The sequence below is a fragment of the Pleurodeles waltl genome, chromosome 4_1 (assembly GCF_031143425.1).
Source record: "Pleurodeles waltl isolate 20211129_DDA chromosome 4_1, aPleWal1.hap1.20221129, whole genome shotgun sequence".
Lineage (NCBI taxonomy): Eukaryota > Metazoa > Chordata > Amphibia > Caudata > Salamandridae > Pleurodeles > Pleurodeles waltl.
In genome coordinates, this window is record NC_090442.1 from 583,062,095 (window position 1) to 583,206,273 (window position 144,179).

Genomic DNA, 144,179 nt, shown 5'->3' on the forward strand with positions numbered 1-144,179 from the left:
AACAGTCATCGAGTGCAAGAAACGCTGGCATGACTGCAAGCGTAGGACCAAGGAAAAGATGGCCAGGAACAGGAAGGCAGCACTGCAGACTGGAGGTGGGAGTCCAGCACACCAGGAGGCCCTGGACCACATGAAGGAGATGGTCGCAGCCGTCATCCATGAAGAGATCGTCACAGGGATTCAAGGACAGGACAGAGCAGACTACCAGGAGACAACGCACATGCAGGGTAAGTCGCATGGGAAACTAAAATGCACTAATGTCAACTGTGAGCAGGGGGGCGATACAGACCACTAAATGTATGGAAGTCATCTAATACATGGAGTGGCATGGGTAAAGGGGCACAGCATGGGGGCATGGCCCGTTCTGAGAAGACCTGGTGCACACCAACAACAGTCCCATGGGGGCATGCTGTCATGCCAACGATGGAGCAAAGGGAAAGCCATGCCAGGAGGGAAGGCCACAACGTCAAACTGACATCCCGGCACACGTCAGCCACCATACCCCCTACATTAACTAGGGCCCTCTTAACAACCTCTAGCCATACCGAGAACTGGAATGTAACTGCGACAACAGTTGCCACTACCACCTCTGCTCTGTGTGCAGCTCAAGAAGCCAATGGCAGTAACCTCCCCATGGATCATACACACCTAAATTAGGGGGTGAGGTTGACAACTTCAACAATCCCCAGAAACAAGACAAAGGCCCCAGTACTCTCAAATGTCAATGCCCATAGTTGTCGCAAACATCAGCCAATGTAAACAACAATAGGAGCTACACAGCACTAAGGACACACCCATGCTGCTTACGTCTGGGTCCATCCTGTGCCTGGGTAACAATGCAACATCCCAAATGTCATACTGCTCAGACAACAGCATTGAGGGGGGGACACATGTAACTGGTCACTGAAATACACCTGCACAGTCAGAGGAGGAAATAGGACACTGATACGATTATCAGGGCAATCCAATGTAACACACATTCCCCAACATCAGCAGGACACATTACCAATGTCAACATCCATATCGGATCATAACATTGCCATGCATAGGATATGCCACATGTCAATTACATTTAAGTGGATGTGAAAGATCAGAGATTGGGGCAGGTCCAGATTGTTAAGTGTGCTGCCAGGGCCATCAGTACACCCACAGCCAGTGAAAGGTCTCACCATGATAATGGATGTAGACGGAGGGTTGAGTAGGAAGAGAAGGTGGCAATTCTCTATTTGGCATAAACCAACACCTAGAGGCAATGAGGCTGACAAGTCTGATAACTCAATAACATACATGTGACACACAGGTGGGCCATAGGCCTGGAAGAATGCCCAACTGAAGGTCTGGAGAAATTAACACAAAACAAGATCACAAAGTGAATTCATCAAAAGGCAGGCACATCACATCAAAATTGCCACAACACAGACCCACTAATTGTACCCTGTTTCATTGCAGAGGAAGATGGATCTCCTGCGGATTTGCCTGTCCCAGATTTCCCTGATGACATGGACGATGAGCCGATAAACATTCCCCAGGAGACTATCCAAAAGGTCCTTGACACCCTCCAGACCCCACCTTCAGTCACAAGGAGGAGCACAGAACAAGCAGCCATCGCAGAGGATCCACCCACCACCCCAATTGTAAGACCTACCAGCTCCAATACAGCTGAGGACTCAGGCACCAGCTTTGAGAGAACTGTAGTTGGAGTACAGCGGGAGCTGGCCAAGGAGATGCGGGTGGGGATGCAAACTATGGCAGCCAGCCTTGAGGGGATGCGTTTGTGCATGTCATTTGCAGATCAGGCAGCAGCTATGCAAGCTCTTACATCCATACTGCAAGGACTACAAGAAACTGTCAAGGAATTCATCACTGCAGTAAGGGAGTTGCCACAACACCTCGCACCCCAAACCTTCCACTGCATGCACGAATGCAATCATGACCCCCTCTGGGCCGACCTGGCTGCCTACCATCGTGATGTGGCTGCTATTCTCAAGAACCAGCAGACCCTCCTTCCTGCAGGACTGCCCTTAAGACCTTCACAGGGAGCAGCGACCAGGATGTCTGACTCCACGTCTTCTAACATTGAAGTGTGTGTTGCCCCTTCACAACCAACAACAACAAGGGCAGAGGAGGCAACACACACATCAGAAGGAGAAGACATGGAACAGATAACATTCACAAGGAAAATGACCCCGAAGCACCAGTCCCTGCCACATGGCCCACATTTACCAAGGTCCTGCGCTTTGTAACTTGCCAGTCTTGCAACAACTTTACTCAAGCACTGTTCTGCAAACCACTGTATATCTTGTCACGCAGCCCAGTGATTGTCTCTCTCCTACTCATTGGAAAATCCTGTCCCTCTGCACTGTCTGAATCATCAACCCCAGCATGTCAAAAGCATTTCCGTAACCCCTTGTGTAGGATCACAATGTAAGATGTCACTATAATGGACTCACAATCATGGACAATGTACAGATAGCACTACAGCACTTTTCAATAAATAGCACTTACACAACAAATCTGCCTCTGGGTAATGTGACATATCAACTGTGCAGTAGATAACTGAAATGTGCCTACTGTCAAATTACGTAGCTTGTCAATACAACCGTCCTGATAATATGTAGTCAGAGAATTCTGCACAGTGCCCGTGATTGCATCATACTCTGCCCATCCTGAGGGACAAATCTGATGAAGTGAGAAACCATACACCACCATGCTGTGTTGGACAGAAGAATGCTTCCTCAGCGGATAACTAAGTCATCAAATAGTGGCCGTAAAATGTTGTCAACATGCAAAAATAACACAATAAACATGCCACACTAATCTAAGTAAACACTACAAAAACTGCATAAATGAAGGTGTCTGAGTTAACATACAAATAGGTAATCATGCCGAACTGTGTCACAAATGATGTATGAGGGTCATGAAGACAAGAATACAAGATTGCCAATGAGAACTCATCTTATAAGGGTGTGCATGATCATCACAATGCAGTCAGGCCTAAAACTGTTTCCCCAATACCAAGTCTGGAAGCACTGTTTGTGACTTTCAAAAGACACTTATCAACAGAAACAAATTGTCATCCATATTAACTGTGATTGGTGGTTGCAACGAAGGGTCGATACTTTGCAAGGTAGCTCTGGGCTAGCTGCCAATCGTACAGCTTAGTTGGGATTTGTTTGTAACATAGGACACAGATGTTATAGTACAAAATTGATGTACACTGAATCCAAACCCACGATCAAGTACCATTCAACACATACTATTAAGGGTTAACCAAATATTTATTAAATGCTAATCACAGATGAGGAAACTGAGGGAAAAATCTTACCTACCCTAATCTACCCTGACTATTCATTACCCACAACTGTCCCTAACTAACCTAAGCTACACTTACTTATCACATGTAACGAAACGTTCTAAACATCTACCCCCACCCCCCTTATGAGACGGGACACATGGAGGACAACACATACTAACCTAAACACATACTATACTATACAAATATATATTTTTTGTGGGGGGGTTGGTATTTTTTTAAAGTTTTTTTGGATTTTCTTTTTAAAAAACACACAAGAACCCCAACATAGCCCCCCACCCACCCACCCACACATGTAATAAGTAAAAATAGAAACAATCAGGACCCCCCCACCCACTAACACTAACTAAACTAACAGCCTATACTAACCTAACACTAAGCCCCCTAAGCCCACTAACTATAAGAACAAGGAAAGAGGAGGGAGGGGAGGGAATCATGTCCATATCAAAAAGTCTAGAGGTTGGCCCTCCGGAGGGTCCTCTTAATGGACTTAACACGCCGGTTAATGTGGCGCACATCCAGGCTCAGGTGGCTCAACTTGCGCAGCACTTTGTCCATCTTACGGTCCATTTGGTTGTAGGCTGCAGGGTCAACAGATGGATCAGTGGCAGTCTGGGTACCGGTGGAGGAGGTATGTGTGGGTGTGGTGCCAGGCCTAGTGGGCTGTCCTGCACCAGTGGCAATGCTGGGGCCTGGAAGTCCAGCAGATGTCGGACCAACAGTGGCAGCTGTGGGTGGGGCCACCTGGCTCGGATTGGTGGTTGTGCTGGTGGTGGCTGTGGTGGGCAAAGTAGGCCCACCCTGTGGGAAGGCTTTCCATGCCCCGGAGGCCCGTTCATGGCGATATCGCCGGGCCATCCTCCGGAACCCCGACTCCACCAGCAGGATGTGCTGGTATTGCATAGCCCGGCGCTGAAATTCACGGACCTGGTCTGGAGTCATGTTAGCAGCTGTGAAGACAAATGCAGATATTCTACATTAGTAACTGCATTGTGTGAAATGGCACAGGAAGTTAATCAGACAATACATCTACTGTACTTGTAACAGATCATATCACAATACAGATCATTGAATGTCCCTGAGGAAGTACATGGCAGGCCAGACTACAAAGGTCACATCACACATAGCACATCCATAACCTACAAGATGGGTAACAACTGGCTTTTACTTGCAATCTGAGTTCTGGCAGTTATGAGCTAAGAATCATGCTGCATATTCTCCGTCAAGACCTGTGCTACAAATGTCAGTGTACGGAAAGCAAAACTAAAGCCACATGGTCCGCAAGTTGTAACTGGACTTGCCAGTATAGTACCAAGTGCCAAACCTGAGTGTATACTAGTTTGCAACCAAACCGTCACTTATTCACATGTATGTGTAACATATTGGTAGCATCAGTACTAGGTACCCCATTCACAAACCCATGCCCGTGTTTGAGGGGGGGGGTGGATAAACAACTATAATTTGCCAACAACTTTGTACACCGAGGAGTGTATAGAAAACTCCACACATGTTTGTCTCTACAGACACACCACAGGTAAGGTGTATCAACAACTGGGAGTCAGCAAACCCTAGAACACTCATAGGGCCTTACATCAGACACAGAGTTGCTAGAACACCCATGATCATGAATTGCATGCACACCTAGGCCATTGCACTCAAGTTCCACATACTTGTAGCACTACATGTGGTAGTACATGCTGCTATGAGGTTCTACCTACTGTTTCAAAATTACGTAGGTAAATAGGGAAGCAGATGTCTATTGGAAAGCAATTTGCTGTACCAATTTTAGAAAATGTGGGTCTGACAGGCTGACTAAATCGGAGGTGACTTCCAGTGCGACTCTTGGTGATACAAGTGTCATCCACATGACTAACCCCTGTACTCACAGTGGGGCCTACAGGAATGGCCTACAATCCCTACATGATACCATTGGATACGCATTGGCCAACTCAAAACATGTGAGAAACTGAATTCTCACTCATGGAACAAGAGAAAATCTTGCCCAACGCATCACACCTTGCTATGCGTCCAACTCACACGAGTCCATAACCAGCAAACACAACACATAACAGACATATCAACACTTACTGGAGTGGTCGGGGTCCTCAAATGTCGCCACCTCTCCCACAGTGTAGGGTGCCGGTCCACCTGTAAGGTATGGAAGGAAGAAATGTGCTCACAATCTGTCACAGCGCAACAATTTCATAAACATATACAATGTGTAGGCTGAATAAGGAACTGGCCGTCATTCAGACATGATGGTACTGCATCTGATATATCACGGCCAACTTGTACATAGCATGGGTCTCCTGTGACAGTTACACACATATCTGCACACATGCATTGGCCCTAACTATCATGTGGTTGCAAACATGCCCCGTAATTGGTGAGCAGAAAAAAATATGGAGTGTAATCGTCTCATCATGTGCATCCAAGAGAGACATCCAAAGCCTGGTTACTTGAGGACTGCGTTACCAGTCAAACATACCTTGTGTCCATGACACATTTATTACACATAGGTCCAATGTACAGAGGGAAGGGCAGGGACTTTTGTAAGCCATCCTGTTGTTACAGTTTATTCATTTGATGTGGCCCAGCTATGGTGATTTGCACCAAGCATGGAGATGTGAAGCCATGTGCATACACTTGGAGTTCCATCCATATTTGGAATGTGGCACAACTAACTCCAACAAACATTCTAAGATGTTAGCTGAGGGCACCTTTCACCTTTTCACAATGTTTTCAAATCCAGAACTGACATGTATCCAAAAAGATCAAGGAACACAATAATCCCACACATTCATAGTACTTCCGTGAACGCTTTACTTCCACACTCACCAGACTCACATGAGACATATGTCTGAGCCACTTTGCTATTATCAATTGACGTAAAGGCAGCACTCATTTTCTGCATCATGTAGTGATTCTAAAGTCAGTCTAGCAATTGCGTCAACAAAGTTGGCCTACATGTTGGTACATCTGTAATTCTCTGTCAATAGTACCCTATATAGAAATTATTGGCTCCTATTTTCTTTTCTTTTCTGACAAAAAGGCCGCATCAATTTCCTTCATGGAAAAGTAACCTGTAAGTTTGCTGAGCACATGCTACCTGACAGCTAGCAATTGTGATCCTTGCCATAGTGCATCAATGATCCCTTTATATTTCCCCAGCATTACACACAGTCAGCAAGTTAGCTGGCAGACATTGTACTAATCCCCTTATGTCACTACAGAGCCGTTAATCGTGCACATTAACCTGATTCGAACTCACCAACAGTGCCACCAATCATGATTCCCAGTTGGTCCAAGAGATCCTGCTCCCTGGTGATAAGGTCAGCCCACCGGTGCTTCAGCTGGTGGTCACTCCTCTGGCTGGCATACACACGCTGCAGGTGATGCAGAACCTTTCCCCACCGGATTCTGTGCGCCTCTGTTGGATACCCCTGTATCACCCTGCCCCCTGCCTGGATCATGAGCAGCAAGAAATGCGTCACAAGCCAGATGAACCCACCTAACTCCTCTTCCCTCATCCTGCCAAGACGTGGCCTACCAGATATACTTGGAAGTGAAAGGGAATAGGGGTAAAAGAAATAGAAAGGGGAAAAGGGGGAAAGTAGGGGTACAAAGACAGATGAAAAGTAAACCTAACCACTAAAAGAGCCCAACCATCCCCAAACTAACACTGCCCACAACAGACTCCCACAAACAACAAAAACACAAGATAAATGGACAAATGTAGACAAAACACAGTAGTACAGTATACAGCAACAATTTTTATTTAACAAATTGACAATACAGATAGCACACAGAACAAAAAAGCACAAAATCCCAGGACAACACTCTCTACACAGCCACACAGTCTAGAAGGATCATAGACTGCAAAGTGAAAGTGAAAGTTCACCCACTGTACATGATCTGTAAACAGGATATCCTATTACATCACTTCCTGTATGAAAAGTCCTGCCTTTTTCGCGTTATGCGTCATTTTTTGTTTACCAAAACTGTATTTGCGTCATTTTTTGTGACGCACAGAAGTGAAAATTAGCCCGCATCCACATAATAGTACATGGCCTGTACAAATATCTGGATGTGGGCTAAATTTCACTCGTGTGCGTCCCAAAAAATGACGCAAATACAGTTTTGGTAGACAAAAAATGACGCATACCTCTAGGGACGTCAAAATTACAGTGCATTAACTGGTTTTGGGCAATTTTACTTGTTTTTTGGTTATGTTACATCTGGGACACATCAGAGATAGGCTGATTGAAGACAGTATGGTGTTGATGGGGTATGTTCACATGTATGACATCATACTGCAGCGGACCATGATCCGCTACTCCCTTCACAGTATTTTTACGGTTGGCTGACGCAATAGTTGGTCATAAGTGTGGCCTACATATATGTTTTGCAGAAATTGTGCATGTTTGTCATAAGGAGAGGATAGCAATGTGACGCACATATGTACAATACCTAAATGCCTTTGGCTCAAAGTGTGTGCTTTGGCAACTAATGTATTTGTTGACCAAGTGTGTGTGTATCACATGAAGCATATTTGTACATATGCTTGTATGAATGTGACGTCCATGTGTCCAATCCTTAGATGCTAGTCATTGTGGAAATGTGCGAGGGCTTGTGTTAGTCATGCATGTAACAACACCCGTAAAGTGGACTTCCAAGTTTTAGGGTCACGTAGACACCACATGTGATATAGCATGCACCAGATGGATGGCAGACGCTTGTTCATGTCAATGGTCCACATTTTCTACATCCTATGTCTTAGCGTATTGGTAAGAGCTTCCTAGGCACTAGTTGGTGAATCCCACAGTGAGTCATACACATGCATTGAGGAAGTGGGTACCATGTTGTTTGCACAGACAGACAAGGGTGAATCTCAAATGTATGATGACACCACAGTTGAGGCCATAGAAGTGAGCCCCAACTATCAAGTGGCTGTGGTGGACCAGCATACAAGACAGCACGTGTCCACATATTTCCAGTGATCAATTGCACATAGGTGTCTTGTTCATGTATGTGGTCCAATGATGATCCTGTATATTGTTTGGGGTGTAATTTGTCACAGTTCGGTCCAGGACTCATCATGAGTCAGTGGCAGCTATTCCTGTATCTACTGAGTATCCTTGGTTGATTAATGTGAGTAAAGTGGATGTGGACATGTGAACCAACATGTGGATGGTCCCACCCTGTCACGAAAGACGTGTAATGAGACAGTCAACAGGGCAACCTTGGTGTGCTGAGTGAGATAATGTCTCAGGTGTCATGTTCCGGCAGGTGTCATTACAACATTTGTACACAGATTGGCCTCTGCACTTCCCACTGCATCTGGGGACATCATAGCCTCTGTGCTGATTATTCTTGCAGCTATTCACCCATCACTATGTTGTGAGCACTGTGATTCTGTGTGTGAACTGTCATGGTCCTGACATTTGTGTATTATTCATGGACATTATCAGAGGTTGCTGGTTGTGCTGAAAGCCCCGTACCCAATCCCTGCCTACAGCCCTGGAACACTGTCACAGTTTGTCATGCATGCAAAAATGCAACCCAGACAAGGGATGGGCCATGAATTTTGCTTTTCCAAGAGGATGTAACTTAAATGGTACAGTTAAAAGGCAGATGATGCTATACAATGTATTTGTGTATGCATTGAAGAAGCCCATGCCCAATACCCCCTAAGAATGAGAGGTTTGCTAACGCAAGTGTGGTACATATGTAGACACAGGGATACTTTAGTGTGACGCACAGACAGTTGTCAGTCAGGCTGACAGAATGCAAGGTGATTCAGGATCTAGCTACTTGTCAAGTTACATAGTCAGTGGTCTGATTAAGACTGTTTGGAGGACAAACTAGAGAGCTGACATGTCAAACTGTGCATGTCCTGTGTTTGTGAAGGTGACAAGTGCACCCAGTGGCTGTGTTACACGGCTTAATTAGTATCAATGCTTAACGGTGTATTTGACATAATGGCAACTCCTATGCTGTTCCAGGCATCAGCAGGGGCAGAGTTTTTTTAAATGGGAGGTGTGCATGGAGGTGATCACAGGTGTGGGCTGCATCTGTTTCTCACCAGTCCTGTAGGTGAGACTTGCATTCTAAGGGCCAACAGACATTTTCACAGGGGAAGCAATCTACATGTGCTAACAGTGCTTTGAAACTAGAAGACAGTGTATAAATTAACTTGACGTCCTTGCAGTCAGATGTTCTATGACAATGGCATACCATAGGAAAGGGTGTAGCACACTGGTTTGCTAATGTTGGTCTGTGTGTGTAGAGGAGGGAATATCAGGGTACACATCTTAGTATTCCAGGGACCTCTTCCGACAGGTGGGTTGTGATCAGGTGCATGGGTGTGTCAGGAGTTAGGAAATGGGCTGACATGTACATGGAATGTCATGTGTGCAATGCTGCTCATATGTGTGGCACTTCTGCTGTCTATGTTCTGCTTCTATGGGACTCTGGTCACAGATATTCCTTGCAAATATTGGATGCAGTTGGACTTACTGCTGTCAAGGGTCTGGTCAGGCATTCCTGTGACTGATGCCAAAGCACATTGACTGGCTCATGTATGAGGCTTGTTTTCCCCTTATTGAGTGATGGTGTCTTAGTTGTGTGCCATATGCTGCGTTGGACCTTGATTTCAACATGTGTGTGTGAAATAGTTGTGGTCCTCTGCTATTGGCCTTCAAAGGAAAAATGTACATGATATATGTCATTAAGAGTGTGTGTGTATGTGACCATTGTATGTTAGGCATCACATTAGCTCTGGGATGTTCTGTGTCCTACTCAGTATCTCAGCAATGCTCCATGAGGCAACACTCTTATTCTGATAAGTAGAGATGAAGGTGTGCACAAATGAATAGCCAGACCATTATATGGTGATTATAATAGGTGTTTATTTAAATTAGTTAACTAAAGTGGTGAAGGTGATCATATTCAAAAGAAATTGTTGACGATCTGTTGCCACCTGCGTATACCAGCGGCCTTGTTCTGTAGTTCCCCCTCATGTTGCAGGCCAGCATCCGCCTCTTCCTCCTCTTCAGGCATGTGTGGCTCTGGTTCCAGGAGGGGAATGTTTCTTTTGATGCAAATGTTGTGCAATATTGCACATGTTAGGATGATCCCACAGACCATCTCGGGGGAATATAGGAGGCTACCACCAGTGATGTCAAGGCACCGGAACCTTGACTTGAGGATGCCAAAGGTCCTCTCGACAATGCTGCGTGTCCTCCTATGTGCGTCGTTGTAGGCACACTCTGCAGCAGTACTTGGGTTGCCAAATGGTGTCATTATCCATGGCTGGATGCCATACCCCTGATCAGCTGCAAGAGAAAATGATTGAGATCATGTTGATGTAGCTGGCACTATTGAAATGACCTTTCATGGCAGTAGTTGTCTTGTGTTGTCTGTGACTCTTTTGTGTAATAATGTAGCATCCTATGCTTGTAGGATGTACCATCTGCATTGTGTTGGTTCCTTGGCTGAACAAGTGTTTGTCTGCTAACCATTTGTCAGCGGTATGTTTTGGGATTTGCAGTACAGTGTGCCCTCCCTAGCATTGTGACTTGTGATACAGGTGTCCGTGTGTCTTCACTGGGGGTGAGATGATAGTTCCATACACAGTTAAAATTGACAGTGTTGGTAACACGTTCATTTCACTGTACCCTGGACATCCCATACCTTTAGACTTAGGCAATGGATTAATGTAAAGGTCATTGGGACACTTACATTTTGCAATGTGACATTTGGGCAACCCACTCCACACGTTGTGATCTTTGACGTCTTAACATTGGGCTGTACAGTAATTTCCGATGTGTGACAGGTTCAATGGTGACCTAAGAAACATGGCTAGCGATGTCACGTCCTCAGTATGTTCCTGTTCACATGTTGCTGTTGTGGTGTATGTGTTGTGTGTCCTAGAGGGTTGCTGTGCAGTGTGTATATAAGTAGGTTTTTGTACTTACCAACAAGTAGTCCATTGCCATACCGTCCATCCTGGAAGTGTTCATTGATGGTGCAGTGACGGAAGATGTATGAGTCATCTACACTCCCAGGATATTTAGCCACGATGTTGGTGATCAATCCCTGGTGATCGACTATGGCCTGCACGTTGATGGAATGTGTGTGCTTCCTGTTGCGGTAGAGGTGTTCAGTTGCAGCAGGTGGCACAAGGCGTACATGTGTGCAGTCAATTGCACCAAGGACGTGTGGGAAGCCACTGATGAGGTAGAACCCCTGTTTTGTTTCCTTCTGCTTCTGCAGTCTGTTAGGGAAGCAGATGTGGTGGGCTGTCAGTCCAATGATAGCATCCAGTACTTTGGGCAAAAAGGCGGAGAATGATGGTTGTGATATTCCGCCAACCAGGGCACCAGTTGTTTGGAAAGAGCCACTTGGAAGCATATGAATTACGGCAAGCAGCTTTGTTTCTGTTGGGATGGTGCGAGGTGTCACCAAAGTGGGGGCCAACTGCGGTTTAATGTTGCGCAGCAGCTGCTGAATGGCCTGCCAGTTCAACCGGTACCTCTGGATGATGTTGTGTTCCCTGAGGCCCTGAAGGGTGGTTCTGGGGTGGAATATCCTCTCCTGCCTTCTGCGCTGCCTTTGGGGTCCCTGCTGGTGTTGTTGTAGCTGCTGTTGTTGCTGCTGGGCTCTGCGTCTGCGTGCACGCTGGATTAGAATCACCTCCATGTCTCCCTGTTGCTGCTCTGCTGCTCTGCTGTTTGTTCTGTGTGTGCTGATTAAATACAGGTATGTTTGCCCCATTTTAACGCCTGCCCTGACCCAGGCGTTAAATTTTGACCCAAATTGGGCTGTGCGTCATTTTCTGGGTCCGCCTCCTGGCCATGCGTCATTTTTGCCCAAAAGCATAAATACGATGCAAGGCCGTTTAAGCCATTTTTTGGACGGGAACGCCTACCTTACATATAATTAACGCAAGGTGGGTTGCCGCATCCAAAAAATGACACACACAGCGGAATTTTGACGTCCGCGGGCTCGGGCGTCAAAGTTTAAATACAGGGCAACGTTTGCGCTGATTGTGCGTCAAAATTTTTGACGCAAATCACCGCAGACGAAGTATAAATATGCCCCTCAGTGTCTCAACTCCCCCTCCCCTCTCTCCTCTCCCATGGCCCAACCCCACCCCTCCCTGCACATGCTGGCTGAGCCAACAGCTGAAAAATAAAACAATAGCTAACTATTGTTTTATTTTTCAGTTGCTAGATCTTAACCAGGGTGGCGATTCTCCTTCACCATAGCAAAGGAGACACCCCTGGATTTGCACCATTGAAAGGCCTATTGAGAGGCGGAACAACAGTGACAAATAGCTTCATAGCTGGGGGACAATTCAGTGGAGGGTTCGCCGACGCAAGGACTCCATCCAGCCCAAGATTACCAGATGAATGCACCCATAGTTCAATTTTATTTATTTATTATATGTGGGGTTTAAAATGTTAAAATGAAAGCACGTTATTTGCAAGTTTAACAATACAGAAAGGGAAGGGGACTTGTTACAGAGCAATGCACGGTTTCCCGTAGGCATTAACATATTTGTTAATATGCACATGTAGAATTCGCACAATATTTCTGAAGAGACTGTAAATATCAAACAGAAAATTAAATATTTCCTGGTACAAGCATGCTTGCATGATATTACAAAACAAAAAGGAAGGAGGTGCAAGAAGAAAGAGAGTAGGTAGAAAATAGGAGAAACATGCGGGAGAGAAGAGAATTTGCAAGATCATGAGGAAGCTAATTCAAGGGAGACAGAGGGTGAGTGAACTAGTGCTGGGAGAGAAAGGAGTTTTGAAGAAAAGGAGAGAGGGGGATGAGAGAGCAAAAAAGGTGGGAGAGAGATGTGGGTGTTGTGTGCGAGGGAGAGGGAAGAGGAGCACCCAGTCAGCTCACAACAAGGAACATCCTTCTAACAACTAATCAGCCCTCTGTCATTCATTTTTGAGGACCCTCATGTAGCCCTTTGTGCCCAGTCTATCCCAACCTTCTGTAAGGTGTCACAATTCATTTGCCTGACTTCCACATTTACTTATCTGAACCTTCCAGTTAGCAACCATTAAGACCTTCTGAAACTCTTCATACCTCTCAAAACACATTCTCAGATCTGAAGTCACTTCCTTTAAAATCACTTATCCTCCACATTTATTGATTTATCCCATGAACAATTTTGAACACGATTCAAAGGGAATTTCCAGAAACTCTGGCTTCTGACCAGTATCACTGTGCTCAGAAGGGATCCCTGAAAACTGATTTTATAAGTTTCACTCACAACATGGACCGAATTTACAATGTCTTATAAAGAACTCTAAATATCTCCAACAAATGTCATCCCTATAGGCAGAAGCTGAAAGCTTATTTCTCTTCATAGTTCAATGGCTATATTTCTCTTTCCTTCTTCAATAACTGAAAGATTATGTTCTAGTTCAATTATGCTTTTCTAGTCTCACTAGTTCGCCTTTTACAATCTTTCAACCCTAACTACCCCTCCCTTCTTTTGCCGCCCTCTGATCTCTCTGATCCTAGTCAACGCAAACACGATATGACCTCACTGGCTAATTCCTTCCCTGTGATCACTCCTTTTTTTACTTGACCTTCTATTGCTCTCTTCTAACTATTCCTACAACACCACTGCTCAAAATATACACCCTCATTTTTATACCCTATTTGTAACTCATTCCCAGCAACTATTTTGCCTTACTCTCCCTCTAATAGTCCCCATAAAAACCTTTACACATCTCTCCCTGCTACCACCCCCCTTATAACATTCCTCCAAAGCAATCTTGGACCCATCTCACCCTTTCTAGTCCTATTCTCTTTTTTAATCATCCTGATATACTTTCGGGCCTTGCTCTATTTATTTGCTCCATTTCACCCATTGCTTTATCCAACTGCCCAGTCACACACATGCTGTCCCTTCTATCTCTTATCCCCGCTCACTCTCACTTATGTCATCACATTCATCCCCACTCTCCTCCTCCCTCCCAAATGCCTGCTCAATTACCTACTACTCACCCACTAAGCTCATTCATCCCCTCCTTCTAGTACCAATGCAGCAACTACGTCAGATACCGTACTACAGCCACCCCTATCCTTCAAGCTCATATCCCAATGTGTAACCTCCTTGTTCCACCGTGGGATCTCTAACATGTTCTCAACAAATGTCAACCATTTTGCACTCTCTCAGATCTTACCCTCATCATACACAACTCAGATAAACGTACTACTTGAACTCCTCCCATGCTGACGACTCCCTTTAAATCGCCTCCAACTATATTTTCCATGTCTTTTCTGACTCTTCTATCTGGAAATATTGACTTCTTGTACAAAGCATTTTCTCAATTTTTATCCTCTCATACTGGATGATGATGATCTTAGCCACCTTATCAAAAGCTATAAGAACTTTAATGTAACCAACAAATCCACCCACCCAAAATTGGGCTCAAGGAACCTTTTCCATTCCAAACATCCAGAAACACAGACCTCCAAAATCATGAACTTATTCCCACCAAAAAGGGTCTTACCAAACTTATGCATGTTCTCACCAACTCCCCCCCAACTGCCCTGTCTCCATATCCAGTCACTCTATTCTGCCATGCATGCTACATTGCCAATCTGTAGGTAAACTCTACCTGAAGCCTGCAGATAAATTGTGAACCTCAACCTTGACAGCCTGATCCTCACAGAAATTTGGCTAAATGATGTCTAAAACAATGCCTTGGACGTTTTTCATACTCTTCCATTCTCTGCTATAACCATAATACTTCCAGTCTCACAATGAACATCACATACCACCCTCCCTCCTGGGAAAACAACATGTTCATCAAGAAGTGCATTGAATTTATATTATCAATTACTGTTACCCTTGGAGCACCACATCTTCTTTGGAGACTTAAATCTTCATTGCAGTGCAGGTAATAAACCTATTAACTTCTTTTTCATAAGACAACAACCTCCTAAATTACTATCTTAAAACAACACACTACAAATGTTCTATTGTTGATATTAATATTTCTTAGGGCACAGTTCTTACCACTGATGACCCCATTCTTTGGGATTTGGTCTACCCACATGTGAATTCCTTTCAAGCAATCAATCACCCACATAAACACTTTGGCCAATTCAACAGAGAGAAACCATAGTTGAGTGACACTAGAAACATTGACATCAATAACTTAGCTAACAAGGCTTCCTATTTCTGATCCTTAGCAAATCAGTAATTCCACAACAAACCAAAATGCACTGTTCCAAAATTCAAGGCTCCGCTCTACCAATTGGGGGACAATCTTTAGTCCCCACACCCACCAGCTTTTCAGGAACATTAGCTCTCACTCACCATTAGGGTAAAAGCTTCCTTTGAGTCCTTTGGGCAGCCAGTCAGTGCTTCTTGGCAGGATGCAGATTCTGGTTACAGGTTTCTTCTCCAGGAAGTGTCTGTGAGGTAGAGTGTCTACCCCAAGAAGTGTCTGAGTTGGTAGGGGCAGAGGGCCTGTTTAAATGCCCAAATGTGCCTTTGAAGTGGGGGATAATTCAAAGAGTGGCTCAGAAGTGCACAAGGTCCCCTTTCAGTTCCATCCTGTCTGCCAGGGTCCCAGTAGGGGGTGTGGCAGTCCTTTGTGTGAGGGCAGGCCCCTGTCCTTTGACATGCAAGTGTCAAGCCCTCCACCCTCCCAGCCCAGGAAGACCCTTTCAAAATACAGATGTATGCAAGTGAGGCTGAGTTTCCTGTGTTTGGGGTGTATCTGACTGACTGCACAAGGGAGCTGTCAACTAAACCTAGCCAGACATGGATTGGAAGGCACAGAAGGATTTAAGTATAGAGAAATGGTCACTTTCCAGAAGTAGCATTTCTAAAATAGTAATATAAAATCCAACTTCACCAGTCAGCAGGATTTTGTATCACCATTCTGGCCATACTAAATATGACCTTCCTACTCCTTTCAGTTTAGCAGCTACTACTCAAACAATGTATGAGGGCAGCCCCAATGTTAGCCTATGAAGGGAGCAGGCCTCGTAGCAGTCTAAAAAATGAATTTAGGAGTTTTACACTACTAGGACATGTAAACTACACAGGTACATTTCCTACCTTTTGCCTACACCGCACCCTGACCTATGGGCTACCTAGGGCTTACCTTAGGGGTGACTTATATGTAGAAAAAGGGGAGTTTAAGGCTTGGCAAGTACTTTTAAATGCCAAGTCAAAGTGGCAGTGAAACAGCACACCCAGGTACTGCAGAGGCAGGCCTGAGACATGGTTAAGGGACTACTTATGTGGGTGGAACAACCAGTGCTGCCGGTCCACTAGTAGCATTTATATACAGGCCCTGGGCACATATAGTGTACTTTACTAGGGACTTATAAGTAAATTAAATAGTCCAAAAGGGGGGGATGAGCCAATGTCCCCATGTTTTAAGGAGAGAGCATATGCACTTTAGCACTGATTAGCAGTGGTAAAGTGTGCAGAGTCCTAAAGCCAGCAGAAATGAGGTAAGAAAAAGGGAAGGAGGAAGACAAAAAGTCGGTTGATGGCCGTGCAGAACGGCCATTTCCAACAATCCCTAATGTTGATTTGTTTGTCGTAAGCAAATACGGATCATGTGTGTGCCATTACATAGGCCTGTCTCACTGATTGTAGTCTTGCTGGACCGAAAGAGGCTCCCAAAGTCCTACCCTCATAATGGTGAAAGGCTACTGCCTTCAGCAGGAGCTAAGCAGCACAAGTGTGGTGGTGGCATCATACGGTGTAGTGACCAGTATCGGTGAACAGGTCCTTTTTACCCTATGTCACAACAGTGTGTGCTACAGGATCACTCACCAATTTATAAGTACCACTGCTGTGTGCTTAACTCACCCCTGGCCTACATCAGGTTGATGTGGAACTGCGTGCATGGTGGAAACATGTTTCTGAATGAATGTGTGTGCAAGAAATACACCACACGATAGGGTGAAGTGTGGTACAATACACACATGATAAATGTGAGTGCTGGCAGTGTATGGTTTTAAAATAACACACTCTGGAACAGTACATAGAAGCTGCTGTACCGAACAGTGTGTGCAGACTGAGGGTGTGTGTTGCATTTGGGTATGCTGTTGGTGGCATAATACATGAGGATAACAGTACTAAACAATAAGTGTGATGTGGATGTATACTGAGTGCAGACATGCCTGCACTTGTACATTACATAGAGGAACTTGGGTTCTATTTTGGGAAGCACAGCATTGCCTGGTGAAAACATCAGGAGTAAAGCAATCCCCTAAAATGATTTGTGCATTACTGCATTCCTGTACGCAGGGTGGAACAATTACTGGATGATGGGAGAGTCAGCCTCTCCCTGTGCAGTTGAAAGGGTTCTTTGATTCTGTGACAGACCACAAGGAAGGGTCCTAGACACATCTGAGGAAGAGGGAGGTGGGGCTGATAAGTAAATCATAAGGTGTTGGGCTTAGGACCTAAGATTAACCATTTGGTGTAAATATCACTGTAGCTGACACCCATGAGTGTAATATGGTTACTCCCATACATCTTGTTGTGGGTTAATCATCTTCAGAGTCCTGCCTGCTGCAACAGACATCCTACAAGAGAAAGACGAAAGGAGAGAGATATCTATTTCAAAGAAGCAGAACCAATAAAAACCTTCAAAGACCCAGACACTAAGGGGGTCATTTTAACCCTGGCGGTCGGAGACCGCCAGGGATAAAGTGGCGTCCGTACCGCCAACAAGCTGGCGGTAGGGAGACCCATATTTTGACCTCGGCGCACCGCCGGGGCCGGCGGCTTCCCTCCGTTTTAGCCCCGGCGGTGATAATCCGCCAGGGCAGCGCTGCAAGCAGCGCTGCCCGGAGGATTATGACTCCCCTACCGCCAGCCTGTTTCTGGCGGTTTGCACCGCCAGGAAGAGGCTGGCGTTAAGGGGAGTCCTGGGGCCCCTGGAGGCCCCTGCACTGCCCATGCCACTGGCATGGGCAGTGCAGAGGCCCCCTAACAGGGCCCCGTGCAGCTTACAGCTTAGCAGACAGTGAAAAGCGCATTGGGTGCTACTGCACCCATCGCACGGCCGCAACACCGCCGGCTCTATTAGGAGCCGGCTCCTATCTTGCGGCCTCATCCCCGCTGGGCCGGCGGGCGTAAACTAGGTTTGCGCCCGCCGGCCCAGCGGGGATGTTGTAATGGGGACCCCTGGAGAGCCGCCCGCCAAGCTTGTAATGACCCCCTAAATCACAGTAGGGTAGTCTGAGACCCCAAAACTTTGGCCCTGATTTATGGTATGGCGGATGGGCTACTCTGTCACAAACGCGACGGATTTCTCATCTGCCATATTATGATTTCCATAGGAGAATATGGAATCATAACACGGCAAATGGGATAGGTGTCACATTTGTAATGGAGTAACCCCATCTGCCAAACTCTAAATAAGACCCTTTGTATCTGCCGAGCAACCAGACTGGCTGTGTGAAGAGAGAAAGCTCTTCAAGACTTCTGCTTGTGACCAGTAAAAGGGGCCCAAGTCTGCTAGGCTCCCTTCTAGGTGAGGGGACATCACCCCAGAAAGCCATGATCACCTGCCCTGGAGCCTCAAGCACCAGCACCTGCCTGCTTGCCAAGACCGGTGTGACCTAGAGGAAGAGGAGACCATTGGAGGGAGCAAGATCCAGAAGGGAACCCTGATGTGAGAACTCCCTGTGTGAGGTGTGAAAAATCCATTCCCACACAGAGAGGACCATAGCCCATTTACTATATTGAATTGATGAACCCGTATGACAGGATGGCTGCTGCAAACTGATCTTAGGAGCGTGGTGGGAGAAACCTGCTCCCTGCACCAATGGGGGTCATAGCCTTTGTGCTGGACTGAGATCCTGTATGCCGGGGGCAGCAGGGATCTGAACTTGGGAGCACTGCAGGAGAAACCTGTTCTCCATACAAATCAGGCCATTGCCCATCTGTCGGAGTCAATTGGTGGCCCCCGTATGCCAGGAGCGGCTGTCATAAAGTGACTCTAGGAGTGTAGTGGGAGAATTCTGCCCCCCCCCCAGCGATTGGGCTGTAGTCCATGTGCCAGATTCCCTTGTGAGCCTGAATGTCAGGTAAGGCCGCCATAGAGAGCAGCATCACACCAGCATGACTGTATGTGTGAGAACTGAAGTGGAGACCATGTATACCAGAAGAGGTCACCAGAGATGTTAAGGCCAAGACATCCAGGCCATCACCCGAAGCTAGAAAGTGCTGTGACCAAGGTGGGACCAAACTGCATTCTGTGTATTGTACCATGGAAGGCCCAAGGAGCAACAGGACACCACTGGATCCTTGTCAGAGCAAGGAGACCACCTCCCATCCCTGCAGAGGGGACGCTGGCCTACGGCATGACTGCTGGAGCAAGAGCATCCCCAACTGTCTGAATCCACAAGTAGCATGGCTTGAGGGCGAGAGCTGGCACATGCCAGAGGCTGCCTTGTGTGATCATGCACGGCCTGACTTTCCTGATCCGGAACAGGGCAGGACTGCACTGCCAAAGGGTTCCCTACCACCAGAGTGGGTAAGCCAAACACTGGGCCTTTGGGCCCCCAAGGGGAATAACCACCATTGGGGCTGCAAATCCTTGGACTCTAATGACAGAACTTACTAGCAGAGTCCAAGGGAAGAACTCTTGAGCACAGCCTAAAAGTTTACATACCATGGATGCGGTCATTAGTGGGTGAGGAATAACATTAAACTCATTGCAGCAGAGGTGGGAGGACAGGGAAAGCTGTTAGAGCCCGACCTCAAAGGGGATTGTGTTTTTGCTTTCGAATATCATTTACCTTTGCATGTGTAGAGTTAGAAATAAAATACTTATTTTTATGTAAAAACACATTTTTGACTAGACAGTGGTGTATTGTTCATGCTGCTTGCATGTTGAGTTATGAGTAGTGTGCACTCCTCTGTATCTGTGTTCTTACCTGAAAGAGCCTTGACTGCTCGACCTAAACTACCCAACTGACAGTGAGGCCCAAAAGGGGGTGCATGACCCAGTTGAGCAGGATCCATAGTAGGATGGGCGCTGGAACATCAGGAGTGAAAGGCCTCACCCTCCTCGGTTGGGCCCAATAGCTCCTGTGTGCCCCATAGCCCAGTGAATAGGGTTCAGAGTCCAGTAATTCAGAAAAATGAGTCAGATGCTAATATGATAGCATGTAATGCCTTTGAGGCCTTGAGAGTGAAAAGGAGATATTTTAATTCGGGAAATGTCTCCTTTTTCAATAAAAGCAATGATAGAGTTTTCTAAAAGTGATGATCTCAGACTACTTTAATACTTTTTAACCTGCCAGTTGTATTGACACAAACATTTACTTTGAGTTTTTAACCCTTGTTTTCAGTATTGTGGTAGAATCATGGCAGATTGAAATATCCTGAGAAACCTTGCCTCCTATAATAAATGGTGAAGGGAGTTTGGCCTAAGTGATTTTGAGTCACAATATTTAGCTGCACAATCACTTTTTGTGACGAGGTGATCTACCCTGCAAAGTTTCTCATGAGGTCCAACCTTAGAAAAGTGATACTTGACCTATGTAATTGTGAGAGGCACTATTGCATTGGATGAGGTTAACATTCTCCATTCCTAAGTTCAGTAGTGCCAGAACAACTTTTAAAGCGGGGGTGCTGCCATCACTGAAGTCATACGGATTGTGAAAAATCCAAGAGTTTCACAAAGAACAGATATAGCAAATGAGCTATTCCCATTTAACAAGAGCGTAGTAAGAGTATGGTCAGTGCCTAGTTTGCGCCTGTGGTTTCCCGTGCTCGGCACCAGCATTTGATTGTGAACACAGGCACTTATGACAGTCTGCCACATGGTGATTCTGTTTATCTAATTAAGAGACTAGCAAAACAACAGTTGTCTATTAATTTAATATATATTAAAAATGACCGAAAACTTCCACCTAAGCCATTCTTATAGCTTTAGGGGCTGGTATAGTCAAAGTTGACACACTTTTAAGAGTGTGATTGACAGTAGTTGTGTTGTTACTGTAATTGGCAGCACTGAAAGCGGCAATGGACAGTGCAAGTGGAAGTGGCCCCCTGGCAAGGACCCTGGCACCTATTAATTTGCAAATTAGGCACTTGGGCCCAGTACTATACATTTTTAGTGCCTCAATTGAGCCGCTTTTTGACGCTTTTGCATTAAACAATGGCACAAATGCGGCGCAAAAAAAGTATAAATATGGGTCTTGATGTAGTATGTAGCCAGTGATTAAATTTTAGAGTACACTGTTGCACATATATTAAATAAAACATAGGGCCTGATTACAACTTTGGAGGACGGTGTTAATCCGTCCCAAATGTGACGAATATACCACCTACCGTATTACGAGTCCATTATATCCTATGGAACTCGTAATATGGTGGGCAGGATATCCGTCACATTTGGGACGGATTAACACCGTCCTCCAAAGTTGTAATCAGGCCCATAGTGTGGTAACATGCTGTCTTTTACAGACAGCACATTTTCTACTGCATTGGCCACAACATTTGCACTGACATACAACGTTACTGATAAAATGACATAGCACACAAATCATATTATGTGAAACTCGAGTTTATGTTATATTTATCATGTGCACATCTCCAAGTAATGTGTCTTTTTAAATTTTTTCTTCTATGTCAATCTTTGTTTCCATCCCACTTCAAAATTTCAAAATAAATATGCTTCATTTGTGCTTTCCTAACTGCTGATATATTATGAAATATTTGTACAATTAATTGACAGTTATTTAAAATGTTGTTGGGTGCTAGAAAAAAAAAACACAACCTTCCCTTTCACACTCTCTATAACCCACCAAGATTGTCAGATAGTTCGTTTTTACAAGGAAATCCTTTGACTTTGCAGAAGGAGAAAGAGAAGTAAACATCAGTCTGAATGTTAAATGACTAATCAGCAATTTTTCAGAAGATATAGCCTAAAATTTGACCTCTGTTGTTAAATAGCCACCAAATGTGACAAGACAAAAACAACATTTGAAGACATATTCATTGCTCATTCACTTTCTGAACTTCAGCATGGTTATTTTTAGGGGTGCTACAGCACCTCAACACTCATACTTTCAGTGCCTATGCCTAAGTTGCTGCTAGTGGTCAGGTATTTCAGAGGTAGGAGACAGAGGTTATAGTGATACATGGTTCAGGGTTACCCTTCTGAGCATGCTTACATTTGCTGAAGTAGCAAAAAAGATTAACCCATTAACATGAGATGGCTGCCATTTCAATTTGGTCAGGGTTATAATCCCCGCCCAAACTGCTAGACTAGACTAGTCTTGAACTCTGTACAGAAGAACTGGAAACACATAAATTGCTTGCAGAACTGTTATCCTTGGGAATGGGAAGGAGAGCAGTATTGATACTGTGTGGAGCCAATTACTGACATATTTGTGAAGCAACTGGTTAGTTAATGTAGAGAGATTTAGACAATAAACAATGTATCAGAGTGGCAACTCATACTGGTATGGTTTCTAAAAATGCGCAGTATAAATTGATCCAATTTAACTATTTCCACAAAATATATGTGATTTTGGATTGCATGCATAAAATGTTTGGTTCATATTTATGATGATGCACCCATTGTCATTTAAGGGATGTCAATCTCATATATATGGGACCCGATTCACAAAGGTAAAATTAGACTTTTGGTCTAAAATCTTAGTTTACCCAATATTGAGCCCATTCTGGGATTAAGTAATGACCAAACCTACTGTTGTGAATGACTGCACAATGATGAAGTCACCTGAGCCCTATTTGGTCAGCCCCATTGGCTAAATCTGGAGTACTAACTTTGCAGCCTTGATATGCATTTGGCAAAATGCAGGGTTGGAATGAGCTAGCAGTTGGTTCAAAAGGCTTCGAAGTTGTGTAAAAATGCATGTTGATTGGAGTTGGTAGTGGATGCATTGTTGACGTCAGCGACCATAAGATCAGTGAGTTGGAACTCAATAGCAGTTTGGGGGAGAAAAAGGACATCTATGAATTTAGGAAACATTTAGAAAATAAACTCCACTGACTAAGTCATTTGTGATAGGACTAGGGACAGAAATGACTGAGCAAATTAGCTGTTTTTTTCCTGCACACTGGATGGAAGGAAATTTGTGCAAAATTGCTTTTTTTTGGTTAAGGTTGTATAAACCCTTCTTAGTCAGCAACCATAATCCTCGTCAGGGTGAAACTACAAAATACATTAAATTACCCTGTGCTTTACCCTCTAGTATCTTGACACAGAGGCATTCAGGCTTAACTTGAGGTATTGTGTAAAGTATGTATGTAGCAAACAAACAGTAATAAAGTGAAAACACAAGAAAAAATTCACACTAATTAAAAAAAAGATAGTATATTTTAATAGGTAAAAGATACCAGAGTGACCAAAATTCAAGATGAAAGTTTTTGGAAACTATAGCTCCTAAAAGAACAAAGCAATCATCTGTTCATGCCAGACCCATGGAAAGTCGCAAGCTGAAGCAACCTGAGATTGTTGTGTCCCTGTAGCTCATAACAAGAGCTCAGCAAGCTGACCCTTGGAATCATTCAGGTGTTCCTGGAAGCAAGGCGATTGTCCAGTTCACCATTAGAGAGGGAGACCTTAAGCAGCAGGACAGTCTTCTGGCTGACCCTAGGAATCATTCAGGTCTTCCTAGAAACAAGGCTATGGCCCAGTTCTCCTTCAGAAAGGAACACCTTAAGGAGCAGGACAGTCCTCTGAGGGTCCAGGGAGACCTCTAGCAGCAGGGCAATCCTCTGGTAGCAGCAGGACAGTTCTATGGGGGTCCAGGCAAGTGGCTAGCAAAGGGTCAGTGATCTGGAGAACAAGGGAGTCTGTGTGGTGTCTTCCACAGGTCCAGGAGTATACTGAAGAGTTGGTCTAATGGTCTGATATTTAAATGTGGTCCCAACCTTAGGGTGACAAAAAGGTAGTTTCAAGTTCCTTTGTGATTTTGCAGGAGGCAGCTGTTTGAAGTATAAGTGGGACAGGGAACAGTTCCATCCCACTCATCCTGTCAGGATGGCTCATTATGCTGTTACTTAGTCCCCCATAATCTCACCGACTTCTTGCATTGCATCAGCCCGGCCGATATCAGTTTCAAGCACTGGGTGCAGCACCACTTTTCTTAAATCAGGGCCTTACTATTTAAGGGACATCCAATTCCAAATTGTGCCTGGCCAGGCCTAGAGATGAAGCAATGGGGCCCTCACTTACCCCGCGATGACCTTGGCTCCGCTACAATGGGTGCTTGAGTGACACTGCAGGACACAACTTACACACCACTTTGCTCCCTGAAGGAATGCTCCTTTAGCCCTGAAACTTGCCAATTTTTCCCATCAGGAGATATAGCCCCTACTTTCTGGTTATAAATGTGCACTTCTTGATAGTTCAACAGATGACATTTGTACCTAAGTGTGGTGAAGTGCTGGACTTTTGCATCGGCCATGCCAGGTAAACAGTGCCATACAATATGACTGTGTGGTGCTTCCCATCTCCTCTTGCTATCTCCATCTCCTCCTCCGCCGCCCGCCAAAGTCAGAATGACCCCCTCAGTGTTAAAAAATAAAGGTGCTTTATTTTGTTGACACAAATACCAAAATACCATAGAGGCTATACACCCTTAGGAGGTAAGTAATGCACAAATTATATACACTAGTGTGCAGAAATAGGCATAAAAACTGTTAGGAAACAGCTCAATTAGTGGAAATCACAATAGTTTAAAATGGACCTGGGAAAGCACAAACCATATACTAAAAAAAGTGGAATGGGAGAGTCAGTCTCCCACCTAGGTACGTGGAGTGTGTAGAGGGGAGCTGGGAGTACTAGAAAAGCCCAAAGGTAAGTACAGCAACACCCCTAGTGACCAATAAAGCAGGAGTAAATCAATGTAAATTCCCCAGAACACCCACTTAGAAGAGAAGAAGAATAATGCAAAACCCAGATGAGACAGCAGACACCAACAGTGGATTCCAGGACAAGAGGACCTGTGAAAGAAAAGGACCAAGTCCAGCAAGCACAGCAGAATCCAGGAAGGGCAGGAGCCCCTACCCACCAGACTGGAGGTGCAAGAGATGAGTCAGCACTGCACCCAAGAAGATGGAGTCGAGTTCTTGGATGATGCAGGTGATGTCCCACACCAGGAGGAGGATTGCAGTTGGGTTTGTGTCTTAGGATTCTACCAATAAGCCTTGGCACATGCAAAAATCGCAGTTGGCGGAAAGTGGGGCTGCTGGGGACCAGGAAGGACCAGGAAGGACCAGGAGTGGGTGTCAGAGGGGGCCCTCAGTGACACAGAGAGCCCACAGAAGTACAGGCAGAACCTACAGGAGTCCCACAACATGGGGACACAAAAGTCAAAGAAGAAGCCCACACAGCACTACAAAAAGGAGTCCTAAACCGCTGGCGAATGGCTCAGGGTGCTGTGCATTGCAGGATGGAGTGCTGGGGGCTGGAGTTTCAAGATGCCTGAAGATCCTTTGGAAAAGATGCTAAAAAGCCTTGACAGCTGCAAATGATGAGGCGCATGGGGGTACTGTCCTGAGTGGGCAGGCAAGGGCTTACCTCCACCCACGTTGAACTGCTGGAATAGAGGACTCTCAGGGCCACTTCAGTCTACCACCAGTGTTGCAGGATCCACACAGCTCTGCAGGAGAGAGGATCCACGCAGCCAGTCATCATTGCAGTTGGTTCCTGCAGATGCAGGGGAGTGACTCCTTCATTCCAAGGGAGATTCCTTCTTCTTTTTGGTGCAGGCTGAAGACGGGCTGTCCTCAGAGGATGCACAACTGGAGAAATGTTGCAGTTGCTGAACGGAGCCATGGATACAATGTTGCAGGCAGCGTCTTGCTTCTTTGTTGCTGCTTGTCAAGTCCTGGAGTGTCCAGATGCAGTTTCTTCGGTCAGAAGTTGAAGTGGAGGTTGCAGAGGAATCCTGCTGGAGTCTTGCACACCAAATCCGAGAAACCACCCAAGAGAGAGACCCTAAATAGCCCTGAAAGGGGCATTGGTCACCTAGCTGGATGACCACCTAGCAGGAGGGGGCTCTGACTTCATCTTCCTGCACTGGCCACTCATATGCTCTCAGAGTTCTCTCCAACCTTGAATCCAGGATGGCAAAACCCAGGGACCCTCTGGAAGAGCTCTGAGCACCACCCCTGCGGTGGTGATGGATGGGGGAGTGGTCACTCCCCTTTCCTTTATCCAGTTTCATGCCAGAGCAGGGACTGGGGGTCCCTGAACAGGTGTAGACTGGTTTATGCAAGGAGGGCACCAAATGTGCCCTTCAAAACATTACCAGTGGCTTGGGGAGGCTACCCCTCCCAAGTCTGTAACACCTGTTTCCAAAGGGTGAGGTTGTAACACCCCTCTCCCAAAAGAAATCCTTTGTTCTGCCTTCCTGGGCTTGAGCTACTCAAGCAACAGGAGGGCAGAAACATGTCTGTGAGGTGGCAGCAGCTTGGGCTGCCTGGAAAACCTCAGAAGGCTGTAATGGCAATAACGGGGTCCTCTAATGAGCCCCCAGCGTGCATGGCATCATACAATCCATGCTTGCTCATTTCTCCTCTTATGGTATTCTTGTATCTTTTGTTTAAGGTGACAGTATTAAGGAGAAATTTGACTTCTGGCTGGTGCATGTCTGCAGTGGTTTTACACTAGGAGTGAATCTTTTCTTCCCCTTCACCCTTCCTATTTTCCATACCTCCTGTTCCCTCCCATGTACAATTTTTAATGCATGCGATTTGTGCTTTATCTTTTTCCTTGGTGATACTGGGAGGAATATCCCCACTCCTGTCGTTTCCAGGTCTTCAGGTGAGTGGAGTCTGATCTGCTACCACACTGTTGATTCCCTACACATACCTATGGATGTTGCTATACTTTAATTAAGCTAGGAGTTCAAATATATGTATACTTTAGATACTTCCCTATTTCCCCTCTCCCTGCTGGTGAAAAGCTCCTTAAGAAGTATGCAACTGCACGGTTTGGGCAGATACATGTTGTCCCTCTGCACCAATGGTATTCTTAGTTTACATTTTTCTGTATTTGTTTTTGTTCACTGGTTCTTGTTATACCACCTACACCCACTTCACACACGTCCTATTTAGTGGGCAGCTCACTGCCCAACCTAGGAGGACATGGAATGTGCAAGGCATGCACACTTCTTTTCGCAAATACGCTGTTTACTCCTATGTGCACTTCTGTTCTACACACATTGTGCTTATTCAAGAATCTCACCTGATTAACAAGGAGGCTGAGAAATTGAGGCGTTGCTGTAAGGGTCAGGAGTATTTGACAAATTATTCCACCTACAATGAGAGGTGTAATTATAAGGGTCAAAGTGTGATTTCCCATCCAGGCTGACACCACTCTCATTGACATGGAGGGTAGGCACATCTTTATCAAGGGTAGATTAGATGGCCACCATATCTTGCTAGGGAACATTTACACTCCACTTACACTTTCCTTATTTTCTTGTCTGATTTTCTATTGACCTGGGGTAGGATACCCTGGCTGCTGTGAGGCAACTTCAATAGTGTACTCCAGACCAACCTCAACCGTTCCTTCCCCTCGTTCCCCACACAGTAGCCATTTCCAGTGCTCAGGCACTCACTGACTGCCTTCAAAACTGGCAACTTGCTGACATCTGGTGAAAACACATTTCTACTACCACAGTATATTTCTTTTATTCTTACCCACCCAATTTACAAGTCTGCATTTATTGCATTGTAGACACGCCTGACATACTTCCATACATCATTGATATTGAATATATGGGAAGGACAGATCATAACATAACCCTGAATTGCTGAAACTGGACTGGGAGTCACATCCCCATCCCCACATGGCACCTGTGACTAACTCCATTGGATGATTCTCCATTGTGTGCTTGTTTTTGGTGCTGCCAATTCAGAATTTTTTGATATTAATGCTAACACAACATCATCCAAACTGATCGAATAGAATGTGTTTAAGGTGGTTATCAAGGGGCACAGTCTGATGACCACATTGAGCATGCGTCACCAATTAGACAGAGACATAAGGACAGTCCGAATGGGCACTACTGGGCCATGAGTCAAGGCTGGTGCATGAGAACGAACACATAGAAAGATTGTGCTGCCTCAATTGTGAGGTCCACCCTTACAGAACCCATGCTGAAGTGGACAGATCGGGTGCTTTGGTAGCATACCTCTTCCGTAAGGAACAGCCATGACACCCTACCACAGAACAACAAGCCCTCTCCTTTACACCAAAGCAGACATACACACCGAATTAACTCACCACCATGAAGTGCTGTATCAGTCCACATCTTCAGCATCAGCAGAGGAGATGAGCTCCTTCCTGTTGGGGGTGTCCTTACCCAAGGTAATACAGGAGCAGATATTGGAACTGGATCACCCTATCACTTTAATTGAAATACAGAAAGCCATTAGTGCACTTGCCACTGGCCCTCACCCTGGGCCAAATGGGCTTCAAGTGGAATTAGTATAGGGCCTATTCCCAGCTCCTCGCCCCCCCCCCCCCCTTCATGCCCTGTACAATGAAGGTTTGTGCTCCATATGTTTACCTGTAGCACTTTGGGAGGCACTGCTGATGCCTTTCCCCAAACCAGACAAGGACCCTACTGCACTTGGCTTTTATAGACCCTTAGTCTTATTGAGCGCGGACTATAAGATACTAGCTAAAGTGCTCGTAGAGCAATTGCCCCTCTTGGTCCCTATACTTGTACAAGTCAAAATGAGTTTTTCCCTCCCATAATATTTCGCTCAACTAGCTGAGACTCTTCTGACTATTGGAATATGTTCCCAACCTCTGCCCCATGCAGAATGCCTGGTGCTGGGTCTGGGAAAAGCATTTGATTCCCTGGAGTGGAATTTTTGTTTCACTGTATTGATTTGCTATGGGCTGGGATCAAGCTTCCTCCAAATGGTCAAAATTCTCCATTCCCTTCCTACCTCCAGAGTAAAAAGCAGGTACTCTAATTTCTGACTTCATCCCAACCTACAGAGGCAATTGGAAGTGATGCCCACTGACCCCTTTCCTCTTCTCACTGGGCATATAACCGCTGGCTCTTACTTTACACAAGCATAGTGGAGATTGGAGATACTACTGGATGATACTCTACACTCAATTTCCTGATATGCTGATGACCTGCTCCTGTACCTTTTGGACGTAAACTTTATAGCAGCTGCAGAGGCATAGACATTTGACCAGTTTTCAGCACTATCTGGCCTTAAAGGAAACCGGACCAAATTGTGCCTTTTCCTTTTTACCACAACACCTGACCTTTCTTCCACCTTAACAGTGTAACCTAACCTGGCAACCTAACACTTTCCGTTACTTAAGCATCTGTATTTACTACACACCCACAGATCTCTTCAATGGTAACCTAACGAGGGCAGTGTCCTCCTTGTGAGGGCAGTTGCGATTCTGGAAGTCGTGTCACTTTCTGTTGCTGGCTGCCTTGCCCTAATAAAGATGATAATGCTGCCAAGATTGTTGTAATACTTCACTAACCTTCCCTTATATGTTACTAAACCACTTGAAAAGTTAATGCAAGAGTTTATCTGACACAACACGAGTTGCTGGGTAGCAGTGGAAAAGTGTTGTCTGCCCACAGACAAGGGGGACTGGCAGTCCAAAATTTTAAACACTACTAGTTGGCTTCCAAACTTCAATGGATGGCTAAGTGGTTGACAGGATTCTACATTGGAGACACCGCAACAACCTCTCCGCCCTTGAATGTACCTACTCTGCTGCAGCTGTTCTACCTCTGTGCGAAAACAGCAATGTCTGGTCCCACATTGCTGCAAGTAGCCTGCTGTTGCTACAACCATACCCCTTTCCTCACTACTCCCATTACCCCATATGCCCTAGCACTCCCATTGGTCAGAACACTGAGGAGGGATCATGTCACCTCATCGGTAGATCTAGCTGCCTGGCATGCAGAGGGAATCCACACACTCAGATACATATATTGTGACAGTAGCCTAGTTCCCCCTGAAGACATGATTACCAAAGACGGCCTACCTCCTGGACAGCTCCTTTTGTACAAGCAACTCATTGAAGTACAACAGGAACAACAGGAATGTCAAATACACGCCGACCTGTCCAATAACTGCATGGGTTCCAGGAGACACTTAACACACTGGCTGGCAGACTCCCTGTGCATCCGCACTGCAAAGTCACTTACATTACTGGGAGTACATTGGGAAATGGACCTAGGCTGCCCCTGAAGAGACAAATAATGGAACTCCATACTAGAAGGCCCTATTCATATCCCACACAATGACCACTTCAGGCTCATTCAATATTACATCCTTTACAGAGGATATCTCACTCCGCACAAGATTAATTGCTATTATAACTGTGCAGATGCTGTGTCCCTCCATTGTGGTTTATATGATGCAGATTCTTTTTTTTAACACATGCTCATCCTTGCAATTATATTGGCAGGGTGGTACTTCACACTTAGCAAACTGGACTGGACTCACCTCCATACACACATGGGAAACATGATTATTAGGTTTACACCAATGTGAGAAGAAACGCAGTGCCACGTTCCAGTTCCTCAATCTTTGTCTCCTACTAGCCAAACGCTTGATGACCCATAAATGTAGGTTCCCTACCCCTCCCCTCATTTTTGTCTGGGAGCAATCCTTGGCAGTGTTGGTCCAGCCAGAGTATATAGCCTTATCTCAAAAAGACATACTGGTATTGCACAAATACACTCTCTCCACCCACTGCACAGAGGGATAATGGCGCAGACCTCATGGCCCTCACTGACCACCTCAAGTGAGCTTCTTCATTAAGCCTTAGAACACATGGTGCATCCAAACACATATTTGTAGCATAGATCAGTGTGGAACCTGTTGATTGTTTAACTCCCTTCTTCATTGTAAACTTGTTTGACAATATTTCTAGGATCATAGACACCTGGTATTGTACTCATACTAAACACGCTGGTAGTACGTCCATTCAGCATGTTCTGTGATATACACCAAACAGACATTTTATTATGACAGCATTGCCTCTTCTTACTTTACAATTATATTGCCCACTGATATGCACTGTGGTGCATTATGAAACAAGAATATAGGTGATTTAGAATTGTAGAAATCAAAATGTTCAATATCACCTTTAAACATAAGAAATAAGGATATTGCAGCTCACCGAGGAGTTCCACATGTATATAGAGGAACAAGACCAAATCCTGAGTTCCTTTATTAGATTGTGGAACTTCAAGGTGACTTCCAACATCCTTATCATGTACGGCAGGGAGTAATTTAACCCATATAATACATGCTTACACCATCAACTTTCCCACAACGCACTTAAATACTTGGTGTTTATCTATTTTGTATGAAAGATAGATCAGGTTTGCACATGTTCAACATAAAAATAGAACCTCTACTGCAAATTCACACCCCATAGCATGAGTCCCCATGTTCAATTGCTGTTTGCATTATGATTTGCAGATAGTTAACAGGTAGGACATTTAGGTTCAGATTTATACTTGCTTTGCGCTGAATTAGCGTAATTATTTTTACGTTAATTCAGAGCAAACCTAACTCCAAATTTATACTTTGGCGTTAGACCCGTCTAGCGCCAAAGTTTTGGAGTTGAAGTCATTTTTTTCTAGTGGGAAACTACCTTGCATCAATGAGATACAAGGGGTTCCCTGGCAAAAAATTACTCTAACACCCAGGTCCCTTTTTTATCCTCCTGTGCAAAAATGGTGCTCGGGAGGGAGGTGGGCCTTAATAATGGCGCTAAGCTTGCGTAGCACCATTATTTAACGTCTGGGTCAGGACAGGTATTAGGGGACCTGTGGGCCTATTTCTATGGTGGAACAACATGGAATAAGTCCACAGGTGCCCTCCACAGGCCCCAGGGGCACTCCCACCACACCAGAGGGACAGCAGAGAATGGGGGATCCCATCCCAGGTAAGTATAGGTAAGTAGAGGTGAGTATTTTGTTTTTTTTAAAGTGCTATTCGGGGCCCTGAAATGGGCCTCTCTACATGGCACTGGGTGAAATGGATATGACCCTTGTCCCCTGTGCAGGCCACTGGGGTGGTGAGCATGATCCTGTCTTTTATAAGACAGAAGTCATGTGGTATGGTAGGTTTAGCATCAAGAAATGACACTAGGATGGTTAGAGGCATATTTTTTTTACTCTAACTAGCCTAACATCATTGTTTAGGTGCAAAACCATCTTCTCCCATACTGTCACTCCCACCCGGCTAATGTAATTGTATAACTCCCAGGTTTGGACTTTTACTAGGATCCCATCCATTTTACTCTGAGATTACAATCCCCTATGCAGGATTTGCATATGGTATCATTCCCATTACTAGGCCTGGGTGAAGCTTAAGTTATGCTGGAGTAATCAAACTTTACTGAAATTTCTGAATCTATTTGATTCATTTGAAGAAAAATACTACTGCACGAGTACAGGTTAACAAACTAAAAGAGAGCGAGTGACTTCTGAGTAGTGCTGTTTATGTATATGAGCATTTAGTCTATTTTCATGTTCATTTTGGATGTGAGGATGCAGTTTGTGCTAAGAAAATAGCACTATTTGCAGTATTACGCATTTCATGAACTTACACATAATTGATTAATTTTGTGGTAATTACAATCAATCAATCAATCAATCATTAAATTTCTAAAGCGCGCTACGTACCCGTTAGGGTTTCAAGGTGCTGAGGGAAGGGAGGGAGGTAGCTGCTATTGGTCGAAGAGCCAGGTCTTGAGGAGTCTCCTGAAGGTGAGGAGGTCCTGGGTCTGGCGCAGGGGGGGTAGGGAGGGAGTTCCAGGTCTTGGCGGCGAGGTGGGAGAAGGATCTGCCACCGGAGGTCTTGCGTTGGAATCGGGGAACGATGGCGAGGGACAGGTTGGCAGAGCGGAGTTGGCGGGAGGGGACGTAGAAGTTGAGTCTGTTGTTCAGGTAGGCGGGTCCGGCGTTGTGGAGTGCTTTGTGTGCGTGGGTGAGGAGTTTGAAGGTGATCCTCTTGTCCACGGGGAGCCAGTGGAGGTCCTTCAGGTGGTGGGAGATGTGGCATCAGCGGGGTACGTCGAGGATCTAGCGGGCAGAGGCGTTCTGGATGCGTTGGAGTCGTTGGATGTCTTTTGCTGGGATGCCTGTGTAGAGTGCGTTGCCGTAGTCAAGTCTGCTACTGACGAGGGCCTGGGTCACAGTTTTTCTGGTTTCCGTCGGGATCCACTTGTAGATTCTACGGAGCATGCGGAGAGTGTTGAAGCAGGAGGAGGAGACTGCGTTGACCTGTTTGGACATGGTGAGGGCGGAGTCGAGGATGAAGCCGAGGTTGCGTGCGTGGTTGGCTGGAGTAGGGAGGGGTCCCAGCGCGGTGGGCCACCAGGAGTCATCCCAGACCGAGGGGGTGCGTCCGAGGATGAGGACCTCCATCTTGTCGGAGTTTAATTTCAGGCGGCTGTTTCTCATCCACTCGGCGATGGATTTTAATCCCTCATGGAGGTTGGCTTTGGCGGTGTGTGGGTCATTGGTGAGGGAGAGGATGAGCTGGGTGTTGTCGGAGAGAATGCTGAGGTTGTGCTGATGGGCCAGTTGTGTGAGGGGTGCCATGTAGATGTTGAACAGCGTCGGGCTTAGCGAGGAGCCTTGAGGTACGCCGCAGATGATGTTGGTGGCTTCGGAGCAGAAGGGTGAGAGTCGGACTCTCTGGGTTCTGCCGGAGAGGAATGAGGAGATCCAGTTGAGGGCTTTGTCTTGAATTCCGGCTTCGTGGTGACGTGTTAGTTGGGTGTGGTGGCAGACCGTATCAAAGGCAGCGGAGAGGTCCAGGAGGATGAGGGCTGAAGTTTCGCCGTTGTCCATTTGCTGTCTGATGTAATCTGTGGCAGCGAGGAGCGCCGTCTCGGTGCTGTGATTGCGTCTGAATCCGGATTGGGAGGGGTCTGGGATGGAGTTGTCCTCGAGGTAGTGGGTGAGCTGGGCATTGACGATCTTCTCGATGACCTTCGCTGGGAAGGGGAGGAGGGAGATTGGGCGGAAGTTTTTGAGGTCGTGAGTTCAGCCTTGGGTTTCTTGAGGAGGGCTTGGATATCAGCGTGCTTCCAGCTGTCCGGGAAAGTCGCAGTATCGAAGGATAGGTTGATGATCTTTCGAAGTTGGGGGGCGATGGTGGAGTCGGCTTTGTTGTAGACGTGGTGTGGGCAGGGGTCTGAGGGGGATCCTGAGTGGATGGAGTTCATGGTTTTTCGAGTTTCGGCGTCATCAACGTGGGTCCAGGTGGTAAGGCGGTCGGCGTGGGAGGAGTTGTCGGGGGTGGGGTCTGGCGTAGGTGTGGTGATGAGGCTATTGTGGATGGTGGCGATTTTTTGGTAGAAGAAGGTGGAGAGTGCGTCGCAGAGTTTCTGGGATGGTGGGACGTCGTTGACGTTGGCGCTGGGGTTGGAGAGTTCCTTCACGATGCAGAAGAGCTCCTTGCTGTCGTGTGCGTTGTTGTTTAGGCGTTCTGTGAAGTGGGAGCGTTTGGCGAGTCGGATAAGTTGGTGGTGCTTGCGGGTGGCTTCCTTGTGGGTTGCCAGGCTGTCGGGTGTGCGTTCGAGAAGCCATTTTTTCTTAAGTTTCTGGCAGGTGCGTTTGGAGGTGATGAGTTCGTCTGTGAACCAGGCTGCTTTTTTGTTTTCTTGGTTGACGGTGGGCCTCTTGAGTGGTGCGAGGGTGTTGGCGCAGTTGAGGATCCACTGTTGCCCCAGCGGCGGTGCGGCGGTAGTGGGGTGCGGTGGTGTTCGGTGTGTTTCTTGAATGTGAAGTGGACGCAGTGGTGGTCGGTCCAGTGGAGTTCGGTGGTATGGCTGAAGGAGATGTGGTTGCTTGCAGTGAAAAGAGGGTCTAGCGTGTGGCCGGCGATGTGGGTGGGTGTGTTGACCAGTTGTCTGAGTCCGAGGTGGGAGAGGTTGGTGGCCAGTGATGCGGTGTTGGCGTCGTTGTTGTTCTCCAGGTGGAAGTTGAGATCTTCAAGGAGGATGTAGTCCGTCGAGGCGAGGGCGTGGGTGCTTGCGAGGTCGGAAATGGTGTCACTGAAGGGGGCTCTAGGTCCTGGAGGTCGGTATATGAGAGTTCCTCTGAGGGTAGTGTTGGGGTCCGTGTGGATCCGGAAGTGAAGGTGTTCAGCTGTCTTGAGGGTGTCGTCCGTGTGGGTGTGGATCTTGAGGGTGGATTTGTGGACGATGGCTATTCCTCTACTGATTCCGTTGGTGCGATCTCTTCTGGTGATCTTGTAGCTGTCAGGGATGGCGATGGCGATGTCTGGGGCCGAGGAGTCGTTCCACCAGGTTTCGGTCAGGAAGGCCACGTCTGGGGCAGTGGTGTCGAGCAAGTCCCAGAGCTCGATGGCATGCTTTTGTGCGGAGCGTGTGTTGAGAAGGATGCAGTGGAGGTGGTTGGTGTTGGTTGTAGCAGGCTTCCTAGTTCTGTTGCAGGTGAAGTTACAGGTGTGGCATGAGAAGGGTCCTTTGGTGTGCTTCGGAGTGGCCTGGAAGCAGGCTGTGGAGGAGCCAGGGTTGAGGGCGAGGAGTTCGCTGGCCGAGTGTCGAAGACTGGTGGTGCGGGGGGCGTGCGGACCAGGGGGGGTTGCGCTGGGCGCGGTCCAGGCGCGGACGGGTGCAGACGGGCCTCTGGCGTGCCTCCAGCGCACCTCCGGCGCAACAGCTGCGCACCAGCGCCATCCATTAAGAAGGGAGGGAGGAGCAGCTGGGAGGCGGGAGGCGGGAGGGAGCGGTGAATGGGGGCGCGAGGGGGGCGGGGCCGCAGGGAGACAGCGGCAGGGGAAGCGGCAAGGGGGAGCGCATAAGGGGCAAAAACCAGGTAAAAGAAGGCACAAAAGTGACAAAATAAAGCACAAGTCAAAAACAGTCAAAAATACGGTAAATGGCACAAAATACAAGCGGAATACAGCAATCAGAAGGGGCACAAATGGGGGCAAGAGCGCAAGGAGGCAAGGCGCTGAAAAGTAGAAAACACTTACAGATACAGCGAAAGCGGCAGAGCGCACACGGGTCTAGCGAAGCTTACCAGAGCCCACTAGACACCAGGGATGAGGCGCAGGAGGATGCCTGCGGGTGGAGGAGGGCCTCGAACACGCTAGCAGCAGTGTGGGCGGGGGTCAGGGGCACGAGACAGCAAGGTGGTGCTGCGGACGTGGGGGGCGAGCTCTAGACCAAAAACAGGTCAGAGGTCACACAATTAATTACGCTGGACAGAATTACGCAAATTATAATTCATCCATCTCTTGTTCTCACCCAGACCAATCCTCTATTGTTGCCCTTCCAGTTTGCCTCAAGAGACCCATTATTTTCTTTTCATCTTCTCCATCCATACCAATGCACCAATTCCCGCATGATGTCACTAACTCAATCATCTTTCATTGCACAGCCTCCAGCTGCTCTGCTCAATATAAACGATCTTAACATTGAAAACCAAGAACAGTAAAGAAAATGGCAGTTGACAACTAATTAACATTTTCTCCTCACTCTCTGGGTTTGCTCTGAAAACTTCCAGAAATTCATTGCACTATGCCAAAGGCGTGCCACGTGGAGTTTTCCAATACAACAATAAGAAAGGAACTAGCATAAAGATAAAGTTCTTGAGTAGTTCTTCACTTATAACTCCACTTCTTCCACTGCATAATAATCGTTCGGTGACAACATGTTTCATAGAAGTGGGCAAAGTCATACCATTTTTTACATTTCTTGAAACTGTAGAACTTTCGCACGGGTCACTTGCCAGAGTGAATGCTCCTGAAATGTGCAGTGCTGCACCGCTGCTAGTATGCAGTCTTCTTAGTGTTCACTTGATGGAAGATAATCTGTTGAATTTCTGACTCCAACTGGCAGGTGGGAGTCCCCGCCCATGACAAACCACCTTCTGGGGTTTTCTGCAAAATCCTATTCCTCTGAGGCTTTTCGATTTAAGATCGGATTACGAGTGTGGTGGTCTCACTGCTAGGGAACTGCCAGCTTCACCAGGATCTCAGATTCCATCAATCTGTAAGATGGTGGTGGTCCTAATGCACCAGGGCAACACTGCAAGCAGAGCTGCCCAGGGGATTATGACCTCGTTCTCTGCCAGCAGTTTCATGACAGTACCACCGCCATGAAAAGGCTAGTGGAGAACAGGGGGCCCATGCTGATGCATTTGGCATGAGCAGTGCAGGGCCCTCAAGGCCAGCACCATCATTATGTTCACTATCTGCTCTGCAGACATTGAACATTGCCAGGGTGCTGGTGCTCCCTACAGGCTACAGCATTCCCGCCGGTGGGTGGAAACTCAGGTTTCTGCCCACCAATCTAGCAGGAAACTCTTCATAACTCAGATGGGGAGATCACCGCATAGGCGAGGACCACCCTGTCTGGTGGATGGGTTTTCACATCTGTCACATCACATCTGTCAAACTTGTTATAGGGCCCTTAGGCCCTCATTCTAAGATCGGCGGTAAAAACCGCCTACCGCTGCGGCGACAGCTGCCAAAAGACCGTCGCCATGGCTACTAGCCACCCACCAAATTATGACCACAGCCAGATTTCTGCCACAAGAAGGGTGGAAATCTGACTGTGGCCATCCTGGCGGATGGTGGTAAAGTGGCGCTGCTACCACCAGCAGCGCCACACCAGTAGACTGCCACCAGCTGTATTATGACAAATAATACGGCCTGGTGATGCTCTGCCGGCGGGCGCTGCTGGTGGTAGCAGTGCCCTGTCCCGTCTCCTGCCAGAAGACCACTGGATGCAGGTAAGTCAGGTCTCCGACAGGGGAGAGGGTTGTGTGTGTGCATGTATGTCTGTGCGTGAATGCAAGTGTGTGTTGAGTGTTGATTGCAACACTCAACACTGGAAGTGTGAGTGCATGTATATTTGAAATCGTAATGCGTGTCTGCGTGTATGTTTGGAAGTGTGTGCGGATGTGTGTGTGATTGGATGTATGCATGCATGTTTGTATGTGTGAATGAGTGTGTGTCTGTGTGTGTGTGAAGGGGGCATGGATGTGAGGGGAATGTGGGCTGTTTTGGAGGTTGGGGTTGGGCGAGTCTATGGAAAGGTAGGGGGACTGGGGGCACCTATCAGTGATAGAGAATGAATTCCCTGTCACAGATAGGGTGTACCACCACGGTTTTCATGGCATTACGAACGCCACAAAAACCATTTCGGTAGACGGGGTCATAATCCCGCAGGTGGCACAATGGCAGCCACCGGGCTGGAGATGGATATTATCGCCATGGCGGTCGGAGTGGTACATTGGTGGGTTGGCTTCAGCTTCAGTATACCAGAGTGTTACACCCTGTTGAATCGGACCAGGAACTGGGGCCGACAGGACGGTGCCCCAGGGGGGCGATCGAAGAAATTGCATGCTGCCGCCAGCACGCCAAAAAAAAAAATGGGAAAAGAAAGGGAGGACGGCACACGCAGGAGAAGAGAGGACATCGGGGAGGATGCCAAGGGAGTTTTCAGGGAATCTAGGACACAGGAAACGGAGGGAGAAGCCACCTCCAACGCCGAGGAAGACATGGATCCAGCCGACGAGTGGGCTGCATGAGGAGAACAGGAGATGCGCTCACAAGAGGAAGACGAGTAAGGGGGGTGTCTGACCACCTAGGGAAAGACAGTAACCAGAAGTGCAAGGAAGACCAGATGACTGTGAAGGCCACAGGACCCCAATTTCGGAACCCTGCAACCTGCCACATCCCAGGAAAGATGAAGTGCAGAATGGTAACAGGGGGTTGAAGGGGAAGGAGCCCTACAATGTAATGAAGAAAACAATTAAAAGGGTATTGAATCCATATATTTCGCATGCTTTGATGGGAGCACTTACACTCTTTGGGAGCACCAGCTGGAAAAGGGAAAAGATACATACTAAAGGATCACTTAAAGCCCTCACTTAATCCCCCTATAGATAGTAGTGAAAGAAACATACATATCACCAGAATAGTTCACTTACCTCTCGCCACTATCTTCTGTTTCTTTTCTTTTTCTCATGGCCTCTGTGATGATGTTGCAACTGTGAGATCCATCTGGAAGAGACAAGAAGGAGATTAAATGAGAAAAAAACAAAAAAACAAAGGCATCGAAAGAAGAAGCGGGAAAAAGAGGAAAAAGGACAATACAAACACAAAAAAGGACTGTTAGAAAGAGACACCATTGGGAAAGCTGGAAAGTGCATAAATCCCAATAAAGATTTGTGGTGTAGAGCAAACTTACGCAAATTAATCTAGTTCATAACGTACAACGTCTACAGGAAAATAAGACCCTCCCCTGTGGTTTTAAAGACCTTCCTAGAGTAACCAGCTACACCACCCATTGATCAGTCTTTGAAGTCCTAAAGAAAACTGACACCTCAAAACTAGATCATTTATTATACATTAATAATGACAACTGACAATCGGAAATCTTTGATAAAAAAAAAAAACATTTGGTGGATTATGAAAAAGAGGGAAGGACTGCCAGATAAAGTTTTAAAACAGTGAGCATACATCTCTGCCTATGTCAATGACCTTGTTGATTTTATGATCTTATTGATGTTATAGATGAGATTATTATAGATTAGATTTACCAAGGTATCAATGTGAAGTGTCTGAATCAACTTAAGTAGGCCTAGGCTCACCCCCAGTTGTCTAGATTACATCAGAAAGTTGCCTACAAATTCAATCAAATTATATTGAATAATCAACTAGGCAACAGTATTAATTATTTGTTAAGTGGATAGCTTTCTTTACTCATAGACCAATGACCCGGAAGCTACAGACGATAAAAGCATTTGATCTAAACCTTTCCTGTTCTCTTGCAGAGTCACCCCAACCGTTGTGGATTTACTCCCTCCTTTAGCTGAACCCGTTTTTTGTTGGCTTTCAGGAAGGTGTGCACTTTTTACCTGCTAGACAGTGCTGAGGTAGCTCTGCTCTCTCCCTAAAACATGATACAATTGGCATACACCTAATTATGTGTTTAATTTACTTGCAAATCTCTAATAAATGGTACTACAAATAGCCAGGGCTTGTAAATTAAATGCCACATGTGGGCCTCTAGCACTCATTGCGTCACCCACTAAAGAAGCTTTTAAAACATGTCTCTAGCCTGTTGCTGCAGTCTGTAGTGCAGATATAAATTATCATTCCTGCCTGGTAAAAGAAACCTTTTGCCAGGCCTAAATGTTCCTTTTTAATACATATAGGTCACCAGCAAAGTAGGTTCTAATGGCTCGTAGAGCAGGGTGCACTGTATTTAAAAAGTAGGACATGTGGGATTAAGCTTTACATGTCCTAGCTGTGAAAAACTCCTAAAGTCATTTTTCACTGTTGAAAAGCCTATCTCTGCCATTTACCAACAATGTCTTATCTTATTACATTCAAAAAGTGCCACGTTTGATTGAGAGCAGGTAGCTTTATATGTGTTTGCACTTAAACAAATTGTGATTTAATATCCTCTTTAATGGTAAAGTCAGATTTTAACTCTAAACTCTAAAAATGCTACTTTTAATAAGTTGGCATTTTCCTTGTCCTAACCATTTGTACCTTCTACAGTGCCCTGGGTTGCATGGCTATAAATGGCTCTGCTGTTGCAATTTGTCTATTCTTTGTATATTCTTTCTAAATGGTGACACAAAGAGAGAGTTCACGCATGGACAGGGTGGGCCATCCTGTCAGATTGACAGTGAGAATTTGCAGTCAGGCCCACTTAAACTTAAATCGCCTCACACACCAAGAAATCTGACACCTGACATGCCCTGTCATTTGTCACCCAAGACTTCCTGAAGCCTTGAAAGTGAAGGAGAAGAACTTTCCAGAACCAGATGTATTATAGGGAATCCCCCACTTCAAAGGCTGCCACAAGTTGTTAATATTGGAACTCCAGAGTCACTCATCAATATATTATGGATTTGGGAACATTATAAAAGAAAGTCTGCCCTGCCACAAGTGTACTGCTCTGCTGCTACTAGAGGACCGCCCTGATCCCTGAGGCCTTGATCTCTGAGAAGGAAGAATATACATGTGCTTCATCCCAGGCTAATCTCAGTGACTCCAAGGGTCAATTGACTGGCTTCTTGCCTGAGCTACAGGCACACAACAAGCCCCCAATGCCTCCCAGCAACTCCCCAACTGATCTAATGGACTAGCTCTGCCTAGACCTGCAACTGCACCATCTCAAGACCTGCTGGCCTCTGCTGGTGTAAGCTCCTGATCCACAAAGGGACCTCCCCATGCCCTGGACCTTTGTCTTGCACCAGTTACACCTCTTGTGAGAAATTGGGTTGTCGGTTGGTGGGTGTGTGAGCCCTGATCAAGCAACAGCCGCAATAATGTATTGAAACACAATAAGTCACTAATTTAACCTGTGCTTAACCCTGGGTAGACAGGCTTAGAGACAATGTTAAGTATGCAGTACACAAACAGTAACACAATGAAAACACAACATAATAAAAATCCCAAAACAATTTAGCAAAACAGAGAAAATTTTAGTAAATTATTTTGACACCAAAACCATCAAAATCCAATCCGTAGAATCAGAATTATAGATTTTTAAAGTTTTAAGTGTAAAATAGCATTTAAAAATTGAAAAGTGACAACAACATACATCTGGTCTTGCTAGACTGGGGCAAAGTCTCTCAGAAGGTAGAAGTTCAGGGGTCAAGGCTTCAGAAGTGTATGAGGAATGAGAGACGTTGTTGGATAGCTGCAGAGCGAAACTACTGTGAGTACTTTTACCTTTGGACTTAGCCGTTGAGATGGAAGTTGAACATCTCCAGCAGGATGAAAGAGAAAGCTGTAGCCGAAAATAGTTCCACAGGGTTGGATACCCCTTTCACAAGGAGCCCCTGAAAAAGATTTGTTGCTGGGGAGAAAAATATAGTGGGAGAAGAAGCAACGTCAGTCTGACTGGCGATGCACCTAGGGTAGATAGGCAGACAGGTTGGTCCCAGTCTCCACCTCATCACCAGAGCACTTTTGGGCCAAATTTTGTCTAAGTCCTCACTTTTGGAGATTGGTCATTTGAGTGCATTTAACAGCACAGCCAAGGGCCCAGGAGTGGGTGGAGACCTTTTGGGGGCTCAGGGCAGTCACAGCAACAGGCTGTCTTCTGAGAGCCCTTCTGCAGGGCCAGTAATGAACTGAGGAGCAGGTCTGAGAGCCCTATTTGTATACCGTTGTGCTCCATTCCTAGAAGTTGGGTGAAGTTTCCAGAGCAGTTCAATTAAGATATACGGATTTCCTGCCTCCCCTGCCCTGTCTTCTAGCAGCTGTGCTGACAATACAGGGTCATTAAGCATAATGTGGCAGCAAAGCTCTGTCCAGTCAGAAGTGAGTGGGACTGTGCTCAGCTCTACCCTCCTATCCTGCCAGTGGAAAAGGCCTTGTTAATCCCACTATTGTGTGACTGTCTGTGTTGAATCCACAAAGTCCCAACTGTCAGTTACATCCAGTCATGTGACCTAGGCAGGCTGCAGGCACAGAGGGCTAAGGGCAGAAGTGCCATTTTCAAACTTGTAAAGTTAAATCCAACTTTACAGTTAGAAAGGTTTTATCATTCCAAGTTCAGATATACCAAACAAGACATATCTACCACCTCTGGTTTAGGAATTGCAGCTTATTAATTTTAATAAGGAATCCTCATTGTTACCCTATGGGAAGGGTAGGCCTCTCAGTAGTAAGAAAACTAATTTGGGATTTTTTCACTACTAGGACATATAGAACTAAAACGTACATGTCCTACCTTTTAATTACACAGCACCCTACCCTATGGGCTACCCACAGCCTACCTTAGGGGTGAAGTATATGTAATAAAAGGGGAGTTAAAGGCTCAGCAAGGGGTTTTAAATTCCACGTCGACAATGCAGGGGGGACACTTCCTTCAGGCTGCAATGGCAAGCCTGGGACAATTTTAGGGTGCTACTTAAGAGAGTGGCACAATAAGTGCTGCAGGGCTACTGGTAGCATTTAATTTACAGGCCCTGGGTAGATAGTATACCACTCTACAAGGGACTTACATGTAAATTAAATATGCCAACATGTAATTGAAATATGCCAACCAGGTGTATGTCAGTCAAACCATGTTTAGGGGAGTGAGCTTATGCACTTTAGCAATGGTTAGCAGTCCTAAGGCCAACAGAGCAATAGTCTAAACAAGATGGAGGCAAGCAGGCAAAAGGTTTCGAGGAAGATCACCCTAAGGTTGACAGGTCTCACACCCATCCTAAGAAGAAATGTGAAATCCTCATGTTTTGGGTTCTTTGTGTCAGCAAAAAGGCCCACTTACAGTGAGACTCTGCAGCCTGTGACCAGTGCCGAGGCGAAGCTGTAGTTAAGCCAACTCTTTGCACCATAGCGACCTCCAGCGAAGATCAGCAACGCAAGATTTGCACTTCATGCTACAGCAATTATCACGGTGGCTGATAATGCAAAGGTCTATAATAACCCTCCATGAAGCATGCCTGGTCTGCACGTCCACTACAACAACAACCATCTGTTGTTGCTGTAGTGGAAGTGCAGACCAGGCATGCAGACTCCACACTTCTCACTTCGTTCTCCATCATGAACGGAATCCTTTGCTCCAGAGATTGAGAAGGTAAAATTTTCTGCGGGTCCAACCTGATCCCTGTATCTGGTCTGCACGCCATCACAGTCGGTACTTCAACTTTCCCTTGATCTAGCATGACCAATGAATGGTTTTGTGTTTCCACTTTATGGCTGCTTTTGTGCTACAAACAACCTTTACACATTTCCTCTAGGTTAAGCTTGACTGCTTTGTGCCAAGCTATCAGAGGGTTGAGCACAGGTTCATATAGTGACTTTTGGGGTTCACCCTGACATGGATTGTGGTTGTTGACTGAGTGAGGCTTTCACCACCCTCAACTTACTAATAACCCAATTTCTTACAAACTTAATAACCCTGTTAAGCAAATGTTACAAGAGCCCTTGCAATAGCAGTCGTAGTAAATGGATACCACACCAGAATTCAGGTACAGTACCTGTCTTTGCCACATTTAAACATGGTAGTACTATATATGTCCAAAAATAAGAATTAAGTTTAAACAATGGCATTGGGGATACCTTTAGTTGCCTAAGAGTTTTGCAAAATGTTAATCATGTTAATGATTCTTGTTAACAGTTGTCTGTCTGTTTTAAATGACTTATCAGAATCATCATTTGCCTTGTGTGAGGAGAACATTTTTAACCTGTAAAGAGAAGAACCGGGATCTAACCATTGGATCTCAGTAATTAGTCAATCGATTCATATTTCAATAACTCTTCTACATTTTTTTGTACCTAGAAAAGAGATACCTATTTTTTCTCTAAATATTCTCTGTTTTCTTTATTTACAGTATGTCAATATTGTTTCCAAGCTACTAGGTACTGTTAATTTAGGATCATATACTTTCTACACATTTTCGCTGCTGCAACTGCATCTGGATATACCTATGCATGCCTTTAGCCATATTAAACTTCATTTTCATATACTAATGGCAAACACTATCTGCGTGGAACATTTAATTCTAAAATCCATCACAAGGTACTAATATACTGGCCTATACTTCTCTCAGGTCATTCACAGTCACTACTTTAGAATAAAGGTGACTACAATTAATTAACATATTTTGAATAACAGTCTTATATAAATAGGACAAACTACAATTAGGTTGGTGAACTAATGGATCTGATATGTTTTTTCTAACTGCTGCCTAACTCCTGATTATGAAATATTATCAAAAAAACAAAAGGAATATGCAGATAGTAGTTACTGGCAATCATAGTATCAATCACAAAGGGCCTGATTACGAGTTTGGCAGTCGGACCACCAGACCACCATGTTGACGGTCCTAAGAATATGAGTTCTACAGGCAGGACGCCGACCACCAAGCAGAAAAGGCAAACCGCCAATGGTGTGGTGGCTTAGATATAGGCGGCCTGACCTCCAGTTCCATCAGCGCTACAGTCGACCACCAAGCCTATTGCGATCACACAGTTGCCGTGGCATTCCCCTCGTGGCGGTCAGCCAATGGCGGTTGACCACCATGATTCGCAGTCAGCAAAGTAACAACAACCACTAGCCCAGTGGTCACTTGCCCAAATACACCTGTTTGTGAACTCTCAAATGAGGTTTACTCGCCTGAGAGTGGCAATATACAGATCATACTCATCTCAAAGACATGTCTGTTTACCTAGCTCTATCTTGACTTGCTAACCCAAGATGAAACTATTGAGGACAGGAATGATACCTTATTCAGTGTGCACAACATGTTTTACTAAGGCATCAAGGTGCATCACCAGATTGCTAGCAGCTGCAGACACATTGACACAGCATTGTTCACATGATGACTCCAATCACATATACAACAAAGTCCTGGGTCTGCCTGCATCCTATTCAATTTGGCCTTCAAATGGGCAAAGCCATATCTTGCCTTTCCACTGGATTGGCTGCACTAGTGGTAAAATGTCACATTTAGGCCATCCTCCAAAGTGAAATTGATCTGCACATCTCATCAGCTGCTTCAGTCAAATTGGTTTGTCATGCTTCACACATGTCAAGTCAAATTCCGAATATCATGGTTACTTGGCAAAGTTGGATTACCTACAACTTAACTATGTCTAAGTTTAAAGTTAGATGCCACAATACAACCAGTAACAATGTACATTTTACATCAACAGGTGGATCTGTCGTTGAGCACGCAGAGGCCACAGAACAGACTACCACAACCCCCAGGATGAAGCCCTCAGTGATGACAGCACTTCTAGATTTCTGGACTTGGAGGACGGTTCTGGCATCTGGGCAACCTGGTCAGATGGCAACAGTGAGTCTCACTATGTCCACAACATCACCTCCCAGCTTTGTTGCATCAACAAAACAAGAAACCATGTGCCCCCCAACCTGTGTCCCTAGCACAGTGTCCACCATCTTGTTCCCCTTAGTCCTGGAACCTGAGTTGCAGCACCACACTTTGGACAATGAGGGTCCAGAAACAATTTGGAGAGGGCACCCTATGGCAAAGTCACAGACCCATGGGCGTACAGTGTGTGGGAGAGATGCTGTGGGCCAGTGGGGTGAGGTCACTGTGGCTGCTCCTGGCCAGGACACCATCACCTACATGTTGGGGGTCTAGCAGGAGTTCTGAGGTGTGATGGGGTAGGTGTTGACTGAACTTCAAGAAATCCAGCAGCTACAGATGGATATGCATGTGAACAGTTGGAGGCCACAATTCCAACATGGCCTCCCTAACGGGTGTTGAGGGACATACACACCACCCTGAGCAGGGCTTTTCAAAACCAGCCTACCCCTTTCTTTGGCTCACCAACGCAGGCGCATCAACATTGGCAGCAGCCACAGAAAGGGAGGCACTGCCAGAGGAACAATAAGACACAGACACCCTTCCCTCTGTAGCAGCTGATCCCCTCACAAGCAGGGATGTCCAGCAAAGAATCTAAGAGGTGTGGATGACAAAACACCCACCACTGCCATCAATAACCCTTTTCCTTATGGTCCTCCTTTGTGTGTTACATATTCACTCCATGGACTGATCCTGAACCACCTTCCATTCCTAATGGGAGGAGTACTCTGGACTTCCAGTGGTGGGGCATCTACTCCAATGATTTCATTCACCATGACTGACCCCTGCACATTTCTTTTTTATGTTGATCCATGTCACATATATTTTCTGTTAGACATAGCTTCACAATAAAAGCACCCATAACTAACTCATAGTCTGCTAATTTTGATTTCATATTCAGTCTTGTAGATATGTCAGACCATGTGAACCATACAATGGTGATCCAAGGTACTTGTTCAAGATGTGATATGTTGCATGTACACAGTGTCCAGCTCAGTGTTACAACCATCCCACACAAAAACATACATACAAGTGTCAGGTCAAACTAAAGCTTTTAATATAGTGTTCATCACATAGGCTGGCAATATGCCTGAACTATTGGAAATCATTAATTATATACTTATACTGAGTAAATGAACATATTTACAGGTACAGACCACCAGACAAAAGAAGGAAGGGATTTGTCACAGATTGTCCTGTAGAATAGGCAAACATTGAAGAAGGTAATGTCACCTTATCACATACCACACCAAAGTAAACCAACATCACATAATCCAAGAGATAGACAAATGGCAGTACAAAAGTCCCTGATCACAGGGACATCATGATCAAATGCTCATGTATCTGGTGGTATGATACAAACATATGTCAGTGTTGTGCCACAGGCACTTTGATCTCCAATGATGAAACACATCTACATCTATCTACATGTCATACAAAAAGAGTGTGTAGCCAATGAGAAGTGAAAATGACTGGGTCATAAGCTAGGACTAGATATTTCATGACCGCATGGTGACACACATGATACATCAGGCCCACTACAGCACACAAAACAAGTCCAATAGGCACTTCTGACCTTCCATCCAAACACTGTGCAAGCTATCTTGGCACCGTCCCCATACACCCAAAGTCTGTGACCTACATTACTTGGAACAATCCTTGTCCATTTCGTACATCAGAACAGCATCACATACCTGCCAATGTCACAACTCTGAAATGCCCACATCAAAATGTCATGGTGAAGGTACCTGTAAAAAGAACAAAACAAGGAGTATAGGTTTCAAACCATAGATATGACATGTCACATAACAAACATCTGGAAAATAACGTGCATTGCAAGGAAGCTCACACAAGAAAACAACATTATTAAGGTGCAAATAGCTCAAAAGCCTTTTTCTGATTATTGCTGAGTATAAGCTCCAAAGATGTTTCTAAAACTCTAAACTCAGCACATTCTCACAACTAGTGTACGGGCACAGCCATAACATCACATGATAGGCTTACACTCCTGAGGAGTAGCCGAGGATGATATCATCTCGCAAGTCAGCTCCTTCCTCTTCACTACTGTCAACCTCAGTTGGCAGTTCAGGATTCTCACCCAGTGGCACTGCAGGCTCACCCTCCTCTACTTTCTCGAGTGAGTAGAGAAGGGCTCCATGGCCTCATTGAAGTGGGCTTCTCCTGACGAAGTTGAATTCCTCAGCAGTGTCAATAACCAATGAGTGTTTGTATATCCTGAGTCTCCTGTTAAGAAATGGGGCATAAGTGCAACAATGAGTCACTCACTTTATGATTGTAGCACCGGACATTGCTCACACACAATCAGGACAGACATGACTCACCAACCAGCCATACCCTCTCTGGTTGAATATGTGACATCAGCTGGGGTATGGTGCTGTTCGGCATTATGAAGGAATAATATACTGGTCCTGGATAACGGGCACATACTTGTGATATGTAGAGATCCGCCAAACAGAAAACTTGCATGATGATGGAATGGAAGTTCTTTCTGTTGAGATAGACTTGTTCAGTGGCCTGAGGTGGCACCAAGCCAACATGTGTGCCATCAACAGCCCCGACCACATGTGGAAGGCAGGCAAAACCATACAAGTCAGGCCTCACACTGGCTAAATCCTCACATCAGGGGAACCTTATATAGCTGTTAATGTGTTTCAACATTCTAAGTGGAAATCTCTCAACATGAGACTGAACGTGGGTTGGGACATTTCAGCAGATAGGGCTACTGTATGTTGGAAGGATACTCTGGCCAGGAAGTTCAATACTGTTATGACTTGTATAATGTGTGGCATGTACTATGGATTACTGTTAGCTGACATTAGATCTGGCTTCAACTGATGACATAGGTCCATTATTGTTTGTCTATTCAGATGGTGCAACTGGATGACGTGGTGTTCCTCCATGGTCTGAAGGTCTGGCAATGGACGTTAGATAGGTGCTTGTCGCATCCTCCCTCTCCCAGGGCTTATGAGTAAGGTCCTACCCCTGTATGAGCAGATCTATGGCTCTCTAGAGGAGCAGTTAAGTACCTCATATACGCTATTGACTCAGTTCAACACCATCCTTTCCCTCCTTACAGGCTACAATGTGCCCCTGTGTGCCAGTTACACTTCTTGCGTGCCTGTTTTTGCAGTCTGTGTGGTATCAATGGGATGTACATGGTGCAAGTTTTGGTGACCAGTACTATATTTTGTGTTCATTCACATTGTGTTGGATGATGTTTTTTGGTGTCCTAGATCCTCCTTGTGTTGGATGCACATAAGTAGGTAAGGAGACTTTACTACCACCCAATGACATATCATTGTTTATGATGGTAGTACATGTTAGCCAATATGTATGTGCATGACAGCATGAGCTGTGTATGCATCTTGTCTGAGTCATTTAGAATCTTAGTGATGAAATGTTTTATTAACATTGCAAGGTTATACAGAACAGAAGGGGACCTGAGTCCCTGTATTTGCGGGAGATGACATATATTATATCACACAGAGGGCAAATTGAGCGAAATACAGCCAGCAAGACTGCTAAGCATTGTAAAAGGACAATAGTAATAAAGATGAAGGAGATAAAGATTAAGGAGAAGGAAGGCATGTGGGGTGGAGAAGGGGGAAGAGGGGGGGGGGGGAAGGAGGGCAAAATTGAAACGTAGTCAGCCTAGTGGTTCAGCGTCTGTAATGACATGTCCCGCTGTGATGAGACGCGGGTCAAAGTGACTTTGTTCCGTCTATCTCTTCCAGAACGCCTTTACAGGTCACTCTCCCTTGTATTAAAGATCGGGATATCGGGGGACATATACACAGTGCTGTGCACTATTCTTAGGTAAAGATTAATGCCTAGTACGACAGCTGTGGCTCATTAAGGTTCAGCATTGAGAAGGTCCAGTAGAAGAGGGAGTAAGGAGCCAGGGTCAGAGTTCCTAAACAGAGGATGTTTTTGAAGCCCACTAAGGCCTGCACTAAGGCCTGCAGGGGGCGCAATGCAAAGCGAGAGAGAGAAGAAGAGGTAGAGGAGAGGGGAGGAGATGAAGAGAGATAGATGGAGACAGGTGTCAGAAGGGCAGCAGGGAGCACTTTATGAAGAAGGGGAAGTGAGGGAAGAAGAAGGGGAGGAGGAATAGGGTGGGGGGAGGGGGAAGATAAAGACGGGGTGAGTATGTTCCGTGAGTGTTATCGAGTCCCCTAAACTAATAGCTGGGTTGGGTTCTGCCGTTTTGGGGGGGTGGACTGAAATACTGGGAGGGGGGGCGTGGGCAATACAATGTGGAACTTGCATGTGAAAGGTGCAGGGAGGGGGGGTGTAGCAGCTAGGACTTTGATTAGGGGCCGGTGGGATCAGAAGCAAGGAGCAGCATAGGGCAGGAGTAGGTGATGGCGGGCAAATTACAACGGTCTTACTGCAAGGGAGGGGGTCAACACCTGGTTGAATACATTAGCCTGATCCTTTAGGTTATAGATGACTCTTTCATGTGTGGCTATGCGGGTCATTGCCATGATCCATTCCTCTGGGTTTGGGGAGATTGCAGATCGCCAGTGGCGAAGGATACAGATTTTTGCAGTTGCTAGTGCCATATGTAACAATTGTCTATGTGGCCTGGGCAGGGCAGGGAGGGAGGCCATGTCATGCAGTATGATAAGGGAGGGGAGAGCGGTATCTGAAGCAGTATGGACTCTAGTGAGACCCACAGCTTTCCATAAAGGCTGGACCGTCGGACAATCAATTAGGATATGAAGCAGATCACAGTGTGACTCTGTGCAGCGCCAACACTTCGCATGCAGGAGGAGCCCTGTTCTGTGTAATTTCACTGGGGTCCAGTACCAGTCATGAATTACCTTGAAGAGACAGAATTTTAGCCGAGCTTCTCGAGTAGCCTTGTCCAGGGCTTCCAGAATGTCGGCCCAGTCCTCCGTGTCAAATGACTGTTGCAGGCGGTTTTGCCACTGTAGCATAGTTTGTCCAGGAGGGGTTGTGAGTATACGTGTCATGTGATGACCTCGTAGAGGCCTGCCATAACACCTTTGTGCTTTCCCCATGTTTTTAAATAAGGCCACAGCGAGGTCTGGAGTCCCCAACGAATCATATCAGCGCGCTGTTGTAAGCAGTGTTTGAGTTGCAGGTATCGCCATTTCTGCCGTAGGTGGACGTTAAATTCCCCCTGCAGCTTAGCGAAGTATTTGGGTGCACCATCCTCCAATACCTGAGCAAGGTCAATAATACCGACTCTACTCCACTGCGGCCAATTAAGCACCTCCCTCACTATCTGTAAGCCGTTGTTGTTCCATAAGGGGGCCTGGGTGTGCAGGAGAGGATGTACTCCAAACAGTAGGTGGACCCTGCGCCAGGCCGCTCGGGTCACCTTTAGGGTCGGGTTCACTGTACCAGAAGAAGAAAGAGCGTCACGGTAAAGCCTGCCAATCCCCCGTCATGGGAAAGCAGTGTCCTCTCTAAAGCCACCCACTGCGGTGGCTCCGGCGATCCAGGCAGTGTCTGAGCCAGTTGTGATAGGTGCAGAGCTAGTGTGTAGTGTTCTACCGAAGGAAGTCCCATTCCCCCATGGGAGTGGCACACCATTAGTTTAGCTGATGCCAGACGTGGTCGCGCAGAGCCCCACACAAAGGCTCTAATTTGTGCGTCAATGGACTGCAGTGTCGATAAAGGCACTTGCAAGGGCAGAAGTCCCAAAACGTAAGTAAAGTTAGGTACCGTGACCATCCGTACCGCCTGTATCCTACCCCACATGGAGAGATCCAGGTGGTTCCATTTCTCCAAAAAAAGTTTCAATTGCGCAATGAGGGGATCCAAATTGTCTGCCACCATATGGACTAGACCTTGATTGACTAGTACTCCCAAATATTTGAGGCGCTTCGGTGTCCATCGAAATGGAAAACCAAGGAGCATGGCTTTCGTGGTCACGCGCGAGAGGGGGAGAGCCTCGCTCTTGTCCCAGTTTATGCGGTTTCCAGAGAGGGGTGAGAATCCATCAATGATCTCCAGCAGGGCTGGTAGAGAACGTTGCAGGTCTGTCACAGTTGAAAGGACATCATCAGCATACAAGTATATTTTGGAGGTGCCACTCGGCAGAGGGAGGCCCTTTATCAAGGGGGAGGAGCGGATGGCAACTGCAAGTGTTTCCATTGCCAACAGGAACAAAAGGGGTGAGAGAGGACATCCCTGGCGTGTCCCTCTGCGGCTGGGGAAGGGCTCCGAGAGGAAACCTCCGCAGTTAACCTGCGCTGTGGGGTGATCATAGAGTAGCCAGATCATACAAAATAAACCGATCACCCAGACCAACTTTGTGTCGCAAATAGTTAGGGCCAATCTATGCAATAGAACGCCTTCTCGGTATCTAGAGACAGAGCCAGTGCGGTCTCTGACATCTCCCTGGACATCCATAGAGCGTGACATAGAGTGCGCAAGTGGTTTCTGGAGGAGCGTCCCGGAACAAACCCCACTTGAGTGTGGTGTATTAGGGATGGTATGACTTTGCGTAAGCGGTGTCCTAGAACACTAGCTAGTATTTTAATATCACAGTTCAGGAGAGATATGGGCCGGTAGCTGCTACAGAGCAGGGGGTCCCTTCGCAGTTTCGGTATGATTGCTATTGTGGCATTGTTGGAGATAGCACCCAGAGCCTTCACCAGGCAAGCTTCACCCAGAGCCCTGTGCAGTACATCAATCACCTCCTCCCCCACCCACTTATAGAATTCCACGGGGAATCCATCCTCCCCGGGTGATTTGTGGTAGGGGAGGTCGGAAATGACTTTCTCAAGTTCCAGCCTACTGATTTCTCCATCCAGAAGGTTGCGACCTTTATCAGAAAGAGAGGGTAAGTCAATGTTAGCGAGGAAGGCCTTGATTTGGGCAGGGCTGGATGTCACTTCCGGTGTGTAGAGATGCTGGTAAAAGGACGCAAATTCGTTAACTATCTCTTGTGGATTCGTAAGCACGTCTCCTGTGTGAGTACGGATAGCCGGTATAGTGAGAACAGCCGTTCTCTGACAAAGCTGAGCTGCCAGCAATCGGCCGGCCTTCTCATCCTGCTCATATTGCCTCCCTTGTACGCATTGCAGGGCGTATTAGGCCTGGGAGGTGTACAGCTCGTTTAGGGCCATGCAGGCATGTTCCAGACACCTGCGCATGTGAAGGGAGGGGTGGTTTGTGTATTGCCGCGTGAGACGCCGAATGTCAGTTTCAAGTGCCACTTGTCGCGCTTTTCTCTCTCTGTTTGCTAACGCCGCATCCGGCATCAGTTGCCTACGAATGGTTGCTTTGGCTGCTGCCCATATAATCCTCTTGGAGTTGACAGTGCCTAGGTTTTCTTGAACGAAGGTGGACGTATGAGCTCTAAGCTGTGTCTTACCCTGCGGAGAATGGTAACAATGAACGGCAAATCTCCACGGTTTGCAATCCGGAGACACCAGGCCCACTTGAACAGCGACTTGGATTGGAGAGTGGTCTGAAGGGCCACATTCAAGTATGCGAGCACCCCGGACCTGGGCCACTAAATCATGTGACAGGAGGAAGTAATCTATAGGGGATTGAGTGCCATGCACCAGTGACGAAAAGGTGTACTCTCTGTCGACTGGATGCGTCAGCGTCCAGTGATCCACCAAGCCGTTGGCCAGCATTATATCAGACTGTAGGGCCCTGACATTGTTATTGCTGATATCCAGGGGCCCTGTCCTATCTAGTACTGCATCTCTAGCCAGGTTCCAGTCTCCCCCAATTACATAACGAGTTGCCCCTAGTTCAGTCAAGAGACGGTTGATTTTCAGAAAGAACAGTCGTTTCGAACCAATTGGCGCATAAAAACAGAGCCCACACACAGGGGGTCATTCCAACCCTGGCGGTCGGTGATAAAGCGGCGGCCAACCCGCCAACAGGCAGGCGGTCAAAAAAATGGAATTCTGACCCTGGCAGGAACCGCCAGCACAGCCCGCCACTTTAACACTCCGACCGCCACGGCGGGACAGACAAACAGCGCGGCGGTCACCGCCAACAGGCAGGCGGCAGACAATGTACCGCCCACCCTATCACAACTCACCAATCCGCCACCTTTTCCGGGGCGGGAGCCCCACCGATAAAAACACAGCGGAAACAGACTACGAACGGGAAAACGCTCACCTCTACACACTCCACGAGGAAGGAGGACAGCATGGAACCCGAATTAAACATCCTACCAGCTATTGTCTACCTGCTCATCTACCACGAGTACGAACGCCGGCGCAGACGACAACGGTGAGTACTGCACCTACGACAAAGGGGAGGGGGGAGGAGGAAAGCTTACGGGCACAGACATACGCCATACACCCACCCCCCCACCCCAAATACCTAGACCCTAATGCAGAGCAACAAGTCAGAATGACACCCCCCAAACCCACCGGAATAATGCAAAGACACAATTAAAATGATCTATAAAATATATGTATAAATAGCTCCATTGAAGTTATGGGAAATATGCAATATGAAAGATTCAAAATAAGGAATGAACATAGTTGAAAATATATACATAGGCAATAAGTCCTGCCCATTCTGTCAAAGTTCCATAGTCCGTGGGCCAATGTGCACAAACACATGGGCAAAGCCCACACAGGAGACCAGATACCATTGGAGAGAACACTGCTGGGGCATCAGATGATAAAACTACAGGCACCTCAGGGGGAAGGGAAGAGGGGGCACCTCAGCCACATGAGTCCATGATGCCAGATCCACGAGGGGCCTCCATGCCCACTGTCCCATCCCGGGGAGTGCAAAGCCACAGTCACACAAGTCTCTACAGTGGGTGGCTTGCCCACTGTGCCATCCTGGGGAGTGCAAAGCCACAGTCCATCAGATGGATTACCGACTCCACTGTTAATGGAGGAGGCATGGTGCCCAGAGTGCTTCGTGAAGCCCTGCTCGACACAGAACTGGCACTGTCAATGGGCCAGCGGTGCTTGAGACGGCGGTGCCCAGCGGAGCTGTGCTTGAGATGACGGGCGGAGCGGTGCTTGAGATGAAGGGCCCAGCGGAGCGGTGCTTGAGACGGCGGTGCCCAGCGGAGCGGTGCTTGACAGGAAGGGCCCAGCGGAGCGGTGCTTGACAGGAAGGGCCCAGCGGAGCGGTGCTTGACAGGAAGGGCCCAGCGGAGCGGTGGTTGAGATGAAGGGCCCAGCGGAGTGGTGCTTGACAGGAAGGGCCCAGCGGAGCGGTGCTTGAGATGAAGGGCCCAGCGGAGCGGTGCTTGAGATGAAGGGCCCAGCGGAGCGGTGCTTGAGATGAAGGGCCCAGCGGAGCGGTGCTTGACAGGAAGGGCCCAGCGGAGCGGTGCTTTACAGGAAGGGCCCAGCGGAGCGGTTCTTGTCACGGCGGGCCCCTGTTCAGCGGTTCTTGTCACGGCGGGCCCCTGTTCAGCGGTGCTTCTCACGGCGGGCCCCTGTTCAGCGGTGCTTCTCGCGGCGGGCCCCTGTTCAGCGGTGCTTCTCACGGCGGGGTCCTGTTCAGCGGTGCTTCTCACGGCAGGCCCCTGTTCAGCGGTTCTTGTCACGGCGGGGTCCTGTTCAGCGGTGCTTCTCACGGCGGGGTCCTGTTCAGCGGTGCTTCTCACGGCGGGCCCCTGTTCAGCGGTGCTTCTCACGGCGGGCCCCTGTTCAGCGGTTCTTGTCACGGCGGGCCCCTGTTCAGCGGTTCTTCTCACGGCAGGCCCCTGTTCAGCGGTGCTTCTCACGGCGGGGTCCTGTTCAGCGGTGCTTCTCACGGCGGGCCCCTGTTCAGCGGTTCTTGTCACGGCGGGGTCCTGTTCAGCGGTGCTTCTCACGGCGGGCCCCTGTTCAGCGATGCTTCTCACGGCGGGCCCCTGTTCAGCGGTTCTTGTCACGGCGGGCCCCTGTTCAGCGGTTCTTGTCACGGCGGGCCCCTGTTCAGCGGTGCTTCTCACGGCGGAGTCCTGTTCAGCGGTTCTTGTCACAGCGGGCCCCTGTTCAGCGGTGCTTCTCACGGCGGGCCCCTGTTCAGCGGTGCTTCTCACGGCGGGGTCCTGTTCAGCGGTGCTTCTCACGGCGGGCCCCTGTTCAGCGGCTCTTGTCACGGCGGGCCCCTGTTCAGCGGTTCTTGTCACGGCGGGCCCCTGTTCAGCGGTGCTTCTCACGGCGGGGTCCTGTTCAGCGGTTCTTGTCACGGCGGGGCTTCTCACGGCGGGGTCCTGTTCAGCGGTTCTTGTCACAGCGGGCCCCTGTTCAGCGGTGCTTCTCACGGCGGGCCCCTGTTCAGCGGTGCTTCTCACGGCGGGGTCCTGTTCAGCGGTGCTTCTCGCAGCGGGCCCCTGTTCAGCGGTTCTTGTCACGGCGGGCCCCTGTTCAGCGGTTCTTGTCACGGCGGGCCCCTGTTCTGTGGTTCTTGTCACAGCGGGGTCCTGTTCAGCGGTGCTTCTCACGGCGGGCCCCTGTTCAGCGGTTCTTGTCACGGCGGGGTCCTGTTCAGAGGTGCTTCTCACGGCGGGGTCCTGTTCAGCGGTGCTTCTCACGGCGGGCCCCTGTTCAGCGGTGCTTCTCACGGCGGGCCCCTGTTCAGCGGTTCTTGTCACGGCGGGCCCCTGTTCAGCGGTTCTTGTCATGGCGGGCCCCTGTTCAGTGGTTCTTGTCACGGCGGGGTCCTGTTCAGCGGTGCTTCTCACGGCGGGCCCCTGTTCAGCGGTTCTTGTCCTGTGTTTCTAGGGAGCCAGACCTGGCCAAGACTTCCCGCTCAGTCGCCATCCGACCTTGCGGTCGCGGGGCCCTCCTGTGATGGAGTCCTGGGCCCGTGGGTGTCGTCCGTCACAACCGGAATGGGGCTGATGGGGCCCTCCTGGGCAGCTCGCCTGCTGCCTGGCTTCTCCGCCCTGCTGCCCTTGCCCTCCTTCGCTGAAGCTCTGTGGCCCTTGCCTCCCTTTGATGATGTGGCAGGTGACGGGGCAAGGCTACTGTCCTTGGTGGCAGCCATCTCAGGCTTGTCGCGCCGGCCCTTAGTTTTTTTTGTCCTCTTTCCCGGGGGTGGGCTGGCTGTCCCCTTGCTGCTGGCCGATGTTCCTGCCCTAGGAGCTGGTGGACTCCAATAGCCCTGCACTATGGTCATAGTAGATGCAGGGCTGGTGGTGGCTGAGGCGCTTTTTTTACTCTTACCAGATGGAGGGGGTGGGTCAGTGATTGGAACGAGCTCAAGGTTGGAAAGGAACTGCACTTGGGAAGGACAGGGACAGGTAGGTGTAGTGGGTATGGGAGTGGAGGAAGAGGATGTGGTTGTAGGAGAGTCAAGTGTGTTGTTTTTGGGTGCAGGTGTTTGTGACGGAGGCTGTCGTGAGGTGGATGGCTGTTGGGTGGGTGGCTGCCTGCGTTTGTGTGGTTTGGAAGAGGGGGTGACAGACACACTGGGAGAGGACACAGGGGACGTGTAAATGGCAGTGGGGGTGGTGACTGCACGTGTGCGGACTGTAATGGAGGGTGTGCTGGTGATGGAAGTACTGGCTGATGGTGGTGTGCATGCAGGTGTGAGTGGAGACGTCACAGGGAGGGAGGAGGGAGATGAGGAGGTGGGGGACACAGAGGTGGTAGTGACTGTTGGCATGTCTGCATCTGGATGTTGCTTGGGTGACTGCTTGTGGGATCTGTGGTGCTTATGTCTGGATGAGCTGCCCTTGGGTGTAGAGGTGTGTGCAGGCTGGTCTGATGGTGTGGATGGGATAGGCAGAGGAACAGGAGACTGGGACTGGGTGGAGGGAGTCAGAAGAGGGAGGCTGGAAACAGGGACAATGGCTGCCATCAGTGCTGAGGCCAGAGCGTTGAACGATCGCTGATGGGCAGCCTGACCCGAATGAATGCCCTCCAGGTATGCATTGCTCCGATGCACCTCCCTTTCTACACCCTGGATGGCATTCAAAAGGGTAGACTTCCCAACAATGAGCATCCGCAGGAGGTCAATGACCTCCTCACTGAGGGCAGCAGGGGTAACTGGGGCAGGGCCTGAGGTGCCTGGGGCGAAGGAGATGCCCGGCTTCCTGGCCGAGCGGGCACGGGGCGAAGGCTGAGGGGCTGCTGGGAGGGCGGGGCTGGTGCGCTGGGTGGCGGCTGTACCTGTTGTGGCGGTGGGCACGGATGTTGCCGCCACCGCAAGGGAGCTCCCTTCCGAGGACGTGTAGGTGTCGCTGACGTCTCCACGGGTCCCCGTTGTGGAGCTCCACTCGCCCTCCGTTTCACTGGTGTACTCGGAGTGTGTTGCATGGCCCTCCGGGGCCATGTGAGATGCAGCTCCCTCGTGCGCCGATGCCACTTCTCCGCCTGATGATGCTATTGCACACATGAACAGGAAGACAAAGAAAATGGGTGGGGGGGGAGAAATGAAGACAGGTTGAGTGCATGCATTGGCAACACGTTGTCGGAGAGGACAGACACAGAAGCCCCCTGCACTAGGCCACGCAATCGGGGTACACTACTCAGTTATTGTGACTAGGCCTACAGGTCTATGGACGACAAATGCACACATGGGTGAGGCCGGACCATGGATAGCTGTACTTGGCACCCTACAGAGGTGGGGGGCGGGGGCACAGGGCCATGCCTAACGGAGGGGCCTAGCCTACAGAATGCGCCCTGGCCTAGAGATAGCCACAGCCCTCCTCCCCCACCCAGACACCTTCACTGCGCGCAAAGATAGCGGAATGTGCTGATACTCACCCCCTTGTGTCTGCTGTGATGTCCTCACGCGCCCATCCAAATCGGGGTAGGCCACCACCAGGATCCGGCACATCAGGGGGGTCAATTGGCGGCTGGCACCCCTCCTACGTTGGGAGGCCATCCCCAGCAGAGGCTCTGCGGTCTTTCTGGTCCCGCGGCGGATGTCCTCCCACCTCTTTCGGCAGTGGGTGCCCTGTCTGTTGTGGACCCCCAGGGCCCGGACGTCCTTGGCGATGGCATGCCAAATGTCGATCTTCTGATGTCTATGTGACATGTACAGGGTGGTAAAGGAAATCTCATTACTTTTCTGCCTGGTCAATGTGAGTGGCCCCCCCTCCCCAACCTTGCCATGTGGCACATGCTCTCATCTTTCGTGCGTTGCACTCCTCATTCGCTCCCCTCCATTCAACGTGCACCCTGTGTACTAACCTGTTGGTCTGGAGGACCGTAGAGTAGCGCATACTGGGGGAGGACCCCATCAACAAGTTTCTCCAATTCTTCAGATGTGAAGGCAGGGGCCCTTTCCCCAGTCGCAGCAGCCATTGTATCTCCCAGACCGAGGTCACAGCAGCACTTGCAGTATCGGTCCTCTCCTGTGGATGATCAGGTCTCAAGTGATTAATCAGATAGAAAATGGCGGTCACGTCCGCGGCGGTGCGTACCGCGGCGGTGCGTACCGCGACCGCAGGCGCACATCCTCATTGGCTACTGAAGCCCATAGGGTGCAATGTTAACCAATGCGGCTTAGCACCGCGGTCTTCGACCGCCTACCGCCACGGTGTGCCACGCCAGCGCATTGATCTCACATCCCACTGTCACACTTCACAGGTCAGGCAGCCGCCATTTCAAGGGCCCACATGGCTGAAGTTCTACTGCGTCACACAGGCCTACGCCTTGCATTGCCACTCATACAAGCCTTTCAATGCATAGCGATTTGTGTACTGTGCAAGCTGTGTGAACGAACCTGTGGGTTGCTTGACTCTGTGCTCCATGTTGTCCTTCCTAGGCACCGTCCGCTGGGACTTGCGAGGAGAAGGGTGAATCCTCCCGTGTACCGACCGCTGGTGGACCTGTCGACAATGGAAGAACGACATATCATACTTACATACAGGCTTGACAGAGCAACTATACATGAACTGTGTGCCCAGCTGGAGCCAGACCTGATGTCCCCCATCCGCCAACCCACAGGGATTCCCCCTCTGGTGCAGGTTCTGTCAGTACTCCATTTTTTGGCAAGTGGGTCTTTTCAGACAACAGTGGCCATATCATCTGGGATGTCTCAGCCTATGTTTTCTAAGGTTTTGTCCAGAGTGTTGTCTGCCCTGATGAAATACATGCGGAGCTACATTATTTTCCCTGAGGTGGGCGATTTGGCTACAGTGAAGGGTGATTTCTATGCCCTTGGACATATCCCCAACATCATTGGCGCCATTGATGGGACCCATGTGGCTTTGGTTCCCCCCAAAGAAAGTGAGCAGGTGTACAGAAACAGAAAAAGTTATCATTCGATGAATGTCCAGGTGGTCTGCTTGGCTGACCAGTACATCTCCTATGTAAATGCCAAGTTCCCTGGGTCAGTGCATGACGCGTATGTCATGCGAAATAGCAGCATCCCTTATGTGATGGAACAGCTACAGAGACACCGTGTGTGGCTAATTGGTGACTCTGGTTACCCCAACCTGTCGTGGCTACTGACCCCAGTGAGGAATCCCCGGACCAGGGCTGAGGAACGGTACAATGAGGCCCATGGGCGAACTAGGAGGATCATAGAAAGGACCTTCGGGGTCCTGAAGGCCAGGTTTAGGTGCCTGCATATGACAGGGGGATCCCTAATGTACTCACCAAAGAAGGTGTGCCATATCATCGTGGCCTGCTGTATGCTTCACAATCTTGCTTTGCGACGCCAGGTGCCTTTTCTGCAGGAGGATGGTCCAGATGGTGGTGTTGTAGCAGCTGTGGAGCCTGGGGAGAGTGAAGAGGAGGAAGACGACGGGGACGACACGGGCAACAGGGATACAGTCATACAACAATATTTTCAGTAGCACAAAGGTAAGAATCACCCACGCCATTTTACATTTTACTTAAGGCCTCATGCGTCTCCACTGTCTGTGTTTCCCCCCAGTTCCTGTTAACTGATTTGTGACTTTCCCCTCCCTTTTCAGAGCTGTATGACCCACTGCGTGACTTCTGCTTTGTTTGCCCATGGACTAAAGCTTATTGAAATTGGTATGTTGTCATCACAAAGTAACTGGGCATTATTGCACCATTATGTGTAATACATTTGTTCAGAATACAAGCAGACTCCTGTTATTTTAAGTGCAATAAGTGATTTATTTTAAGTGCTACATATAGGTACATGATTGTAAAACGGTGATGGGTGGGGGTGGAGTAATGTCCATGGCAGAGTCCAGTTCTCAGTCGCACAGGTGCATTGTCCATATGCCTGTGGAAGGATGGAGCAGGGGCAGTTAAAGGTTGGACAGGGTGACAATGTGGGACAGTGGGATGACATCAGGGGGTATCTTAGGCTGGCGGGGGTCTTGCAATCCTACTCTGCCTTCTTGTGAGATCTCAGGTTCCGCTTGCGGGGTGGTTCTTCTTCTGCAGGAGGTGGGGTTCTGGTGGCCTTTTGTTGTGTGGGGGCCTCCTGTCCACTAGCGCTGGCGGAGGTGGTAGGCTGTTCCTGGCCTGTGCTAGTGACAGGGGCCCTTTGGGGTGCCACATGGTCCTGCAATGTGGTGACTATCCGGTTAAGGGCCACGACGATGGTCCCCATTGCGGAACCGATGTTCCTCAGTTCCTCTCTGAACCACATGTACCGTTCCTCCTGCAGTGCCTGGATCTCCTGGAACCTGGCCAGTACTGTCGCCATCGTCTCCTGGAAGTGGTGGTAAGCTCCCATGATGGAGGAGAGGGCCTCTTGGAGAGTCGGTTCCCTGGGCCTGTCCCCCCCCTGTCGCACAGCAGCCCTCCCAGTTCCCCTGTGTTCCTGGGCCTCTGTCCCCTGGACGGTGTGCCCACTACCACTGCCCCCAAGTCCCTGTTGTTGTTGGGGTGGTGGGTCAACCTGGGTGCCCTGTAGTGGTGGACACACCGCTGATCGGCGTGTCCTGGAGACAGAGGCATGGGCCAGCTGGGTGGGAGCTGTGCTGGTGTTCCCAGAGGGGGTTGGGTCTGGTGTAGCCTGTGGCTGTCTGTGGGGAACCGACTGTCCAGAGGTCCCCGATGGGCCGGGCTGGTCATCTGGGTCAGGGAGACAGAGCTGCTGTCATCGCTTAGGGCCTCTTCTGGGGGTGAGATGGACATCTCTGTACCCTCCGTGGCGGTGTGGTGGCGTTCGGGTCCTGCAGGGGTATAAAGGTATGGTTATTGCTTCTGTGTGTGGCATTTCGTGTGATGGGTGGGTGTCCGTGTACCCAAGTGCAGGCATTCCCTTGTGGGGGCTTTTGTGAGGGTGGCTTGTGGGGGTGATGTGTGTGTGCAGTGGGCATGCTTTGGTGATGGGTGTCCATGCTTTGTGGTCGCATGCAGGGCTTGGTGTTGGGATGGGTGGGTTGTGATGGTGAGCCATTTGCAAGGAGTTGGTGTGATGGGGGTGGGGGTGAGGGTGGGGGTATGATTTGGCATGCAGGTGGGGTGAGGGTGGGAAGCAGTAGTGCAGATTTGACTTACCAGAGTCCATTCCTCCGCCTACTCCTGCGAGGCCCTCAGGATGCAGGATGTGCAAGACTTCCTCCTCCCATGCTGTGAATTCTGGGGGAGTAGGTGGGGGTCCGCCACCAGTCTTCTGCACCGCAATGTTGTGCCTTGATACCATGGAACACACCTTCCCCCGTAGGTCGTTAAAGCGCTTCCTTATGTCATCCCGATTGCGTGGATGCTGTCCCACCGCGTTGACCCTGTCCACTATCCTTTGCCATAGCTCCATCTTCCTGGCAATTGTGGTGTGCTGCACCTGTGCCCCGAAGAGCTGGGGCTCTACACGGACTATTTCCTCCACCATGACCCTGAGTTCTGCGTCAGTGAACCTGGGGTGTCTTTGGGGTGCCATGGGGTGGTGTGGATGAGGTGTGGGGTGGCGTTTATGGTGATGTGTGTGGTGCGTGTGGTGGTGTGTGGTGTTTGGTGCGTGGATTCTGTGTGGGTGATGGTGTTGTGTGCCTCTGTGTTGTGGGATTGTCTATTCTGTGCTCTCTCTCTAGCCTTCGTCTATAATTTCAGGTCGTAGGGGTTTGTGGGTGATGTGGGTGTGTGTTTTATATTGTGTTGGGTGTGTGGGAGTGGTGTTAGTATGTGTATCAGGTGTGTGTGTTTCAAACTGACCAATGTGGCTGAGTTTTCTATGTGTGTGTGTATTTTGACCGCGGCGGTGTGTACCGCCAATGGAATACCGCGGTTGAAAGACCGCTGCGGGGATTTGTGGGTCGGAATGGAATGGGCGTATTTCTGTTGGCGTGACGGTGGAGGTTTGGTCATCGCCATTTTTTCGCTGACCTTTGGTGTGGCGGACTTTTGTGGATGTCGGGTTTTTGGCGGTTTGCCAGTTGCGGGTCAGAATGACCGTGGCGGTTTACCGCGGCCGCAGCGGTGTTCTGGCGGTCTTCTGACCGGCGGTAAGCGCCTTTTACCGCCGAGGTCAGAATGACCCCCACAGTGAGGAGTCCTCCATCTTTAGCTTAGCGAACACATAACGCCCCTCTAGGTCAATCCATGATTTAATGACAGTGAGGGGGATGGTTTTCCGTAACAGTAGTGCGACACCGCATTTCTGGGGAGTGCTACTGTAGGAAGGTAGCCTCTTTCTAGCCTTGTTACCCCACTTTTGGCCTGTTTGTGAGTATATGTTAGGGTGTTTTTACTGTCTCACTGGGATCCTGCTAGCCAGGACCCCAGTGCTCATTGTGGAAACCCTATTTCTCAGTGTGTTTGATATGTGTCACTGGGATCCTGCTAGCCATGACCCCAGTGCTCATAGTTTGTGGCCTATATGTGTTCCCTTTGTGGTGCTTAGCTATATCACTGAGGCTCTGCTAACCAGAACCTCAGTGTTTCTGCTCTCTCTACTTTTAAAATTGTTACTGCATGGCTAGTGACTAATTTTACCAATTCTGATTGGCACACTGGAACACCCTTATAATTTCCTAGTATATGGTACCTAGGTACCTAGGGTATTGGGGTTCCAGGAGATCCCTATGGGCTGCAGCATTTCTTTTGCCACCCATAGGGAGCACAGACAATTCTTACACAGGACTGCCCCTGCAGCCTCAGTGAAATAACGTCCATGTTATTTCACAGCCATTTTACACTGCACTTAAGTAACTTATAAGTCACCAATATGTCTAACCCTCACTTGGTGAAGGTTAGGTGCAAAGTTACTAAGTGTGAGGGCACCCTGGCACTAGCCAAGGTGCCCCCACATTGTTCACGGCAATTTCCCTGGACTTTGTGAGTGCGGGGACACCATTACACGTGTTCACTACATATAGGTCAATACCTATATGTAGCTTCACAATGGTAACTCCGAATATGGCCGTGTAACATGTCTAAGATCATGGAATTGCCCCCCCATGCCAAATCTGGTATTGGGGTGCCAATCCCATGCATCTCCGGGGCTCCGGCATGGACCCCGGGTACTGCCAAACTAGCTCTCTGGGGTTTTCTCTGCAGCTACCGCTGCTACCAAACCTCAGACATGTTTCTGCCCTCCTGGGGTGTGGGCAGCCCAGTCCCAGGAAGGCAGAACAAAGGATTTCCTCTGAGAGAGGGTGTTACACCCTCTCCCTTTGGGAATAGGCATTAAGGGCCTGAGAGGAGTAGCCTCTCCTGGCCTCTGGGAATGCTTTGAAGGGCACAGCTGGTGCCCTCCTTGCATAAACCAGCCTACACCGGTTCAGGGATCCCCCAGCCCCTGCTCTGGCAAAAAACTGGACAAAGGAAAGGGGAGTGACCTCTCCCCTGTCCATCACCACCCCAGAGGTGGTGCCCAGAGCTCCTCCAGTGTGTCCCAGACCTCTGCCAACTTGAATGCAGAGGTGTGACGGCACAATGGAGGCCTCTGAGAGGTTGCAACTTGAATGCAGAGGTGTGACGGCACAATGGAGGCCTCTGAGAGGCCAGTGCCAGCAGGTGACATCAGAGACCCCTCCTGATAGGCTCTTACCTGGTTAGGTAGCGAATTCATTTCTGAGGGCTATTTGGGGTCTCTCCTGTGGGTTCCTCTTCAGATAACAAATGAAAGAGCTCACCAGAGTTCCTCTGCATCTCCCTCTTCAACTTCTGCCAAGGGTCGACCACTGACTGCTCCAGGACGCCTGCAAAACCTCAACAAAGTAGCAAGAAGACTACCAGCATCATTGTAGCGCCTAATCCTGACGGCTTTCTCCACTGTTTCCTGGTGGTGCATGCTCTGAGGGCTGTCTGCCTTCACCCTGCACTGGAAGCCAAGAAGAAATCTCCCGTGGGTCAACGAATCTTCCCCCTGCTAACGCAGGCACCAAACTTCTGCATGACCGGCCCTCTGGGTCACCTCTCATCTTGGCGGGCGTGGTCCCTGTAACACAGGAGCTGGATCCAAGTGACTCCGACAGTCCAGTGGTCCTTCTGTCCAAATTTGGTGGAGGTAAGTCCTTGCCTCCCACGCCAGACAGTAATCCTGTGTACTACATGATCTTCAGCTGCTAGGACTTATGTGCACTTTTGGAAGGATTCCTTCATGCACAGCACAGCCCAGGTCCGCAGCACTCCGTCCTGCATTGCTCAACTCGCTGAGTTGACCACCGGCTTCATGGGACCCTCTTTTGTCGTGTTGTGACGACCAACGTGCTCAGATTTCTTGAATGCCTGTTTAAGTGCTTCTGTGGGTGCTGCCTGCTTCTGTGTGGGCTCTCTCTGTTTCTGAGTGCCCCCCTGTCTCCTCCTTCAAGGGGTGACCTCCTGGTCCTTCATTGGCCGGGCAGTACACATTATCTTCAACCGTGACTCTTGCAGCTAGCAAGGCTTGTTTGTAGTCTTTCTGTGTAGAAATAACTCTGCATCCTCCAGCCCACCCTTGGACATCTTCTGACCAAAGGAGAAGTTCCTGGCACCTTCCGTTGTTGCAGAATCTTTGGCTTCTTCCACCCAGAGGCAACCCTTTTGCACCTTTTTCCGGGGTTTAGTGGGCTCCTGCCCCCCCGGACACTTGGGGGGTGACCGCCCGCCAAGTGGGAACCGCCAGAAGACCGTACCGCGGTCAAAAGACCGCGGCGGTCATTCTGGGTTTCCCACTGGGCTGGCGGGCGACCGCCAAAAGGCCGCCCGCCAGCCCAGCGGGAAACACCCTTCCACGAGGAAGCCGGCTCCGAATGGAGCCGGCGGAGTGGAAGGGGTGCGACGGGTGCAGTAGCACCCGTCGCAAATTTCAGTGTCTGCTAAGCAGACACTGAAATTCTAAGAGGGGCCCTCTTACGGGGGCCCCTGCAGTGCCCATGCCATTGGCATGGGCACTGCAGGGGCCCCCAGGGGCCCCACGACACCCCATACCAGGAACAGGATGGCGGTATGGGGGTCGGAATCCCCATGGCGGCGCAGCAAGGTGCGCCGCCATGGAGGATTCCCCTGGGCAGCGGAAAGCCGGTGGTACACCGCCGACTTTCTGTTTCTGACCGCGGCTGTACCGCCGCGGTCAGAATGCCCAAAGGAGCACCGCCAGCCTGTTGGCGGTGCTCCCGCAGACCACGGCCCTGCCGGTTTTTACCGCCAGGGTCAGAATGACCGCCTTGGTGACTCTTGAACGTGGTCCCCTTCCTTTACAGGTCCTCAGGTCCAGGAATCCATCTTCAGTGCTTTGCAGTCAGTTGTTGCCTTTGCAGAGTTCCCTATCTCGACTTTACTGTCTTTCTGGGGTAGTAGAGTAACTTTACTCCTACATTTCAGGGTCTTGGGGTGGGGTATCTTGGACACCCTTAGTGTTTTTTTACACTCCCAGCGACCCTCTACACACTACACTAGGCCTGGGATCCATTTGTGGTTCGCATTCCACTTTTGGAGTATATGGTTTGTGATGCCCCTAGGCCTATTGCATCCTATTGTGTTCTATAGTGTTTGCACTATTTTTCTAACTGTTTACTTACCTGATTTTGGTGTGTGTGTATATTTTGTGTTTTTACTTACCTCCTAAGGGAGTATATCCTCTGAGATACTTTTGGCATATTTTTACTAAAACAAAGTACCTTTATTTTTAGTAACTCTGAGTATTGTGTTTCTTATGATATAGGCCCTCATTCTGACCTTGGCGGGCGGCGGAGGCCGCCCGCCAAAGTCCCGCCGTCAGGTTACCGTTCCGCGGTCGAAAGACTGCGGCGGTAATTCTGACATTCCCGCTGGGCTGGCGGGCGGCCGCCTTCAGGCCGCCCGCCAGCCCAGCGGGAAAGAGGCTTCCACGATGAAGCCGGCTCGGAATCGAGCCGGCGGAGTGAAAGCTGTGCGACGGGTGCAGTTGCACCCGTCGCGTATTGAAATACATTTAGGGGCCCTCTTACGGGGGCCCCTGCAGTGCCCATGCCAGTGGCATGGGCACTGCAGGGGCCCCCAGGGCCCCCGCGACCCCCCCTACCGCCATCCGGTTCCCGGCGGGCGGACCGCCGGGAACTGGATGGCGGTAGGGGGGGTCGGAATCCCCTCGGCGGCGCAGCTAGCTGCGCCGCCTTGGAGGATTCCAATGGGCGGCGGTACACTGGCGGGTGACCGCAAGTGTTGCCGGTCCGACCGCGGCTTTACCGCCGCGGTCGGAATGCCCATTGGAGCACCGCCGGCCTGTCGGCGGTGCTCCCGCGGTCCTCCAACCCGGCGGTCATGGACCGCCAGGGTTGGAATGACCACCATAGTGTTATATGACATAAGTGGTATAGTAGTATCTTTGCATGTCTCCTAGTTCAGCCTAAGATGCTCTGCTATAGCTACCTCTATCAGCCTAAGCTGCTAGAACACTAGTAATCTACTAATAAGGGATAACTGGACCTGGCACAAGGTGTAAGTACCATCTGGGACCCATTATAAGCCAGGCCAGCCTCCTACAGCTACCTCCTGATTCTTGTGTGGTAGGGCTGCAGCTGAATAATGCTATCCCCACCCAGTCTCTGTGCAGGTTATCGGACTCATCCCTGTCAAGGTGCGTCTCCTGGACTAATCAGCCCACTTGGAGTTCATATCTACCCACCGGAATGTGCTTCAAACACGAAGTAAATTGCAAAGTGGAGATAGCCAAATTAATAACCCCATGAATCAACCACTCAGCTGACGGAATCTCAGCTACCGTGAAAGGCAGTTTCTCTAATTTCTCAATATTCAACATCACATATGTCGCTTCCTTTTTAGCCATCAGTTGTTGCTGATGAGTCAAATTAAAAGAGATAAAGATCTCTCTGGCACGAACGTGCTGCCATGGAACGCGACCCGCCTTCAAGGTCTGAAGAGTCCAACCCAGCTGCATGATGGACAGCGTCTGACTCTGCCCATGATATAAAGAAGACATGTCCGATTTAATAATGTCAATGGCAGAGGAAACAATGCTGTCAATCGTGTAAACACGGTCAGAAAGGGTACGCATGCCATTATCAACAACAGACAAAGTCTGCATCAGGTTTTCCTTATCAATCTGCCTCAACCGGGCTGCAGCCTCTTTTTGTGAAAGCTTCCAAATCGCATTATAAACTTCGTATAAGAACCTTTTCTTCCGTGGTACTTTGGGACCCGACAAAAAATCTTGTAAATCAGTATCATTAGACAGTAACGTGAGATGTGACTTAACTGCATCCAGCGTGGATGACTTCAACCATTGCTGACAAAGCTTCCCCACACTGTATGTAGTTATAATATCAGCATGTTCTGGTGAAATGTAACGAGGGTCTGCCCTACTAGTCCTGAACCCCCCTGAAGAGGTGACAAAACGTTGATGACACACATTAGTGTCTACAGGCCATAATAACCACCCGCCTGGATGTAACGATGAAATGTTAAGCGTACCATTCTGGACCCAATGTGTAAATTCACTAAAGGTAGCATTCACATAATGTTGCCAATCTCTCAATTTAGAAGGGACAGGTATACTAGGCAAAGTCAACTCGCTAAGCCCAAACAGCTAGTCTGTTGTACTGTGTCATTGAGGAAAGTCATCTGCACAGGGATAATACATGCTCTAAATAACGTGTCCCTGCCTCGAATTTGCCAATTTTTTGAACCCCAAACACTTTTCAAATCAACAGTTTTAAACCAGTATTCATACCCCTCGACCGAAAGTTTAGATACAAACAAATTTGAATACAGTAATTTAGTATCGGTCAATAACATTTGCTTATTGGAATACGGTGCAACTTTAAAATAGTAAGACTTAGCATTTCGTTGATCATGCCCAGAAAAATATGCAAATTTATCATAATACGTTTTCGAACTCCCTTGTGGAGGAGTCGAGCAATGTTCCCATTGCACATAATTAAATATGGACTTAGGGCTACTAGCTTTATGAATGAAGTGGTGTCCATAATAGTTGTAGCAAAACATGTCACCATGATTATCTCTAAATTGGTAAGCATCTTCATCGTCATAGACAGTATAATATTGTAAATCCGTTAGCATAGAATCTACTGTCTTCACATCCCAATCATCAGAAACAATGCCAGGTATAACAATATCATTCATTGATAATTTGAGGACATACGGTATTTGAATCAATTCAGTGGGACCATATATATCAAACATTACTTTATCCCACACAATCCCATCCGGAATTGGTATAGCAGAAATGTTTACTGTGGACAAGTCTCTTCGAACCATATGAGACGAAAAATGCGGTTTTAACACAGTCTCCACGTGCTCAATGTCAGATCGATCAGGAAGAAAATTACCATGTATTATCAGAAAAAAAGTAACCACAAATCCCAACCATAATAAAAGAGTCATCACGGCCAAAAACAGCCACAAATAGTTCCAAGGAAAAACAAAATATGTGCGTTTAAGCCAATCCAGCATCCGACGTGGACCGTGGACAGAAGACATCGAGGACGAGGAGCCGGACACATCAGTATCAGCGTTGTTGAAGCAGCCAGAGGCAGTTCTAGCAAAAGGTGCAACTGTGAACAAATAAGCAGATGGAGGCTCTCGCCTTGGCACGTTATAGACCACATGTTCAGAAACATCAGTAGAACGTACAGCAAGTTGATCAAAAGATTCCATATTAATCGTCGTTGGTGGAACAATCGCAAGATCATCATCCACCCTCCCCAAGCTCGGAGAGGAAACAGTGTCGGTAAAAATCACCTGCAGCGGGACTTCTTTCCCAGTAGTGAGAGGGATTCCGGAACTACTGGGTGTCCCTCTTGGTCTGCTGTGCAGAATCGGCCACATGTTGTAACTTGACATTATCAATGGAAACAAAGCGATTTCCTTTGGCCCCTCGCAGCGGCGGTAAAATCACAGTTCTCGTGCCGCTTACACCCAACACAGGGACAGGTGCTCGATAAGAAGGACCAAATTATTTTTTAACTGCGACCTTTTCACGCACTAGATCCCCAATCCTGGGTATCCAACCAGTAGGTGTTACTGGCTCATCCTTAATTCCTGAGGAGGCAGCACTGGCAGAAGAGTTATCTTCACGGAATTGTTATAAATCCTGCAAAACAGTGACACGATCATTTATGTCAAAGGGCGTATCTGCCGCCTCCACACCAGGACCATCTAGATCAGGAACATACATTTGTGTTCCAAACAGGCACTCATATGAAGTACGACCCCCCAGTGACCTTCTAGGCAAGTTATTAAGTGCTCTCTGTACTCCATATAGGTGGGCTAGCCAACCACGACCCGTACCTATAATCCTGGCCGTTAAGGATTGCTTTAAATCACGATTTAAACGCTCCACGACAGAATTTCCCTCAGGATGAAATGGAGACGAGAATTGGAGTTGGACCCCCAGCGAAGCCATGGTGTCGTTGAATGCCTTAGAGGCAAAAGCAGGGCCCTGGTCCGAATGAAAAGCCGCAACTGCAAATGTATCGACAAAGATGCGCAAATCTTTAATAACAGTTTGAGCGTCAGCCGAGCGTTGTGGCCATACCCACACAAATCTGGAGCACGAATCTACAGCAACCAATATATATTTGTATGCACTATCTGGTGTCAGCGGACCACAATGATCCAAGTACACACACTGTAAAGGTTTATTTGAAATCAGAAGGGGCGTCTGCTGCGGGCGTCTAGCCGACGATGCTTTAATTTGTTGACAGATGTCACAACAAAGGACATACTGCTTCGTCTCTTTCTGGAGACCAGGCCACCAGTAACGAGCCTGTAAAAGTGAAATCGTGGCAGCCACCCCAGCATGTGCAGAAGCCACCCCCTCATGTGCTGCAGAAATTAATCGAGGTCTCTAAATTTTATTGGGAATTTCACGTACACCAATGCCTGGAATTGTAACAGTAGCATTCAGCGCACCATTCAAGCAGTAACTATATTTAGAAGGAAATCCTTTAGGAAAGGGCGTGCCATCAGCCGTAGCCTTAATGGCAGCCGAAATTTCTGTGTCTGGTTTGGAACTCGAACAAGTCATTTCGGCCACAGTGGCGACAGCTACTGCCGATTTCGCGGCTTCATCAGCCAAAGTATTCCCAGCAACGTGTATTCCAACGCGCTGGTGTCCAAGTGTATGCACAACATGGACGTTAGGAAGCGTTTCCTTCAGATCCGCAACCTTACCCCACAACATTTTATGTTTAATGATGTTGCCTTTAGAATCTCTGAACCCATGCATCTTCCAATAGTGCAAATATTCATTGAAAGACTGTACACAGTAGTAGGAGTCACAGACCAGCAAGGTTAAAATCGCCGGATCCGCGTGCTCCAACGCTAACAATAGAGCTTTGAGCTCAGCCAGCTGTGCCGTGCAATCTCCCAAGGTTTTAGTATAAGTATGTCGGGGGCAGAACACTTCCCCCTCCATAGTGCCGCTCACCACCGCACATGCAGCAGAATACTGTTGTTTAGTCCCAACCGCTGGTTGCGCAGAGCCATCGGTATACATGACCACTTGATATTGGTCAATAGGCAACGTACCAGCAGGAACAGGGTATTCCATCTCATATTGAAGAAATTCTTGAGTCTGCAGTTTAGGGTCAAATACATAATCTACATCAGTGGCTGTCAAAGACGTAGCCCATTGTATCCATCGCGGGTGTAAAGCTTTCGAATAAGGAACACTCGCTTTTGTAACAGCCTCTAAGGCCGGAATCGGGGAAACGACAATAATGCGTTGGCCCTGGGCAAGCGGTCTTTCTTTAATCACAGCCATCTGTACTGCAGTGAGTATTTTCTCAGTCTGTGCAAATCGTTGTTCTGCAGCAGAATACAAGTGGGACTTGTATGCAATCGGGACTGTCTCACCCTCATTAAAGGTGACATACGTAAACCCAACAGCCCCAGGTATCACCCTGATGACTAAATGTGTCTTATTGTCCCGTGTGTGTAAGTGTTTAACTGCTAAGAGATCAGTCTGTAACTCTCGTAGGATGTGTGTATGCTCAATCGTCCAAAATTTACTTGAAAAATTCGGGCAAATCAATTCGTATAAGGGTTTTATACGCGTAGCATAATCAGGAATGTAAGTTCTGCCAAAATTCAGAAACCCCAACAATGACTGGAGCTTCCGAACCGTATTAGGAGGCTGCAATAAAGCAAATTTCTCCAAAAAATGTGGCGTTAAGCTCTTGCCCTCACTCGACAACTCATATCCCAGGAAAATGACGCTGAGGAAGGCAATCTTTGATTTCTTAAAATTAAACTTATAGCCAATATCAGCAAACCCCACAACAATGCGCGATACACGCCTTAGATGTTGCAGAATCTCATTGTCTGTCAGATATGTGTCATCAACATATGATAACTGTTAGAAATGGGGTTTTTGGTTGGCAGTCAGGTTGCCCTCTGTCCAAGCAAGAACCCTCACTCTAGTCAGGGTAAGTCACACACAATCCAAAATCAGCCTGTGCTCACCCTCCGGTAGCTTGGCACGAGCAGTCAGGCTTAACTTAGAAGGCAATGTGTAAAGCATTTGTGCAATAAATCATACAACACCATAGTATAACACCACAAAAATACACCACACAGTGTTTAGAAAAATATAGAATATTTATCTGGGTAATTGTAGGTCAAAACGATCAAAGTTGCAATACGAATTTGTAAAGATATCACTGAAAAGTGATATTAAGAGTCTTTAAGTCTTTAAAAAGCAATAAAGTGTCTTTCAAGCACAGGGTACCTGGTTTCTGGTGGGAAATCTCCTCAGAGGGCCACAGGAGAAGAGATGCGTGGAAAAAGGGGTGGGTGCGTCGTTTTCCGCTCAGCACACACAGACTTGCGTCGTTCTTTTCCACGCGGGGAAGTCGGGCGTCGTTTTCCGGCGCGCAGACAGTCTCTTTTTGTGGATCGCGAGGATTACCAGATGTCCCGGGTCTGTGCGTGGATTCTCCTGCTTATTTTCCGGCTGCGCGTCGTTCTGCGGGGCTGCGCGTCGAAGTTTCGATCTCACGGTAGGCGTCGCGTCGATTTCTCCTTGGAAGTCGGGCGGCGTTGACCTTGCGAGGCCGTGCGTCGAAATTTTGGTCTCACGGCAGGCGTCGCGTCGATTTCTCCTTGGAAGTCGGGCGGCGTTGTCCTTGCGAGGCCGTGCGTCAAAGTTTCGCACTCACGGTAGGCGTCGCGTCGATTTCTCCTTGGAAGTCGGGCGGCTTTGTCCTTGCGAGGTTGTGCGTCGAAGTCTCGATCGTCCCGAGGGCGTTGCGTTGATCAGCGTCGGTGTGCGGCGTTTTTCTCGCCGCGAAACAAGCTGTGCGTCGAAATTTTCGGCGCACGGAGCGTCCACGTGAAAGGAAGAAGTCTTTTTGGTCCTGAGACTTCAAGGAACAGGAGGCAAGCTCTATCCAAGCCCTTGGAGAGCACTTTCACAGCCAGACAAGAGTTCAGCAAGGCAGCAGGGCAACAGCAAGACAGCAGTCCTTTGGAGAAAGCAGACAGGTGAGTCCTTTGAGCAGCCAGGCAGTTCTTCTTGGCAGGATGTAGTTTCTGGTTCAGGTTTCTTCTCCAGCAAGTGTCTGATGAGGTAGGGCAGAGGCCCTGTTTTATACTAAGTTGTGCCTTTGAAGTGGGGGTGACTTCAAAGAGTCTCTAAGAAATGCACCAAGTTCCCTTTCAGTTCAATCCTGTCTGCCAGAGTCCCAGTAGGGGGTGTGGCAGTCCTTTGTGTGAGGGCAGGCCCTCCACCCTCCCAGCCCAGGAAGACCATTTCAAAATGCAGATGTATGCAAGTGAGGCTGAGTACCCTGTGTTTGGGGTGTGTCTGAGTGAATGCACAAGGAGCTGTCAACTAAACCTAGCCAGACGTGGATTGAAGGGCACAACAAGTTTTTAGTGCAAAGAAATGCTCACTTTCTAAAAGTGGCATTTCTAGAATAGTAATATTAAATCCGACTTCACCAGTCAGCAGGATTTTGTATTACCATTCTGGCCATACTAAATATGACCTTCCTGCTCCTTTCAGATCAGCAGCTGCCACTTCAACAGTGTATGAGGGCAGCCCCAATGTTAGCCTAGGAAGGGAGCAGGCCTCACAGTAGTGTAAAAACGAATTTAGGAGTTTTACATTACCAGGACACATAACTACACAGGTACATGTCCTGCCTTTTACCTACACAGCACCCTGCTCTAGGGGATACCTAGGGCACACATTAGGGATGACTTATATGTAGAAAAAGGGGAGTTCTAGGCTTGGCAAGTACTTTTAAATGCCAAGTCGAAGTGGCAGTGAAACTGCACACACAGGCCTTGCAATGGCAGGCCTGAGACAAGGTTAAGGGGCTACTGAGGTGGGTGGCACAACCAGTGCTGCAGGCCCACTAGTAGCATTTAATCTACAGGCCCTAGGCACATGTAGTGCACTCTAATAGGGACTTACAGGTAGATTAAATAGTCAATCATGGATAAACCAATCAATAGTACAATTTACACAGAGAGCATATGCACTTTAGCACTGGTTAGCAGTGGTAAAGTGCTCAGAGGTCAAAAGCCAACAACAGCAGGTCAGAAAAAATAGGAGGAAGGAGGCAAAAAGTTTGGGGATGTCCCTGTCAAAAAGCCAGGTCCAACATGACCCCCCACCAGCCTAAAGCCAGGGGAGAACAATCACTATCCTGATGTACTTCCCTGTTTGAGGCGACAGAACAAGGACCCAGGCCCACAACAGCAGGGGCATGCTCCAGTTCTTCGCCTTCCTGACTCCAATTGGATCCCTCTGTCCATACTCTCAGGGCCCACTAAGCCCATCCATGGGGAACCTTTCTCCTTTCCTGCGGATCCCATCTGTGCCGCACCTAACCTTACATTGCTCACAGATGTATCCCAGGAGCAGGATAGTACCACCAGGACCAACACAGTGGTGTTGCCCATTCTATCCCCGGGGTGGGACACTTGTCCCCTCCCCAGGGATAACTCTGTCCACCCGGACAGCAAGCCACAGTGATTACTGACAGCTGCCAGGGATGAGAGCCAGGCCCCAGGCCTCTCAAAGCTCTCCAACCACTGTGGCTGTGGAGAGTGGGGGGCGGTAGCCCCAGGTGCTGGGCACCCTTTAACCACTCTCCCTTCCACCAGGTCAGGGATGACAGCCTGAACCTGGTCCTCCCCTCTGGGGCTTTGTACCCTCCCTCCTGGAGCGGTACCCCCAGAGTCCAACATGGCCAGGGGGCTTACAGAAGTCGCCCTGTACCATCCCTCCACCAGTGCAGGGCTGTTAACCTGCCACTGGCCCTCCAACCTGGGGTCTGTACCTTCAGGTTGGACTAGGGCCCGGGGTGAGGCTTCCCTCCCCCTGCCCTCCCTTCTGGGGTCCAGCACCCTCCAACTAGGAGTGGCCTCCTCACAAGACAACATGGTAGGGGTACTGTTATCAGTAGCCCCTCCCTCCAGGTCCGGGGGGACACCCTGAACCTGGTCTTCCAGCCCAGGGTCTGTACCCTCAGACTGGATCACCGCCTGGCAAACCAGGACTTCCTGGGAGGCACACCTACCCCCCACCAGGTCAGAGTTTAACCTCTGCACCTGCCCATTCAACTCAGAGTCACCACCCTGAAGTTGAACAATTGCCTGGCACGCCAGGACTTCCTGGAGGGCACACTGACCCTCCACCAGGTCAGAGTTTAACCTCTGCACCTGACCATTCAACTCAGAGTCACCACCCTGAAGTTGAACAATTGCCTGGCACACCAGGACTTCCTGGAGGGCACACTGACCCTCCACCAGGTCGGAGTTTAACCTCTGCACCTGACCATTCAACTCAGAGTCACCACCCTGAAGTTGAACAATTGCCTGGCGCACCAGGACTTTCTGGGAGGCACACCTACCTCCCACCAGGTCAGAGTTTAACCTCTGAGCCTGGTTCCCCAACCCAGGGTCACCACCCTGAGGTTGGGCAATTGCCTGGCACGCCAGGACTTTCTGGGGGGCACACCTACCCCCCACCAGGTCAGAGTTTAACCTCTGAACCTGGTCATCCAACCCAGAGTCAACACCCTGAGGTTGGACAATTGCCTGGCACAGCAGGGCTTCTGGGGAGGCACACCTACCTCCCACCAGGTCAGAGTTTAACCTCTGAACCTGGTTCTCCAACCTAGGGTCACCATCCTGAGGTTGGACAACTGCCTGGTACACCAGGGCTTTCTGGGGGGCACACCTACCCCCCACCAGGTCAGAGGTTAACCTCTGAACCTGGATATCCAACCCAGAGTCACCACCCTGAGGTTGAACCATTGCCTGGCAGGCCAGGACTTTCAGGGAGGCACACCTACCTCCCACCAGGTCAGAGTTTAACCTCTGAGCCTGGTTCTCCAACCCAGGGTCACCACCCTGAGGTTGAACCATTGCCTGGTATACCAGGACTTTCTGGGGGGCACACCTACCCCCCACCAGGTCAGAGTTTGACCTCTGAACCGGGTTAGCCAACCCAGAGTCACCACCCTGAGGTTGAGCCATTGCCTGGCATTCCAGGACTTTCTGGGGGGCACATCTACCCCCCACCAGGTCAAAGTTTAACCTCTGAACCCGGTTATCCAACCCAGAGTCACCACCCTGAGTTTGAATCTTTGCCTGGCATGCCAGGACTTCCTGGGGGGCACTCTCACCCCCCACAAGGGACACGCCGTCCCCAAGGGCCACACAAGAGTCTGGTTGGCGCAGGTCTCCCGACCTCTGCCCATCCAGCAGAGTCTGGGTTTCCCCCAAACCAGAAACGGTCTTACCTGGGTCATTCCTGGGGGGCTCTGCTCTCAGAGCTGACCCCTGACTTTCAAGATCCTCCACTGGGGTCTGCCACCCCCTCTCAACCCTATGTCTGGACTTCTGCACCCCCTCACTAGGAGTGGTACTGCCAGACACCAGAACTGTTGGGATGCTGTCTACAGTCATCCCCCCAAGTTCTTCTGACACTGCGGGGCTTCCCTCAAAAGGTGGCCCTACGGTACAGGTTAGGCTCTGAGACCTACCTGGGACACTACAATCCTCTCCCACCTCACTTGGTCGGGAACCACCTAGAACACTCCCTTCAGGAGCACCCCCAAATGCCTCTTCAGACTCTCTGGTACTCACCCAAAAGTCTGCCTCCACTGTAAGTTCCCTGGGGTCAGAGAACTCACACTCCACCTGGTGTTGGCGTAGCTCTGGAAAATAAGGACCAGACATATGCTCTCCAGCAATTACATCACTCTGCCCTTCACATGTATTAACCACAGTACCCTTCACCCAACCACCTAGTAACTCAGCCTTGGAAAAGCACTCTACATCACCCTCTTGAGACTGGTGAGACAGTTTCTGTCTGTCCCTGACACTCAACCCAAACTCTTCTGGGATGTCTCTACACTCTATATCCAGGACGTCCACCAGGGGGGAACCCTTTTCTCTGTCACTCTCTGCTAGAGTCAGTAAAGTGTCCCTCCCCCCAGTAGGAATATGACTCCCTGTGCCAGTTCCCCAATTCTTCTCAGGGACCCTGTGCATAACGGGAACTACCTCATACCCTTGAACTGCCTGGGGTGTGTCAACTCCCTTCTTCAAGTTGGGCACCACATCTCTGGGCTTGTGCCCTTCTTCAGCAGTACTAGATGCAAGATTTTTGCTGCCACCATCTGAACTGGACTCAGCCCTTCCGGCCTCCAGTTTCAGCTCTTTACAGCTCAGCTCTTGAGCTGCAATCTTTTCTTCTTCCAGGGCTAAGAGACTTGCTGCCTCAGCCCTTTCAATAAACTCATCTAGCTCTTCCATCCACCGTGCTTGAGCCATGAGCCATTCTTTTTTCACTGGGTCTCTTTCCTCATCTGAGTCGTCCTCCTCCTCCTCTGAGGGGTACTTAGTCATTTGGTTTCTTGCTGCCTCTCTCTCTGCCCATCTGTCTTCCTCCCAGACTATGTAGGCATGTAGCATCTCTTCTTTAGTAGATCTCTTTGCTACAGGAAGGCCACATTCTCTGCAAAGCTTCCTTAGGTCAGCCTTAGTGAGGTGGTCAGTAGGCAAAAAGAATAAGTAGGTAAGCGATCCCATTCTGATAGGATCTTACCAGCAAAAACCAAAATCCAAAGTCCAAAATATCAATAGTATATCCAGGAGGACATCAGAGACCAAAAGTCAAAAAAGAGATAAAAAATCAAGTTGACCTTCAACTGTGGGTAGGTAGTGAAATACTTAGCTACTGTATGTCACTGCACAAACACAAGTCCTATCCTCACCGCTGATCACCAATGTTAGAAATGGGGTTTTTGGTTGGCAGTCAGGTTGCCCTCTGTCCAAGCAAGAACCCTCACTCTAGTCAGGGTAAGTCACACACAATCCAAAATCAGCCTGTGCTCACCCTCCGGTAGCTTGGCACGAGCAGTCAGGCTTAACTTAGAAGGCAATGTGTAAAGCATTTGTGCAATAAATCATACAACACCATAGTATAACACCACAAAAATACACCACACAGTGTTTAGAAAAATATAGAATATTTATCTGGGTAATTGTAGGTCAAAACGATCAAAGTTGCAATACGAATTTGTAAAGATATCACTGAAAAGTGATATTAAGAGTCTTTAAGTCTTTAAAAAGCAATAAAGTGTCTTTCAAGCACAGGGTACCTGGTTTCTGGTGGGAAATCTCCTCAGAGGGCCACAGGAGAAGAGATGCGTGGAAAAAGGGGTGGGTGCGTCGTTTTCCGCTCAGCACACACAGACTTGCGTCGTTCTTTTCCACGCGGGGAAGTCGGGCGTCGTTTTCCGGCGTGCAGACAGTCTCTTTTTGTGGATCGCGAGGATTACCAGATGTCCCGGGTCTGTGCGTGGATTCTCCTGCTTATTTTCCGGCTGCGCGTCGTTCTGCGGGGCTGCGCGTCGAAGTTTCGATCTCACGGTAGGCGTCGCGTCGATTTCTCCTTGGAAGTCGGGCGGCGTTGACCTTGCGAGGCCGTGCGTCGAAATTTTGGTCTCACGGCAGGCGTCGCGTCGATTTCTCCTTGGAAGTCGGGCGGCGTTGTCCTTGCGAGGCCGTGCGTCAAAGTTTCACACTCACGGTAGGCGTCGCGTCGATTTCTCCTTGGAAGTCGGGCGGCTTTGTCCTTGCGAGGTTGTGCGTCGAAGTCTCGATCATCCCGAGGGCGTTGCGTTGATCAGCGTCGGTGTGCGGCGTTTTTCTCGCCGCGAAACAAGCTGTGCGTCGAAATTTTCGGCGCACGGAGCGTCCACGTGAAAGGAAGAAGTCTTTTTGGTCCTGAGACTTCAAGGAACAGGAGGCAAGCTCTATCCAAGCCCTTGGAGAGCACTTTCACAGCCAGACAAGAGTTCAGCAAGGCAGCAGGGCAACAGCAAGACAGCAGTCCTTTGGAGAAAGCAGACAGGTGAGTCATTTGAGCAGCCAGGCAGTTCTTCTTGGCAGGATGTAGTTTCTGGTTCAGGTTTCTTCTCCAGCAAGTGTCTGATGAGGTAGGGCAGAGGCCCTGTTTTATACTAAGTTGTGCCTTTGAAGTGGGGGTGACTTCAAAGAGTCTCTAAGAAATGCACCAAGTTCCCTTTCAGTTCAATCCTGTCTGCCAGAGTCCCAGTAGGGGGTGTGGCAGTCCTTTGTGTGAGGGCAGGCCCTCCACCCTCCCAGCCCAGGAAGACCCATTCAAAATGCAGATGTATGCAAGTGAGGCTGAGTACCCTGTGTTTGGGGTGTGTCTGAGTGAATGCACAAGGAGCTGTCAACTAAACCTAGCCAGACGTGGATTGAAGGGCACAACAAGTTTTTAGTGCAAAGAAATGCTCACTTTCTAAAAGTGGCATTTCTAGAATAGTAATATTAAATCCGACTTCACCAGTCAGCAGGATTTTGTATTACCATTCTGGCCATACTAAATATGACCTTCCTGCTCCTTTCAGATCAGCAGCTGCCACTTCAACAGTGTATGAGGGCAGCCCCAATGTTAGCCTAGGAAGGGAGCAGGCCTCACAGTAGTGTAAAAACGAATTTAGGAGTTTTACATTACCAGGACACATAACTACACAGGTACATGTCCTGCCTTTTACCTACACAGCACCCTGCTCTAGGGGATACCTAGGGCACACATTAGGGATGACTTATATGTAGAAAAAGGGGAGTTCTAGGCTTGGCAAGTACTTTTAAATGCCAAGTCGAAGTGGCAGTGAAACTGCACACACAGGCCTTGCAATGGCAGGCCTGAGACAAGGTTAAGGGGCTACTGAGGTGGGTGGCACAACCAGTGCTGCAGGCCCACTAGTAGCATTTAATCTACAGGCCCTAGGCACATGTAGTGCACTCTAATAGGGACTTACAGGTAGATTAAATAGTCAATCATGGATAAACCAATCAATAGTACAATTTACACAGAGAGCATATGCACTTTAGCACTGGTTAGCAGTGGTAAAGTGCTCAGAGGTCAAAAGCCAACAACAGCAGGTCAGAAAAAATAGGAGGAAGGAGGCAAAAAGTTTGGGGATGTCCCTGTCAAAAAGCCAGGTCCAACAATAACGCTTCAGGGTCGAACTCGTGCAGCATTTCAGTTACACGAGCCGAAAACAGTCCTGGGCTATTCTTATACCCCTGAGGCAAACGACAAAAAAAATTCTGAGAGCCAAACGCATTGAAACTGGTATAGTCCCGACTTTCGGGCGCTATATTCTGGCAGAAAAATCCATTTGAGATATCTAATGTAGTTTTGTATTTTTTATGCACTATATTATTCATAAGCGCTGCGCTATGTGAATTATGTATTGCATATGTGCATGTATGACTATTCAAATGTCTATAATCCACCACTATCCTATATGAATGGTCCGGTTTAGCAACCGGAAATAAGGGATTATTCATTGGCGAGACACAGGGCTCAATTACACCCTGGTACTCCAATTGTGTAAGAATTTTCCTAACCGATGCCCTTGCTTCAAATTTAATAGGATACTGCGGTTGTGGCTGAGGTTCGCCCTTTATCGGAATTACGTGATAAGGTGATTGTCTGTCCCACCCCACGTTATTTCTATACAAGGCAGGAGCCTGTGCTAGAGCCCATGATTTACTATAGGACTCCGCTAGTTCTCTCGGAACAAGTGGTGAGAAGGAAGGTGTAATAACCTCCTCCCCAACCGGACAGTCGCGAACAAAGTCAGGTGGCCAATCCTGTTCGGCCAGCAGAACATCATATGATTTTACCACATGGTCCCAAAAAATGGCGTTTATAATACGGTCAATGTCCCCTTCCAATCGCAGAGTCACTTCATATACTCTATCAGGATCAGAGACTCGCATATCCGCCGTCTCGACTTGTATGAAGTCATCAGTTGCTTTCACCTCCAGATGCTCTAGAAGACTCCGGCGAACTATTGTGACCTCTGCCGCGCTGTCTAAAAGTGCTAACGCCCATGTCTTGTTCGTCAAGAAAACTCTCTTCTTGAGCGGCATGTCTAACTGAGACTGCTGCCACTTTCTTCTTTTTAAATTGCTGTTTTTGTTGCAGAGGTTTCTCTTCTTGTTTAATAGAAACCTCCGCCGAGAGTTGTGAATCCTGTCTCGGTTTCACGTACTCCGTCCTCCGCTCTGACCGCCCACCTCTCTCACTTCTCTTTTCCGAGGAGTCCTGAAAGGAACGAGATTGGCGTGTATCAGTATATTGATATCTATCAGGCGTCTTCAAAGTATCCCTATTCCGGAGATTATACTTATTCTGTGGGGTCTCCGGTTGCGGAGACTGCCCACCATCTTTTTTAGGTGTTTGCTGTTTCTTGTCCCAGCGCTTTTTTGAACCCTCAGGTTGTTGCTGTTTAGCATTATCTTTATTATTTTTACCCTGTAACTGGGGTTTCGGTGGTCTAGCACCTAGGCTATCTCGACCAATACTAGAATATGTTTCCGCTATTATTCTCGGAAGTTCCTGCTCCTGAGTAAGCAGCGGAACATCCCGAAGACGCATTCGCACCGCTAGCGCTACTGCCTCTCCTTTGAGATTACTCAAAATAATAGAAGAAACTGTGGCAAAATTGCCCAGCAACTGCATGCCCAAGTCTAAGGCAGGGGCAGCCCCATATTCATCTTGAATTTGTTTAAGCACGTCCGGTAAATTAGCTAATGTCGGTGTACCATGTGCCGTAGTGTAGAGCGCGGCAAACACCGTGCCCCTGCTATAGCTACCTCTATCAGCCTAAGCTGCTAGAACACTACTACACTCTACTAATAAGGGATAACTGGACCTGGCACAAGGTGTAAGTACCATCGGTACCCACTACAAGCCAGGCCAGCCTCCTACAGCAATGAGTCAATCTTGCAGAGTGTAAATGTTTTGGTCCAGTCAGGCCAAAAGAGTTTACCCTTCAGAAGACACACTGGTGTGTAGTGTTTAATTGTGGCTCACATTACAATACATTTTGCTGGAGTGTGGGCTACCTGATGTGAGTAGGCTTGGTTGGTCATTGTGGCCACGAGAAGTGTAGTGGATTAGTCTGCAGATATGTATAAAAGTGTGTAGTAATGTCCCTCTACTTATTGGCATGTGTGCTTTATAACTGTGGTGTGTTGACAAATTTACAGTTTTTTGCTTGGTGTTTTTTGACATGTGTTTGACACAACCTTTTGGACAAAAACTAGTGTCTGTAATCTTTAGATTTGTCTTTTACATCCACACAGGTCAACGCCCATTGGAAGAAAGAGGTTTGGAGAGCCATCGCCCAGAAGGTGCGAACCCTGGGGTTGAGTGCCCACTGCCACAGGAGGTGGGAGGACCTGAGACGCTGGGCCCAGATTATTGTGGCGGTCCAGCTGGGGCTGTTCGCCCAATGTGGGTGAGGCGCATGTTGGACCATGACCATTCCCTTGGTAAGCGGGGAATGTCCATTGACATGATTTATGTGCCGCCACTGTTGCCAATTTCCTTGTGCTTAAATGTTAACGTGCCCCTTTCTCTTTTGACAACATGTGTACACTGCTGTTTCATCCATGGTCTACCTATGTTGTTGGGATGATTGCTGTATTTCTTGATGTATAGGTGTATGCCAACATGTGCTTGGAATTGGATATAAGCAATGGGGATACATTTTATGTGGTGTCACAGACAGGAGTGTTTGTCACCATTGATAGTTGGCTCACACGTACTCTCACCCAGGTGGGCCATATGTGTGACAGGCTGGATTGTATGTATAATAGTGTCCTCTCGTCTGTATCGCCTCTTCAGGTCAGCGCCCATCATAAGAAGGGATTATGGCGTGCCACACCAAGGACATGCGGTCCCTGGGGGTCTATAGCAGGCTGAACACCCACTGTCAGAAACGGTGGGAGGACCTGAAACACTGGGCATGGAAGACCGCAGAGGCCCAGCTGGGGATGACCTCCCAACTAAGAAGGGGTGCCTGTCGGAACCTGACCCCCCTAATGGGCTGCATACTGGCGGTGGCCTACCCAGAGCTAGATGGGTGCTTGATGACACCACAGCAGCCACAAGGGGGTGAGTACAGTGGCTGTTACAACAATAATTTGTAGGTGGCATGGGATCTGGGTGGTGGGTGTCAGTTAGTGGGTGCCCCTTAATGCCAGTCCAGACATTGCAGCGTGATCCTGCTCCAGGGTAATGTTTGAAAGGGAAGACAAGGTAACTTAGCTTGGTTGCATGTCAGACAGGGCTTAGTGGGTCCCAGGAGGTGTGCAGTTGGCAGTATTTGGCCCTCATCTTGTTGTGGCATCTACCCATTTCAATGCCAGAGCAATGAATAGTGCTCAATCTTGATCCCTGTGTGTGACAGTGCTGTGTACTCCAACTGTGGAGTAACTGACCCTGTGTTCTCTTTCTCTCTCACCCTTTATCTTTCGTCATCCTGTCTATGTGTACAATGGTATCATCTGGCTTAGGAGTAGGGGCACCGGCGACAGAGCGAGCTTCATCCCACAGGTCCCAGGAGGCAGAGTCCACTGACGCCGAGTGAACCTGTGGGACGGAGGGCGAGGGGAGCACCACGATGGAGACAGGAGGTGACAACACAGACTCAGATACCTCCTCCTATGGAAGCTCCTTGATGGTGGCGAACACCTCTGTGGCACCCCAGCTGCAGGTACAGCCGCCACCACCATACCTGCACCGCCCTCCCAGTAGCCCCTCAGCGAGTTGCTCATACCCGCTCAACCAGGAGGGTGGGCATCTCCTTTACCCCAGGCACCTTAGGCCCTGCCCCAGTGAGCCCTGCTGCCCTGAGTGAGGAGGCTATTGACCTCCTGAGAGCCATCTCTGTATGGCAGTCAACCATTGTGAATGCCATCCAGGGGCTGACATCCCAGATGCAGCAATGCAATGCATTCCTGGAGGGCATCCACGGTGGATTGGCGGCCCAACAGAGATCGATTCAGGTTCTGGCCTCCACTCTGATGGCAGCCAGTTGTCCTTGTCGCTGCCATTCTGTAGGAAAGTACCATATTGCCTGGCATTTTACCCCCATTTTCACTTTATGTATGTTTGTTTTTGCCCTTATGTCAGGACTCCAGTGCTCATAGTGTATGCCCTGTATGTGTTCCCTGTGTGGTGCCTAACTGTATCACTGAGGCTCTGCTAACCAGAACCTCAGTGTTTATGCTCTCTCTGCTTTCTAAAATTGTAGCTGCAGGCTAGTGACGAATTTTACCAATTCTCATTGGCACACTGGTACACCCATATAATTCCCTTGTATATGGTACTTAGGTACCCACGGTATTCGGGTTCCAGGAGATCCCTATGGGCTGCAGCATTTATTTTGCCACCCATAGGGAGCTCAGACAATTCTTACACAGGACTGCCAGTGCAGCCTCAGTGAAATAACGTCCACGTTATTTCACAGCCATTGTTCACTGCACATAAGTAACTTATAAGTCACCTATATGTCTAACCCTCACCTGGTGAAGGTTAGGTGCCAAGTTACTTAGTGTGTGGGCACCCTGGCACTAGCCAAGGTCCCCCACATCGTTCAGGGCAAATTCCCAGAACATTGTGAGTGCGGGGACACCATCACACACGTGCACTGCACATAGATCACTACCTATGTGTAGCGTCACCATGGTAACTCCGAACATGGCCATGTAACATGTCTAAGATCATGGAATTGTCACCCCAATACCATTCTGGTATTGGGGTGACAATTCCATGATCCCCCGGGTCTCTAGCACAGAACCCGGGTACTGCCAAACTGCCATCCGGGGTTTCCACTGCAGCTGCTGCTGCTGCCAACCCCTCAGACAGGATTCTGCCCTCCTGGGGTCCAGACAGCCTCGGCCCAGGAAGGCAGAACAAAGGATTTCCTCTGAACGAGGGTGTTACACCCTCTCCCTTTGGAAATAGGTGTGAAGAGATGGGGAGGAGTAGCCTCCCCCAGCCTCTGGAAATGCTTTGATGGGCACAGATGGTGCCCATATCTGCATAAACCAGCCTACACCGGTTAAGGGATCCCCCAGCCCTGCTCTGGCACTAAACTGGACAAAGGAAAGGGGAGTGACCACTCCCCTGACCAGTACCTCCCAGGGGAGGTGACCAGAGCTCCTCCAGGGTGTCCCAGGCCTCTGCCATCTTGGATTCAGAGGTGTTGGGGGCACACTGGACTGCTCTGAGTGGCCAGTGCCAGCAGGTGACGTCAGAGACCCCCTCTGATAGGCTCTTACCTCTTTTGGCAGCCAAACCTCCTTTCTTGGAAGCCAAAACTCTTTTTCTGGCAATTTAGGGTCTCTTCTCTGGGGTATTCTTCAGACAACGAATGCAAGAGCTCACCAGAGTTCCTCTGCACTTCCCTCTTTGACTTTTGCCAAGGATCGACCGCTGACTGCTCCAGGACGCCTGCAAAACCACAACAAAGTAGCAAGACGACTACCAGCAACATTGTAGCGCCTCATCCTGTCGGCTTTCTCGACTGTTTCCTGGTGGTGCAAGCTCTGAGGGCTGTCTGCCTTCACCCTGCACTGGAACCAAGAAGAAATCTCCCGTGGGTCGACGGAATCTTCCCCCTGCTAATGCAGGCACCAAAAGACTGCGTCACCGGTCCTCTGGGTCCCCTCTCATCCTGACGAGCATGGTCCCTGGAACACAGGAGCTGGATCCAAGTGACCCCACCAGTCCAGTGATCCTTCAGTCCAAGTTTGGTGGAGGTAAGTCCTTGCCTCCCCAAGCCAGACAGCAAACCTGTGTACTACATGATTTGAAGCTGCTCCGGCTTCTGTGCACTTCTCCAAGGATTCCTTTGTGCACAGTCTAGCCTGGGTCCCCAGCACTCCGTCCTGCAGTGCTCAACCCTCTGAGTTGGACTCCGACGTCGTGGGACCCTCTTTTTGTGACTCTGAGTTCACAGAACTTCCAAGTGCCTGCTCTGGTACTTCTGCGGGTGCTGCCAGCTTTTGTGGGGGCTCTCTGAGTTGCTGAGCACCCCCTCTGTTTCCTCCTCCAAGGGGCGACATCCTGGTCCTTCCTGGTCCCCAGCAGCACCCAAAAACCTCTACTGCAACCCTTGCAGCTAGCAAGGCTTGTTTGTGGTATTTCTGCGTGGAAATACTTCTGCAACATCCAGCATGCCGTGTGACGTCTTCCATTCAAAGGAGAAGTTCCTAGCTCTTTTCGTTGTTGCAAAATCTTTGGCTTCTTCCACCCAAAGGCAGCCCTTTTGCACCTTCCTTTGGGGTTTCCTGGGCTCCTGCCCCCCCCGGACACTATCGCAACTCTTGGACTTGGTCCCCTTGCCTTGCAGGTCCTCACATCCAGGAATCGGTCTTCAGTGTTTTGCTGGTGCTTGTGGTTCTTGCAGAATCCCCCTATCACGACTTTTGAGCCTTTCTGGGGTAGTAGGGTAACTTTAGTCCTACTTTCTGGGATCTTGGTGTGAGGTATTTTGGACACCCTTACTATTTTATTACAGTCCCAGTGACCCTCTACAAGCTCTTATACGTCTGAGGTCCCTTTGTGATTCGCATTCCACTTTTGGAGTATATAGTTTGTGTTGCCCCTAGACCTATGTTCACCTATTGCATTCTATTGTGATTCTACATTGTTTGCACTACTTTTCTTACTGTTATTTACCTGTTTTGGGTTTGTGTACATATAACTTGTGTATATTACTTACCTCCTAGTGAGGGTATTCCCTGAGATACTTTTGGTATATTGTCACTAAAATAAAGTACCTTTATTTTTAATAACTCTGAGTATTGTGTTTTCTTATGATATTGTGCTATATGATGTAAGTGGTATAGTAGGAGCTTTGCATGTCTCCTAGTTCAGCCTAATCTGCTTTGCCATAGCTACCTTCTATCAGCCTAAGCTGCTAGAAACACCTCTATTCTACTAGTAAGGGATAACTGGACTGGCACATGGTGTAAGTACCACAAGGTACCCACTATAAGCCAGGCCAGCCTCCTACACGTCCCCCCTCCATCTACCACTTCCGAGACCCAGTCTCCTCAACCCCAACCCATGCACATATACAGACGAGCATGCACACAAACACAGACACTACACTTCAACATACAAGCACTCACGCAAACACCAGAGAATTGCAGACACAACTACATCACTGCCTCCACTGTCTCCCCCTCCTCCTCCTCCACCTCCCTCCCAGTCACATCCACACTCACACCTGCATGCACTGCTTCAACATCCACCACCAGCATCACCACACCAAGCAGCACACACACCTCACTAGCAGACACCTCCACAACATCCATGCACGTGTCCCCTGTCTCCTCTCCAACCCTGTCTGTACCCCTCCTCCTAAAGCACACAAACGCAAGCACTCAGATACCCAACAGCCATCCACCTCAACATCAGCACACTCCTCATGCACCTGCATCACAGTCCAGCAGACGTACTCCTCCAACAACCACTCCCTCATCCTCCACTCCCATTCCTCCTCCCTCTTTCGGCCCAACCGTCACCTAAAAAACTTTTCCTTCTCCAACTTGACCTCTTCCCTCCCCCATCCTGCCCGTAAGAGCAGGGCCCCAATGACCCAGCCCAGCACCTCAGCCTAACAGTCCACACGGACAGTGGAGGTACCACCTGGCCATGGAGGCAAGACAGTGATGGTTCCCACATACCAGCGAGGAAAGGTAAGGATCCCACAGCCACTGCCATGACGGGGAAGAAGCCCTCGACTCCTGCCATGAAGAGGAAGGAGGCCACACCTCCTGCCATGAAGGGGAAAAAGCCCTTGACTCCTTCCATGAAGGGAAAGAAGACCACGAATCCTGCCATGAAGGGGAAGAAGCATTCAACTTCTGCCGCAAAGGGGAAGAAGCCCTCGACTCCCCAGAGGCTGTCAGGTAGATACCACCACCACCAGTGGTCACGGAGCCCTCACCTCCAGCTGAGGCAGTGCAGTCCACTCTTCCTGCAAATGCCGCACCTTCACCCGCTGAGACAGTGCAGCCCTCACCTCCAGCAAAGTCTGCCCAGGAGGCACCTTCACCTGCTGACACAATACATCCCTCACCTCCAGATGAGACAATGCAACCCTCACCTCCAGCAGAGGGCATATAGGCCACCCTCCTGGAGCTGCTGTAAAAGGAGCCCCCTCCAGAAGCAGTGGGCAAGTCACCCACCTGAGAGACTGTGACCTTACACTCCCAGCACAGAGAAATGGGCATGGAGCCCCCTCCAGAACCAATGGGAAAGTCACCCACCTGAGAGAATGTGGACTTGCACTCCTCAGCACAGAGAAATGGGCATGGAGCCCCCTCCAGAACCAGTTGGCAAGTTCCCGATTTTGGCTGAGGTGCCTCCACCCCCTATCCCTCTGAGGTACCAGTCCACTTGCAAAATGATTCCCCTGCAGAGTTCTGTGCAGTTGCTGTCAGGAAACACGTTGGGCCTTGGACTGTGCCATGTGGCCATGTGGGCCCTCTATACTTTAGACTGGGCATTGGCCCTTTGTGGACAATTGTACATATCAGGTTCATGTGTTGGATTTTCCCTTGCTAATACACACATTGTGCCATATGTCGTGTGTGATTGGTTTACGCATGCAGCTGGTTGTCTGTATGTCGTGTGTGTGTCTGGTGTGTGTTGTGCGTGTGTGTGTCACTCTCGTTTTCCTCCCTCCCTCCCTTGAGTGCAAGGCGGCTCTACTCACTGTCGTCGTCTTTGGTGTTCCAGGTGAAGCATGGCGTAGATGAGCATCGGGGAGACTTGAAGTTCCGGGTCCATGGCGGCGGCAGAGTCCTCTGTGTACTTTTGGTGAGTCTTTCATTTTCTGTGTTCTTTTTCCGCCAGGCTTTTGTTGGTGTTGGCACTGCTCCGAAATCCTGACGGTTTCCTGTGTCATAATATGGTGGGTGGTACTTTGTCTTCCGCCTGGCTGTTGATGGCGACCACTGTCATGCGTGGTGATAACGCCCTGGTGGATGGAGTGGTACATTGGCTGTCTATGGGAGATCTCACCGCCATGGTCATAGTTTGACAGCAATTACCGCCGGCCTGATGGCGGTATTTCCGCCACTTTATCACTTACCCCTAATGTCATGATGAGGGCCTAAATGTTTTCTAGTGCCGAAAAAACAAACATGCCACTCTGGACATCTGGTCGCATTGAATGGGTCAAGTCAAAATTTGAAGCCAACCCTGATGGAGCCCTGCTCGGCTACACTTAGCGGGAACCCTTGGATAAAGTTTTACCTACACACTTAGAAATGTGTTTGAAGATTTTCTTCTGACTGGGGCGAAGTATCAAGTTGAGGTCGCCCACGCTGGAGCCTCTCGATGTCAGGTAGGTCCACCTATGGAGCTTTTTTCCAAAGTGGCTCTAAACGTCTCCAGACTTCTGGGTCTTCTTGCAGAAGTACTTTTTAGGTCCTTCAAGGGTCCAAACTTACCCCAGTGTTGCAGAAGCTCAGAGTTGCTCATTGGGATTTAGAAATTCAACTCCCAGAATGCACCTGGTCAAAATCCTAAATGGCCACTGGTGACTAGTCAACTGGGCTATTTCTGTAGGACTTTATACAGGGAACTCTGGTCAGCTCCTTTCTACCTGTAGCTTACAGGGAGTCTCTTCCTGAGGTTTTAGAAGTAAGGCAAAATCTTTTTCTTGATGATGCCCAAATTATGCAGCTGGTATAGTCTTTCTGAGTGAAGTGCTCAGGTGCAGGCTAGGGTCCAGCAGGGCAGTCCTTCTTCTTCTTCTTGTTTACCAGCATAGGATCTTAAGTGTGGGGCAAGCTCTGACATATTTATCCTTGTTCCTGGGGTGGAGAGCACAGAGATTCTCCTATCCAATCAAGTGCTGGCCACCATCCTCTTGAGTGATCACTTCCTGGGAAGTGTGGCAAAAATCAATCCCAGGGAACAACATTCCTCCAAAATCCTAGATAGAAAAAATTACATTTTAGAGTTTATATCTGTCTGAGTCCACCCACTTGCGTGGCCCCTAACACACCCCTTTCCAGGCCATCTCTTAATCTAATCAGGGGGCACCTGGCTGCCTGGGGTTGCAGGAAATGGGAGAGGCCCAGTTGCTGTCCCAAATATCCTTCCCTCCTTTGAAGTCCAGTTTGGCTGCTCTCCCTCCATCCTGTTCTACCATCTGCTGAGGCAGTTCTCCTCCAACCAGATGCTTCCTTTGCTCCAGCACAGTCCACGTCACACCTCACCAAGGCAGCCTGACTCAGCCTGCCAGAGGCTGACCAGTCAGAGAAGGACATTAAAGTGGTGAAGTTGCTAATGTTTAGCTAGAGTTCTAAAGCTCTTACCTTGTCCAAGTTATATTAAATTCAACAGGGACAAGTTGTTGGATTTGTTATAACTTTTAATTTGGTACCAACCTTGCTATATTTAGTGCCTTCCTATGGAAAATTAGACTTTATTATTGTAAAATAAAGTCTCTCCATATTAGTCTACAGAGCACCTTCACTACAATGGGAAAAACAAATGTGGCTATTTTTCCCTCACCAGGGCTTACAAATCATAGTTTAAAAAAGTATATTCGTATAGTTACATTGCACCCAACCAAATAGGGCAGAGCTCAGTGGAGTACGTAGGCCACCTTGTAGGCGGAGGCCATGTACAGCCTCTCTAGCCCAAGATCCAGACCATCGTGAATTGGGAGGCTCCTAAAGCCCAGTCTCAGGTCAGGGCCTTTCTTGGTCTGACTCAGTACCATGGGAGGTTTGTCCAGAATTCTAGAACCATTGTGGCTGCTCTGACAGAGCTCACATCCAAGAAACATCCCAAACAGGTCTTTTGGACCACAGGGTGTCAGGCGGCTTTTGACACCCTGAAGGAGGCTATGTGTTCAGCACCAGGGGCACTGGCCCCTCACTACAAAAAATAATTTGTTGTGCAAACAGATGTTTCAGAGACAGGGATTGGGGCAGTGTTGGCACAAATGAATGAGGAGGGCCAGGATCAGCCAGTTGCGTTCATCCACAGGCAACTACTCCTAAGAGAGCAAAGATGGAGTGACACGGAGAGGTAAGCCTTTGCTGTGGTCTGGTCCCTGAAGAAGTTGAGATCATACCTGTTTGACAATTGCCTCCATGTTCAAACTAACCACAGACCTCAGAGATGTCTCAGGGAGATAAGGGGATGGGGACCCAAAACTGTTTCCCTATAGGGGATGGATTTTACAGTGCAGTATAGACCTGGGACTGCCCATGCCAATGCAGGTGGCCTTTTCAGGTTTTTTCCCTTAGCTGATGGGGACTACCAGGGTGTAGGTTAGTACCCATCACCTTTCCTCACCGTCCCTGTTGAATTTAATAGAACTTGGACAAGGTAAGAGCTTTAGAACTCTAGCTAAACGTTAGCAACTTCACCACTTTAATGTCCTTCTCTGACTGGTCAGCCTCTGGCAGCCTGAGTCAGGCTGCCTTGGTGAGGTGTGACGTGGCCTGTGCTGGAGCATTGGACACATTGGACCACTGCCTGCTCTGAAAATACATTAAGGGCAACAACAACGGCAACATTCACAAAGGGGAAGGGGTCCCATGGGGACCCCTTTGCTTTTGCAAATGAGTTACCATCAGTGCGACACTGGTGGTAACTGCAAATTGCTTTGCGACCGCATTCGCGGTCACAAAGCAATTCTGCATCGCGGTGCGAGTGGCATATAGGAAGGGAACACCCCTTCCTATTTGCGAGTCGCATTCCCATTTTGCGCCATGCAAAATGCTTACTACATCTGGCCCATACTCCCTTAGGAGGTGATTAAAATACACAAAATATACACACAGACCAAAATCAGGTAAGTAAACAGTTAGCAAAGTATTGCATATACTGTAGAACACAATAGAATGCAATAGGAGACAATAGGCCTAGGGGCAACACAAACCATATACTCCAAAAGTGGAATGCAAACCATGAATGGACCCCACGCCTAGTGTAGTGTATAGAGGGTCGCTGGGAGTGTAAGAAAACACTAAGGGTGTCCTGTTACCCCACCCCAAAACCCTGAAAAGTAGGAGTAAACTTACCCTACTACCCCAGAAAGACAGTAAAGTCAAAATAGGGGATTCTGCAAAGACAACAACTGACAGCAAAGCACTGAAGATGGATTCCTGGACTTGAGGACCTGTAAAGGAAGGGGACCAAGTCCAAGAGTCATGCAAGTGTCCGGGGGGGCAGGAGCCCACTAAACTCTGGATGAGGTGCAAAAGGGCTGCCTCTGGGTGGAAGAAGCTGAAGATTCTGCAACAACAAAAGGTGCCAGGAACTTCTTCTTTGGTCAGAAGATGTCCCACAATGTGCTGGAGGATGCAGAGTTGATTTCATGCAGAAAGGCAGCAAACAAGCCTTGCTAGCTGCAAGAGTCGCAGTTGAAGGTTTTGGGTGCTGCCAGGGCCCAGGAAGGACCAGGAGGTTGCCCCTAGGAGGACGAGACAGAGGGGGCAGTCAGCAACACAGTGAGCCCACGCAGAAGCAGGCAGCACCCGCAGAAGCACCAGAACAGGTGTTCAGAAGATCTTAACACAGCAGTCGTCTAAGAACAACAAAACGGGGTCCCACGAAGTCAGAGTCCAACTCAGCGAGTTGGGCAAAGCAGGACGGAGTGCTGGGGACCTGGGCAAGGCAGTGCACAAAGGAAGTCTTGCAAAAGTGCAATGAAGCCCTAGCAGCTGCAGTTCACACAGTACACAGGATTACTGTCTGGCAAGGACTTACCTCCACCAAATTTAGACAGAAGGGTCACTGGACTGTCAGAGACATTTGGATGTAGCTCCTGTGTTCCAGGGATCATGCTAATCAAGATGAGAGGGGACCCAGAGGACCGGTGATGCAGAAGTTTGGTGCTTGCGTTGGCAGGGGGAAGATTCCGTAGATCCACGGGAGATTTCTACTTGGCTTCCAGTGCAGGGTGAAGGCAGACAGCCCTCAGAGCATGCACCACCAGGGAAACAGTTGAGAAAGTCAGCAGGATGAGGCGCTACAATGTTGCTGGTAGTATTCTTGCTACTTTGTTGCGGTTTTGCAGGCGTCCTGGAGTAGTCAGCGGTCGATCCTTGGCAGAAGGCGAAGAAGGAGATGCAGAGAAACTCTGGTGAGCTCTTGCATTTGTTATCTGGTGAGATACCCACAGGAGAGACCCTAAATAGCCCTCAGAGGAGGATTGGCTACAGAGAAAGGTAAGGACCTATCAGGAGGGGTCTCTGACGTCACCTGCTGGCACTGGCAACTCAGAGGTGTCCATTGTGCCCTCCACCTCTGCATCCAAGATGGCAGAGGTCTGGGACACACTGGAGGAGCTCTGGGCACCTCCCCTTGGGAGGTGCTAGTCAGGGGAGTGGTCACTTCCCTTTCCTTTGTCCAGTTCCACGCCAGAGCAGGGCTGGGGGAATCCCTGAACCGATGTACATTGGTTTATGCAAGGAGGGCACCATCTGTGCCATTCAAAGCATTTCCAGAGGCCAGGAGAGGCTACTCCTCTCGGGCCCTTAACACCTATTTCCAAAGAGAGACGGTGTAACACCCTTTCTCAGGGGAAATCTTTTATTCTACCTTCCTGGGGCTGGGCTGCCCAGGCCTCAGGGGGGCAGAAACCTGTCTGAGGGTTGGCAGCAGCGGTAGCTGCAGAGAAAACCCCGGAGAGTTAGTTTGGCAGTACCCGGGCTCTATGCTGGAGCCCAGGGATGCATGGAATTGTCTCCCAGTACCAAAATGGTATTGGGGTGACAATTCCATGATCCTAGACATGTTACATGGCCATGTTCAGAGTTACCATGGTGACTCTACATATAGGTATTGATCTATATGTAGTTCACAAGTGTAATGGTGTCTCCGCACTCACAAAGTCCGGGGAAATTGACCTGAACAATGTGGGGGCACCTTGGCTAGTGCCAGGGTGCACTCACACTAAGTAACTTTGCACCTAACCTTCACTAAGTGAGGGTTAGACATCTAGGTGACTTATAAGTTACTTAAGTGCAGTGTAAAATGGCTGTGAAATAACATGGACGTTATTTCCCTCAGGCTGCAGTGGCAGTCCTGTGTAAGAATTGTCTGAGCTCCCTATGGGTGGCAAAAGAAATGCTGCAGCCCATAGGGATCTCCTGGAACCCCAATACCCTGGGTACCTAGGAACCACATACTAGGGAATTATAAGCGTAGTCTTCTGGAGAGGGAGGGGTAGTGGGCATGGATCTACCCTTTCTACCCCTAGCTTTTGGGAGCACTTGATCCATTTTTCCAGGATCAAAGTTTCCCTGTCCTCTTTGCTGCTGGGCCTGAGCCCTTGTGAGAGCAAAGATATGCCCTGAAATGCCCAGCATTGCTGCATGAGCCTCCAAATCCACTTCAGCTCAAGCTGATGTTTCCAAATCATTTCCTAGTAAGCAGTCTACAGGTAAATCCCACCACCACTGCTATTACTAGGGGCACTAGTGGACACAGTGGGGGTTGTGGTGGTGGGAGCTTTGGTGTTTTTCATTGGACAGGTGGGATCACTTTCCCAATGGCCTTCACTTTTACATAAATAACAACATGGCTTCTTTTGATTGTGAGAAGAGGATTTGGACCCACCTCCCCCAGAGGATTTTTGTGGGCCAGATAAAGACTCAGAGGCCCTCATTACAACATTGGCGGTAAATGCCGCCTACTGCTGTGCTGACGGCTGCCAATATACCGTGACCGCAGCAGTATACTGCTACGGGTATTATGGCCCACACAGAGAAATCTGCCATTATACAGACACCCACACAAGTCCGCCAGCCCAAAGGTCAGTGATAAACTGGCGGTACCAAAACTCACACCTTTATGTCAACAGAAATACACCTACAGCATCATGACCCACGAATCACCGCGGTGGTCATTCTACTGCGGTAAACAATTGGCGCTACACACCACCGCGCTCAAAATACACACACACTAACAAAACTGCACCACATTGAACAATTCAAACTATACACACCTTACACACATACACACACCACACCCACACACCCAATCCAATATAAAACATACACCCACAATACCCACAACCCCTTACAATGCTAAAAAACATTGCCAACTGAGAGAGAGAAAAACCAGGAGCACCCACTGAATCTGAGCCACATAACACCATCCACGCACCTCACAGCATACACCCCAACACATCACCCTCTCACATATCAGTCACACTACACCCATGGCACCACAAAGACACCACAGTTCTCAGAGGAGGAGCTAAGGGTCATGGTGGAGAAAATCATCTGGGTACAGCCACAGCTATTCGGATCACAGGTGCAGCAGACATCTATTGCTAGGAAGATGGAGCTATAGTAGAGAGTTGTGGACAGGGTCAAAGCTGTGAGACAGCAACCAAGAAAAAGGGATGACGTCAGGAAGAGGTGGAACGCCGTGGTTGCAAGATACCAGGTAGCTGTACAGAGGACTGGCAGTGGACCCCCACCTCCTCCCCCACAACTAACAACATGGGAGGAGCAAGTCTTGGCGATCATGTGTCCTGAGGCCCTCGCAGGAGTAGCAGGAGGACTGGACTCTGGTAAGTCAAATCTTTACTACTATATCCCCCACCCTACCTGCATGCCATCACAAACTCCTACCCCTACCCTCACCCTCATTGTAGGAGGCTGGCCTGGCTTGTAGTGGGTACCAGAGGTGCTTACACCCTGTGCCAGGTCCAGTTATCCCTTATTAGTGTAGAAGAGGTGTTTCTAGCAGCTTAGGCTGATAGAAGGTAGCTATTGCAAAGCAGCTTAGGCTGAACTAGGAGACATGCAAAGCTCCTACTATACCACTGGTGTCATATGCACAATATCATAAGAAAACACAATACACAGATATACTAAAAATAAAGGTACTTTATTTTTATGACAATATGCCAAAAGTATCTCAGTGAGTACCCTTAGTATGAGGATGAGAAATATACACAAGATATATGTACACAAACCAAAATTATGCAGATAATAGCAAAAGGAAGTAATGAAAGCAATGTAAAGTTACAGTAGATTGCAATAGGAGCACATAGGTATAGGGGCAACACAAACCATATACTCCCAAAGTGGAATGCGATCCACAAATGGACCCCAAACCTATGTAGCTATGAGCTTGTAGAGGGTCGCTGGGACTGTAAGAAAACAGTGAGGGTTAGAAAAATAGCCCACCCCAAGACCCTGAAAGGTAGGTGTAAAGTGCACCTACTACCCCCAGAGAGCACAGAAGTCGTGATAGGGGGATTCTGCAAGGAGAACAAACACCAGCAATGCAACAACAGTGGATTTCCAGACCTGAGTACCTGTAAGACAAGGGGATCAAGTCCATGAGTCGCGACAATGTCGAGAGTGGACAGGAGCCCAAGAAATGCCAGCTGAGGGTGCAAGGAAGCTGCCACCTGTTGGAAGAAGCTTGGTGTTCTGCAAGAACGAAGAGGACTAGGAACTTCCCCTTTAGAGGATGGATGTCCCACGTCGTGAAGAAGCTTGCAGAGGTGTTCCCACGCAGAAAGACCACAAACAAGCCTTGCTAGCTGCAAGGGTTGCGGTTAGGGTTTTTGGATGCTGCTGTGGCCCAGGAGGGACCAGGATGTCACCACATGGATGAGGAGACAGAGGGGGCATCCAGCAAGTCAGGCAGCCCTCACAGAAGCAGGCAGCACCCACTGAAGTACCTGAACAGGCACTTAGAAGAAAAGTGAAACGGAGTCCACCCAAAGTCACAAAAGGGAGCCCCACGATGCCGGAGGACAACTCAGAAGGTTGTGCACTGCAGGTTAGAGTGTCGGGGACTCAGGATTGACTGTGCATGAAGGAAATCCTGGAAGAGTACACAGGAGCCGGAGCAGCTACAAATCACACAGTACCCAGCAATGCAGTCTAGCGTGGGGAGGCAAGGACTTACCTCCACTGAACTTGGACTGAAGAGTCATTGGACTGTGGGAGTCACTTGGACAGAGTTGCTGAGTTCCAGGGACCATGCTCGTCGTGCTGAGAGGGGAACCAGAGGGCCGGTGATGCAGTCTTTTGTTGCCTGCGGTTGCAGGGGGAAGATTCCTTCGACCCACTGGAGATTTCTTCAGAGCTCCTGGTGCAGAAAGGAGGCAGACTACCCCCAGAGCATGCACCACCTGAAAACAGTCAAGAAAGCCGTCAGGATGAAGCGATACAAGGTTGCTAGTAGTCATCTTGCCACTTTGTTGCGGTTTTGCAGGCGTCCTGAGCAGTCAGCGGTCGATCCTTTGGAAGAAGGTGATGAGGGAGATGCAGAGGAACTCTGGTGAGCTCTTGCATTTGTTATCTGGTGAGATCCCCAAATCAGAGACCCTAAATAGCCAGAAAAGGAGGTTTGGCTACCTAGGAAGGAGGATTTGCTACCAAGAGAGGTAAGAGCCTATCAGAAGGAGCCTCTGACGTCACCTGCTGGCACTGGCCACTCAGAGCAGTCCAGTGTGCCACAAACACCTCTGTTTCCAAAATGGCAGAGGTCTGGGACACACTGGAGGAGCTCTGGGCACCTCCCCTGGGAGGTGCGGGTCAGGGGAGTGGTCACTCCCCTTTCCTTTGTCTAGTTTCACGCCAGAGCAGGGCTGGGGGATCCCTGAACCGGTGTAGACTGGCTTATGCAGAGATGGGCACCATCTGTGCCCATCAAAGCATTTCCAGAGGCTGGGGGCGGCTACTCCTCCCCAGCCTTTACACCTATTTCCAAAGGAAGAGGGTGTTACACCTTCTCTCAGAGGAAGTCCTTTGTTCTGCCTTCTTGGGACAGGGCTGCCTGGACCCCAGGAGGGCAGAAACCTGTCTGAGGGGTTGGCAGCAGCAGCAGCTGCAGTGGGGACCCCGGAAAGGCAGTTTGGCAGTACCCGGTGTCATGACCACACAAACTTGCCAAGTCAAATTAAAGAAGTGCATGAGAAAAGCAAAGAGACATCCTCAGTGGAGACAGCAAAGCCCAAACTGGAACAAGGTTTGCAGAGTAATCTTGCGCTTATTTCAAAGGAAGAATCAAGAAGAGAAGATCCAAGATGGCCACTGTGAGTCCTGAAGGTTAGTTACAGTTCTAGTCTTGCAATCGGTTGGTTGCTAGGTTACGAGCTCTCCAGCTGGAAGCCTTGCACTTCAACTGAGGTCTGACAGGAATCAGCTGTGTGGAGAGAGAGCGCGCTTCAGAACAGAAACTCCTGTGAGGTAAAATTACATTTGAAGATTATATTACAGAAAACAGATAAATATTGTCAAGGTTTATTCGAAGAGTTTGATAGTAGACCGTTCCCGTGGAAGTCGGCAAGGCTACAGAGTTAATGTATGAATTAACCTTATGTTTACAAGGTTCTTGTTTAAGATATTAAAGTCAAAGAAAAAACGAACTTTAAAAGAGCAAGTATCTACAAATGTCAAGGATATAAACAAAGGCCAAGTTTAAAGGAGAAACGAACTGTTAACAAATAAGCATTTACAAATTCAATGGTAATAAACCAAAATAGAGTTTAAAAGAGAAACAAACTTAAATAAACAAGCATTTACAACTACAAGTTATCGACAGATGTCGAAGTAAGGAAGGAGAAACTAACTGTAATAAACAAGCATTTACAAATACAAGTTATCAACAAATGTCGAAGTAAGAAAGGAGAAACGAACTTTAATAAACAAGCATTTACAAATACAAGTATTGACAGAAGTCACAATAAGACAGGAGAAATTAAATAACATCAGCTGATCTGAAGAACGCATTATCACCAACTATATATATATATAGCAACATAAAACCAATCTCTAACAAAGGTTGAGAAGTTCTTCCAGAATCAGTAATAAGCATTTTTTAAGAAGAGCTATCATTTATAGAGAGAAGCAAGGCTACAGAGAACTCAGGGTGAGTGAAGAAATAATAGAATTAAAGAGAATTAAGTGTTGAGAGTAGAAAGTGAAAAACTGATGTTGTATGTCCCTAGTAATTGCGACTGTGACTCTTGCAGGTGCTGTATCCAATCTTAGATGTGAAGAGGCAGACTGAGTACTGGCGTTCATCATCTCTGTGGCAGTCTCTCTACCATCCCATTCCCCTTTCCCCCTCCGGGATACTCAGCACGAAGGATTAATATTCGTTGTGAGTAGCTCGGGTCGGGACTGAGGAGTTATCTTCTGCTTCTGAGGAAATCGAATTGAAGTATCCTGACACCTGGGTTCTGTGCTACAGACCCGGGGAATCATAGAATTGTCCCCCCAATGCCAGAATGGCACGGCGGTGACAATTCCATGATCTTAGACATGTTACATGGCCATGTTCGGAGTTACCATTGTGACACTGTACATAGGTAGTGACCTATGTACAGTGCACGCGTGTAATGGTGTCCCCGCACTCACAAAGTCCGGGGAATTTGCCCTGAACGATGTGGGGGCACCGTGGCTAGTGCCAGGGTGCCCTCACACTAAGTAACTTTGCACCCAACCTTCACCAGGTGAAGGTTAGACATATAGGTGACTTATAAGTTACTTAAGTGCAGTGGTAAATGGCTGTGAAATAACGTGGACGTTATTTCACTCAGGCTGCACTGGCAGGCCTGTGTAAGAATTGTCAGAGCTCCCCATGGGTGGCAAAAGAAATGCTGCAGCCCATAGGGATCTCCTGGAACCCCAATACCCTGGGTACCTCAGTACCATATACTAGGGAATTATATGGGTGTACCAGTATGCCAATGTGAATTGGTGAAATTGGTCACTAGCCTGTTAGTGACAAATTTGGAAAGCAGAGAGAGCATAACCACTGAGGTTCTGGTTAGCAGAGCCTCAGTGAGACAGTTAGGCATTACACAGGGAACACATACAGGGCACATACGTATGAGCACTGGGGCCCTGCCTTGCAGGGTCCCAGTGACACATAGACTAAAACAACATATATACAGTGAAATATGGGGGTAACATGCCAGGCAAGATGGTACTTTTCTACACTCATCACTCCATCACCTCACATATACCCCACGAACACAACCCACCCATCCCAATACCATGCCCTGCATGCAACACCAATGCATGGACACCTGTCACAGACCTGCATGGACATCCATCACCACAGCATGCACACTAGTGACAATCACTTAGCCAAACCAAGCACAACTCACACAAGCCAAAGCTGCCTTGCTAATAACAACCATAGAGGGAAACATATCCATGCACAAGATGGCACACGCAGATACAATAACACTGCATTTACATCCCCATAGGACCTCCACTCAATGTCACCGGAGAAGAGGTGCCACCAACATCCAGTCCCCCCCAGAAGAGGCCCACAGTGATGACAGCAGCTCTGCACGCCTGGATCACGATGACCAACCTGGTCCACCAGGGACCTCTGGACAGTCGGTTACCCAGCCACTGTCAACCCACCATAGAGCCTCTCCCCTCAGGAACCACCCACCCATCGGGCCCATACCTCTGTCCCCAGGACACGTCAATCAGCAGTGTGTCCACCAATACAGGGACCCCAGGCAAACCCACAAACCCAAGACAATCTGAGACCTGGGGTCAGTGGCAGTGGGCACACGGTTCAGGGGACAGAGGTACAAGACAACAGGGAAGCTGGTAGGACTGCTGTGTGACAGGGGGAGGACAGGCCCAGGGAACCCACTCTCCACTATGCACTTTCAGGGATCCTGGGAGCATATCACTGTTCCCAGGAGCCCATGGGCCAGATACTGTACAAGTTGCAGGAGACCCAGCGGCTGGAGGAGGGACAGTACCTGGGGATCAGGGAGGACCTGAAAGATATCCACACCACCCTGGTCACCATTGCAGGGGTGCTGGCGGACATGGCCAACACCATGAGGGAGGCAGTGGCACAACAGCGGGCTCCTGACACCAGCCACATCAAAGAACAGCCCTCCACCTCCGCCAGAGCTAGTGGATAGGAGGTCCCTCCACTGGACCAACAGGCCACCAGCACCCCACCCCTTGCAGAAGGAGAACCACCCCACAAACTGTCCCTGCGATCCAGGCAGAAGCCACAGAACATTGCCAAGACCCCCACAAGGAAATAGGACTCTCCTGAATGTCACCCTTCTGTCCCACTCTGTCACCCTGTCCACCTTGAACTGCCATTGCTCCCCTTCCTATGCCCCCTTGGACAATGCAACTGTGATATAAATAGACTAGAATCTACCCTGGACTTTCCTCCATCAGCAACCCAGCCTATTGCAATACCCCCTCCACTTATTAGCACATAAATAAACACCCTTTGAACAAATTCAAGTATGGATTATATGACACGTATTAGTTTCACAAACTGTAAACATTGCATTTCTAATCTACAGTAATATTAAATTAGGTATAACCTGTAGTGGGAAGCAGTAAACACACCAGGAGCCAGAGTGGGGCACAGAGATCTGAAAATAGAGATGCCAAAGGGTACAGTAAGTGGCCATAGACATAGGGAAATCAGGCTGCCATGTTCAATGTCAAACACAAAACTGCAATGGAAGGTGACGTTACAGTGTCTTACCTGTGTGTCACTGGAAGTACTGTTGAATGAGTGTACTTCTGTTGTCCACATCTTCTTCCTCTGCCTCCTCTTAATCACTGTCCACAGGCTCCACCGCTGCCACAAGACCATCTCCATGCTCATCTTCCTGCAGAAAAGGTACCTGGCATCTCAAGGCCAGGTTGTGCAACATGCACCATGCAACGATGATCTGGTACACCTTCTTGGGTGAGTAGTACAGGGATCCACCTGTGAGATGGAAGTACCGGAATCTGGCCTTCAGGAGGCCAAAGGTTATCTCAATTATCTTCCTTGTTCCCCCATGTGCCTCATTGTAACATTCCTCTGCCCTTGTCCCGGCATTCCTCACTGGGGTCAGTAGCCATGAGAGGTTGGGGTAACCAGAGTCACCTGCAAATATCGAGGCATACCTGTTAGCCACACACTCATCCTTAGGGCGAAACCCACACTCATATTCCTACATCAACTGGGTTAGGACCATGGGCTCACCTATTAGCCACACCCGGTGCCTCTGGAGTTGAGACATCGCATATGGAATGCTGCTTTTCCTCAAGATAAAGGCATCATGCACAGAGCCAGGATACTTGGCATTTACATGGGAGATGTACTGGTCTGCCAAACACACCATCTGCACATTCAGAGAGTGAAAGCTTTTTCTATTCCTGAACACTTGCTCATTTCTCCGGGGAGGTGGGAGGGAACAAATGTGATATGTGTACCATCAATGGCACCAATGATGTTGGGGATATATCCCAGGGCATAAAAGTCACCCTTCACTGTGGCCAAATCCTCCACCTGGGGGAATACGATGTAGCTGCGCATGTGTTTCAGCATTGGCTGAGACATCACTGATGCCATTGCCAGTGTTACTTGGAAGGAACCACTTGCCAGGAAATGGAGCACTGACAGGACCTGCACTAGAGGGGGGATACCTGTGGGCTGGCAGACAGCTGAAATCAGGTCTGGCTCCAATTGGGAACACAGTTCTTGGATTGTGGCCCTATCAAATATGTAGGTCAGGATAACATGCCTGTCCTCCATTGTCACCAGGTATACCAGGGGTCTGTACATGGGGGATGTTTGCATCTCCTATTCATCCTCAGCGGTTGAACTCTAGGGTCATATTCACACATATGTGAAAATAAAAATGCATTTCTTCCTTTACAGAAACAGTATGTGAATTTGAGAGTCAGTTATGTGCCAATGTCTGCTGTGACGCAGTTATGTGCCATGGCCTGTGCCCCCCTGAAATTGCAGCTGCCTGACCTGAGGAGAGACAAGTGGAAATGAGGTAATTCTGCTGGTGTTGTGCGTTGTTGTAGTCGGCGGTCGATGACCGCTGCGCAACTTCACATTGGTTATCATTGGGCCCTATGGGTTGCAGGAGCCAATGGCGATGTACGCCAGCGGTGACAGTACGCACCACCGTGGACGTGACCGCCATTTTCTATCTGTTCACTTACTTGCTACCTGACATTCAACAGGAGAGGACCTACAGTCCAAGTGCTGCTGTGACTTGTGTCTGGAAGCGACAATGGCTCAAGTGTCTGGGGAAAGGGACCCCGCCTTCACTTCGGAGGAGTTGGAGAGACTGGTGGATGGGGTCCTACCCCAGTACACTTTACTCTATGGTCCTCCAGACAAACAGGTGAGTACACTGTGAGCATGATGGGTGGGTCATGAAAGTATGGATTGCTGTGTATGTAAGCCTCGTGTAGGAGGGGGCTGAGGGGTCCTGGGCAGAGTCCTGCATGTCTGGTGGTCAATGTCTGTGTGTAAGGGGATGGGAGGGATATTGTGGGCCATGATTGTAACAGTCCGGACGGTATGACTAATCCCTTTTTTCTATGCATATTTTCCTGCAGGTCAGCGCCCATCAGAAAAACGGTATTTGGCGTGCCATCGCCAAGGAGGTGTGGACCCTGGGGGTCTTTGACCGGCAGAGCACCCACTACTGCAAACGGTGGGAGGACCTGCGCCGCTGGGCAAGGAAAACGGCCGAGGGCCAGCTGGGGCTGGCCTCCCAAGGAGGAAGGGGTGGCCGTCGTACCTTGACCCCCCTGATGTTCTGCATCCTGGCGCTGGCCTATCAGGAGTTGGATGGGCGCTTAAAGGCATCACAGCAGCCACAAGGGGGTGAGTACACATTCAGAGTCATGACTTTGCGCGTGTTAAGGTTTTACCTGGATGGCTGATGTGGGCTGTAGGTGTCCCTAGGCCAGGGCGAACTGGCAGGGTAGTTCCCTTGTTGAGCAGACTCTGAAGCACTCAAACCCCAATAGTGATAGTGGGCTTCTACTACTGGGCAGGGTCCTGTTGGTTCCAGGTGTGCAGCTAATGGCATAAGGCAATGTACCCCATGGGCTGGTGACTATCTTTGTAACTGGTAATGCATGGCCTTGTGCATAGGGCTGATCCCTGTGTGTTGTGTATGCCAACCGTACTCTTGTTGCTGGCATTGACCAAGTGTATCCTATGTCTCTCCACCTCTTTTTGTTTTGTCACCCTGTCCTTGTGTGTATTAGCATCATCTGTCGGAGGAGCAGAGGCACCGGCGACGGCGGGAGCTGCATCCCACATGGGCCTAGAGGCCAAATCCACCGACGGTGAGGGCAGCAGTGGGACGGAGGGCGAGAGGAGCACCACGACAGAGACAGGAGGGGACACTACCAACAGCGACTCCTCCTCCGATGGAAGATCCCTTGCGGCGGCCGACGCTTCTGGGCCCACCCCAACAACAGGTACAGCCTCCACCCCCGTATTAGCACCACCCTTCCAACAGCCCCTCAGCATGTTTTCCGTGCCCACTCACCCAGGAGAGTGGGCATCTCCTTCGCCCCAGGCACCTCAGGCCCTGCCCCAGTCAGCCCTACTGCCCTCAGTGAGGAGGTTATTGACCTCCTGAGATCCCTCCCTGTTGGGCAGTCAACCATACTGAATGCCATCCAGGGTGTCGAAAGGCATTTGCAACAAACAAATGCATACCTAGAGGGCATTCACTCTGGCGTGGTGGCCCAACAGAGAGCATTCCAGGCTCTGGCCTTCGCACTGATGGCAGCCATTGTCCCTGTCTCCAGCCTCCCCCTTCAACTTCCTCTACCCAGTCCCAATCCCCTCAACTCCAACCTATCCCAAGCACACCTTCAGACCAGCATGCACCCAAATCAACACACAGAAGTGGCTCAGGCAAACACAAGCACCACACTTCATCTCACAGGCACTCACACAAGCACCATCCCCATGCAGACACACCAACATCCACTGCCTCCACTGTGTCCCCGTATTCCACCTCCCTCCCAGTAGCGTCTCCACTCACACCTGCATGCACTACATCCTCATCCACTACCACCAGCACGCCTATCACTACACTCCCCTCACTGGCAGTCACCACCCCCACATCCATGCACACGTCCCCTGTGTCCTCTCCCACTGTGTCTGTGACCCCTCCTCCCAAAGTACACAAAGGCAAGCACACACCCACCCAACAGCCATCCACCTCACAATAGCACCCAGCTCATGCACCTGTACCAAAACACAGCAGACTGACACCTCCTCCAACCCTCTTCCTCCACTTCCAAACCTTCACCCTCTTCCTGTCCCAGTGTCCCTATAAAGCTTTTCCTTGCCAACATTCTACTCTTCCCTACACCCCCCCGTCCTTCACTTCGGGCCAGGGTGGCCAGAACCCATCCCAGCACCTCAGCCACCCAGTCCACGACTGCTGTGGTTTCTGCAGCTGTGAGAGGCTCCAAGGAGGCACCCGTCAGCCCAGCCAGTGTGAAACCAACACTTGCCAAGGCCAAGAAGGTTCAGCCACCTGGTAAGGGCAAGAAGGGGACAGCATCCAGCAAGGGGAAGGAGGCACAACCAGCCAGCAAGGCCAGCTGGCAGAAGCAAGGAGGCACCACCATCTGCCAAGGGCAGGAAGGGGCACAGAACACCAGCCATGGCACTTCAGCCATCTGAGGCTGCAGATGAAGGCCTGGAGGCTACCACCACAACTGCCAGTATCACCACCTGCACCGCGGCCAGTACTGCCACCTGCACCGCCGCAAGCAGCACCACTGCCAGCAGCAGCCCCAGTGGCCTGCCGTCTGAGGCTGCAGGTGAAGGCCTGGAGGCTACAACCACAACCGCCAGTATCGCCACCTGCACCGCGGCGAACACCGCCACCTGCACCACTGACAGCACCGCCACCTGCACCGCCGCAAGCAGCATCACTGCCAACAGCAGTAGCCCCAGTGGGCAGCCATCCGAGGCTGCAGGTGAAGGCCTGGAGGCTACCACCACCACTGTCAGCACCGCCACCTGCAGTGCAACTGCGATTCACTGAGCAGCCGTCACCGCCGGAGAGCAGTGTGTAGTGGTGACTACATGGGCTGCAGTGCATCCTGGCCGCTGCAAAAGCTGTCATTGTGACACCCAGGAGAGAGACTGTGACCTTGCACTCCAAAACATCTGCATCACAGGGCACAATGCCCCCTCCAGAACCAGTGGAAGAAGGCATCCATACTCAGCCCCTCCTTGCCAGGAAGAAGCACACTGGGCACAAGGCCCCCACCAGAACCAGTGGAAGAAGCCATCCACTAGAGAGACTGTGGCTTTGCACTCCCCAGGGCCAAGTCAGTGGGCAAACCACTCACTTGAGAGACTGTGGCCTTGCACTCCCCAGGACCAAGCAGTGGGTAAACCACCCACTTGAGAGACTGTGGCTTTGCATGCCCCAAGACCAAGCAGTGGGCAAACCACCCACTTGAGAGACTGTGGCTTTGCACTCCCCAGGACCAAGCAGTGGACATACCACTCACTTGAGAGACTGTGGCCTTGCACTCCCTAGCACCAAGCAGTGGGCAAACCACCCACTTGAGAGACTGTGACCTTGCACTCCCCAAGACCAAGCAGTGGGCATGGAGCCCCCTCCAGGAGAAGTGGCGATGTACCATCTTCTGGCTGAGGTGCCCTCCCCATTCCCCGTCCCCCTGAGGTGCCTGTGTGTTTTCGACCTGATGCCCCTGCAGTTTTCTCTCCCTAATGAGGCAGGAGTCAAGTGTGGGCTTGGACTATGTATTTTGGCCCAGTGGGCACGGACAATTTTTGAGTGGGCATTGTCTTGCCTTTTGTATATATTGTATATATCGTACATACTGTTTTTGCTTTATGAACGTATTTCTAAGTAATACTAATACTACACTCATTTGACTCCATTCCTTTTGTCCTTGCGTTATTCCTGAGGGTTACAGGGTGTATATGTAATGTGGTTGCATGTGTTTGTGTGTATGGTGTTGTGAGTAAGGGTGGGGCTGGGGGTGTTCCATGTGTGTGTCATTCTCTTTTTCCTCCCCCCTCCCTTGTGTGCTAGGTGCAGTACTCACCGTCGTCATCGTCGCCGGCGTTCATGCTCCTGGTGTATGAGAAGCTACACCAGCATGGGGAAAACCTGCAATTCGTGCTCCATGGCGATGTGGTCTTTCCTTGAGTGCCGAAAGGTGAGTCGTTTCCCTTCAGAGTATTGTTTATGCCGTGGTTTTGATGGTGTTCTTACCGCCATCAAAAAGCTGGCGGATGGGTGGGTTGTGATAGAGTGGGCGGTACATTGTCTTCTGCCGTGGCGGTCGTAGTGTTAAAGTGGCTGTTTGTGTTGGCGGTTTCTGCCTGTTGGTGGTGTTACCGCCTCTTTAACACCGTCTGCCAGGGTTGCAATGAGGACCAGAATGCCTTTTCTCTTTGTGCTTACCCTTGTCATGAGACTTACCATCCTTCCTCTTGCCATCCTTGTCACCCCCTGTATGAGCTTTTCTACTCACCCTTGTTCTGCCCCATTTGTCTGCCTTCTTTCCCAATTCTTGGAGAGAGGTCAGATCTGAGTCTACCAAGTATTGTTGCAACAAGTCTGATACACAATTATTCAACATATGCTCTCTCAAAATTAGATTATACAGGCTTTCATAATCAGTCACCTTACTGCCATGTAACTATCCCTCCAAGGCCTTCACTGTACAGTCTGCAAAGTCTCTCCAGTCTTGAGAAGACTCTTTTCTGGTATCTCTGAATTTTATTCTGTATTGTTCAGTGGTTAAGCCACAATATAGCAGCCCACTGCGTTTGAGGGACCAACTGTACCATACAGGCCCTCTCAAGTGCAGCAAACTAGTTGTTAATGTCATCCCCCTCCTTGTAAGGGGGGACACTCTTATGCAGGCTCCTTGAATCTGTTTCTCTAACAGGGTGACTATCAAGATTGCTGCTGTTGCTGCCACCATGGGAACTAACCCCAGCTTCTGCCTTTCCCTCTCTACATCTAAGGATTCCCTATCTAAGGCCAACTGTTGCTGCTTTAGCCTCAGTCTGGCCTCTTCCAACCTCAGCTTTCTAAGTTCCCTGTCTAGGGTGTTGTCCTCAGGGTGGGAGGCTTGGGAAACCTCTGATACAGAGGAAATGTGAGAATGTGCAGAAGTGGAGCTTTCTCTGACTGCCTAAACCCTAGTGACCTGTCCTTTATGAGTGAAAGGTGTCCTACTGATGTGTGACCCCCTCCCACTACGAGCTTCACTAGGTGGCCTGTTTAGTGAAAGGTCTTTGGAAGTATCCTCCCCAGAATTCTCAGGACCCATCCCTTAATCTATCTGGTACCCCAATCCTTTGCCCCCCCATCCTGGGTTTGACCATTTTGATTCTGGTCACTTTCAAGGAGAAGGCTGGGAAAGAGATCCTTGGAAGCGTCCTTACCAATCCCCAAACTTCTTTCTATAGGGACCCCTCAAATTTCTGTAATTAAGGTTGTCATAAGTTGTTTTCACAACTCTGGGGGTAGCCTCTACCACAGACATGGTGAAAAGAAATAGGTTAGGGGTAAGAGAAAAAAGTTTTGAGCTTTTTAAAGAAAAGAGAAAAAACTTTTTAGAAACTTTTTAGGAAGTTTTCAGAGTGAAAATAAGACTGCTAAGTGTACTTGTGTATATTTTTAAGTATTAGGAATAAAGTTTTCTTATGAAAAGTACCAATGACAAAGTGGTAAAGCAGTTACAGGTACTTATCCCACCGCTGCCACCAATGCAGGAGGCTGGCCTGGCTTGTGGTGGATACCAATGGTACTTAAACCTTATACCAGGTCCAGTTATCCCTTATTAGTAGAGTGTAGAAGTGTTCTAGGAGCTTAGGCTGATAGAGGTAGCTATACCAGAGCAGCCAAGGCTGAACTAGGAGACATGCAAAGCTCCTGCAATACCACTATATCACATAGGTACAATACCATAAGAAACACAATACCCAGAGTTACTAAAAATAAAGGTACTTTATTTTAGTGACAATGTGCCAAAAATATCTCAGTGGATACACCCCCTTGGGAGATAAGTAACATACACAAAACATACACAAATAACCAAATCAGGTAAGTAAAGCAGTTAGAAAGTAGTGCAAACACTGTAGAACACAATATAATGCAATAGGCCTAGGGGCAACAAAACCATATACTAAGTAAGTGGAATGTGAACCACGAATGCACCCATATCCAAGTGTAGTGTTTAGAGGGTCACTGGGAGTGTAAAAAAACACCAAGGGTAAAGACGAGACCCCACCCCAGGACCTAGGAAAGTAAGAGTAAAGTACTACTATTCCCCCAAAGCACACTAAAGTCGTGATAAAGGATTTTACAAGGACCACACAAGACTGAAAAGCACTGGAGATGGATTCCTGGACCTGAGGACCTGTAAAGGAAGGGGACCATGTTGAAGAGTCGCTAAAGTGTCCAGGGGGGCAGGAGCCCACTAAACCCTGGATGAAGGTGCAAAACGGTTGCCTCCAGTTGGAAGAAGTTGCTGGTTCTGCACCAAGGGAGTGAGGTAGGAGCTTCTGCTTTGTGCAGAAGATATCCCACGGTATGCTGGCAGATGCAGGGTGATTTCCTTGCCAAAATACCACAAACAAGCTTTGCTACATGCAAGAGTTGCTATTGAAGAAAAAGGGTGCTGCCCGGGCCCAGGAAGGACCAGGATATCGCCCCTCAGGAGGGGAGGTAGGTAGAGGGAGCCCTCAGCAATGTAGAGAGCCTACTGGAGGGAGGGAAGCACCCGCAGGAGTCCTTGAACACAGGTTCAAGAAGACTGAACACAATGGTCATCTCAACACTGCATAAAGAGGTCCTGCGACGCCAGAGGCCAACTCAGGGAGCTGAGCATCACAGGATGGAGTGCTGGGAACCGAGGCTCAGCTGTGCCTGCAGAATTTCTTGGAAATGTGCACAGAAGCCCTTGTAGCTGCAGGTCACATGGTGCACAGTGATACTGTCTGGGGAGGGGAGGCAAGTACTTACCTCCTCCAAATTCGGAGAATTGGACCTCTGGACAGTCAGGGCCACTTGGGTTCACCACCTGTGTTCCAGGGGCCACACTCGTCAGGATGAGAGGGGACCCAGACTACTGGTGAGGCTGTAGTTTGGTGCCTGCTGGAGCAGGGGGAAGATTCTGTCAACCCGCAGGAGATATCTTCATGGCTTCCAGTGCAGGGTGAAGCAGACAGCCCTCAGAGCATGCACCACCAGGAAGCAGTCAAGAAAGCTGGCAGGATTAGGCGCTACAATGTCACTGCTAGTCTTCTGGCTACTTTGTTGCAGTTTTGCAGGCGTCCTGGAGCTGTCAGTGGTGGAAGTAGAAGAGAGAAGTGCAGAGGAGCCCTGGTGAATTCTTGCAAGTTGAAATCTGAAAAGAAGCCTACAGGAGAGACCCCAAATAGCCCTGAGAGGGGATTAGTTACCTACCCAGGTATGCACCTATCAGGAGGGGTCTCTGACGTCACCTGCTGGCACTGGCCACTCAGAGGCCTCCAGAGTGCCCTCACATCTCTGGATCCAAGATGTCAGAGGTCTGGGACACACTGGAGGATGGTGATGGAGAGGGGAGTGGTCTCTCCCCTTTCCCTTGTCCAGTTTCATGCCAGAGCAGGGCTGGGGTTCCCTAAACGGTGTAGACTGGTTTATGCAAGGAGGGCACCATCTGTGCCGTCAAAGCATTTCCAGAGTCTCTGGGAGGCTACCCCTCCCAAGTCTGTAACACCTATTTACAAAGGGAGAGGGTGTAACACCCTCCTCCCAAAGGAAATGCATTGTTCATCCTTCCTGGGACTGAGCTGCTTAGACCCCAGGAGGGCAGAACCCTGTCTGTGGGGTGGCAGCAACTGTAGCTGCAGAGAAAACCCCAGAGAGCTGGTTTGGCAGTACTGGGGTTCCATAGTCGAGCCCCCAGGATGCATGGAATTGGCTCCCCAATATCTGATTTGGAATGGGGGGACAATTCCATGATCTTAGTCATGATACATGGCCATATTCGGGGTTACCATTGTGAAGCTACATATAGGTATTGACCTATATGTAGTGCACGCATGTAATGGCATCCCCGCACTCACAAAGTCCAGGGAAATAGCCCTGGACTATCTGGGGGCACCAGTGCTAGTGCAAGGGTGCCCTCACACTTATTAACTTTGCACCTAACCTTCAGCAAGTGAAGGTTAGACATATGGGTGACTTATAAGTTACTTATGTGCAGTGAAAATGCCTGTGAAATAACTTGTGCGTTATTTCACGCAGGCTGCAATGGCAGTCCTGTGTAAGGGTTTGTCTGAGCTCTCCATGGGTGGCAAAAGAAATGCTGCAGCCCATATGGATCTCCTGGAACCCCAATGCCCTGGGTACCCAGGTGCCAAATACTAGGGACTTATAAGGGGGGTCCAGTATGCCAATTAGAATTGGTAATTGTAGTCACTAGCCTATAATGGCAAATTTTAAGACAGGGAGAGCATGAGCACTGAGGTTCTGATTAGCAGAGCCTCAGTGACACCGTTAGGCACTACACAGGCATACACATTTAGGCCACAAACTATGAGCACTGGGGTCCTGGCTTGCAGGATCCCAGTGAGACAGGCAAAAACATACTGACATACATGTAAAATTGGGGGTAACATGCCAAGAAAGATGGTACTTTCCTAGACCCCCAAAGAGAAGGACTCACCTTTTAGAGGTCCTGTCTATCCACTCGCTGGAAGTAAATGGCTTCCACTGCATCCCCTGCAGGATTTGATGATGTTGGCACGCTGTGAGCGTGCTGAAGTCATCAGATTGCCAGTGGCGGGGTCGGGAGTAGAAGGGGAAGCGATTCCCCTTCCATCCCTGATGGGGTGTGTGGGTGGGAGGCCCAGGGGAGGAGTGCTAGCGCTCCCCCCATGGGCCGGGTACAGGTTGAGCTTGTCTCGTCCTCGGCACACTGCAATCGTGGCCAAGGGCGAGACTGATTTGTCAAGGGCACCCAAGGGGATAACGAAATGCCTAGTGCCCACAGTAATCTCTGTGACCTTGGCTATGTACCTGCTTATGGGCCCAGTTCACTCCAACCTCATCAAAACAGCTTTGGAAGTATGTCAGACCACACAGTGTATATGTGTAAAGTGTTCAAATGGTCTCCTGACCTGCAGGAACATAGTGACTCTTTAAAGAATAAAGTCACCCATTGGATTAGACATGTGGGACAATTCAGATCGGTTATTTACTCTGATATATTGCATGTCAAGTGTCAATTGATGAGGGCAGATGCATGGGACACAATAGAAATTAAACTGATCTCTTCAGACTTGCTGGAGGGTTTGGTATCTTTGGACATCCGTTCCTTGCCTGAAAGTGGGTCAAACATTTAGTTCAAAAATAGTTGGCCAAATAATCAACATCCCATGCAGCTGGGACTATCAGGGGGTCTTCTCTGGTGGATCAATGTTTTGGGGTGGCCCAAAATGGTGAAGCTAGAAGATCACAGCATGATACCTCCTTGGATAGTAGGTTATCGGATTTAGACTGACTGTCTAACATGCCCTTTTCTCTCGATAATACTTGTGCCGCAGATTGTACTGCCCAGTCAATAGCATCCTAATGCAATTCAGAGTGGTCACCTTCCATCCATGATAGCACAACAACCAGAGTCAATCCTGGTAGATTATAGGTTCATTTCCAGTCTACAGTGATTGAGGCAAGTGGCTGTATTCCATGGTACTCAGCCAAGCATTATTTTCTTTTCTTGTCATGGAATACCACAGGCCAAGATTGAGAACATGGACTGTGGTATGTACATAGACAATTTTAATCTATGTTTATTCCAGGAGATGTGGACCACCTCAAATGTTTAAAGGCAGGGCTTTAAATTTTATTGTGGTGAGGCTACCACTTCAACGTCTAGAAGGGCTGTGGGGGGCTTAATAAATGGGCAAAAGGTTAACTGAGTTATAACTATAAGAGAGCACTATCTGCTGATAAATGTTTACAACATATCCACCTCTTTCTCTCAGATTTCTAAAAACCTAAAGGTCAGATTTACAAGAAACGTGTGCAGCACCATTCTGTGCCAAAGTTAGCAGCACTGCACTAGTTTTGAAACGCAGGAATGCAAAATATTTCCAAGAATTCGGTGCACCCCTGTGTTTCTCCCTGAGCTGGTGCTAAATTAAGCAGTCTTTGCCAATGCAGGCATCCTTGCACTATACTGCAAGGGTGTCTGCTTTGAGGGGTGTGATTGTTTATGTGCAGAAAGGTGTACCTTCCTGCACATAAACAATCTACAATGGCATTTTGCTTCTTCTTTGTGTGCTGCAAAACGCAGCACACATAGAAAAGGCAAAATCGAGGAGGAATAAAAGTATTCCTCTTTGCTGTGCAATGCTAACGGCACAGCTGGGGTGGCACAGATTTACGCTTTCTTGTAAATCTGGGAAAGCACCAAAATCAACAGGTGTTGCTTTGGAACGGCCACTGCAAAACCCATTGCATGTCCCCCTGATGCACAAAACTGCATCGGAGGGTCCCAAGTTTATAAGGAGACATAAAGCCACAAAAAGTGGTGTTACAGCTTCTTGTAAATATGGGGAAGTGGTTGGCGCCATGAGTGTCACAAAACGCGATGTTCCGGTGGCCTTGTAAATCCTACCCTAAACCTCATACATTCTAGGCAGACCAGCCCCCTTTGTTTTGCACAATTAAATGAGGTGATTTCAATACTTGTATTAAACCATACTCTCCATATTTAGAACTTATTAAGGAAGAAGATCTTTCATGGGGGGTTACCTCCCCCAAGAACAATGTGTAAATCGCCTAAAATCAGTGCAGATCTTTAAAAATTTAAAACCCCGTTAATTGAAATAGTATGTAATTCAGCTATTCTTTCCATTGAAGGGAAGGATGAGGGGTCAATTGATGATTTTTCGTTTGAAGAAACTATGGCGGCCATATTGGGCCAGAAGCCAGGGGAAGCTCTTGGTGTAGACAGAATCCCTAACGATATGTACAGATCTGCACCCCAGATCTAAGACCCATTTATAAACTCTGTGTCTAATGCTCTGCTTGTGTGTGGCAAAAGCCACAATACCTGGAAAGGTTCAATAATAAAACCAATTTACATGAAAGGAGACAGCGCAGCCTCAAGTAATTACAGACTGATCAGTCTGATAGATAACATTCAGAAAGTGTTTTGCTTCCAAATACTTACTAGGTTATGGGACTGGATTATGGAAAAGAATGCTTTTTCACATTTGCAGGCAGGTGTTTAGACAGAATAAAGCACAGTGGATCAAATTTTATGGTACTTAACAATAAAGTGGAGGACCATTGATTTGGAGGCAGGGAGATTGTTTGTTACCTTTGTGGACTTCCGCTCCACGTTCAATCTTGTTCTCCAAGCTAAATTGTGGGAGAACTTGTCACGGGTAGGAGTACCAAGAGGCTTTTTGAGATTAATAAAGGAATTGTACTCCACCATTTTTGCAAGAATTGGATGGGGCCCTGGTGGTGAACTCTCATAGGAAATACTGAAACAAAAAGGAGTGCGACAAGGGTATGTACTAGGCCCCACTCTTTTTCTAAAAATATATAAATGAAGTGATATCATACCTGCTCAATTGCAAGAACACTGTGGCCCTCATTCTGACCTTGGCGGGCGGCGGAGGCCGCCCGCCAAAGTCCCGCCGTCAGGTTACCGTTCCGCGGTCGAAAGACCGCGGCGGTAATTCTGACCTTCCCGCTGGGCTGGCGGGCGGTCGCCTTCAGACCGCCAGCCAGCCCAGCGGGAAAGAGGCTTCCACGATGAAGCCGGCTCGGAATCGAGCCGGCGGAGTGGAAGCTGTGCGACGGGTGCAGTTGCACCCGTCGCGTATTTCACTGTCTGCGCAGCAGACAGTGAAATACATGTAGGGGCCCTCTTACGGGGGCCCCTGCAATGCCCATGCCAGTGGCATGGGCACTGCAGGGGCCCCCAGGGGCCCCGCGACCCCCCCCTACCGCCATCCGGATCTCGGCGGTCCGACCGCCGGGATCTGGATGGCGGTAGGGGGGGTCGGAATCCCCGCGGCGGTGCAGCAAGCTGCGCCGCCGCGGAGGATTCAATGGGGGCGCGGTACACTGGCGGGACCCCGCCAGTGGTGCCGGTCCGACCGCGGCTTTACCGCCGCGGTCGGAATCCCCATTGGAGCACCGCCGGCCTGTCGGCGGTGCTCCCGCGGTCCTCCGCCCTGGCGGTCAAAGACCGCCAGGGTCAGAATGACCACCTGTGTCTATTATTTGCCGATAACATTCTGTTGTTCTCTGAAACTCCCTCTGGTTTATCTACTCTTTGAGCAAGGTTCTCGACATATTGCGAAACATATGGGTTGCAAATTAACAACTCCAAAATGAAGTACATGGTGTTTGGAGAATCAAAGATAAAGATGAAAAGACATTTATTACTAGATTGTGAGGTCCTTGAGTGGGTGCCTGAGTTTCATTACTTAGGCGTCTGACTCGAGCACTCCCATAGATGGTCAGGGCAGCTAAAGAAGTTCACAATTGTAAGGTTTATGTGTAGAGCATCCTCCTTGCCCATCTCCCCAGCTCTGGAAATATATAGAAGTCAAGCTTGTGGGGCAGCCCTTTATGTGGCTAACTTTGGGGGCATCGCAACCTGAATAGTCTGGAAAAGGCCAAAAATGCATTTCTTAAGACTCTGCTTAAGATCCCCCAAAGCACTCCAATGTTCTCAATTTGCCTGGACCTAAAAATAAGATACATTGCTGATATTTCTGCTCTATAGTATTGGTTAAAAGTATGGTCCGTAGACAAATTTGAGCCCTACAGGGAATGGCTTTGAAGCCTGCTGGAGTATCTACATGTAAACAAAATTCCTTGGTGCCTTCATATTAAGAAGTAGTTAATTATGTTAGGAATGGGGGCTTATTAGAAAAACCCACTTGAACTCCCGCAAAATGCTATTAAAAAGCTTAAATTGTCCTATTGGAATTTTGTCCAGAGAGAGAACATTTTAAATGTGTTCTCTGGTAACTTAACAGATACTTTTTTGTCATTCAGATGCTTATTTGAGTTTCAGATATATTTAGATATTGTATCAGAACTATTTTCATGAGCACTCTATGTTAGGTTTAGATTAGGTTCTCTTCCGTTATGTGCTTTGACTGGCTTATGGAAAAGTAAGCTCGAAACAGTAAATAATTGTCCACTGGGATGTGGAAATCCAGAGACTATTGAGCAGGTCCAGTTTGTTTGTCCAGTCTTCAAAAAGCAACAGGCTCACAAGATGAAACCACTATGCGAATTGAAGGGTTTCAGACACCGCCACACTGTGTTGACCGTTTTCAGAACAAGAACTAGGGGTCTAGCTGTGTTCAAAATAGTAAAGTTTTTATCAGCTATATGGCATGTCAGGTTGAAGAAGATTCCTGGTTGGGAGAGAAGGATTGCTTGACTGTTTGTTCAGTATGGAGACCGAACTGTTAATATTTCCCTGTAATGATGGTACAGTTTATTTATTAATTTTCAATATTTTTAATGATTTTAGGCCTCACCAGATCGCATGTGATTATAGTTATGCATTTTTTTTGTATTTGTATTGCTTGATATGTATATATGTGTGTACCTTTTATGGTTCATATGAATCAAAATAAAAGATATGTTGATGATGATGAATGAAGGACACAAATTGATGTTGACATGCAAAAAGAAGTAGCGCTTCAGGTGTGGATTTGCTTTTCCACACAAAATAAATTGTCCCACCATTGGTCAGGTATGCAAGGGCTGTGTTAAAGAGAACTATTTTGTGACAATGTGCAGAGCGAAGGAAAAAGTAAGTGTGTCACGGCACAAAGCACAATGGCTGCCAGAATGTGACAGAAGCAATGTTCAAAGTATGCCCACAAAGCCAAGTGGTCACATCAATTGAGGCAAATAGATACTAAACAAAGTTGATCTTCATCTAAATCATTGTCACCCAGTTCTTCGGCCTCAATAATAAGTGAAAGGTAAGAAAGTGATTGAGCCATGTCTATTCTCACTTCAGAAAAACATGGACATGTCAGATTGGTCAACTGTGAGGAGAAACGTTAGTCAAAGAAAAGTCAATATGTCAAAATAATGAAATCATACAAACACTGTCCAAAGACTACATTGAAAATAAATGGATGTTCAGTACCTTTTCATTATTGATAGTGGTGATTCAATGAATATAATACTTGAAGAAATGTACAATGAACTGTCTCCGTTACCACTGCTTATGCAGTCAGTGACCAAAGTGTACAACTGGGCTGCATCAACACCTATGAAAAGTAAAGGTTCATTTATAGCAACAGCGAAACATATGAGAACAAAGGTACATGCACTGATACATGTGCTTCAAAGTACAACAGAAAGAACCTGCTTGGTCAGTTTCAACACGGCTGCTAACATTGGACTAGTTTCAGTGAATTACAATATGGATGCTCATCCCGCAAAAGTAAGTCAATTCCCTTCATTGTTTCATTGTTTAGGAAAGTTTAAGACTATGAAAGTAAAACTACCTATTACTGAGAGTGTCCGTCTTGTTGCTCAGAGACATAGACTAGTTGCTTTTCATTTACAAGAAGCTGTTGAAAAAGAACTTGAATAGTTACTTAAGCATGACAATATGGAATGTTCCACTGGTCCAACGCCATGGATTTCTCCCATAGTAGTAGTGTCTAAAAAGGACAATAAAGTAGCTGTGTGCATATGCGTTGACATGCACCAAGTGAACGAAGGGACTGAAGAAGAGCGACATGCAGGGACACACATTACTGACATAATCACACAATGGTATGGTGCCAAAATCTTCTCTCAATTTGATTTGAATAAAGGTAAGCAGCAGTTAGAATTAGAAGAAAGCTGCAGATATATTATAACCTTTGCTACACATGTTGGCTTGTTTAAATATATGAAACTTGGGCCCATATTTAAGAAAAATGAAGCAAACTGGGGTGGCGCAATTGTGGGTCAAAAAAATTACCAAAAGCTAAAGCTGTTTCATAGAGTGATCTGTGCACCATATCTATAAAATGGCACACACTGGCGTTAAGAAATGTTTAGGATAAAAATAATTACGCTAACCACTGTGACATACCGTAAGTAAAAATGACATCAATGCTTCAAAAGTGGTGTGAGAACGTTTTGCAGCACGTTTTTGATGCAAAATGGGTAGCGCCATATTTAACAGGATTAGTGAAAAAAATAAAACATGCAAACAAGACAAAGAAAATTGGGAAGACAAGATGGAGAGTGCAGGGGAGACCCCAGGGAGATCCCAGTCAGCCAAGCACCAGCCAGGATGGTCCAACAAAGTCCTAGGATAAAGAGAAGAGGAAGCGGAAGTGTCACTTTAGTGAGGAGGAGAATTACATCTTGGTCAGAGAGATGACAAACCATCAACACCAGCTCTTCACCACCGCCAAATTGTCAATAGGTAGGAGAGAGGCTATATGGCAGGCAATAGTAGATAAAGTCAACAGCATGGCAGAGGTGAAAAGGACTGTCACTGATTGCAAGAAGCACTGGAATGATTGCAAGCGCAGAACTAAGGAGAAACTTGCCAGCAACGTAAAGGCAGCACTGCAGACTGGAGGTGGAAGTCCTGCACCCCAGGAGGACCTGGATGAGCTGGAGGAGATGGTGGGAGTTTGTCATCCCAGAGTAGCTGGTCACTGGAATCGCAGGACAGGACAACACAGACTACCAAGAACTACCACAAATGCAAGAACAGTTGCAGGGGGGGGTGCTATCTGGAATCTCACAAATGGCAGAAGGGGAAGCACATAGGGCACACTGAATGCATGCAAAAGGGTTGCATCAGGACACATAGGGCCAGAATCAGAAGGCCCCATCACCACCCAAACCTCACTTTTAGTGACGCTCTGGTGACACTATGCACTCCGACATATACACAACATGGTCTTAAGTCGCTTACTGTGGCATAACACCACCTTGTAAATATGGACCCTACACACACAGCACTTTGCCTGGAAGGGGCGTTCAATCAATGTGGATGTGCCACATAAACACCCATTTCATACTGTTGTTGCCCCAGATCCAAGACAACATGTTCACCAGAGACTATGACTGAAGTCAACATCACTCCAGGGGTGGTGTCAGGATGGCGCAACAAGATAAAATGCTTTCCATCTTCCTTGTGTCATTGCCCTTCTCCTGTGTGCTGCATCCTGCAGCACACATGGAAATGTCACCTTGCCATCATAGATTGTTTATGTGCAGGAAGGGACACCTGGACACCTTCCTGCATATAAACAATCCATCTCCTCAATGCAGGCACCCTTGAACTATGGTGCAAAGGTACAGGGAGAACAAATCTGCAAGGGCGCTGGGGAAAACGCAGGGGTGTGCCATATTCCAGAAAACACAGTGCATCCCTTCATTTCAAAAGTAGCGTAACGGTGCAACTATTGTTGCCGCTGCACCGAGCTGTGCTACTTAAGAAGAAATCAGGCCCTCAGGGTGCAACATGTGAAACGTAACCCACACAGGGTGACCCAACAACAACTCCTACACAACTCCATGCACCATTTGGGAATGGGCACAAAAGTGAAGTTATGCAACATATGGGGCATGTCTGTGATCAATATTTGTGCTGCTGTAAAAGTAGCTTCAATTTCGCCATGTAACAAGGTTGTCTGTGTTGTGTGAATGGTTGGTGTTGTGCATAAAGGGACACCTTCATGCGTAAGAACAAGCACAAGTGGCATCAATTTTGCACTATGGACACAATGTTACTAGCCCGAAATTCAACTGTATCATCATACAAATAGTTGCCCATTTTGATCCAAGCTGCCCATGCCCCTCCTGACACATTAACAAAGTATCAAAATGCATGCATTGATCCACATTGTACATCCTTATACCAACATAAGCCTGTGGCAGATATGTTGTATGCAAGGAAATTTTCCTAATGTAGGGAGGGGCAAAAAAATGGGGCTGACAATCCATAATGGTTGCACTGTGCCATCCAGTTAGCACATGTGTGGGGCTTGCTAAAGGTAGATGACAAAGTAACACAAGCATTGTAAGCAATAGACCTCTCTGTGCTTTGCTGCACTAGTGCCATCATTCATGGTACCAATGCAGTAAAACACCAACACTCATTACACTACTGTGAGGATGTCCACCATGGTGAATAGGAAGATAAATGGCGTGTTACCATGGTGTCAGTGGCTGGGGCAAGGGGCCTGCAAGGAATATGGTGATGTGGGATCAATGCACAAAAGAGCTTGAAAGATTGCCTCATGTGTGATGCACAATGCAACACATAATTAACAACCTAAACCTGGGATCTGTAACATGTCACGGAGCCTCCAGTAGCAAGTAAATGATGAGCCATGTCGGCAGCCACCACAGTCAAAGATTGACATTTCACTGCAGAGGATAATGGCTTAATTCCTGCTGACCTGCCTGTTCTGGATTTTACAGATGACATGGATGCCCAACTGCCAACCATCAATGATGAGACACTCCAGGGTGTCCTAGGTTACCTCTAGACACTACATCCAATTGCAAGGAGGACACACAGCATTGCAGGGTCTCCACATGAACCATCCAACTACCAACACACAGCACCAACCTGTCCTGTCACAGCTCTGGACTCCAAGGACCCAGACATCACCTTCAGAGGACAGTGATAGGAGTTCAGCTGGAGCTGGCCAAGCAGGTGTGAATAGGGTTGGAGACCGTGGCAAGCAGCCTAGAGGGAGTGCAGAGGTGCCTCAGTCCAAATAAGGACAACTCAGCTGCCATCAGAGGCACCCACTCCCCGCTACGTAGACTCCAGCAATCCCTGGCCGACATAGCTTCTTTCATGAGGCAGAGGCTTCAACAATTGTCCTAGCAAAGTGGTAGAATGACTGATAAGAAGCTGGGGCTATACAGAAATACCCTAGAGTCATTACAGCAGGAAGTGGCGTCCCTCAGAGAAAACATGGCTGCCTATCACCATGATGTTGCTGCGGTGTTGAGAAATCAGCAGTTCCTCCTTGCTGCAGTGATGTCTTATGTGTTCCCACAAATGGCAACTTCCTGGACCTTTGATTCCATATCTCTATCCCCGGATGTGTGTGTGGCCCCCCTCAATTTCAACAACACCAACCATGATACAGGGGGCACAACACACATCAGAGGATGAAGATGTGGAAGGAGCAAGATTCACGTGGAAAACCACCCGGTAGCACCAGTCTGTGCCAAATAGACAGCATCTCTTTAGCTTTGTGCTTAAGATCATGCCAGTGTTATGACAGCTGGCAATATGCCCTCTTCACTCAACCACTGTTGACCTATCTACTACAGAATGTCATTATCTCAATTCCTACCTATTTTCAATTTTGGACACCTTCTCACTAATGCACAATTCTCCTATCCATGTCTCATGACATGCCCCTCACCCTTGGACTCTAAATGTACAACAAATGGCTCAGGATCTCTCATGGGGTCTGTGAACTGGAAAGTGTATTGCATTAGAACACTTGCACATGTAAATAAAACTCCATATTCATATGTGTCATGTCAACTTTTACTGTCATCCATCAACTCATCTAAATGTATGCATTGTGTGAAGCTATGTCAATGAGAACATAACCTAATTACATGTGTGGCTTACTGCCGGACACAAAACAAACAAAATTACTAAACCCACCCCCCCAACTATACTTACTCTATCCTACAATTAACCTCATCTATTTTACTAACCTATCATTACCCATCTAAAACTCACTAAAACTGATAAAAATATACAACGGGAGAAGGGAAGGAACTGGGAGGCTGCGCATTAACATGATTAAAGCTTCTTTAGCTTTTTTTTTGCAAAAACTTCAACAACTTGTAATTTTGAGCATTATCATTCTCAAGTTAGTCCAACCTTGCCATTATGGCTGCCATGTCCCTCCTCATGTCCGCCTAAAAGTTTGAGGATGTGGCTGCTACCGGTGGCTGTTGCGGTGGCTGAGTAGGCATAGATGCTGTTGATGTGGAGGGCGTTGGACGAGCTGACCCCTGTTGTTGTGCCTGATGTGCCATGCACAGTTGTGGCCTGTTTTGGAGGTCCCCCATGTGGAAACATAAGCTAATCCCCCAAAGATTTTTCCCACCGATACCTACCCTGCCTATACTATACTTCTGCCTATACCTCCATGACGTGGTAGAAACAGTCTGCCCTCTTTTCAAAAGCACTCTTCTGTGCTGTGGTCATAGTGGTAGCTAAAACATGAGGAGAACATGGCATCAAATATTGCTTTGGATCGAGGTAGAACAAACATTCAATATACCCAGCATCCTCAGATGGCACCTGCTGTCCACTAGACATTCCACAACAATGTCAATTTCCATTTCAAAACAAAACTAACTTCCAGTCATCTATGGTATCATGTACATGTCACTGGGTTAACGGCTATCCATTGTTGACCATTAGGGCCCAGTGGTAAGTGGACTTGTGCCTCCTTGTGCAACATTTGTGTCATCATACTAATGAGTATCAAGTGGCCCAACAAGTCCCAAATCCTTGTGACATAGTCACAAAGTGGTGCAATGCATTAATTCCACCATTTTGACACCCCTTGTGCTACATCAAGCCTTGACCAGGCATCATGGATGCAAGGTGGAGTTCACCCAGTAGGGGTACAGGAAAAATGGTACCCAGAATTCTAAGGAATGCCAATGCATCATTCATGTGTCCTTGGGTTAACATCTTCTCAGAGCAGGCATTACAAGGGGCACACCATTGCTTCCAATATATCATCTGTACCATTTCCTCAGTAACTTAAAGCAAAATGTGGCACATAGTGCTGTACAAAGTGCTGTGACAAATATGCTGGCAACAGGCATGCTAATTGGATAAACAGCACCTCTGACACATATCCTGACTGACATCACTGTGTATGTAGGCACACTTTTCTTTGTCCTAACACCCACAATTCCATAGCAGCACAGGTTGGCACTCAACATTCAACCTAATATATATCCTCCACATTGCTTCAGCCATGATGTCAATATTCTAACTCAGATGATGTCATCTCATTGGTCACACATGACATTTCAACATTACACTGCACACAAAACCCTGGAATGACATATGTGAAGCACAATGTGACATTTACTGGCTGCATTGGGGTCTTCAAACTGGGACACCTCTCAAATGTGTAAAAATTGTATTGTCCATCAGCAAGACATGACAGGAACACACAGCTTAGTGAGTTTGTAACATTTATGTGCATTGACAACTGTTGCACATTCAACTTGTTAAGCTGAGCAACCAAGTCAACTTTGTGTTAGGACTGAACAGCTGCCAAACATTACAATTCTGTCTGTAAGACAGAGGGTCATATTACCGAGGCCCTGGCACCACCAGAACGTCACTTTCCCTGACGCTCCTGTGGTGCTTTTCATTGAATCATATGTACAAGGATCTTTTATGCAGCTTTTTGTAGCATAACGCCTCCATGTACATATGGGACAGCAGGACACAGTATTCTGTATTAGAGGGGCATGCAATGGTTGTTGCAGTGGCCATTCCATTGTATCACCCATTGCTTTTGATGCTGCCCCATGTGGTGAAGACATCTTACTTGTTGCCAGCGCCAAAAGACTAACAACATCCCAAGGAGGTGTAGGCATAGCAAAGCGTTGAGGAATGCATTGATAGCTCCTTGTTTTTCGATTCTTATATGTGTGCACCATTTGAAGGCAGACACAGTAGAGGTAAAATGATTTTGATGCTTGCTCATGTGCAATTTGGTGTCCCTGCACGTTAACAAAATAACATAATGGATGTCTTGGCACTACTATGTGAGCGCCATTCTGCAGCACACATAGAAGTTGCATATCGCCATTGTAGACTATTTATGTCCAGGAAGGGATACCTACCTGCACTAAGACACTCCCCTCAAAACAAACATACTTGCACTGTGATTCAAGTATGCCTGCGTTGGCACACACTGCTGAGGTATGTGCCGGTGCAGGTGCAGAAGCAGGCCTGCCCTGCACTCTCAGTAATATGGGTCTGTGTTACACATTCAGAGCAATGCAGTGCTGCTGATGTTGGCACAGCACTGTGCTGCACCTGTTTCACATACATGTGGCCCATAGTTATCACACAAGAATATGCACAGATTTGGGTGGCAGACATATGTACATGTTTCAGATACATAATATTATATAAATATAGGTGGGCAGAATACTGGCCATTGGCTAAAACATTGACTCTTGTAGTTGATCAATGTGAAGAAGCAGTCAACCACTCAGATGCTTCCCTGTTTTCATTCACATACCTCCATCATGTGTGTCATATGTGACATATGGCACACCATGGTGTATGTCAGGACACTGATGTTGGGAACTCTGTCAGTATGGTTGCACTTGGCATGTTTGGCACCATACATGAATATGCTACACATGCAAAGTGGAAATTGGCTTCCTGATGACAAGGGAACAGTGATGTAATCAACAAGCCTTAGGCAGATATGTTAGTTGTCTCCAATGAAGTAATAGTGTAACCAAGTTGATGTTTCAGGCTATATTTTTTGGCTACCATCTCCAGCAGGAATACACAGCTTCCATTTCTCATGCCTGGTTCTGCCGTCATGTGGCACCAGACTTTCACACTGTCACAATGCTTGCACTTGTCAAATTTCGACATATGGTATGGTAGAAGTTGCATCCATCTGCAACATTACCTACAATAATTTAGAAACAGATGTAGCATCGTGAGGCAATCACTCCTGTCTACATTTGTGTAAATGTCATGTCACTCTGCACATACATGACTCTCGGCACATACACCCATGACTGACAATACTCCTGCATCATGTTTCCCATCACTTCAACTTTACTTACCCCATTTACACAGTTGTAATGACTGTGAGAAGCTGGCCTGGTTTGTAGTGGGTACCAGAGGTACTTACACCTTATACCAGGACCAGTGATCCACTTTAGTGAAATGTAGGCAGTGTCTAGCAGCTTAAGCTGTCTGGCGGTAGCTGTAGCAGAGCAGCTAAGGCTGAACTAGGAGACATGCAAAGCTCTTGCAATACCACTATAGTCACACAGTACTGATAGACAAGAAAGACAATACTCGGTGTTATCAAATCAAAAATAAAGGTTCTTTATTTTAGTGACACAAGGCCAAAAATATCTTAGAAGCAATACTCCTACTGGAGATAAGTATTATACACAATATATACACTAGTAACCAAAATTAGGTATGTACACAGTCAGGAATTAGTGCAAACAGTGAAAAACACAATAGATTGCAATGGGCTTAGGGGCAATACAAACCATATACTAAAATAGTGGAATGTGAATGTCAGTTCCCCCCTAGGCAAGTGTAGTGTGTAGAGGGGCGCTGGAAGTGTTAAGAGAACACCAAAGGTAAGTAAAATACCCCACCCAAAAGCCCAGGAAAACAGGTGTAAAGTACAGCAAGTTTCCACAGAAAACACTAGATGTCATGGTAAAGGATTATGAAAAGACCAAGCAAGACTGCAAGAAACCAACAATCCATTCCTGGACCTGAAGACCTGTGGAGAGAGGAGACCAAGTCCAGAAGTTGATGAAGAGTCCAGGAAGAACAGGATTCCCTGCCAACTTGGATGAAGGTTGTTTTGATTGCTGGATTCCACCAACAAGCCTTGGTTTACGCAGGAATGCGTTTTGCATCAAAGAGGTGCTGCCTGGGCCCAGGAGGGACCTGGGGGTCTCAACTCAGACAGAGGAGACAGAGGGGGCTCCAAGCACTTCAGAGAGCCCTCAGAAGACCAGGCAGCACCCACAGGAGAACCAGGACACGGGGACAATTGAGTTGCAAAGTGCGGTCGTTGCAGCACTATTTAAAGGGATCACATGCTGCCGGAGAACAACTCAGGGAGCTGAGCATCTCAGGATAGAGTGCTGGGTACCCGGGCTATGCTGTGCACAAAGTACTTTTGGAAGTAGTGCACTGAAGCCCAAGGAGCTTCAGAACTTGTGGTGCACAGGGGTACTCTCTGGCACGGGGAGGCAAGTCCTTACCTCCACCGAATTTGGACAACTGGACCTTTGGACAGTCAGGATCACTTCGGTCTACCACCTGTGTTCCAGGGATCACGCTTGTCGACAGGAGAGGAGTCCCAGAGTACCGGTTGATGTTGCAGAGAGGTGCCTCCTGAAGCAGGGAAGTGACTTCGTTACTCCACAGGAGATTCCTTCGGTCCTTCTGGTGCAGAATGAAGGCAGACAGTCCTCAGAGCATGCACAACCTAGAAACGGTTGCAGTTGCTGGCTGGAGTTGAAGTTGCAGGGTCACTAGCCTTCTTGGATACTTTGTACCAGTTACGGTGTTCCTGGAGCAGTCTCCGGTTTATCCGATGGTCAGAAGCTGAAGCAGAGGATGCAGAGAAGTCCTGCTGGAGTCTTGCAAACCGAAGCTGAGGAAACACCCACAGGAGAGACCCTAAATAGCCCTCAGAGTGGGATTGGTCACTTAAACAGGTAGGGACCTATCAGGGGAGGGTCTCTGATCTCACCTGCTGGCACTGGCCAATCAGATGCTCACAACACCTTGGAATCCAAGACTGCAATACCCAGGGACACTCTGGAGGAGCTCTGGGCAACACCATTGGGGTGGTGATGGGCAGGGGAGTGGTCACTCCCTTTTCCTTTGTCCAGTTTCGTGCCAGAGCAGGGGCTGGGGGTCCCTGAACCAGTAAAGACTGGATTATGCAAGGAGAGCACCATATGTGCCCTTCAGAACACTTCCAGAGGATCTGGTAGGAAACCCCTTCCATGCCTGTAACACCTATTTCCAAAGAGAGAGGGTGTAAAACCCCTGTCCCAAAGTAAATGCATTGTTCTGCCTTCCTGGGATTGGGCTGCCCAAGCCCCAGGAGGGCAGAAGCCTGTCTGTGAGGTTGCAGCAGCTGGGGCTGCAGTAAAAACCTCAGAAGACTGGTATGGCAGTACTGGGGGTCCATGGCCGCGTCCCCAGGGTGCATGGTATTAGCCCGCCCAATACCAGATTTAGATTGGGGGTTCAATTTCACAATCTTAGAACCCTCACATGGCCATATTTGGAGTTACCATTGTGAAGCTACCTATATGTATTGACATCTATATAGTGCACGCTTATAATGGTGTCCCTGCACTCACGAAGTCTGGGAAATTGGTCCTGGACAACATGGGGGCACATTTGCTAGTGCAAGGGTGCCCTCACACACAGTAACTTTGCACCTAGCCTTCAGTAACTGAAGGTTAGACATATAGGTGACTTATAAGTTACCTGGTACAGAGAAAATGGCTTTGAAATAGTGTGTGCACTATTTCACTCACGCTGCAGTGGCAGTCTAGAAGGATTGAAGTATGAGCTCCTTATGGGTGGCAAAAGAAATGCTGCCGCCCATAAGGACTTCCTGGAACGCTAATGCCCTGGGTACCTAGGTAGCATATAGTACGGACTTATAAGGGGGGTCCAGTGTGCCAATCTGAATTAGAATATGGAGTCACTAGACTATAGTGACACATTTGGTAAACAGAGAGAGCATAAGCACTGGAGTTTTGGTTAGCAGATCTCCGGAGACACAGTCAAGCATACTGACAACACAGTAAAATACACTGACATATAGGCCACAAACTATGAGCATTGGGGTCCTGACTAGCAGGAACCCAGCTAGACAATAAAGCAACATTGTCAAACACTGACAAACTGGCCAAATATGTGGGTAGAAGAAAGCCACCTTCCTACAATGACCATGATGGACATGTACTTTTGTGCTTATGAAACATGTATTCTTTCACCATGGCACATGTGTATCTGATATTTGTCACTTTGTGGCTTTATGGGGTATATGTGATACACAATGTACACAAAGAGGAATGTGCAATTTGTCTGCACCCTGTGCATAGCTAAGCTCTCTTAAATGATGTTTGCTCAAGATACAAAACGTCCTGTCCTGACCCTTAACAAAAAATGCTGCAGTCAACCTTATGTCCCCCTGTCATGAAAAGGAGGGCATTGCAATGCAAAAGGGGTACTTACCAATTGTCCACCAATCCAAATCACCAGGGGATCTAGTAGATCTCACTCTTGTGCAATGAGGTCTGCCCAACGGTGTTTGCTTTGGTGGTCGTTGCACACAACACCAAACATCTGCCGTAGTTGGTAGCACACCTTGCCCCACCGCAGCTTCGATGCCTCTGTTGGGTAGTCCTGGATGACCAGGCCACCCATACTCAACATCATGGGAAGGTAGTGTTTGACTTACCAGATGAACCCTCCTAATTCATCTCCACTCATCCTTTGTGCTCTTCCCTTCACCAACGTGTTGCAGTTTCCCTCCACAACAAATGAAATAGCCCCAAAATAATTAAAACACTACTCCACCTAACCCCAAATACCCCAACAGACAACACTATGACAGGACAAAGACTCAGCAAAATGACAAAATGGTCAGGACAGCAACAGGACACAGCACAAAACTCTCAAAAAACAACACTCTTCAACCAGCACCAGATCCACACACCCTCTCACAATCAGAGTCAAAAAGACTGTAAGGTAAAAGTGAAAGTGAAATCACTGTACCATCTTTGCAGCAAGGAAGTCCTGTTTCATCTCTTCCTGGGCGTGTGTGTCACATTTTCTGATATGCCTAATTCTTTTTGACGCATGTGGTCATGGGTAGTATTCCTACTCAGGAAGGCTGACAAGGCCTGTAGATTTGCAATTGATGCGCCGGGGCCAGGCGTCACTTTTTTGATTAGCAAAGTATGGAGTATTGCTGTTTGAGTCAAAACCTTTGACACATAACGGGGATGCGGTGAATGTTTTTGAAAAGGCTGACAGTGCACCAAGATTCACATATCTTGTTACAGGGGCTATGCATATATGTAGTCAGTATGGTGTGTGCATTCACATATGTAACTGTAACATCGGAATGTGTTACCATATGTTTGCATGTGTGTGTTATGCATGCAATGGCTGATACCGTTTGCATATGTGCATGTGTTGATAGACTTTTTTCACATACATCGTACCACATGTGTACTGGGAATGTACATATGTGATGTAAAACATAATTGTAGTTCTACCACATTGTCATGTCTGATTTCCAAATGTAGGTTTGACAAAACCACTTTAGATATGATGGGCTATGTCCAATACATGTTCATGCATGTGATACCCTTGACAAATCGTACTCAGAAGATGCATTGGACTATGGCTGGGTTGATTTCACGTAACACATGGTAATGTGAGGGCATGTGTGTCAACACTGTGGTATGTTGTATGGTTCATGGTTCATTATGCTATGCTACACGTGTGATATATGGTTCTCCATGCATCTATGATGCAGTAGATTGTGTACTGACATGTGTTAATGAAGGTTGACATGTCATGGTGTGTGGAACGATATGTGTAGTGTAATGAATGCCAAAGTAGTGTGTTAATGTGATATGAAAGCTTACAAATCTGTCTTCCAGCATGGACATAAATTGGCCATAATTTCATGGCCGGTTTTTCATATCAGTGCCACCTATGTTTCCCTGTATGTGAACATATCTGAAGGTCATTTAAGTCTATGTATGCTCATATATACATATACATTTTCATTAGCGAAAAGTTGACTTTTGTGCATACTCCGATACACAATAACAGGCCTGTACTATTGAAGTGGTACACATGTGTTGCAAATTCAAACATATGTGTGCAAGGCACACACTTGGTACATACAATCGACCACAACATGTTTGTTTTGAATGTTACATACAATGGCATACAAATGTGTAGTAAGATTGTTGTCAAGCAATGATGGCACCCTAGTCATCACTGCTCCTGTGACACTTCTTCTGTCCACCCAGACCCACGGTTGCATATGTTGATGCAGGTTGACGGTGCTCCACTCAGCTCAGTCCACTATGCACAAGCATCAGGCCCCTGACTGTTTCAAGAATCAATGTAGTCTCAGCAGGGGATGTTAGGCACGGATCTAACCTCATCATGAGAGCTCTTCAGCAGTGCAATGTGCAATTCCCTGCAGACAGACACCTGCACAAATGTGATCCCATGGCCTGGCATTTCTTTTTCCTTTGGGGTACTTGATGTCAGGCTTTCTCTATCACGTACAAGGGACTGGCTGCTTATTCGTGAAGGACATGTCTCATCATTTAGCATGGTCTGACAGAAATGGTTATACATTTGTTAGACCTGGCATCCTTGGCGTGGTCTCCCCTAACTTTCTGCCAATACTTCCCAGGTTGCTTCTGTGTGCTGGACTCTGTTTTTGTTGCTCTGGGAGCTTTACCACTGCTGACCCGTGCTAAAGTGCAAGTGCCCTGTGTATATTATATGTGCAATTGGCTTCTCCATGATTGGCATATTTGATTTGCTAGTAAGTTTCTAGTAAAGTGCAATAGAGGTGCCCAGGACTTGTAAATCAAACGCTACTAGTAGCCTGCAGCACTGATTGTGCCACCCACACTAGTAGCCCTGCAAACATGGCTCAGACCTGCCACTGCAGTGTGTGTGTGTGTGTGCAGTTTTAAACTGCCAATTCAACTTGGCAAGTGTGCCAGGCCTAAACCTTCCTTTTTTACACATGTGAAGCACCCCTAAGGTAGGCCCTAAGTAGCCCCATGGGCAGGGTACCCTGTATTTTAAAGGTGGGACATGTACTGCTGGGGGGGGTTTACATGTCCTAACAGTGAAATACTGCCAAATTTGTTTTTTACTGTTGCAAGGCCTATGTCTCTCATAGGTTAACATGGGGGTGCCTTTAAATATTTCTAATTGCAGATTCCATTTGAGAGCAGATAGAAATATGGAGTTTGGGGTCTCTGAACTCACAATTCAAAAATAAATCTGTTTAGTGAAGTTGGTTTTTAGATTGTTAGTTGTATAATTCCGCTTTTAGAGAGTGGGCATTTTCTTGCTTAAACCATTCTGTGACTCTGCCTGTTTGTGGATTCCCCGCCTGGGTCAGTTTGACAGTTGGGCTGTATGTGCATCTCCTCTAGACAGTGACACAAAGGGTGCAGGGGTGTAACGTGCGTATCCTGATGAGCCATCTATGCTAGAGAGGAGGGAGCAATGATCACTTACACCTGAATGGGTGGTGCCTGCCATCACACAATGCAGTCTCCAACCCCCTGGTGTTGGCCTGGGGCCTGGCCTGGGCAAGGCAGGATCTTGTGAACAACAGAAACTTTCCTTTGAACTTTTCATACTTCAAAGGCATAAAGGGGTGTTAGTATTGGACCCAAAACCCCAGACTATAGATCACTTCTGGAACCAAGAGGAACCTCTACCTGGAGAAGAGCTGAAGAGCTGAGGAGAAGTGCTGCAGCTGCCTGTGACTGTGCTTTGTTGAGCTATCCTGCAGTTGCTGCTTCTGCCTGTGAAAGGGGACAAAGACTGGACTTTGTGGTATATTCCTGCTTGAGAAGAACCTCCAAGTGCTTGGACTGAGCTTGTCCCCTGTTCTGAAGTCTCAGGGCCATCAAAGACTTCCTCTGCCAGCACCAGGACTCCTGCCCTGCCAAGTGGTGCCCTATCCAGTCCCTTGGCCCTTGAACGGAGAAACTGGTGGAAAACCAAGAAAATCCAGGAAAACTGACTTTGGATGACTCGGGACCTATGCCCCAGCTGAATCCCATGACGCATCCTGCAACCGAAGCCGTAGTCCTCGCTGGAGTGCGACAACCCTGCAGACCTAACATCGCTGCAGCCCAGCTGAAGTCCATGACTCCATAGAAGTTGACGCACCACGCAGTGAACGCCGGACATCGACTCCGACGGAAGTGCATGGATCCAGCATTTTTCACCAATGCTGCCTCACCTCCACCGCTAGGCAGCAAGGACCTGATTCCTCTTCATTATGCCTCCACTCCTTCACTTCTCAGCATCAAAAACCGACGCTGACTTGGATCCAGCAATGCCACAATCCCCAACTCCGTTCACCAGCTTGCTTTCCCATTTTCACAAGGTACTGTACCTGGGAGGTCCGTGAGACTCCTTGACCAGTGCCATTGGCGTCGGATTGTTAGGAATGACTCTGTCACGACAGAGTGATATCACCTAATCGAAGCATATGTGTTCTAAGATTTTTCTGTTTAATCTTTAAAAATTCATAATTTGCCTTGTGTATGTTGGATGTTTGTGGTTATGGACTTGTTTTGTTCAGATAAATATTGGCTACTTTTCTAACCTGGTGTTGAGTCATTTGATAGTGTTTTCACAATATTACTATGTGTGTTGGTATAAATACTTCACACATTGTCTCTGAGTTAAGCCTGCCTGCTCGTGCCAAGCTACAAAGGTGGTGAGCGGGGGTTAACTGAGTGCGATTCTCCTTACCCTGACTAGAGTGAGTGTCCTTGCTTGGACAGGAGGGAACCTGACTGCCAACCAAAGACTCCATTTCTAACAACATTGTTTGTATTTTCCATATGCAGCTTGGTTAGGGAATGTATCTCTAGTTTAACTTGTTTATGTTTTATGACCCAGGGATGATGTCATCTGTCACTGCCTTCTGTCAGAATAGTATGCGATAGGCAACTACATCATTTTGTTGTAAACATGAATGGTATATGTACTGACCTAGACATCCTCTGTGAATATATGTTGGGTGATCACTTGGTGACATTATTGTTTTGCACAGTCAGTATTGGTCTATGTGTGTACCTTTTCCAACATTACCAGCACATCTTGTTTGGAATTAATTTGGTCCTATATTGCTAGCATTCTTTAGGCTTCTTACCTTTTGTGCACATCTTCTACTGCAACATTGTCCGGTCATACATGGACAGGATGCTATGTGTGACTTGTGTAATTTGAAGATGTACACATCTTCTTCTAAATTTGCAGGCTTTGCTAGATCACATGACGTCTTCACACACATGACAGAACACCAGCCACAGCACTTATACAGTTTCCAAGTGACCTCCCTGTGTTGTATCTCCATGTGTATGAAGGAGTCTCTCAGCTGTTCTTCCATATCCTTTGGTGTACAATAGTATGCACTCACATCTGCATTCCACAACCTATGTCACTTTCACCATGAGTGTATATTGTTAGTGTGTAGGAGGCTAGCCTAGCTTATAGTGGGTACCTGATGGTACTTACACCTTGTGCCAGGACCAGTTATCCCTTATTAGTAGATTAGTAGTGTTCTAGCAACTTAGGATGATAGAGGTAGCTATAGCAGAGCAGCTTAGGCTGAACGAGGAGACATGCAAATCTCCTACTATACCACTTATATCATGTAGCACTATATCACAAGAATCACAATACTCAGAGTTACTAAAAATAAAGGTACTTTATTTTAGTGACAATGTGCCAAAAATATCTCAGAGGATATACTCTCTTAGGAGGTAAGTAAAATGCACAAAATAGGCACACAAACCAAAATTAGGTAAGTAAACAGTTAGAAAAGTAGTGCAAACACTGTAGAATACAATAGGATGCAATAGGCCTAGGGGCAACACAAACCATATACTAAGAAAGTGGAATGTGAACCACTTAGGGGCCCCTGGCCTAGTGTAGTGTGTAGAGGGTCGCTGGGAGTATAAGAAAAAACTAAAGGTGTCCAAGATACCCCACCCCAAGACCCTGAAAAGTAGGAGTAAAGTGACCCTACTTCCTCAGAAAACACTCTAAAGTTGTGATAGGAGATTCTGCAAAGACCACAACTGACTGCAAAGCACTGAAGACGGATTCCTGGACCTGAGGACCTGTAAAGGAAGGGGACCAAGTCCAAGAGTCCCGAAAGTATCTGGGGGGTAGGAGCCCACTAAACCCCAGATGAAGGTGCAAAAGGGCTGCCTCTGGGAGGAAGAAGCTGTAGATTCTGCAACAACGAAGATGCCAGGAACTGAGCACAGCGGTCATCTCAACACTACAAAGGAGGGCCCCACAAAGCCAGTAGTCAACCCAGCGAGTTGAGCAACGGAGTGCTGGGGATGTTGGCTGTGCTGTGCTGTGCACGAAGGATTCCTTGCAAAAGTGCACAGAAGCCCTAGCAGCTGCAGTTCACATAGTACACAGGATGACTGTCTGGCGATGGGCGGCAAGGACATACCTCTCCCAAATTTAGACAGATGGACCATTGGACTGTTGGGGTCACTTGGATCCAGCACCTGTGTTCCAGGGACCACGCTCGTCGCGATGAGAGGGGACCCAGAAGACTGGTGAAGCAGAAGTTTGGTGCCTACGTTAGCAGGGGGAAGATTCCATCCACCCACAGGAGATTTCTTCTTGGCTTCCAGTGCAGGGTGAAGGCAGACAGCCCCCAGAGCATGCACCACCAAGAAACAGTCGAGAAAGCCAGCAGGATTAGGCGCTACAATGTCGCCGGTAGTCTTCTTGCTACTATGTTACAGTTTTGCAGGCATCCTGGAGCAGTCAGGGGTCGATCCTTGGCAGAAGTCGAAGAGGGAGATGTAGAGGAACTCTGGTGAGCTCTTGCATTCGTTATCTGAGGAAAAGCCCACAGGAGAGACCCTAAATAGACCTCAGAGGAGATTTGGCCACCTAGTCAGGTAAGTACCCATCAGGGGGTGTCTCTGACATCACCTGCAGGCACTGGCCACTCAGAGGCCTCCATTGTGCCCTCACACCTCTGGATTCAAGATGGCAGAGGTCTGGGACACACTTGAGGAGCTCTGGGCACCTCCCCTTGGGAGGTGCTGGTCAGGGGAGTGGTCACTCCCCTTTCCTTTGTCCAGTTTCGCGCCAGATCAGGGCTGAAGGTTCTCTTCTCAGAACCGGTGTAGACTGATTTATGCAAGGAGGGCACTATCTGTGCCCTTCAAAGCATTTCCAGAGGCCAGGAGAGGCTACTCCTCTCAGGCCCTTAACACCTATTTCCAAAGGTAGAGGGTGTAACACCCTCTCTCAGAGGAAATCCTTTGTTCTGCCTTCCTGGGACTGGGTTGCCCAGACCCCAGGAGGGCAGAAGCCTGTCTGTGGGTTGGCAGCAGCGGTAGCTGCAGTGAAAACCCCAGAGAGCTGGTTTGACAGTACCCGGGGTCCATGCTGGAGACCCGGGGAGGCATGGGATTGGCACCCCAATACCAGATTTGGCATGATGGAACAATTCCATGATCCTAGACATGTTACATGGCCATATTCAGAGTTACCATTGTGAAGCTACATATAGGTATTGACCTATATGTAGTGTATGCGTGTAATGGTGTCCCCGCACTCACAAAGTCCAGGGAAATTGCCCTGAACTATGTGGCGACACCTTGGCTAGTGCCAGGGTGCCCTAACACTTAGTAACTTTGCACCTAACCATCACCAAGTGAGGGTTAGACATATAGGTGACCTATAAGTTACTTAAGTGCAGTGTAAAATAGACATTATTTCACTCAGGCTGCAGTGGCAGTCCTATGTAAGATTTGTGTGAGCTCCCTATGGGTGGCAAAAAAAAATGCTGCGGCCCATAGGGTCTCCTGGAACTCCAATACCGTGGGTACCTACATACCATATACTAGGGAATTATAAGGGTGTTCCAGTGTGCCAATTAGAATTAGTGAAAATGGTCAATAGCCTATAGTGACAATTTTAAAGGCAGAGAGATCATAAGCACTGAGGTTCTGATTAGAAGAGCCTCAGTGACACAGTAGTTAGTCACTACACAAGGATACACATTCAGGCCACAAACTATGAGCACTGGGGTCCTGGCTAGCAGGAACCCAGTGAGACAGGCAAAAACAAACTTACAAACAAGTAAAAAGGGGGTAACATGCCAGGCGAGATGGTACTTTCCTACACAACCCTCTCCCCCCAAACGAAGGACAATAAGGCTAACCTTGCCCAGATGAGTCTTCATAGTCTAAGTGGAAATATTTCGAGAGTCCATCTGCATTCGAGTGGGTACACCCAGGTCTATGTTCCACTGTATAGTCCATTTCCTGTAGGGAGATGGACCACCTCAACAATTTAGGGGTTTCACCTTTCATTTGTTTAAGCCATAATAGAGGTTTGTGGTCTGTCTGAACAATAAAGTGAGCACCAAACAGGTATGGTCTCAACTTTTTCAGTGCCCACACCACAGCAAAGGCCTCCCTCTATATGGCAGACCAACGCTTTTCTCTAGGGGTCAACCTCCTGCTGATAAAAGCAACAGGTTGATCCTGACCCTCAGTGTTAAGCTGCAATAGAACTGCCCCTACCCCTAATGCAGAAGCATCAGTCTGGACTATGAATTTTTTGGAGTAACTTTTTATGACAGGTGCAGAGCACATGGCCTGTTTTAGCTCATCAAAATCCTTTTGACAGCTAGCTGTCCACAATACCTTTTTAGGCATCTGTTTGCTGGTGAGGTCATTAAGAGGGGCTGCAATGGAGCCATAATTCTTAATGAATCTCCTATGGCACCCTGTGAGGCCTAAGAAGGCTCTCACCTGGGTTTGAGTTGTAGGGGGAGCCCATTTCATAATGGTCTGGATCTTCCCCTGTAGTGGTGCAATCTGTTCCCCACCTACCAGGTGGCCCAGATAAACCACTTTCCCCTGCCCTATTTGGCACTTTGAAGCGTTGATAGCGAGGACTGCCCTTTGCAGGGCCTCCAAAACTTTCTGGAGGTGGACCAGGTGCTCATCCCAGGTGGAGGTAAAGACAGCTTTATCATCTAGATATGCTTGCAGGACTGTGTTCACCAGTGTCTGAAATGTGGCAGGTGCATTCTTCAAACCAAAGGGCATAATAGTGAACTGATAGTGCTCTTCAATGGTGGAAAATGCAATTTTAGGTTTAGCATCTTCTGACAACGTAATCTGCCAATACCCTGCAGTTAAGTCAAAAGTGCTTAGACACTTGGCAGAAGCCAGTGTATCTATTAGCTCATCTGCCCTTGGTATAGGGTGAGCATCAGTTTTGGTTACTTGAATGAGACCTCTGTAGTCAACACAAAACCTCATTTCTCTTTTACCATCTTTACTGTCAGGTTTTGGGACAAGCACCACTGGGCTAGCCCATGGACTCTCTGAAGGCTCAATCACTCCTAGGTCAAGCATTTTCTGTACCTCTTGTTTTATGCAATCTCTGACATGGTCAGGTTGACTATATATCTTACCTTTGACAGGTAAACTGTCTACAGTGTTGATCGTGTGCTCACACCAAGTGGTGGTACCTGGTATCAGTGAGAAGAGGTCAGATAATTGGCCTAGGAGATTTATACAGTTGTCCTTCTGCTCAGCAGTAAGGCAATCTGCTAGCACCACTCCCTCCACTAAGCCATCAGCTTAGAGAAGAGGTCAGGGAAAGGGTCACTCTCTTCTTCCTGCCCCTCATCCGTTGCCATGAGAAGGGTTAAGTCAGCTCTGTCATAGTAAGGTTTCAGGCGATTGACATGGAGCACCCTAACGGGACTCCTAGCAGTGCCCAGGTCTACCAAGTAGGTGACCTCACCCTTCTTTTCAACAATGAGATGGGGTCCACTCCATTTGTCCTGGAGTGCTCTTGGGGCCACAGGCTACAATATCCACACCTTCTATCCTGGGTGGTACTGGGTCAGAACAGCCTTCTGGTCATGCCATTGCTTTTGGAGCTCTTGGCTGGCCTGAAGGATTTTACTGGCCTTTTTCATGTACTCAGCCATTCTGGATCATAGGCCAAGTACATAGTCCACAATGTCTTGTTTTGGAGCTTTGAAAGGTTGTTCCCAACCCTCCTTCACAAGAGCAAAGGGACCTCTTACAGGGTGCCCAAAGAGAAGTTCAAAGGGGCTAAAGCCCATTCCTTTTTGGGGTACCCCTATAAGCAAAAAGGAGGCATGGCAACAGGACATCCCATCTCCTTATGAGTTTTCAGGGAGTCCCATAATCATACCTTTGAGAGTTTTATTAAACCTCTCAACCAGACCATTTGTCAAGGATGATAAGGAGTAGTGAACTTTTAAGTTACACCACACTCCTTCCACATAGCTTTGAGGTATGCAGCCATGAAGTTACTACCTCTGTCTGACACCACTTCCTTACGGAAGCCCACTCTGGAAAAGATTCCCAGGAGGGCCTTTGCCACTGCAGGAGCTGTAGTGGTCCTTAGGGTATGGTTTCAGGATACCTAGTGGCATGTTCCACTATCACAAGTATAAACCTATTGCCTGAAGCAGTTGGAGGGTCAAGGGGGCCAACTAGTTCAACCCCTACCCTTTCAAAGGGCACCCCAACCACAGGAAGTGGAATTAAGGGGGCCTTAGGTGTGCCACCAGTATTGCCACTGGCTTGGCAGGTCACACAGGAGCGACAAAACTCCTTAGTGTCCTCTGACATGTGAGGCCAGTGAAACAACGGAACAAGTCTGTCCCAAGTTTTACTCTGGCCCAAATGCCAAGCCAAAGGAATATCATGTGCCAAGGTCAGAAGAAACTCCCTATACTGCAAAGGGATGACCAATCTCCTGGCAGCTCCAGGTTTAGGGTCCCTTGACTCAGTATAGAGGAGGTTATCTTCATAATAGATCTTATGGCTATCAGTGATATCCCCATTCTGCTGTGTGACAGCTTGCTGTCTTAAAACCTCAAGTGTGGGACTGATCTGCTGTGCCACACTTAGCTCTTACCTAGCAGGCCCCCCTGCACCGAAAAGCTCAGCAGTGTCTGCTGCCAGCTCATCTGGTGTAGGGTCTGCACAGGGAGAGGATTCCTCTTCCTCAAAAGTGGAATCTTCTGAAGAGGGAGGGATAGTGGGCCAGGATTTACCCTTTCTATGCCTAGCTTTTGGGAGCACTTGGTCCATTGTTCCAGGATCCAAGCTTCGCTGTCCTCTTTGCTTCTGGGCCCTTGTGAGAGCAAAGATATGCCCTGGAATGCCTAGCATTGCTGTAAGAGCCTCCAACTCCACTTCTGCCCAAGCTGATGTCTCCACGTAATTGCCTAGTAAGCAGTCTACAGGTAAATCAGTGGCTACCACAACTTTCTTTGGACCAGAAACCCCCCCAGTTGAGATTCACAACAGCCATGATTGGCTAAGAGTGTTGTTATGAGCATCAGTCACTTGGTACTGCTGGCCAAGTAGGTGTTGATCAGGGTGAACCAGTTTCTCAATCACCATAGTGACACTGGCTCCTGTATCCCTGTAGGCCTCAACCTCAACACCATTTATTAGGGGAAGTTGCTTGTACTTACCTGTTAGAAATGGGGTTTTTGGTTGGCAGTTAGGTTGCCCTCTGTCCAAGCAAGAACCCTCACTCTAGTCAGGGTAAGTCACACACAATCCAAAATCAGCCTGTGCTCACCCTCCGGTAGCTTGGCACGAGCAGTCAGGCTTAACTTAGAAGGCAATGTGTAAAGCATTTGTGCAATAAATCATACAACACCATAGTATAACACCACAAAAATACACCACACAGTGTTTAGAAAAATATAGAATATTTATCTGGGTACTTGTAGGTCAAAACGATCAAAGTTGCAATACGAATTTGTAAAGATATCACTGAAAAGTGATATTAAGTGTCTTTAAGTCTTTTAAAAAGCAATAAAGTGTCTTTCAAGCACAGAGTACCTGGTTTCTGGTGGGAAATCTCCTCAGAGGGCCACAGGAGAAGAGATGCGTGGAAAAAGGGGTGTGTGCGTCGATTTCTCCTCAGCACACACAGACTTGCGTCGTTCTTTTCCACGCGGGGAAGTCGGGCGTCGTTTTCCGGCGCGCAGACAGTCTCTTTTTGTGGATCGCGGGGATTACCAGATGTCCCGGGTCTGTGCGTGGATTCTCCTGCTTATTTTCCGGCTGCGCGTCGTTCTGCGGGGCTGCGCGTCGAAGTTTCGATCTCACGGTAGGCGTCGCGTCGATTTCTCCTTGGAAGTCGGGCGGCGTTGTCCTTGCGAGGCCGTGCGTCGAAATTTTGGTCTCACGGCAGGCGTCGCGTCGATTTCTCATTGGAAGTCGGGCGGCGTTGTCCTTGCGAGACCGTGCGTCAAAGTTTCGCACTCACGGTAGGCGTCGCGTCGATTTCTCCTTGGAAGTCGGGCGGCTTTGTCCTTGCGAGGTTGTGCGTCGAAGTCTCGATCGTCCCGAGGGCGTCGCGTTGATCAGCGTCGGTGTGCGGCGTTTTTCTCGCCGCGAAACAAGCTGTGCGTCGAAATTTTCGGCGCACGGAGCGTCCACGTGAAAGGCAGAAGTCTTTTTGGTCCTGAGACTTCAAGGAACAGGAGGCAAGCTCTATCCAAGCCCTTGGAGAGCACTTTCACAGCCAGACAAGAGTTCAGCAAGGCAGCAGGGCAACAGCAAGACAGCAGTCCTTTGGAGAAAGCAGACAGGTGAGTCCTTTGAGCAGCCAGGCAGTTCTTCTTGGCAGGATGTAGTTTCTGGTTCCGGTTTCTTCTCCAGCAAGTGTCTGATGAGGTAGGGCAGAGGCCCTGTTTTATACTAAGTTGTGCCTTTGAAGTGGGGGTGATTTCAAAGAGTCTCTAAGAAATGCACCAAGTTCCCTTTCAGCTCAATCCTGTCTGCCAGAGTCCCAGTAGGGGGTGTGGCAGTCCTTTGTGTGAGGGCAGGCCCTCCACCCTCCCAGCCCAGGAAGACCCATTCAAAATGCAGATGTATGCAAGTGAGGCTGAGTACCCGGTGTTTGGGGTGTGTCTGAGTGAATGCACAAGGAGCTGTCAACTAAACCTAGCCAGACGTGGATTGAAGGGCACAACAAGATTTTAGTGCAAAGAAATGCTCACTTTCTAAAAGTGGCATTTCTAGAATAGTAATATTAAATCCGACTTCACCAGTCAGCAGGATTTTGTATTACCATTCTGGCCATACTAAATATGACCTTCCTGCTCCTTTCAGATCAGCAGCTGCCACTTCAACAGTGTATGAGGGCAGCCCCAATGTTAGCCTATGAAGGGAGCAGGCCTCACAGTAGTGTAAAAACGAATTTAGGAGTTTTACACTACCAGGACATATAACTACACAGGTACATGTCCTGCCTTTTACCTACACAGCACCCTGCTCTAGGGGTTACCTAGGGCACACATTAGGGATGACTTATATGTAGAAAAAAAGGGGAGTTCTAAGCTTGGCAAGTACTTTTAAATGCCAAGTCGAAGTGGCAGTGAAACTGCACACACAGGCCTTGCAATGGCAGGCCTGAGACAAGGTTAAGGGGCTACTGAGGTGGGTGGCACAACCAGTGCTGCAGGCCCACTAGTAGCATTTAATCTACATGCCCCAGGCACATGTAGTGCACTCTACTAGGGACTTACAGGTAAATTAAATAGTCAATCATGGATAAACCAATCAATAGTACAATTTACACAGAGAGCATATGCACTTTAGCACTGGTTAGCAGTGGTAAAGTGCTCAGAGGTCAAAAGCCAACAACAACAGGTCAGAAAAAAATAGGAGGAAGGAGGCAAAAAGTTTGGGGATGTCCCTGTCAAAAAGCCAGGTCCAACATGACCCCCCACCAGCCTAAAGCCAGGGGAGAACAATCACTATCCTGATGTACTTCCCTGTTTGAGGCGACAGAACAAGGACCCAGGCCCACAACAGCAGGGGCATGCTCCAGTTCTTCGCCTTCCTGACTCCAATTGGATCCCTCTGTCCATACTCTCAGGGCCCACTAAGCCCATCCATGGGGAACCTTTCTCCTTTCCTGCGGATCCCATCTGTGCAGCACCTAACCTTACATTGCTCACAGATGTATCCCAGGAGCAGGATAGTACCACCAGGACCAACACAGTGGTGTTGCCCATTCTATCCCCGGGGTGGGACACTTGTCCCCTCCCCAGGGATAACTCTGTCCACCCGGACAGCAAGCCACAGTGATTACTGACAGCTGCCAGGGATGAGAGCCAGGCCCCAGGCCTCTCAAAGCTCTCCAACCACTGTGGCTGTGGAGAGTGGGGGGCGGTAGCCCCAGGTGCTGGGCACCCTTTAACCACTCTCCCTTCCACCAGGTCAGGGATGACAGCCTGAACCTGGTCCTCCCCTCTGGGGCTTTGTACCCTCCCTCCTGGAGCGGTACCCCCAGAGTCCAACATGGCCAGGGGGCTTACAGAAGTCGCCCTGTACCATTCCTCCACCAGTGCAGGGCTGTTAACCTGCCACTGGCCCTCCAACCTGGGGTCTGTACCTTCAGGTTGGACTAGGGCCCGGGGTGAGGCTTCCCTCCCCCTGCCCTCCCTTCTGGGGTCCAGCACCCTCCAACTAGGAGTGGCCTCCTCAGAAGACAACATGGTAGGGGCCCTGTTATCAGTAGCCCCTCCCTCCAGGTCCGGGGGGACACCCTGAACCTGGTCTTCCAGCCCAGGGTCTGTACCCTCAGACTGGATCACCGCCTGGCAAACCAGGACTTCCTGGGAGGCACACCTACCCCCCACCAGGTCAGAGTTTAACCTCTGAGCCTGGTTCCCCAACCCAGGGTCACCACCCTGAGGTTGGGCAATTGCCTGGCACGCCAGGACTTTCTGGGGGGCACACCTACCCCCCACCAGGTCAGAGTTTAACCTCTGAACCTGGTCATCCAACCTAGAGTCAACACCCTGAGGTTGGACAATTGCCTGGCACAGCAGGGCTTCTTGGGAGGCACACCTACCTCCCACCAGGTCAGAGTTTAACCTCTGAACCTGGGTATCCAACCCAGAGTCAGCACTCTGAGGTTGAACAATTGCCTGGCACGCCAGGCCTTTCTGGAGGGCACACTGACCCTCCACCAGGTCAGAGTTTAACCTCTGAACTGGGCCATTCAACTCAGAGTTACCACCCTGAAGTAGAACAATCGCCTGGCACGCCAGGACTTCCTGGAGGGCACACTGACCCTCCACCAGGTCAGAGTTTAACCTCTGAACCTGGTTCTCCAACCTAGGGTCACCATCCTGAGGTTGGACAACTGTCTGGTACACCAGGGCTTTCTGGGGGGCACACCTACCCCCCACCAGGTCAGAGGTTAACCTCTGAACCTGGATATCCAACCCAGAGTCACCACCCTGAGGTTGAACCATTGCCTGGCAGGCCAGGACTTTCAGGGAGGCACACCTACCTCCCACCAGGTCAGAGTTTAACCTCCGAGCCTGGTTCTCCAACCCAGGGTCACCACCCTGAGGTTGAACCATTGCCTGGTATACCAGGACTTTCTGGGGGGCACACCTACCCCCCACCAGGTCAGAGTTTGACCTCTGAACCGGGTTAGCCAACCCAGAGTCACCACCCTGAGGTTGGGCAATTGCCTGGCACCCCAGGACTTTCTGGGAGGCACACCTACCTCCCACCAGGTCAGAGTTTAACCTCTGAACCTGGCCATCCAACCCAGAGTCGACACCCTGAGGTTGGACAACTGCCTGGCACGCCAGGACTTTCTGGGGGGCACACCTACCCCCCACCAGGTCAGAGTTTGACCTCTTCACCTGGTAAGCCAACCCAGAGTCACCACCCTGAGGTTGAGCCATTGCCTGGCATTCCAGGACTTTCTGGGGGGCACATCTACCCCCCACCAGGTCAAAGTTTAACCTCTGAACCCGGTTATCCAACCCAGAGTCACCACCCTGAGGTTGAATCTTTGCCTGGCATGCCAGGACTTCCTGGGGGGCACTCTCACCCCCCACAAGGGACACG